General features: G+C 41.9%; 2 protein-coding genes, 2 long non-coding RNA genes and 1 pseudogene across 5 annotated transcripts; all 5 read left to right on the top strand.

Moving 5' to 3' along the window:
* Window positions 1–30,266: 30,266 nt before the first annotated feature.
* Window positions 30,267–32,966, top strand: LOC111098117. The gene is made up of 3 exons (XR_005366437.1): window positions 30,267–30,531; window positions 32,182–32,319; window positions 32,560–32,966. It is a non-coding gene; the product is annotated as an uncharacterized LOC111098117 (long non-coding RNA).
* A 9,693-nt stretch (window positions 32,967–42,659) lies between these two features.
* On the top strand, window positions 42,660–58,081 carry LOC111098118. Its single transcript, XR_005367096.1, has 3 exons — window positions 42,660–42,743; window positions 47,904–47,994; window positions 57,923–58,081. It is a non-coding gene; the product is annotated as an uncharacterized LOC111098118 (long non-coding RNA).
* Window positions 58,082–65,753: 7,672 nt separating this feature from the next.
* RAD23B (RAD23 homolog B, nucleotide excision repair protein) lies at window positions 65,754–111,669 on the top strand. 2 transcript variants are annotated; one of them, XM_038553033.1, is made up of 10 exons: window positions 65,754–65,932; window positions 83,884–83,965; window positions 84,298–84,377; window positions 87,270–87,532; window positions 93,059–93,114; window positions 97,897–98,024; window positions 100,535–100,667; window positions 102,610–102,737; window positions 103,661–103,831; window positions 108,442–111,669. In XM_038553033.1, the coding sequence occupies exons 1-10, from the start codon at window positions 65,867–65,869 to the stop codon at window positions 108,553–108,555; spliced, it is 1,221 nt and encodes a 406-aa protein (XP_038408961.1). In that variant the 5' UTR covers window positions 65,754–65,866; the 3' UTR covers window positions 108,556–111,669. The 2 variants fall into 2 exon arrangements, with proteins under 2 accessions (XP_038408961.1, XP_038408962.1); XM_038553034.1 differs by lacking the exon at window positions 65,754–65,932 and adding an exon at window positions 66,131–66,254.
* Window positions 111,670–122,795: 11,126 nt separating this feature from the next.
* LOC111097910 lies at window positions 122,796–123,589 on the top strand (annotated as a pseudogene).
* Window positions 123,590–123,690: 101 nt separating this feature from the next.
* LOC100683287 (60S ribosomal protein L9-like) lies at window positions 123,691–124,269 on the top strand. The gene is given in 1 exon segment (XM_038551641.1): window positions 123,691–124,269. A coding segment is annotated over 1 exon segment (579 nt).
* The last annotated feature ends 19,910 nt before the right edge of the window (window positions 124,270–144,179 follow it).

Below are 144,179 nucleotides of genomic sequence, written 5' to 3' on the forward strand. Positions count from 1 at the left end.
GTCTGCCTAAGATTCTATTGATCTCTCTCCCTTGGCCCCATTCCCCTGCCCGCTCTGATGTGCATGCACATCTCGCTCTCAAAAAAATAAATAAATAAAAATAAAGAGTACTGCATGTTAACCTTTTAAAATTTTGGAATATAAAAGAGTACAGAAAACTACAGGAATACAAAGAAATTCAAAATCACCTTAATTTCCACTTTTCAACATGCCGTATAGCCTTCTAGTCTTCCAGTAGAGGCATACATTTTCTTTTCACTTGCTTTTTAGACAATACCTGAAACATACCATGCACACTGTGTTGTGGCTTCTGTGACCAATATGTTGTGTATATACTTCTTCTCTACAAGTGGTCTTGGAGATCGCTACGGGCTGAATTCTGTCCTCCCCACATTCATATGCTGAAGCCTTAAGCCCCCAGTGTGACTGTATTTGGAGTAAGGAAGTAATTAAGGCTAAATGAGGTCAAGAAGGGGGGCCCTAGTCCAATGGGATTAGTGCCCTTATGAAAAGAGACACAGGATGGCTGGCTCGCTCTCTCTGCTTCATGAGGACACAGCAAAAAGGCAGCCAGCTACAATGCAGGAGAGAGCCTTCCCCAGAAATCAACCCTGCTAACTCTTGATCTGGGACTTCCAGCCTCTAGGATCGTTGGATGAGAAGATAAACTTCTATTGTCCAAACCACCTAGTCTGTAGTATTTCATTAGGGCATCCTGAGGCAATTACTACAGATTTTTTTTAGAACTATAATACTCCATCTGATGGATACACCTAAATTTACTCAACAAATTCCCCATTGCTAATTTTGTAACTTGCTTCCAAGTCTGCATTTTCTCAACTAACACCTACCATATGTAACCTTCCCTGGTTTGTTACCTTAGGACAGCTTTCTAAAGGTGGAGATGCTGGCAGGTGTAATGCACTGTCCCTGTTTGCCCTGGACCATCCTGGTTTTTGCATTGAAAACCTCAAATCTCAGGAAGCCCCTCAGTCCTGGTAAACCAAGACAGTTGGTCACAATATCCCTGGGTCAAAGGCAACACACATTTTACTGCCTTCCTACATATTATGCTGGACCACCCACCAGACTTGGGCTAATTTCCACACCCACCACACAAGAGGTTTCCCTTCCAAGGTATAGTACCTTATCTGTTAATTTACATCTACATGCTTCAGCATAGTGAGAAATACGAGGTGTAAATTAAAAGTAATCTATACCCTAGAAACAGTTAATTAATATGTGAAGTACCCTAATCAAGAATCCACATTCCAGAGGTGGCTGGTTAGCATTTGAAAGACCCTAATCAGGAGCCCCCACTCCAACTCCACCTACAAGCACCGTGACAAGTGCTTTCTTTAAATACCACTATCTGAAGCGGCATATTGAGCTTGTTAATTAGCATAAGGGATATTAGGAATAATGTTTCACTGGCAAAATGCGAGCTATTCAAGAAGCATTCAGCCTTGCATTAACAGAATATTTTGACGAATCTGGTATCAAAACCCAGCAACCTAACACCTTTAGAGTGGGGCTTTAGGTAAAGAACTTCATTTGATCCCATTACTCCTACATTTATCAGATTACAGAGAAGTGGAAGTGGAGGGGGACATTTTGGGGTTGCTACAATGACCAGGAGGTAGTAGTTGTGGGGCGAATAGCTAACAGAATTCAGTGCCTGGGTCCTGGGTTGCAAAATATCCTACGATACCCAGGGAAGTCCAGCACTCAAAATGCTAGGGATGCTGGAAAAGTTTAGCCAATGATCAGGACCTGTGGCATTTTTTTTGCCTCAGCAGAACCTTTCATGTTGGAGAAGCCCAAGGCCAGGGGGATGGTACTTCAGTGGACTTACCAAACAGATCCACTGATTTTGGTGTCTATTCTCTGTTATTTTGTTTGTTTGTTTGTTATTTTGTTGTTGTTACATGTGGCCAAATTTGGTCCAAGACTTGGCTTGCTTCATAACACATCACCCAGAAGCAAGGTTTTGTTTAAAGAGACCTACTGCCCTCACACACCTCTAATCATTGGAAACAAAGAGCATTCAACAAAAAGAAGCTAATCATTGTGAATAGGCAAATCAGGATCAGGTCAGGTCACAATAATTGATATCTTTTAAGTTTGCTTTACTAAGTTAAGATCCCTTTCAGTGTTTGCTATTAAATACAAAAGAAAAAAGAAAAAAAAAAGAAGAAATGCAAAGAAAATAAAGCTGGTAAGTCCCTCTGTTTGATTTAAAACAAAGCATAAGCCAAAATTGTCTGATGCTACTGTTTGCTGAAAACTATGCCAGATGAATGTGAATGTGCGTGTATGTGCATTCTCCTTGGTGAATCCAGTTATGCATGTGTCCATTTTATTTAAGTGATGAACAGGATTTTTTAAAAAATTTTTTACTTATTCATTTGAGAGAGAGTGCATGCATGTGTGCGAGTGTGAGCATGAGCAGGTGGGAAGGGGCAGAGGGAGAGAGGGAAGCAGACTCCTGGTGAGCAGGGTGCCCGGTGTAGGGTAGGGCTTGATCCCAGGACCCTGGAATCATGACTCCATCCAAAGGCAGATGCTTAACTGACTGAGCCACCCAGGCACCCCACTGTGATGGACCAGCTTTAAACTTGATCCTCCAATAGGCAGGATGGAACTCAGGAGCAGTGCCACTCTTAATAGGAGAGAGGTCTCTGCCGAAGAGAGCCAGCAGAGGCTTGTGTGGTAGAGGGCAGGTTCTCTATAGTAGCAGATCTCAAACTCTCCTGGACATCAGAGTCCCCTGGAGGGATTAAAACTCCACAGATCACTGGGGCCTGCCTCTCAAAATTCTGATTCAGGAGGGCTGGCATGAGCCCTGAGAACCTGCATTTCTAACAAACCCCCCAGGTGCTGCTGATGCTTCCGGTCCTGGGCCTACATTTTAGGAACCACTGCTGTGCTTGTCAACCTTGGCTGCATATTACAATCACCTAGGGAGCTTTTAAAACAAGATCCAGGCCACACCCCAGAATGATTATGTTAGAATCTCCGGGCGGGGGTGTGGGGGGAGGCAGGCCCCAGAATTTTTTTTGGTACTTCTTAGAGAATTCCAAAGTAAAGCCAAGGTTGAGGACCATGCTCCCAGAAGGAGGCCAGAGTCAAGCTACATCTGGTTTGGAATTCCCAAGCTGGATACTAATAGCAGTAACAATAACAAAGATGTAATTTAAGTCTGACTGTATGCCAGTTTCTGTCCTAGGCCTCCTACAGGCACCATCTAATTCATCTGTACAAAAACCTATGAAATTAGGATTTTTGATCTTTTTTTATTTTAAACAGATGAAACTCAGGCTCAGAGAGGTCAAGTGGCTGGCCAAGATCACTGAGGAAACAAGTGGGGAATTCAAACCCAAGAGGATGTGACTCCAAATTCTGTGTTTCTTAATAACCCTGTGATACTCTTTCTTGTCACCCCTTCAAAAGGGTAGGTAGGAACCAGAGCTACATGAAGGATTTAAAGGAGGAAAAAAAAAAAAAGCAAACAAGAAGAGGCTGGGGCATTTCTGGAGATGGTGCTGATGCCCAGGATGTCACCTTTAATCATCCTGGTGTAGGCTACATAGACAGATAGGGTCCATTTGAAGGGCCCTGGCATGCAGCATGTAAAGAGAGAGGGACCAGAGATAGGGATCTTTATGCTTTCTACCCCATGTTGGTGTTGGTATGGGGTTAAGTAGAAGCCTCTTTTTTTTTTTTTTTTTAAATGATCCCCAGGTAATTCTAATGGGCAGCTGTTTTAAGATAGCCATAGTTTACTTGACCTCAGCACAGATGATGTGATATTATTACATCTTTGGATTAAGACAATGGTTCTTGACCTGGGCTGCAGGCTGAAGTCACGTGGGGAAGTTTTAAAAATACTGATGCCTGGATGCCACCTCCAGAGAGTCTGAAATATTTGGTCTGCAGGAGCAGCATCAGCAGAAGTAGTTTTAAAAGTTCCTTCAAGATCCCTGGGTGGCTCAGCAGTTTGGCGCCTACCTTCGGCTCAAGGCTCAAGGCCTGGAGTCCTGGGATCAAGTCCTGCATTGGGCTCCCTCCATGGAGCCTGCTTCTCTCTCTCTCTCTCTCTCTCTCTCTCTCTCTCTGTCTCTCATGAGTAAATAAATAAAATATTTAATAAATAAGTAAATAGCAAATAAAATAAAAATTAAAAGTTCCTTCAGGTGACCCCAATAGATGGTCAGGAACAAGAGTTACTGAATTAAGTTCTAGCCCAGAAACTGATATTATCTTTAAGTATACAAAATTCAGGTGTGGTCAAATGGCATTCTAATCTAGATACTCATTCTTCAAAATATTCATTCTTCAAGTGGGAGGTACTACATACATGTTCTTCTATATCCAATCTCAATAAAAAACAAGTGCTTTGAAAATTAACATACTGGACATCAAAATGAGTTTTTATTAAATAGCATGATCAATGTTACAAACAAGTTCTCACTGGTGAAATTACAGTGATATTACACTAATAAGCATTTATTTAGTAAATGTTTGTACTTCCAACAGAATTTGCATATGTCCAAAATCATCAAATTGTATGCGTTAAATATGTACAGTTTTTTTGTGTATAAATTACAGTTCAATTAAGCTGTAAAAAAATATCTTATAAAGACCCTCCTATCCACTTTTAAAAAAATTAATTAGCTAATTTTTCAAATCTCTTTTTTAAGGGAGAGAGGAGCAGAAGGAGAGGGAGAGAGAGAACCTTAAGCAGGCTGCATGTCCAGTGTGGTGCCAGACACGGGCCTCAAGTCCACAACACTGAGATCATGACCTGAGCCAAAATCAAGAGTCAGATGCTCAACCAACTGAGCCACCCAGGAACTGCCCAAAATTAGTTAATTTATTAAAACTGCCATATCTGAAAAAATAAAAACCAGACCTGTTAAGGTTGTAGGAATATTTGACTGTAACCTACCTACATCAAAGCAGCCCCTAATGGCTGTTAGCTCAGAGCTGGCACAGTTCTAACAGGAAACACACGGTGTTTTTCTGTTGAACACAAGGCCACTCTGACTATGATGAGCGAGACAAAAATAGGGCCATTCTGGAATGGTGTCTGAACACAGACAAAGGCAAGAGCAGTGTCCAAACCACAAAAATGGCCAAATATCTCCTTCTCCCTGTTGCTAAAAGTAACTGGGGCTTCTTCACCCATTGCAGCTTTAATTCCACCTCTTAGACAAAATTTATTAAGCTACCCAATTATGGACTAGTCCCTTCTTTCCGATAGCACCCAAATCAAAACAAAAACGTGCTTCTTTAAACTCTTGCCCAAATCACCGAACACAATCCCAGATTCCAGAACAAGCCCCTTGTACAACTTCCTCACTGAGATGCTCCAAGTCCCTCCATTTTGTTTTGTCTCCCTTATTGTAATTAGCCAATTGCATTAGTTTTCTATTATATGTTACTGCATAACATATTGCCATACATTTAGATGCTTAAAGACAGTACAAATTCTTACTTGATAGTTTCTCTAGGACCGGAGTCTGGGCATAGGCTAACTGGGTCTTCTCAGTCTCTCACAAGGCTAAAATCAGGGTCAGCAGGGGCTATCTTCTCATCTGCAGCTTGGGGTCTTTCCAAGCTTACTCAAGTTGTCAGTAGAATTTGGTTCCTTGAAGTGGTCCCATTTTCTTACTGGCTTTTGGCTGTTAGCAGGTGACCAGGGGTCATTTTCAGCTCTGAGAGGCCACTTTCACGTGTAAGCCACATGGGGCCCTTCCCTAGGCAGTTCACAACATGGTTGTTTGGTTTTTTCCCAGCCCATTGGATGAACTCTCTAACATTTCACTTTCTTTCAAGGGCTCATCTGATTAGTTCAGGCCACCTAGGGTAATCTGCCTTTTGAATGATTGGTAACATAATGGTGGGAGTGACATTCCAATATAGTCATATGTGAGGGATGTCTGGGTGGCTCAGCAATTGAGCATCTACCTTTAGCTCAGGGCATAATCCTGGAGTCCAGGGATCCAGTCCCACATTGGGCTCCCTGCATGGAGCCTGCTTCTCCCTCTGTTTATGTCTCCTCTGCCTATGTCTCTGCCTCTCTCTGTGTGTCTCTTATGAATAAAGAAATAAAATCTTAAAAAAAAAAAAGATTTAATCACTAGGTCATGGGGGGTAGCTATACAGAGCTTGTCCACCAGGGGGCAGGAATCTTGGGGATCATCTGCCTGCTACACCAAGAAACCTAACTTTGATTACAAATGTGTTCCTGGTGATCTCTGGCTGAAAGGCATCAACACTACCCAGCTAACATTTTCTACTAAAATGAGCCTAAGACATGATCGGACTACATCAAACCAATTTCTAATGCCAGATGGGAAACCAATGGGCAGACTTTCCAGGAGACTTTACTGAGCCTCATCCAAACCAGCTGGGTGAATCACAGCCTTTTTTCATGGGCAAAGACATTGTAAGCCTCTCCCACCAAAAGGCAGGTGGAGCTTGATACCCAGAGGGGTAAAAAGAAGCCTATTTGTTCAATGATCTATTCACCAAATCACACCAACTTTACCCATTTATTAAAATGTATACTGAAGAACATTCTTGAGTATATTCAATAAATAGTGATACAGTAGCCCCCTTTATCTGTGGGGGATATGTTTCAAGACCCCTAGAGGATACCTGAAACTACAGGTGATACCAAACCCTATATATGCTGCTTTTTTCCTATACATTACCTTTCTATGATAAATTAAGCACCATAAGAGACAAACAATGACATAATAAAACAGAATGCTTATAATAATATGAGTTGTGTGAATGTGGTCTCTCAAAGTACCTTATTTGCTCTTCTCCTTGTAATGATGTGCGATGATAAATTGCCTACATGATGACCTAAAGTGAGGTGACTGGCATAGACATAGTGTCTAGTATCAAGCTACTTTTGACCTTCTGACAATATGTCAGAAGAAACATTGTCTGCTTCCAAATCACAGTTGACTGCCAGTAACTGACACCACAGAAAGTGAAACCATGGATACAGAAGGACCATCATATATTCTGTTAGGTATAGCAGTGACCAGTAATTCTTCCCTTTTATTAGAAGAGCAAAGAATACTTGCTTAGTGAGCAAATAGACGGTATGTCCGTTATCTACAATTTTTAGCACCTCTTGCCCTACGTGCCCAATTTAAATTATCCCTGGAAGAAAATATCAGAATGGTTTGGCACCTGGAATTTATGTCCAGTTGAAATATCTCTATGAACTACAACAGGTTGATTTACCCTCTAATGAAGCATCCTTACAAACTCAATTATATTATAATTTATGTGAATCCTTCAAATATCTTATTTTACTCAAACTATCAGGATTATTCATGTATCCATTTGTTGAATAAATATATCCTGAGCACCAACTATATATTAGGTGCTCAATATGGAGATACAGCAGAAGACCACAGAAATGTCCTCTTTCATGGAGTTTCTAATGTAGCAGAGACACAGATACTCAACAACTACAACAACAATAATAATCCGAAACTTAACACACAATTACAAATTCTGATGACTACTAGGAAAGAGAGTGTAATAGAAAAATAAAACCATGTGGTTGTGATAGTTATAGTAAATATGCAGTGAAACTCGAGCTTGGACATTTTTTCTTTACTCTTATCTTTGCAAAGATTGATTAGGAAGAGACACCCAAGAAAATGAAATAACTGCTTCAAAGAATGTTCACTGCAGCTTTATTCACAATTGCCAAGACATGGAAATAACCTAAGAGTCCATCAATAGATACATGAATAAAAATGTGATACACACCAATACACAGACACACACACTGGAATATTGTTCAGCCATAAAAAAGGACATCCTGCCATTTGTGACAACATGCATGAAACTTGAGGGAATTATGCTAAGTGAAATAAGTTAGAGACAGGTAAATATTGTATGACCTCACTTATATGTGGAATTTTAAAATGCTGAATTCATAGAAACATAATAGAGTGGTAGTGGTTTCCAGGTGTTGAAGGTGATCAAAATGGGGAGACACTGGTCAAAGGGTACAAGCTTCCAATTACAAGATGAATAAGTTCTGGGAATATAATGCACAGCCTGGTGACTATAGTTAACAACACTGTATTACATACTTGAAAGCAGCTGAAAGAAGAGATTTTAAATACTTTCACCACACTCACACACACACACACACACACAATGTAATTATGTGAAGTGATGGATGTATTAAGTAAACTTACTGTAGTAATCATTTTGCAATATACACATGTATCAAATCATTATACTGAATACCTTATATATAACAAAATGCAATATGTCAATTATATCTCAATAAAGCTGGGGGGAAAAGAAAAAGACATCCACCCTAATATGAAGGACTATTAGGAATGTGCCTACCTGTCCAAGGAATAAGGGATCAACTTCATCAAGTTTATTTCAGGAATTAAACAGGTGAGCTGTGTGACCATGACCTTCTACTCACATCATTTCAGCTGGAAAAACTAGAGCCCCCACCCCTCAACTCAAAGGTGTCCAGTCCCAATATTACTTGCTCCATTAATCTTTGTTGTCAAGTCAGCTAAAGGAGGAGTGCTTATTCCCCTAATGGATTAAAAATATAAAGACACCTACTCTGAATATATCTAATGTCTATTCAAATTGTGTATGAAAATCAAGAATATCTCATGTTTAAATATTTACCAAACACAGATAAATCTTAGGTCTTAAATAGAATGGTATAATTTAGTTCAGTTTCATTCATTCTAAAATAAGGATTCTCCACTGTAATTATCCAGGTAAAGTCAGTTACTCTCAAAACCCTTCCTAGATTCCCCCAGGCACAGTTATTAATAGTTACGTCCTTCCCTGCGCTCCCACAAGACTTCCATTACAGCTCATTTTTGCACTGTACCATAAATATCTTGAAGTCTTTGAAATTACTTTTCTGGCTCTCCTACTCAACTGAGGCCCTTGAGAAGAACACCATGGTCTTATTCATCTGTGCTCCTTGGTACCTAGCCGTGGGCCAAGTTCATGGTAATAAACCTCAATACAACTTTGAGTGAATAAACAAAAAAATATTGTACAAATCTCATTTTATTACAACAAATGCAATTGGGTGACACCTGACTCTTGATTTGGGCCCCAAATGAGAAGACAGCCATGTAAAGATCTAGTCAGTAACAGCATTCCAGAGAGAACTACTAGTGCCAAGGGGAGGGGAGGGGAGGAAAGAACATACAGAAAGAAGGCTACTGGGTAGAATGAAAGGGAGTGGAGAAAATGAGGTTAGAGCAGAGAGGTAAAGAAAGGTCAAATAAAGTGGCCCCTTGTAGGTCAGGATAAGAAGTTTGTGTTTTGTACTATGCATAATGGAATTATTTGCTACAGGATTACACCCTAGAGCTTGTATTTTTCAAAGATCACTCGGGCTATGTTTGGAGAATATAGAGGTGTGTGCTTGAGACTAGAGAAACCATACAGCCTATGCAGAAATGCAGGCAAGAGACAATGGTGGCCAGTTCTCAGGCAGCAGCCATTGAGGTAGACAGAAGTAGCTGGTCTTAAGATATCTCTTGGATGTAAAGGCAACAGAACTTGGTAAGTTAGATGTGAGCAGGAGTACTATGTAGCTGATAAGTCCCTGGAGAGCCCTCTCAGTGGCCAAAATATTGAAATATTTCTATACCAGCTGATAAACAGTCACAGCTGAGAGATCCCAAGTGCCTCCACCCCAACACCCCAATACACCCAGACTTCCTCTAGAACCAAAATGAAATATCAATGCTTGGCATGGTAGGGATCCCACTCAACCACTCTATAGCCTGACTTTGTTCTGATTGGTGGGTCCCATGCAGTACGGTTTATTAAAGAGCACAATGAGATTTAAATTTTTTTAACTTAAATTAAATTTAATTAACGTGTACTGTATTATTAGTTTCAAAGGTAGAATTTAGTGATTCATAAGTTGCATACAACATCCAGTGCTCATTACTTCAAGTGTCCTTCTTAATGTCCTCCAGCAACCTCTTTGTTTCCCATAGTTAAGTCCTTTTTTAAATTTTTTTTTCAGTTTTTAAAGATTTTATTTATTTATTCATGAGAGAGAGAGAGAGAGAGAGGCAGAGACACAGGCAGAGGGAGAAGCAGGCTCCCTTCAAGGAGCCTGATGCAGGACTTGATCCCAGGATCCTAGGATCATGACCTGAGCCAAAGGCAGATGCTCAACCACCAAACCATGCAGGTGCCCTGTTTTGTTTCTTAAATTCCTCATATGGTGAAATCATATGGTATTTATCTTTGTCTGACTGACTTATTCCACTTAGCATAATACCCTCTAGTTCCACCTATGCCATTGCAAATGGCAAAATTTTATTCTTTTTGTTGGCTGAATAATATTCCATTGTGCATTTATATACCACCTCTAATTTATCCATTCATCTCGCTATGGAAATCTGGGCTCTTTCCATAGTTTGACTATTGTGGACATTAGTGCTATCAACATTGGGGTGCATGTGCACTTCCGAAAGATTGTGTTTGTGATCTTTGGATAAATACCCAGTAGTTCATTTGCTGGGTCATAGGGTAGCTCTATTTTTAGCTTGTGAGGAACCTCCATATTGCTTTCCAGAGGGGCTGCAGCAGTTGCATTTCCACCAACAGTGTAAGAGGGTTCCCCTTTCTCTGCATCCTCGCCAACATATGTTGTTTCCTGAGTTGTTAATTTTAGCCATTCTGACCCATGTGAGGTGGTATCTCATTGTGGTTTTGATTTGTATTTCCCTGATGTCAAGTAAAGATCACAATGGGATGTAAAGGGCAGGGAAAAGAGAGGAATTGAGTGCTACTAAGCTTTTGGCACGAGCTGTTGGATAGCTGCACTGCCATTTACTGACATGGAGAAACAGGAGAGAAGTAAGTCTGATGGGAGGAAAATGATTCTGTTAAATTCAATACTTATTAAACATCCAGGTGGAAAGGACCAGTAGGCCAAGTAAAGGATCCCAGTCACTACCCACCAGCAAAGTTCAAAGCAGCAAAACTCTAGAATGATGGAACTCGGCAATAACCTTGAGGACCATTTATTGTGAATAAAATCATAATGTTCTGGATTTGATTAATATCAGGAAGGACATCCAAGTGCTTTATAAATCCAGGCTCTTATGATCCATTTGGCTGGCTGGTAGTAGGCTGAATAATAGCTACCCAAATATATGAGATCCTAATCCTGGTACCTGTACATAATACCTTTTTCTGAATAAGGGTCTCCATAGATGTGACTGGGTTAAAATTCTTGAGATGGGTAGATTATTTTAGATTATCCAGTTGATCATAAATGCAATTACATGTATTATGAACTGAATTGTGTACCCCTCAAATTCATACATTGAAGCCCTAATCTCTGGCAGGACTGTACTGAAAGATAGGGCTTTTAAGAAGTACTTAAGGTTAAATGAGGTCATGAGGACCCCAATCTTAAAGGACTGGTGGCTTTGTAAGAAGAGAAAGAGCTTTCTCTTTCTCTCTCTCTGTCTCTCCCTGCCCCCAACACAGACACACCATGTGAAGACACAGGGAGAAGGCAGTTGTCTGCCAGCCAGGAAGGGAACTCTAACCAGAAACCAAATTGGCCAATACCTTCCCAGCTTCCACAATGGTGAGAAATACATTTTCTGTAGTTAAAGCCACCCACTCCATGGTATTTTGTTATGGCAGCCTGAGCAGACTAACACATATTGTATTCATATAAGAGGGATGCAGAGAGAAATTAGAAACAGAAGAAAAAGAAGGTCATATAAAGACAGAGGCAGAGATTGGAGTGATGTGGCCAAAAACAAGGAATGCCAGCAGCCACCAGACATTAGAAGAGGCAGGGGACATAGTCTCCCCGAGGCCTTCAAAAGGAGTATAGCCCTACTGAGGCTTTGATTCTGATGGAGTGGCACAGATCTCAGACTTCTGGCCTACAGAACAGTGAGAGGATATTTCTGCTGGTTTAAACCACCATGTTTGTGGTACTTTGCTGCCAAGTTCATAGGAAACTAACATGCACACTGAGGTTGTTGGGAGGAAAAGTGGTGTTATGTCCCTCTTACAAATGAATACCCAGAGACAGAGGGCGTCTGGGTGGCTCAGTGGTTGAGCGTCTGCCTTTTTGGCTCAGGTCATGATCCTGGGGTCCCGAGATTGAGTCCCACATCAGGCTCCCTGCTTTTCCCTCTGCCTATGTCTCTGCCTGTCTCTCTGTGTCTCTCATGAATAAATAAATAAACAAATAAAATCTTAAGAAAGAAAGAAAGAAAGAAAGAAAGAAAGAAAGAAAGAAAGAAAGAAAAAGAAAGAAAGAGAGAAAGAGAGAAGAGAGAAAGACGAAGAAACAAGAAACGAAGCAAAAGAAAGAAAGCCCAGAAAAAGACAACCGACAGAAGAAATCAAGAAGACAAGAAAGACCAGAAACAGACACATCACACAGAAGACCTCATAAAGACCGCCCTACAGACCACCAAGACCTCGCCCCCAAAGCCCAAAGAAGAAGAAAGAAAAGAAAGAAAGAAAGAAAATAAATCCAGAGACAGGAATATTTATAACATTTTGTCAAACACTGCCAACTTCTAGGGCAGACACTTGCCCCACCCCTGCTTTAGATTAGCCTGGTGACTTTTAGCAGGCATCTTTCAGAGCCTCCGTCCTATGTGAAAAGACAGAGGTGGCAAATACTCTCTCCTTGACCAAACCTTAGCCAGGCTCCTGAAAACCCTCTTCTTGACAGGGCCTCTATCCTGTCCTCAGTCTGCCTACCTGTGTTTTATCAAGAATCCTACTGTTAGTCTAGCAAGAATCCCCTACCCCGATCCTTAATAGCTGATCAAATTCCTCATTCCCCACCTTTGATGCCTAAGTCCTTGGTCTTCCTTTAGCAAAAATCCTGTTGGGTTAGTTTGGCAAGAATCCCCCTACCCTTGATGTCTCTCCTTAGTAATTTCTTATCCACTGACGCCTTCAATCTGCTCCTCGGCTATAAATCCCTTTGTCCTTGCTGTAGTTGGAGTTCAGTTTGATCTCTGTCCTCTGTTGCAATAGAGCTGATCCCTACTGTAATAGTCTTGAAAAGTCTTCCTTACCATTTTCATGAATGCCACAATAATTTTTTCTTTAACAGAGGTGGCACTGCTGGTATATCAACTACTGACTTCCAGATATGAGGAGCTTTAAACAGCTCTCCCTTCTAAATTTCAAGGTTGCTGCTGCTGCTGCTGCTGCTGAAAATGTTTCACAGGCTCAGGAAAAAAAGGAAATATTCCCATTCTCTTCGGAGATGCATGTTTGAGTTGAAACCCCTCATAACTTTTGCATTACAAAGAAAACCAAGAAGGCTAGTTCTTCTGTTTCGTCTTTAACCTACCTACTTTCCTTCCTTCCCTCCTCTCACTTATTCATTCATTCATTCAGGAAATATTTACTGAGTCATGCCTATGCACAAGGCTATGTGCTCTGTGCCACAGGGTTACAAACATGTAGACATTGTGGCCACTCTCCTCAAAGGAGAAAGGAAAATATGGTAGGACTCTAAGACCCTCCCATGTGTCTGGCAGCATGTTGGACATTTTCACCTGTATTGTCACATTTAATCCATCCATAGGACCAAACAGATGGTAATTATTTTTCTTTCTTTCTTTTTCTAACAGATGATAAAACTGATTCTTAAAGAAATTGAGCAACTTACTCAAAACCACACCGCTATCAAATGTTGGAGGCAGGTCTCAAAACCAGATGTCAGACGTGGGAATCTGTGACCTTTTTTCTCACTGTGATATACAACAATTAACATATGCACATAAATAACTATGATACAAACTAAGTGGGTAAATGCTCTTGGAGATTAAAGAATTAAAAACAGAAAGGAAAATAAATATTGTGTCTGCAATGTGCTAGGCACTTGCTTTGCATATCCACAGGCATAATCATCACTGTAATGTGGTAACAACATTTGACACAAGGTCTACCCTCTCAGTAAATCTTTAAGTGCACAATACAGTATTGTTGACTATAGGCACAAAGCTGTACATCAGATCTCTAGAACTTATCCATCTTTCATAACTGAACTTTTTACCCATTGAATATCAACTCCCCATTCCCTCCTCCCCTCAGCCTTTGGCAAGCACTCTCTGCTTTTACGCATAATCTTATTCAGTCCTTTCAACAACCCTGTGAAGAGAGACAGCCCACTTTCAGCAGAAGAGAGTACAAAAATCCTCAAGGAAAAGGTAATGCCAAGTCTGTGCTTTGAAGGATGACAGTAAAGCATGGGGGACCAGTGAGAAGACACGTTCCAAGGGAGGAAACGGGGTACTCTAGAAAAGAGAGGACATGATCACAAAGCAGCTGTTGGTGAAAGTGGCTGAGCAGAAAAAAGAAAATAGCAAAGAACAAAAGGGAGAGAACCTACCAGGGCATGCTCAAATATGCAGCCCTTGTTCAGTGAGCCATGGGAACTGTTGACAAAGAGGCCAGAAAGGATCTTTGGTAAATATGTAGTGTAGGGTTTGACTTGAAAAGGATGGCAGGAGAACTCAGGGTCAAGAGAACCTCGTGAGTGGTTATAAGGCTCTCCTGAGGCAGAGGCTGGGGCTGGAGGAATGGGAGAAACGCATAGTAAGATGAACATACACACCATTTTTCAAAAACAGCTCTAACAACAGGAAAACCATGGCTCAAAATAAATAGTTCTCTTTGGGAACAGAGGCAGCAACAGGCCTATGATGTTTTCACTTAAACCCACGTTTGTTAGATAGCAAGGGTGGCAGCTGGCCGGCAGGAAACTGCTTCTTATCTCCAAATCCAGGCCATGTCACTCCTCTGCCCAGAGTCTGAATAATAAATTTTCGATTCTTCTGAAGAAAACAATGTCATTGAATGAGGTGGAAATACCAAAAATAGGATGGCTTGATTTTATGGACAGGGTTTCACATGATATATCAGAACTCACCTGTTTCTTTTCCCAGTTGGCCCACCAGCCCAACTAACTGGCCTTGGAAAGTCATTTTCTTCCTCTTTTCAGTACAATTTTAAAAATTGAAGTGTTTTTGGAATTGGAGAAACAAACCTAGGAACGCAGCTTATAGCAAAGAAAGGAAAATCAATCTGTTCAAAGAACCAGAGTTCTTCTCAGAAGACTGAACAGGAATAGCTGGAAGCCTGGCCAGTGAAGATTATGGATTATGCAGTGATGGGGAGGAGAACTAATTCACTGGCACCTGTTACTCTTCAGATACTGGGCTTCTTGTTGTGGATTTAAAACTAACAAGACAGACAATCTCTGATCTCATGGTGCTCACAGATATATAGAACCCCCCCCCCCATGGTGTGATGGGAACAACAATATGGAAAGTAGAGGTTCAGGGAGTCAGTGAAGTTTCCCAGAGACCTCAGTAAATAGGCACCATCCAAGGAAAGTACATCAGGTCTACATCAATGTCTCCTAAACCTCCACATTATACTTCCTGGTTTCAAACTATATTCACAAAAATACAGTAATCCAAACAGTATGGTACTTGCATAAAAACAGACACCCAGACCACAGAACAGATTCAAGAGCTCAGAAATAAACTTTCACATATATCATCAACTAACATTTGACAAGGGAGCCAATAATACTAAATGGGGGAAGGACAGTGTCTTCGATAAACGGTGCTGGGAAAACTGGATAATCACATGAAGATGAATGAAATAACCCCCATCTTATACCACTCACAAAATTAACTTGAAATGGATCCAAGACTTTCACAGAAGAACTGAAACTGTAAAACTCCTAGAAAAAAAATAATAACAGAGGAAAGCTCCCTGACATTGGTCTTGGCAATGATTTGTTGGATCTGACTCCAAAAGCAAAGGCAACAAAAGGCGAAAATAAACATGTGAGACTACATCAAACTAAAAAACTTTTGCATAGCAAAAGAAACAACTAAATGAAAGGCGTTCAAAAGGGTGTGAACTGTCTTGGGAGGATGTGCGTACTTATTTCTGCAGATATCAAATACAAGTGCAGTAAGCATTGGGAGGCATGTGGCAAAGGGGCTCAAAATAGTAGGAAGAGGTCATTTAAAGTAGATGTCATCACGCTTCTTTCCAAGCTTGACATTCTGTGACCCTACGCTGGAGCTTCCTATAAGGTTTGCTCCAATGCTCCCATCCCTATAGAGCTCTGTGCTTAGGGATTATATGTTAAGAAGTGGTAAGCAGCACCTGAACAAACAGAATTCATGTAATGAAACCAGGTAGCAACTTTATATCTGTCTCCCACCTTCCCTTCAAATTTTATCCAGTGGGGTGAAAAGTCAGGCAATCTCATAATTTTTGGATCACTTTCTGATCAAGTCTGATAGCCACTTTTGGTGGCAGATAAGAGTATAAACCTGGTGATTAAAATGGCCAGGTGTGGGCACCTGGGTGGCTCAGTCTGTCAAGCGTCTGCCTTCAGCTCAGGTCATGATCTCAGAGTCCTCTGCTCAGCAGGGAGTCTGCTTCTCCCTCCATCCCTCCGACTTGTTTGTGATCTCTCTCTCTCAAATAAATAAAAGTCTTTAAAATAAAATGGCCAGGCTCTTCTGATAATAATAAAAGCTGCCAACATAACAACTTTGAATGTATGATTTTGCCCACCTTCCCAGCAAGAAGCCCACTGGGAGGGTAGAGCTGGAGGAAGGACAGCAGGTGCAGGAGCTTCTTCCACCTGCTAATTCTCTCCTCCCCCAGCTTGTCACTTGCAGTTTCTGATCCCCTCATGGTCGGGCTAAGGCAGGATCAAGTGGGCATAGGAGGCAGGAAAGAAAGGTAAGAGTAGCAGAGCAGAAAATGCTTAACCTGACTATCATACACAGGTGGGGCCCTCGGGATGGGAAGATGTTACCATTGTGTTCTGGGACAGTTTGCTGGTAAGTAGTCACAGCCCATGCCCTCGACCCAGGCAAAAGGCCACTGGTCTAGCATTGCTCACTCTTTCCTCTGCCCCTAAGAATCCAGAAATGCAACTTTGGCCTAGCCTCTATTGAGGCACTTATTTCACCTTGATAACTCTATTGGGCTGGATACTACAAGATGGACCTGCTCAAGGTTGCCACATAAATATACTGTCTTTGCCCTGACAGACTCTGGGAGTGAAGGTCAGTCCCCAGGAAGGAACAATTCTCTTTTGCTTTGCTGCCACAGCAGCTAAATGGTGCAGGTGTCATACTCTGATATCCTGGGTGGAGCAGGGATGTGGGGTCAGATGATAGGTCTGTGTGCTCCCCTAACTGCTCTCTGGTCCCACTGGAACTCCTTTTCCTTGACAAGGTGATCAGGGAAGCTCCCTTCAAACCTCCCCCTTGGATGGGGAATGAGGACTCACAGCACAGCCACAATTCTCTCTAAAGAAATCCGCAAACATTTTCTCTAAATCTCCACTCTCTCAACCCTACTATATATTCTTGATATGGCTGTGGGTTTGGTGAGCTATGGTTTTCAACCTACCTTCTCTGTAACCCCTGTATATGGCTTAAAATCACCTTTAGATTGTATGTTCTTGCAGGGGTTGAAACTTCCACCTGTTTAATTTTCAGTGACCAAATGAGGAAAGAAATATAATACTTATTAATAGCTAGTTAAGAGCTTGATAAGGTAAGTAAGGTGGCTACGTGCCCCAATGCAAAGCCCTTGTAAGAGAATGAAGATGAAGCCTGAACCCTCTTCCTTCCCACTTATTGAATCTCTGCCTCTCTCATTCCCCAAACCCAAGGGTGAGACACTATCACTAATGTGCAAGGAAAACTAATGTAAAGCAGCATCCCACAACTACCAAAGGAAGTAGAGCAAATCAAGCCACTTAAAAGACCACATCTGATCCCCACCTACTGCTGAGTGTTCTAAGCATCTTTTTATTTAAGAGAAAGAGAGTATGAGTGGGGAGGGACAGAGAGAGAAAGTATCTTAAACAGGCTCCACGTCTAGAGCAGGGCCTGACACAAGGCTCAATCTCACAACCCTGACCTGAGCCAAGATCAAGAGTCAGATGCTTAACTGACTGAGCCACACAGGCGCTCTGAGTAGCCCAGGCACCTTAGTGTGGGATGAGAATAGTAGACAAGGTCAGATTACCACCTGGGAGAAATGAGAGCCAAATGGAGATAACCAAGTCTTTTAAACAATCCTTTGAGCAGGAAGTAAAAGAGCAAGGGGGTTGGAGAGCCCACTATGCCTAGATTCAAGAAATGAAAGAGAAAGGGGTTGGCTTGGTTTCTGCCCCTGAGTAATCAAGCTTCCCAACCGGTCAAGTTGTGTGCCATGAATGAGTTACAAGAGTGCCACAAGACCTTAAACTCCCAAGTCTTTAGGGCTGTTGAAGATCTTGAATTGGTCACTTAGGCCCATAAGCAGCCTTTCTGGGGGCCCTGCAAAGGATGGCCCCAGATGAGTGACATCTGTCTGTACACCCCACAGTCCCTACAGATAGGAATGCAGTGAGAATCACCGAGCACTACAGTTCAGCTTCAACAGGCTAAGCAGAGCTAGGGAGGAGCCCTCCCATCTGGACCACCATACCACAGCTAACAGTGGAGCCCAGCTTGCCTACTATAAACACATGGCCCATGGAGCTTTTGGAGGAGCTTGTCTTCCTGGTGACCAAGGAGCACAGTGCATAACCATAGGTGCCACCTGTCTATTTTGAGAGAAGGAGGAGCAAGAAGGTTGAACTTCTCGTGGTGGCCCTTCCCATAGGTGTGAGATTTTTGCCCATTTGTAATTGATGTGTTCTTTTAATAGTGACCGTTTTAATGATATGTGAGAGTTCTGAGAACTAGAGCCACATTTTATCATTCTGAAGTACTAGATATGAAAAAGTTCAATTAGATTTGGAGAATATTTGCATTATCTCTTAAGAATTTCAACACTGATTTTGTTGATAAAAGGATGGGATGTTATAGTCCTCAAATATAGTTTCAACTACTATGAATTTTGAAACAGTCATAAAACAGTTTTTTTTCATAAAACAGTTTAAATACTTTTTTATGATCTTTTCATCAAACACTGATCATCCTCATTAATAGTGAATATCCAAAATTTGAAGAGATAATTATTAAAGACTTTTGATCAGGAATTAAGGACCATCATTTCAAGCATCAGACTTAATATAAAAAAAATTTCCAGAAGCAAAATCTTTTTCTCATTTAAGAAGTTGACAATAGTCAATTTGAGTATTTTATGCAAACTTACTGTCTAAATATTACTCGACATTTAATTTTCCTTGCAATTACATGATGTAAAAAAAATTATTTTGTTCTCCTGTCCTACATAGATCTCCCCAGAACCCCTTCAGTCTACCCACAATGTGTTATAAAAATATTACCATTTTCTGTATATGCCATGATGCAACAGTAATCCTCTAATCCCCTGAACTTGAGCACATGATCTAATAGGTTACGTAAAGCCTCTTTCCAATACTATGTTGAGTTAGGTGAGGAAGCGTCAAGGGAAATATTTTTATGAGAAAATTGCTTCAGTATACATATTTTTAAGTTTGCATGCTCTATCTATATTCATTTTGTAGCATGTCAAGAATGTTTCCTAAAACATTTGATCCAACTATGGATCTCGGGCTCTCGAGATTCTTGTATGAATCCCATGTTGGGAGGATTGCTCATGACCACCTCATTCCTCAGGATCCTTCCTCCTCTGGGAAGACATAGAACAGTGTCGGTCCTGTAGTCTCTCAGCTATTTGATGTTAGCGAGCCACATTTTCTTATTTGGTCATTTGGCCATTAAAAAAAAAAAAGTAATCTAATTTTAGCATATTCCTTGGCTAATTCCACTATTTTCCTTTAAAAAAAAATTCTCCCTACCCTTTTAACTAAGTTTTCATATTTTATCTTTTTTCTCCTCGTCTTGCCCCGTTCTAGGAGGGGAAGACTGGAGAGATGAAGGTACTCAGACATTTCTTGTGGCACTGTTTGTGGTCAGGCCCAATTCTCAGGAAGCCTTGTGAGTTCCTCCTACATCATTATTGCTCATCTATGCACTAGGCACATTCACATGCTATTGCCAGTCACTACGGTGATCCTACAGTATAGGATGTAGTGGATCCAACTGATGGACAAGGACACGTAACTCCAAATGACTTAGCAATTGCCTCAGGACACAACTCTAGTGAGCAGGTGAGTGTGTCAGGAGTTGCAGTAAGATCTGTTTGATTTTGAACCCTTGCTCTTCCTACTCCCACAGTGTTTCTCCACCTTTAATATGCTTAAAAGCCACAAGGCATCTTAAAATGCACATTTAACAGGTCTGGGGTGGGGCTTGAGAGTCTGCATTTCTGACAGGTTTCTAGGGGAGGCAGGTGCGGCTCCCCAGAGAACACTTGAGTTGACCGTGCACATGGTCTCAGCCAGGCTCCTCTGAGTACACTGGCACCAAGGGGATGGCCCACATAGAGCCATCGAGGTTATCATTCACAGCTGATTTAGCCCTCTTTCGCTGACTGGCTTTTGATCAGGGTTCCAATGGATGGCTAGCAAGAGCTAATTACAATCCCGACTAATTCACTGTCAGTTGTTATTCATTAACAAATTATGTTCCTGACAAACTGCTCTAGTGTGGTACCCTAAGTACTGTAATTAAAATCTTAGAAAGTTGCATGTGGGCTTAATTGATTTCCTTAATGTATTACACAGACTAAACATTCCATTATTTTGTGTCTTGATGTTTATGAAGGGGCAGAGGGCCTGCTCCACCCAGGCAGCAGATAGACGGGCTCTGGGTTAACAGGGAGCCTGCCTGTTTTGTGGGCCTGCTCACTCCCCCAGGACAGTGGTGATGGCTCTCCACCAGAAATATTCACAGAGAAAGGGACGGAGGGTCATTTGACTTGTGTCTCTAATTAATTTGTATCCTTGGATTTCTAAACTTTGAGAATGTTAGGATGACTCTGGTGTGCTGACGGAGAAACAGGGAGCTGTTTCCCCAGGCTGTTATGGCCACATGTCCTATAGGCTCTGGCTTTTAGCACTGAGCACCACAGGGCCGAATGAGAGAGGGAGCTGGGAACAATGTCTACATTTTATCTAAAGGCGTGTGTGTAGGGACGCCTGGGTGGCTCAGTGGTTGAGCGTCTGCCTTTGGCTCAGGGCATGATCCAGGGATCCTGGATCGAATCCCACATCAGGCTCCCTGCGTGGAGCCTGCTTCTCCCTCTGCCTGTGTCTCTGCTTCTCTATATGTCTCTCATGAATAAATAAATAAAATCTTAAAAAATAAAAAATAAAGGCGTGTGTGATGCAGACAAGTCCAAGTGTATTTGGCAAATCTGGAATACTATGGACAGCCAACGTGAATACTGCAAACTAGTAAATTTGACTGCATATATTCATTTATTCATGTGTTTGACAGCCTCTTAATGAGTACCTAACATGGGCCAGGCTCAGTGCAAGATTTCAATTTAAAAAAAACATACAAAATATGCACAACTTTAATAGCAGCAAACACTTATATATTAAACGCCAGGCACTGTACTCGGAACTTTGAACATATTAACTCATTTAATTCCTGCTCAGGTCCTATGAAGGAGGTGCTCCTATTATCTCTGTTTTATAAATGAGAGAACTGAGGTAACAGAGAAGGTAAAGAACTTTCCTAAGGTCATGCACCCAGGATTCCAATCCAAACAGTCTGGCTCTGACTCCTTGCTTGAACCCCGATGCTATATTGCCTCTCTTTATTATAATAGCAATAGCTAATGAGGACTTAGGGTGTCCTCATGAGTAATTTTACACTCACAAAAACCCTCACAAGATAGATACTGCCATCATCTCAATTTTGTGATTGAGAAGAACAAGAAGAACAAGAGAGAAGAGAAGAGAGAACAAGATCCAGAGAGGTTGCCGGATTGCCCAAAGGTCCCCTCGCTCATAAGTGGCAGAGCTGGGACTTGAGCAATAGGCCTAGGACCTATATGCTTAATCTCAATGCATCTTAGAACTAGCAGAGATCTGAAAAATCATACAGAGATTTGAGGCCTGCACAGCCAACCAATTTAAATAATTAAACTCCAAGTGACCCTGCACTAGATCTCCAGCAGAGGAAGGTAAGGTCCAGGTTGAAAGTGCAAAGCAGGGCAGCCCAGGTGGCTGAGCAGTTTAGCGCTGCCTTCAGCCCAGGGCCTGGTCCTGGGGACCAGGGATCAAGTCCCATGTCCAGCTCCCTGTGTGGAACCTGCTTCTCCCTCTGCCTGTGTCTCTGTCTCTCTCTCTCTCTGTGTCTCATGAATAAATAAATAAAATTTAAAAAAAAAGTGCAAAGCAGAGATGGGAAGGTCCAATGCCTAAGGCTGCCCGTGACCTCTGTATTATCACTCCTCTTGCACACCTGTAGTTCTCGAACACCATTCCCTGCCCTCTGCCCTACTCACCCTCACTGGGCATCTAAAACAATGGGGGTGGACCACACAAGCCTAAGGATAAACCCAACAAGCTGGCAATATGTTACATTATTCCTTACACACATGTTCAAGAAACTAAAATGTGCTTGAATTTCAGAACTTTACTTTCATTTTTTATGAGGGTACCCATCCAAAAAATGCAAATTAGAAAAGAGATATTTGTCACATTTTCCTGATTCTAAAAAAGTAAAAAGGTGTCAGTAGTGAGGTCATTTAAAAGAATAGGACTATTTTGTTTGCTGGAACTGGAGACTGAGCTTTTTCAATAGGGTATTTCTCACGCTGCACCGATTAGCTGAAGGAGGACTCCCATTATCTGCCAGCTGCCCTAAGCATGACGTGCTTCACTTGTGCTTTCAGGCTCTCTCCTTGGTTCTGGAACCACAACCTGACATGACTCATCCCCACTACCCTCTGAGTCACTTCCGGGATCACTCTTAATGGGCTCCCTCACCACAAATGGCACTATTTCTGCCTTCTCTCAGACAAGCACTTTTGCATACACCCTAACCCAGGCCTCCAGATCATTTTATTCCCAGACTTGCGCCACAGACAACACAAAGTACTTTCTGTTCAGTGTCTGGTGGTGATCCGACTATGTGCCATTCATTCTTGGTGAGCTCCTTTCAGTAGTTTCTACTCATTATCAAGTATGTTTTTCTCTCAGGTAAACCAACCATGTACCCTTCCATTGGAATGTCCCCCTGGTAGAACAAATTGGCTTTCCATTCGTTGCTTTTAACATACAATATTCTACTATTCTTTTTTAAGGCACACATACACACACACATATATCATATATATTTCTATTTTAATACAAGAAGCCCAAAGTATACATTTCTATCATATTACTAAATAAAAACTCGGTTTGAGTTTAACTTCAAAGAACCATGTAGACATTATTCATCTCTGCAAACTCCACTTTCAATTTTTATGCAGGATCCTGGAGCATTGATGACTTAGCTAATAAAAATGCTGTCGGAAGTTAAAAATTGCTTCTGGGGTAGTGCTACCTTTCAGTAAGAGAGTTCTTGAAAACACTTGACAGAACTTGGTTGCATATGACAGATTCCTCCTTCTACACAAGTCACCGTACGCAAGCCAAAGAGGCAATGCAATCGTCAGAAAAGCTTCAACCATTCTTTTCAATTTATTTGATATAAAAGAAAACCTCTGGCTTAGGCTACATGTCCAGAATACAAACTATTTGTGAGCAGGTATGATGCTGATGCCTGGTAAAGGCAGAATTTCTTTCTCCTTTTTTCCTGGAACTGCCAGTGGGCGGCTACTGGCCACTTTTAGTGGGAAGGTTGTGAAAGCTCTCAGTCTTTGAAACAGATTCTTTTTGTCTCTGGAAAAGTTCCAGGGTTGGCCCTGTAGTTATTATATAAATATAAAGCAAGTATCCACCCATTGTCCTTGCCAAAGCAGTGAAATCACCATACATCTGAATGCTGATGCTGCAGAGTAAGATGCCTGCCCAGTGATGTAAGTGGGGTAACTTCCGCCAGAACCATGCCCTTGAAGAGGGTGAAAAATGTTTTGCCTAATGTGAATCTGGAGTAGGAGAACTGGTATTTAAGTACTATTTAAAGAGCAAATAACACCAACTTTGTGAAATATATTTTCAAACTATTTGAGTATTTTCAACTTTTTGATAAAAACCAAACTTTTTTTCAATTTATAGTTTTTAGAGAGGGGGGCGTTGGGGAAGCACAGAGGGAAAGAGAGAGAGAATCTTAAGCAGGTTCTACACCAAGCTTGGAGCCTGTGTGGAACTTGATCTCACCACCCTGAGATCATGAGTAGGACCCATAACTCACTGAGCCACCCACCTGCCCTCAAACAAGCATTTTAAAAGATTATTTTGTATTTTACAAAGTGTAACAGTAAACACATACCACAAATATTTAACATGAAGTTTCAGAAACAATACTTACCTTTATCAAATTTAATACTGATATTTCTATATACTCTATTTCATTGTTTTTAATGTTGGCTATGTCCCATTGAATTCATATTATGATCTTTTAATGGGTTATAATTTACAGTTTGAAAAACATCCAGCTATAGTGATTCCTTGTCTGGGTCCAGTGATCAATCTGTAGAATCCAAGAGATTTGGGGTCTTAGACTTTGAGGTTCAGGGACCTACAGAGATAACAATAATTTACTTTAAAACACATTAATACAGGGTGCCTGGGTGGCTCAGTTGGTTAAGTGTCTGCCTTCAGCTCAGATCATGATCCCGGGGTCCTGGAACAGAGTCCCACATTGGGCTCCCTGTTTGGTGGGGAATCAGTTTCTCTCTCTGCCTGTCCCCACTGCTCATGCTTTCTCTTGCTCGCTCTCTCTCTCAAATAAATAAATAAAATCTTTAATAAAATTAAAAAAAAAAAAACACGTCAACACAGCCAGTGAGATATTACATATGCCAGTTAGTTTCAGTGTTAGCTCTAGTGGTAACTGTGGTGGTCAGCTAGCATCCTGATGTGAGTCAACCCCCCAGTGATTTTGCTGTCTGTATCTCAATCAATAGTCAAAACTTGTGAATTTGCACGTGGAATGTCAAAAATGGGTTTTTATTGTGCAAAATGGTGTCTTGTTGACCAGCATTACAAATGTCAGAAATGGGTTCTTACTAATGAAAAGTCAAATGTATTTCTTTTTTTAAAAAAATATTTTATTTATTTATTCATGAGAGACATAGAGAGAGGCAGAGACACAGGCAGAGGGAGAAACAGGCTCCATGCAGGGAGCCCGACATGGGACTCAATCCTGGGACTCTGGGATCACACCCTGAGTCAGAGGCAGATGCTCAACCACTGAGCCACCCAGGCATCCCAAATGTATTTCAATTAAAGAAAAGTTTTTAAAAGTCTCAAAGTAGAACACTTGTAATAAAGATATTTCTAAGAATGTGAAAGAAAAAAGGATTCTTAATATGTAGACTGGCTAACATACCTCTACCCTTGCACAATCAGAGTCTCAGAATCCAGACAGCCCAGTAACCTATAACCCCAGGGACATCTGATTGCTAAAAGGCTAAACATGCACCCCAGTGCGTGCCCATGGATGTGGAATATGCTTGTTGTCTGATATTGACTGAAAGAATAACAGAACCCTGCCTCTGCAGTGTTGGCTTTTGTCTCCAGTAAACAGAAGTTCATGCAAGGTGTTCATCAGACCATCCAAAAGGCCAGACAGAAGCTGTGACTTCATCAAGTGTCCAGAATAGATGGCCGTGACCTGTTTTATGCCTGCTTGCTAGTGAATGTGTGTTTAGCAAGTGTCTGCTTGTCTGGCAGAATTTGCTCTGAGACTTGCTCTCATCATAACATGGTAGCAAGGTTATTTGGGAGTGGCAAACCGTTACCCACCTCAAACTTCTTTGGTTGACTAGTGTTATCTTCTTTTTACAAAGACCTAAGAGCGATGATTATCAAATTGATTAAATCCATCCAGTTTCCAAGCCCCCTTCCATACTTGCAAATCGATGTGGAGCATGAGGAATCCTGAAGAAACAGGTTGCTTTGGGTGAGAATGGCTGACAAACACGATTAGCATAACCGATCTGGAAAGCATGGGAATGTTCTCGACTCCCATACGTCAGTTGGTGAGGAAGACTCAGCAGAGGAAGGGTATTCACAGGATGGAGACTTATGATCATTTTACTTTAGATCTCAAAAGGAATTATGGCCTTATTTGGTAATCAGGCTGGAGAGGCCTGGAAATCCATAAGCCACTTGAAATCGCAGTATATAACAAAAGGGATTTTTTGACATTCTACTCCACTTGAACGCTAGTGTTTTAATTATGAAGTTCATTTTCTCAGGATAATATTGTGAGAGTAGAAGTGGCAGGACTCCCTGTGAGCCCCAGACCATGCTGAGTTTCAGAACTTCCTGAAAATAAAACAAAGGACAGGCCATAACTGAGTAACCACTGAGGAAAGAGCTTTCTGAATTATGGAACTATTTGGAAGGAAGCTAGTGGAGAAAGTCTGAAAAATGTTCAAGACAAATAAAGAAGAAATGAAGGATTTGGGATCTGCCTTGTATACCGTTCCTTGGCCCAGCTCATGAACCAGGTCCGAGCTCTCTGGGCTGCAGGTAGAATTAAAAAGAGTCATGAAAATATTGCTCCCGGTGCTCTTGACCTGGGGAATTAAGAGTAACCCAGATGGGAAGAGGGATATTCTATTCATTGCTGTATGGATCCAACACAGAGAAGATTCAAGGGAGTGCAGAGCCACTTGGAAGCTAGAAGAGTTTGGGTCTGCATTTTTGGCATCACTTGGAGAACACAGACAAAAGTGTTGTCACCCAAGGCCCTGGCATCAGCGACAGTACCAAGGCATGACCAGTGAGGGACTTTTCAGTTGATGGACATCAACTGTGTAAACCAGAGACTAAGAATTTGAGATCAGTGTTCATAGGCTCATGCAGTTTGGCACCAGAGCCAAAAATATTTGGTTATTTACCACACTGAGCTCCATGATACTTATTTATGCAAGACTTGAGGAAACTTGAAATAAATTTGGGGATCTCATTAGGATTTTAGTGATTATAGATTCTCCTTCAAAGACACAGCCTGAGGGATCCCTGGGTGGCTCAGCGGTTTGGTGTCTGCCTTCAGCCCAGAGAGTGATCCTGGAGTCCTGGGATCGAGTCCCACGTCGGGCTTCCTGCATGGAGCCTGCTCCTCTTCTGCCTGTGTCTCTGCCTCTCTCTTTCTCTCTCTCTCTCTGTGTCTCTCATGAATAAATAAATCTTTAAAAAAAAAAAAAAAAAGAGCCTGAGACAAGGGCTTGTGTGCAAGCAGTTTATTTGGGAAATGATCCAGAAAAGTGAGGTCAAGAAGAAATGGCAATATAGGAGTATTGGTCACTGCTGTAACTAGGGCTTGACCCACTAAGACCTTCTGAGGAGCCTTAGATAACATGCCTCATTTATCCACCAGCTCTCATCCCCCATTAGAAAAGGGATGCCCCATTGGGCTTTAACTCCCCTGCCCTTTTAGGCTGTGTATGCCTGAGTGGGTTTCCATAGCCATCGCACAGCACAGCATTAGAGAAGTCCCAGGGCAGGAAGACATGATGCAGATGAAGTGAGGCACTGTCAGAATATGTTTGCACAAAGCTCATTGCTATGGCAGTGGCCAGAGTAAAATGTGGGCTGAGAAGATGTGAGGATGTAAGTGGTACACACCAAGTGTCTGATATAGTACATCTCTTGCACTGCTCACATCCACTCTGCCCTACATGAAGTCCCATTTAGCAGGCAGCTTTCAGTGTGGTGGACTTCCACAGACTCTACAAAAGACTTAATACAAAGGGTTTCCTGGAAAAAGTTATAGTCCTTACTGCTGTACCTGGTATTGCAGGAAGGGATCTGATAGAGGTCCATCTGTTACCAGGTGCCTGGCTGACACCTTCCCCATACTCTCATAAGAAAGGGAAATTACCTTCTTTCAAGTTTAGAGTTTCAAGTAATAGACAACCTACCCAAAATGATTTAAATGGAAAAAGGGAACCTAATGGCTCATATAACTAAGCAGTCCAGGAGTAGATATGGATTCAGATAGGGCTTGAGGCAAAATGTTTGTGGAACTGTTGCCATGGAACAGAAGAAGGAAGTGATGTAGGGCAGGGGGTAAAAAACAAGTGTACTTGATCAATATTTAAAACAATTGCCAGGGGACACTTGGGTGGCTCAGTGGTTAAACAGCTGTCTTTGGCTCAGGATCGAGTCCCGTATCAGGCTCTCTGCGAGGAGCCTGCTTCTCCCTCTGCCTGTGTCTCTGCCTCTCCCTCTTTGTGTGTCTCTAATGAATAAATAAACAAAATATTTAAAAATAAATAAAATGTTTGCCAATATAACAAATGAAAAAAGATTTTTTATTTGCATTTCCCTAACCACTACTGGTCTAGTGGTTGAAGTGGGATTTGAACACAGGTCAGTTAACCCAGAAATTCATATTCTTTTACTAATACTCTATATTATATCCTTCACATTGGCTTCATTTGGAATCCTGAACTAGAAAAAGGCAAGAAAGATTAAAAAAAAAAAAAAAAAAAAAAAAAAACACTGTCTACCAGATCTTTGAAGATGACCAAACGTTTACAAACTTTACCTGAGGGACACCTGGGTGGCTCAGTGGTTGAGCGTCTGCCTTCAGCTCAGGTCATGATCCTGGGTCCTGGGATTTAGTCTCACATTGGGCTCCCCGCAGGGGAGGGAACTTCTTCCTTTGCCTATGTCTCTGCCTCTCTCTCTCTAATGAATGAATGAGTGAAAAATAAATAAATAAATAAATAAATAAATAAATAAATAAACTTTTTCTGCAAACTTAATGGAAATAGAAATTCTTTTTCTTATTGCTAAGGGGTTGTCTTGTTTCAGTGGCCTATATAGGGAACGAACCTTCTTATTGCTAAGATTATAAAGGCAATGAAATGATGTACTTTCTCAAGAACTTTTAAGGGCTTAACTATTTAAGGCCTTAATTTTTAAGGGCCTTTTATTGAGAGAAAATCATGAAAAGATTCAGACCAGCTCGCAGAAGAGGAAAGGGACTGAACTGGAACCAAAGGGAATCTATTTAGTCACAATTATAGCTCTCACCAGAAAAGATCCAACACAGGGTTAGGTGTAGTAAGTGGGTATGTTGTTTATCTTCTTCCTTCCCAGTTCATGTGGTCCCATTGCAACCATGAATAATGATGCCACCCTCCTCCCAATGCAATAGTAGTCATGTTGACCAATGACTAATCAATGTGCTCACTTCTCTGGTCATGATTAATGGCTGAAAGACGGACGTGTGATATAAGCAGAGCCATGATGGCTGAAACAGAAATAGAAAACATATATTTAAGTATATTTACCGATTTACACCCAGATCACAGAAAAGGAAGAAAGAGAAAAAGAGAAAACAAAACTGCAGTATTCGTTACCCTGTGATTTTTGCAATGAATAATAAACTATGACATGCAATAGTGCATACTCTTTCCCTAGTCCAGCAATGCAAGTCTAAGGGGAGTCCTCCCCAGGACTTGGCTGCTAAAGTAATCAGAATACTTCTTTTCCATTAGGGTTGATAACCTGGCATCTAAAGCCAGCAGCATCCCTGAATTTCCAAGTCATATGAGCCAATACATTTTATATTTTGCCTGAGCTGAATTACTCAGATTTCCATAAAAACAAGAAGCTTTTAACCAATATGTTAGCTCAGTCTCAAAACTATCGGAGCTCCTTCTTCTGAGTTGGTTTATAGGAGATGTGTTATGTGCAAAAGGAAGATGGCCAGTTGACTCTACTCTAGAGATGAGTCCCCTCTCACCAGAGATCCCATGGTGAGTGTAAAGGACAAAGGAATGCAGGGTGAGTGTGATTCTGACTTCAGATTCTGGGAAATACATTCAATGCTCCCACGTTCCTTGAATACCATTCCAGAACACGTAGGGGAGAGACATCGAAGTGATTTACAGTGTGTAACAGATAAAGCTATAATCCTTTTTCCTTTGTTGCATGAGAAATGAAAAGTTGATTCCTACTTACAATCATTCACACAAACCAGAATCTGGACTTAGTGTCAGCCGTGTGTGATCAGCCAAAACACAGGGCTTTTTAAACAGTCCTTTCTGAGCCTCATCCAGTAGAGCCAATTTATCAATCAGGATGTGAGTTGGAGGCAAGGCTGTGATGAATAAAGACCAACTGCAGCCAACTTTCTGAGAGCCTTTGTAACTTGGGGCTTCAAGGGAACAGAAAAAGAAGCTGAACTGAGTCTCTGACTCTCAGGTGTTTAGGTTCCGTAGAGAAGGGGAGTGACATCAAGCCACAGGAAGAATGGCCGCCATTTGTGGAGCTGCTTCTTCAGGCCAGGCACGCTGCACGTTTTATCTCACTTGATCCCCACAAGGATTGCTGTGAAGGAGGTATTTGTAATCCACAGATATTCACATGAAGACACCGAGACTCACAGAAATCAAGGTTTGCCCAAGACTGCATAATAGCACATGGAGGATCCACAAGTCAAGCTCAGTTCTAGCTTGTCAAAGGTGAGTGTGCTGCTCAAAAGCCTGTGTTTTTCCCCACCCAGGGTTTTCCCATTATATGGCTAGCTATGGTTGTGTTCAATAACAGTTTTGTATTTATTTTAGAGAAGGGAGGAAAGGGAGGGGAAGGGAGGGGGCAGAAAGAGAGTGAGGGAGAGAATCTGGGGCTTCATCTCACAGCCCCAAGATCATGACCTGAGCTGAAATCAAGACTCAAATGCCCAACCAATCGAGCCACCCAGGCACCCCAACAGCTCTGTATTTAAGTTATTCCTTCAAAAACTAGACTTCTAGGCAAGACCTCCAAAGGAATCAAACCATACCCACAATTACTGCAGTATTGCTTGGTCTTCTCTTCTAGAAGAATGCTCTTCTAGAGGAACTGTTTATTTACTATCTTGAAATGCTGCCTTATAAAATCCCAGTTCAAAGGCTATGTCCCAGTAAACATACAGCTTTTTAATTTTTTTTTGCCACGGCTTACCAATGCATCATAATCACTCATAAGAAGTAGCATCCTGACCCACAGTAAATCACATGACATACTCATTTCATATTATAACAATCACCCTAGTTATTTGTATCCTTAACTGAAATGTTTAGATAGTTGTGATGGAATCAGTTTTATTTATTTATTTATTTATTTTTAATTTATTTTTTATTGGTGTTCAATTTACAAACATACAGAATAACACCCAGTGCCCGTCACCCATTCACTCCCACCCCCCGCCCTCCTCCCCTTCTACCACCCCTAGTTCGTTTCCCAGAGTTAGCAGTCTTTACGTTCTGTCTCCCTTTCTGATATTTCCCACACATTTCTTCTCCCTTCCCTTATATTCCCTTTCACTATTATTTATATGGAATCAGTTTTATTAATTTTACAGTGTCCACAGATTTCCCCTCTCCCCTAGTCTGCCATAGAGATCCTGTAATTAATTACCTGCCCAGTTTTCCTCCTTAGGAGACATGAGGAAATAAAAGAATCCTTCTAATTATTTTGTGCTAATTTGTACCTCTATAAACCTGACTCCTTTCCAAGATAAAACCACCTGGGACATGGTTTCTAGAGAGCTGCACAGTAACACCTGTGAAAAGCTAGCAGTACACAGGGTACAGAAGCACATGTGCCTGGTGGCATGGCAAGGTGGGATGATTCCTGGAGCCAGAACATCTCTGATGTGCTCTTCACAGTGCTATCGGGGGATTACACGAAACAATAGACACGACAATTCTTTCTGAACTAGAAACACTGTGCAAATGTGAGCTGTTACAACCAGGTGGCGTGTGCAATGGAGATTACCTTTTGCCAGGGGTAAGCATTGCAGTTTATATAACACTTTTCATTCTAGAAGTCCTAAACCCTTGTGAATATTATCCTAAGAAATATCACTTGAAATAAAATGCATATATACAGAGTCTAGCAAATGAAGGCACTAACGATGATGATGATGATGATGAAGGTCTTCAACGAGAACATCAACATTTTGACATGTCAACTCTCAAGGATGTTGCCACTGTAGTCACAACACCTTCTGAGGGGAAAATCAATTCTCAACATGAATGTTTCCCATCAGGGCAGACTGGGTGAGGGGGGAGTAGGAGGGGAACAGAAGCGGAAAACACATTTTAAAATATGAATTTTATTTCTCATAGCGGTACATCAGAAAACTCAACTATGACTCCACAACTCTTTCAAGAGTTTCCTTTTTGTTTTCCGATGGTAAAGAGAGAGAGAGAGAAAATAAGCTGTCATTATCAGAATGATCAAACGCAGAGAGAAAAGAGGCAGAGGTAAGTAAAACACCAATTACAGTGCTGCCAATCTGTGTGAGTTGGGCCCCTTCCAAACAACAGTGCAAATGGATCTGAGGACATGGGGAAGGGGATGGTGGGGGTAGGGAAGAGAGAGCTGCCAAAATGCGAGCTGGGGAGGAGGATAGAAATCGCCCCCTGGCGCTCTGGCAGCAGTTTAATCAGGCTGAGCCCTGTACATTCCCATGCACCAATTCCATTCTGTGTGTTCACTTGCAGATTTGGCTTCTGGCTCACTCTCTTTGTTTGGGTAGCTAGGCATGAAAAAGAATCATCCGCAACCAGAGCTCAACTTAATTCCCAATTCCTCTCTGGAAACTATCTGTTGGCATCCTGAAGTGTTCTGTGTAAAAGGCCATGCTTTGGCTGGTCAAAAGAGGAATTTCAGACCCTCCATCAGGGTCTTTGTGGATAAAGCTAATTCTTGGAAATTGACAGAGGAGTCTGTACCTCTGGAATAATGTGTGTTGTCCCAGCATCTCCCTGTTCTTGCCAATGACAAACAGAAACCCTTGACAATTTTTCCTCTCCCCTGGCAAATGGGATGATGGCACAGCTGTTTTCTCTCTATAAAAAGACAGTCACTCCTCTCCGTCCCTCTAGCCTATAACAAAGGTCAACTTAGTGATTGAACGTTAGTGATTGAACTACCATACAGCATATGAAGAAACACAAAAGAAATTCAAAAGGAGAGACTCTAAGATTTCTAATCATTTTATCCACATCCCAGCTCCTAAATCTGAGTGTGGTGCTCACCAAGTTTTGAATGAACGTTGGAAAAGAAAATGGAGTTAAATATTGCATTATCTGCTATTTTCAGAAATTTTCATTCAGGGTAATTTTAATCTCTGCTCTTTTTTCCCTTTGGGCCAGGGAAGCCATCTTACCATATTACAACTGCTTTGACTTGTGTCAAGTCCCTGTTGGGTTCAAGACACATTCAGGAGTGTTCTGAGAGATGTAATAAAACATGGAAGAAAGAGTAAGTGAATGGATTTCTGGTAAACATGAAAGATTACACACACAAATTTGCCATTCCTTTCCCTTAAAAGAAAAAAATAAAACATGAACCACAAGAATAGAAAAAAGGAAATGACAGCAGATTATAAATAGTCACAATATTTTGGAACTGGAAATCCAAGGAGCAGAAATAAAGTTGAGTAATGGGAGGAGGAGGAGTCAACCAGGAGCAAACCAGTTCATGTCTCTGAATCCCCAGAGCCATGGGAATTGAGGACGCCAGGTGCCTCCAAAGGCAGAAGTGCAGAGTAGGTTCGAAAACAGAACAACTGACTGATTGCAAGGTAACTAGGAAACTGGGGCCTGAGCTCAGGTAATCAATGAAGTTAGTTTAGTTCAGTAGATTTGGAATGTATTTAATTAGAAGTAGAGGATAAATTTAAAGTCATAATTAAATGCTCTGGCCCAGAAGTGACAGATATTGCTCCTGCTCATAATTCAAAGGCCAGAACTTATCACATGGCCCCACCCAATGACAAGGCAGGCAGGACATGTCATCCAACAGTGTGCCTGGAAAGAGAAGAAGAGTGTTAAATTAACATCAGGAGCCACATGAATGAATCCTCAAGGCTCAGGACAGAATGTGGATACATGTTACTCCAGAGATGTAAGAACTATGAGTTAGTATGGAAAGAAGACAAAAAACCAATCAGATACAGAAGACCAAGAAAGCAGGAGTCGTGGATGACCATGAGGAAGGAGAGAGCACAGAGAAGGAAGCAAGTGAATGATGCATAAGTTTCTGAGAGCAGGGTGCACTGTGCATGGGCAGGCAGAGCGATTTAACCCAAGAGGCACTTCAAGACAGCACCCATTCCCTGGATGAATTTCTCAGTCACAATTCCTGTCCCTCGGACTAACCCTAACCCCATATCTAACCTCAATTCCTCAATTATAACAATGCATATATAAGGCTGCCTTGGCCTGTTTCTACTGAACATTCTAAATGTCTGTTCCCAAAACGCTTCCTCTGATTTCACTCTTATTAAGCAAACATATCATGTCTCCTTATGATCGGGCTTCCTTAATGGTCTTCCTTCAGTAAGGATTTGTGTTACTTATATGAGAGCATTTCGGACCACACATCAACTCCATTCATTGCTCAGTAGGTAAATTTAAAAACCAGCATTCTGGGGCCCCTGGGTGGCTCAGGCAGTTAAACATATGACTCTTGATTTCAGTCTAGGTCATGATCTAGGGGCATGAAATCGAGCCCTGTGTTGTGCTCCACACTGGGCATGGAGTCTACTTAAGATTCTCTCTTTCCCTCTGCTCCTCCCCACTCATGCTCTCTCTCTTTCTAAAGTAAATAAATAAACATTAAAAACAAACAAACAAACCAAACCCTAGTAGTCTACTTTTTTACATCAGTAGGATGAACCTGGTATTATGAATCTCTTATCAGATGGTCCCACCCTTGATATGCACATAAATATATATTTACAAATGTAAATATACAAACGTAAGGCCTACATGCCTTATGTGCAATACCTAATTTTTTTCTACAGTGAGCCATAAGAAGAAAAATTCCGATAGAAATAAACTCCATGTTGAAGAGAGACAGAAGAAGGGGTAAAAACAATTCAATGGCGGGGGGTGGAGGGCGGGCGGGGAGTTGGATAAGAGATTAGGAAGTAACAGAAAGGGAGATATACCATGAACAGAGGCCACAATTTCAGAAACCTAAAGAGCTTGGTGGCCTTATTTTTGCTGACTTTAAAACAAGACTACGGTTGTTTACTAGACTAGGAAGTGTGCAATTTGGCAAGAATCTAAGTTACAGTTATTGATGGTGGAATGAAAATACCAAAACTGAAGAAGTGCCAGAAGCCAATGTTATACTAGATTTTTCTATTTTAAAAAATAAGCATGCTGGGGGTTGTTAAAGAAATTATAATAGGATGAGATTATATATTATGTGGCAATAATATAATAAATTATAACAGAATATAATATGATGGAATACAATTCAGTCACCAAAACCAGATTGCTGAAGAGTATTCAATATCACAGGAAAAGGATGGCCTCAATATAATGTTCTGAGGAAAACAGCAGGGTTTTAAAATATGTTGGCATTCTCATATGTTTATTCCAGCATTATGCACGATAGCCAATTATGGAAGCAATGTGAGTGTCTGTTGACACGTGGATGGATAAATATGTGGTTTATCTATGCAATGGAATACTACTCAGCCATCAAAAAGAATGAAATCTTGCCATTTGCAACAATATGGATGGATCTAGAGGGTATAATGCTAAGTGCAATAAGCCAGTCAGAGAAAGACAAATACCATATGATTCACTCATAAGTGGAATTTAAGAAACAAAACAAAGGGGGAAGAATGGAACAAACCAAAAAACAGACTAACTACAGAGAAAAAACAGATGGTTCCCTGAGAGGAGGTGATGGGGGAGGGAATGGTGGGGGGGTGGGGGAAATAGGTAAAGGGGATTAAGAGTACACTTATTATGATGAGCATTGAGTCATGTTGAGAATTGCTGAATGACTATACTGTACACCTAAAATGACTACAACACTATATGTTAACTACACCGGAATTAAAATAAAACAAAATAAAATAAATAATAAAATGTGTGTGCATTATTATGTCAAGTTGGAAACCTAGAAAAGACTGGAAGATCTCAAAAATGAGTGTGAGAGTGGTGGTGTGATTATAGTTTATTTTTCTTCTATTCTTTATACTTTCCTGTGATTTTCTAAATTTTGTACAACCAACTTAGAATTCTTTAGATAATGTAAATTACTTTTATAGAGAAACGTGCTTCCATTAGCAGCTCTGTTTTTCAATTATTTTTGTTAGTTATATTGGAATTAAAAACTCATTACATACATTAAATGTAACATTTTTAAATGCTCAGGGTATATACGCTCCCAACTGCTTTTAAAATGAAATTGTAATTAGATGGAATAAGAGAATTGAGACTGGAAAAGCTCTCTGAGGGTGATGGCAAAGGCATGAAATGGCCTATTTCAAATATTGCAAAATACTTACCATACAAATCGTAATCTTGTGGACATATTTTGTAGAATGCAATACAAATAAATTAAAATTTAACTTTGGATCCTCTCATAGAGTTTAATATAAATGGCAAAAGTTTCCAAGTTTCAATTAAGCTAAAAGTTTATTTTTACATTATATGAAAATGAGATGATATGCAAATTGATATTGAGAATAAGATTATGAAGGAAATATCCACCTGCCTAAGAGAATATACTATTGTCAAAGAATGGAACCATCCTTTATAGACTTACAACATATGTGTCAATTAACAATTAACACTCTAAGTATAGTTCTAGCTCCATTTAGTGATGTAGAAAAAATGGAGAGCATTTCCTCCCATCACACAGATTCTGGTTTCTCTGCAAAGACTGAGACAAGATCATCTGAGAGCAAGGGGCCAGTGTGAAGTTCAGGGGTCAAGGAAAGTAGAGGAGTATAAGGTAACTTTGCAGAGAATAGGACAGTGCATCCACCAGAAAAATGTTATAGTGCCATGGCTTCAAGCTTGACTGTGGACTGAGAGTATTTCTCTTACACAAATTGAATGGTCTCACTGAGCAGGCTGGACTCATAGGATATAAAGAGAAACAATTTTATTCTTCACCCCCACATGCCCATTCGAATCCTCTCTTTCAGGCCTACTCTTCCCCCATCCTTCAGATGAAATATAACTGTGATCATCTCAGATAACAAAATGTCCTCTGGTCACTTCATCCCCAAAGACCATGCAGTAGGGAATGGGGTGTTCATTTCTATTTCCCCAACAATGCTACTTCTCCTGGACCCCCACTCCATTCCCCCATCACCTGACTACCAATGGACCCTCCAGGATGGGAGCAGAGACAACAGGAAGGTAAGGGGAGGGAAGGCCTCATCTGACTGACAGATGTAAGCTGGTATAGTTTCCCTCTGGTTCTGGCTGATGTTTCTCTCATGGGAGCATCCACAGCCTCCTTAGCCGCTCTCCTGGTGGATCCTTCCTTCTGGAATTCCATTGTTTCAGGCAGTCCTCTCCTCTAACCAGCCATCTATAAATCCCTTCTGCTTCTCTACCCAGTGGAACCCCTGACCTCTTTTTGCCACGGGCAGGAAGCCCTCTGGGTCAAGATTCCTTTCTAAACAAGGCAGACTCACATTCCTCCTGTCGGTTTCACATTTGGTCCTTGAAAAAAAATGCAGCTTTGACCTGGCATCGGCCAGAATGTGGTTATTTCCTAAATGTAGCCCTCTGCTGTGTTGACAGAGTTCATTTCAGCCAACCTCTCATTAAGGACTTTTTTCCCTAGGCATGAGTCTAATGTTTGCCTGTGCCCTTCAAGGTTCAAAAGCTACCCATCAAAGGCGACTATGAAGCTCCCACATGGCTAGAGGGGTAAGTAGGAGGGAGTATCAGATAGGAAAACCTCACAGCTCAAGGTAAGTAAAAGATAAAGTTCATAAAACCTGTTTTCATCCACCTTCTTTAGGAGTCATGCATAGGACGGTGCCAATCATTTGCTCTGGAATGTGACAGTATTTGGCATCCTCAGTCTTAAGGTTTCAGTGAAAGCTGGAAGAGTGGCTCCTACTTTATCTTTGTGCAATTTTTTTTTCAGTACTACTCAGCCTCCCAGCTAAAGAGCAAGAAGGAGGTTGGCTTCAAGTTGTGTCAAATAGGAATGATGAAAATAGCAGTGGCAAGGGGATTTGGGCCCCGGCAAGAGGGGCCGAACTGATTCACCACAGAATCAAAGTTGGATAAGGAAGATAGTAAAGAAGGTCAATGGACTAAAGGGCTCAGAAGATTGGAGAGTATAGAAGGAATGGCTGACCAAACATTCAGGAAAGATGCTTTTAGCAGTTGATTGGCTAAAGGGAATGGAAATGAGAAAGGGCTAAAGAGTCTTTGGAGTCTACAGCCTGGTGGACTACCAGTGGTTATGGAATTGTTAGTAGGTGTAGAGTATCGAGGAGAGCTGGTTTTCAGGGCATAGTGCTGAACTCCCCTTTGAACAAGCTGAACCTGAGAGGACAGGGAGACATCTGAGTGGAAATGTCCCTAGAGGGCTGGAGCTCGGAACAACAAGATGTACCTTTCAGATCCAGGACCCGAGGTATTATCAGCTGCAACAGGACTCAATGTCCCCAAAGGAGAATGCAGAGGTTGAGGACCACTTGGGAAATGCACTCTATTAGAAGGAAGGGATATAAAGAGAACCTGTTAACAGAGAGGAAACAGAGCTCTCTGTCATCCAAGAGAAAGGGCTGCATTTGAGAGTCAAACTAATCTGTTCTGAAGAGTACTTCATCGAAAAATGCCTCTTCTTCCTCTTCCTACTTTTTTTTTTTAAAAGATTTTATTTATTTACTCATGAGAGATACAGAGAGAGAGAGAGGCAGAGACACAGGCAGAGGGAAAAGCAGGCTCCATGCAGGGAGCCTGACGTGGGACTCGATCCCGGGTCCCCAGGATCAGGCCCTGGGCCGAAAGTGGCACTAAACCACTGAGTCACCCAAGCTGCCCTTCTTCTTCCTTCCTTTTTTTTTTTTTTTTTAAGATTTTATTTATTTGTTCATGAGAGACACAGAGAGAGACTCAGAGACATAGGCAGAGGGAGTGGAAGCAGGCTCCATGCCGGGAGCCCGACGTGGGGCTCGACCCTGAGACTCTGGGATCATGCCCTGACCCAAAGGCAGACGCTCAACCACTGAGCCACACAGGCGTCCCACTCTTCCTTCCTAATTACCTTTATTGCCTGGTTATGCCGCTGAATCTCCTCCTACCTCTTAAGCTTGGTTTCCACATCCATAAAAGGAAGGTAATGATTATATCTGCCTTTTAGGGCTGTGAGTGATATCCCTGGCACAGAGGTACAAACCCCACAAGTGTGAGCTATCCTTTCTATTGTCATTACTTTTTGTATTTGTCTCTAATCAACAGTCACTCTGTTACATGGTAAGTATATCAAATTTATTTCCAGTGGCTTTGTCTTTTGTTTGGGGTTTTTTTGCCTGTCACTTAGCTCTTCCCTTTGATGCAAACAGCCCTGGGAAAGAGAGCCTAACTCAAACACTGAGATTGCCAATACTCTGGCATGGTTAAATAAATATGTTGTCATCGTGATACCAGTTTAAGTCTAAAGTTCAGAGGTCACTAATTCCTCTTGGACTATGCCTACAGTTTAGAGACATTGCTGCCAGCTGGATAATGTTGCTAATTATGACATTTATTTTCTGTATTAGTTTTCTACTGATGTGTAACAAATTGGCTTAAAACAATACCCCTGTATTAGCTCACAGGTCTGTAAGTCTGAAATCTGGGCACAGCATAACTAGGTTTTCTGCTCCGGGGCTCACAAGGCTGAAATAAAAGTGTTGGTAGAATTCAGCTCTTCGTAGTTTCAGGACTGAGGTCACTATTTTCTCCCTAGTTGGTTGACTGGGGACCTGTCTCCATTTTAGAGGCTGCTCCTTTCCATTGGTAGTTCACTACATAGCTGTATGCTTTCTTCCAGGCCAGCAGGAATGTTTCCCTCTCTTAAAAGACTTACCTGATTCGAGCAAGCCCCCACCCAAATAATTTCCCTTTTGCCATATAACACATCCTAATCAATAGATTGATATCTCATCACATTCGTATGTTCCACCCACCTTCAAAGAGGAAAAGATCATACAAAGGCAAGGATCACTGGACGTGAACTTAGAATTTTACATGCCATATTTACCCATAGAACAACATTTGTTTCAGGCACTGAACAATGCACTGTGGGTACAAAGACAGATTAGATGCTGCCTTCAAGTTGCTCATGCTCTAGCCCCATACTGTCCAAAATGGAAACCCCAGCCACATGTGGCTATCCAGCACTCAGAATGTGGCTAATCCAAATTGTGATGTGCTATAGGTGTAAAATGCACACTGGATTTCAAAGAATGGGTACCCTTCCAAAGCTGTAAAATACCTCATTAATACTTACATATCAATTACATATTAAGGTGATAAGATTCAGGATATACTGGTCTCAATAAAGTACATTATTAAAATTAATTTCACCTGTTCCTTTTCACTGTTTTTAGTGTCTACTTAAAAAAAGCCTAAGCAACAAAGGTAGCTTGCTCTATTGGCAGCTCTGATCCAGAGCAAGAAAAAGCCAAGCACTTCCATGTGCATAGGTGTCATAAGAGAAGTCAGTGGTGTTTTGGGCCCAAAGAGGCAGAGGTCAGTTTCACTGGGGTAGAGAATGTCAATAGGAAAGACTTCCAAGTCACAGCAGGTGAGAGCAAGCATGCTTTTCTAGAGTCCTTCTCCAATACTCAGGGATTCTTTATATAAAGCTGCAAAGCAACAGCTAGTGACTTTTTTATTTCATTTCCATGTTTTTGACGTTTTTATTTTAGAAGACACAATTCAGAGTTAGATTCTGAAACAAATACAAATGCCCAAATATAAACAAAAGCTTTGTTAACAAACTATTAACTGTGCTTCATCCACCTGGACCTATTGCCTTTCTCTCAGATCCCCACAGACAGAGCAACTCTCTCTCTCTGAGCTACTTCGGAGGGTCCGAAACTTCAAGGCTGTCATCATTGAGAGCAGCCTGTCTTCAAAAGTCCTCGAAGGCAGTGTTTCGCTGGCCTTTGATCTCACCAATAGAGGGCAGCTATTACCAGCTTAATTAGAGAGTAGTTAATACCTTCTTGGCCCTCCCAATTAGTTCAAAGAGCTCTCTTTGGCTTCCTTGACTTTTGACAAATCACAAAAAGAAATGTTGAAATGTGATCTATAAATTTTTTCTGTAATGGTCTTTTTTTTTTTTTTTTCCCCCAGTGGGAGATTCTCTGTCAGTCTAGTCTGGTCTAAAATGTTAGAGTAAAAATAATAATAATAATAAAATAAAATGTTAGAGTAGATCCCACTTCCCATAAAGGCCTACGCGAATAATGTTTACTCTGCAGACAAATACCTTTATGTGCAAATAGTTAATACGTGTTATGCATATGTTATGTATTAAATGTGCCAAGTATTTATATCACCTCATTTCATCTTCACACCTCAGAAAGGTAATAATATAATAGAAACGATGATTGAGTGCTAGCTATGTGCTAGGTACTTTTCCCATCTTTGTGATGAAGTTAATTTCAGGATTAAATGAGATAAAATGTGGTAAATGCTAAGAACAGTGCCTGGCACTGGGAGATGTGCTCAGTAAATGCTGACTAATATTCAATTCTCACAAAGATCCTGTGTCTTAAGTATTATCATTTCTATTTTATAGATAAATAAACTGAAGCTTGGAGGGCTTAAATTTCTTGCCGTAGATCAGTTGTTCTCAAACTGTAGTGGGCACCAGAATTAACCAGAGGGCTTATCAAAACAGATTCTGGACTCTCCCCCCTGAGTTTCTGCTTCAGGGGATCTGGGGTGCGAGCCAGGAATGTGCATTTTTAACAAGTTCCCCAGTGATGCCCACGATGCTGCTCAGGGATGCTCTGCTCTAGATCCCAGAGCTAATATAAACTTCACCCCAGCTGTTCAAGCTCTTCACCACAACTCAACACTCCCTCTTTGTCATCTTATGTTAATGGAGCTTAAAGTGTCTACAAATCAAGCTAATGTCAGAACTTAGACAACTTCAAACAAATTATAAAAGAGTTTAAAAAAAAACCAGTATAAAATGGTTGATTCACACTACATATTGGGAAATCCTGACCCAAACAGGGCATTAGTTCCCTTTCTAAGAAGCATGCCATTCATAAATCCTCATTAGTAAGGGTCTTTTGTTCACTTCCAGCCACCACATATGCTGGCAAAGATGAGTAATATCTCTTCTAAATATACCCATAGATGGACCTTCCCAGGCAAATCATGGCTTCTTAACAATGGAGGAGTATACATCACCTTTGTGTTAAGGGTTTTCTCCAGGGACAAAAAGACGGCTATGGGATTGAGAAGAATTCACAAGGGTTTTACTTAGAACACTAATGTATTTGTTCTTTAAATAAAAAGTGAAACAATTCTAGCAAATACTGAGGTGAAAGCTGGTTGATAAAGTACACAGATGCTTATTACATTATCCTCCACATTTTTCTGAATCTTTGGACTATTTTCTAAATACGTAATTTAAAAGGCCCTATGCTTTCTAGTTGGTAGGGAAAGCACATGGAGAAAAACCAGACACAGCCCCACCTCCCACAGGAGTCACCACCCAGGGAAGGAGGTGACCCTGAATCAAACAATCATAATGGGTACAGAGCTACAGATTGTGATCTGTCTTATAAGGCTAAGGTTGAGTGTGTGAGGAAGACTTTTAACTCTTGTATGTGACCTAGCCTTGGAGTCCAGGAATGTTAGCCTGAGGAAGTGGAAATTCAGCTGAAGGACATGTAAGTAAGTGTTAACTAGGAGCAGGTGGGTTGTAGCATAGAAAAAAACTGTAAAAAATCCAAGTGTGGGGAAGGAACAAGGAGTTTTCAAAGGAATGAAGGCATGTCTGTGGATCTAAAGAACAGCGAGTAGGTAAAAGGATGACATAAGATGAAGCTCCAGACATGGGCAAGGGCCAGAGCATACTGAGGATTTTGGACTTGATCAGTGCCTTAGTATGATGTAATGAGCCTTCGTGATCATTTGCAAGTTGGCTGAAACTATAAATATTAAAGCCTTGACTATTAAGCATCTCTTGTATATCAAGTGGTGTACTGGCAAACTGGCTCTCCCAATTAAAAAAAAAAAAAAAAAGTCCTGGTTGCAGTGTGTGCTAATTTCTGTGGTGCAAATACTCCCACCATGCGATTTTGAGGCCTCCACATGATGTTACAGAACTCGGAGTTGGGAAGAGATGTGTAGACGGGCTCTTAGATGTGTAGACAGGCTCAGAATGGCTTCTGTTCACCAATGTATTATACCTCAATTCTCGACAAACTCTAAATAGCAATGATACTGTGTATATTGGTTTTAGTTTGTTTAGAAACAAGCTGTTGGTGGTGACAGACAATATAATCCATTTTTTCACAGGGAATATAAAATGTTTTCTTATTTGATGACGGAAGCCACCAAATTTTAGATTCTGGCATTTGATGTAATCAAATCAGAACAAACTATGATTTCAATCTAACCTTGAGTTTATAAGCCTCATTCACTCTTTGTTTCCTTATGTGTAAAATGAAGAATCCCTCGAAGGGATGGAATCTTTATTATTTTATGAAATGAGGTCTTTTATAATCAAGATCTAATTTATGCTCATTAAGGGTTATAGCTTTCTAGTTTGTCAGGGTGTGGGGGAGGGAAAAAAAACAGCCATCTGCTTGCTAGTGGTTGCTGACTCATAAGATGAAATATCCTCTTTTCCCTGAATGTCAGAGAATCACTAACTGAGATTGGTTAAGTGATCTGACTCTGCATTCTCAACACCTAGTCCTTAGCCTACTAAGAGGAGGCATCTAAAAATCTAATATCTGTATAACTAATGTAAGCATTCTTTAAATCACATATATTCCATCAGAACATGGGATTAATCTACACTTAAACTTTTAGACACTGATTTTCTAGCTGCTCTAGGTGATGGCCTACTGTGTGTTAGGTCCCAGAGCATCCCTGATTTTCTAAAGAAGTTTAAAAGAAAAAAATTCAGTATTATCTCATGAATTCCAATTTGGTCCACCATAGGTATTTTCATACCTTTTATAAACCAGATTATACAGGAAGTAGAATTTTCTGATTGTGAAGGTTTTTTTTAAAGACTGCACTGTAAGAGTGGTCTCCTTGACAGAAGATATAAAGCAGAATCCTCCAGCGTCATTGACAAGGGGCTACAATAATTTCCCCTGTAAAATATTCCTATATGATTCATTTATTGCATGAAATAAAAGTGAATGGTAGCACATGCTTGCGTGGAATATCATTTGAAATCTCTCCAAGGACTTGTTATTACTTTAAAAACACCCCATTACAATAATTTATTGTAGAATCTTATTCATGTTCGCTTCAAGGGCTGTGCTTGGAGCCCCAAAGAGCCACCCAGGGGCACAGGCCATGGACTGGCCATATTGCTCTGGAGATCTTCTAAATTTTTATTATGGACATGAATTTTCACACATACTCCAAATTAGGGAAAACAGAAGAATGAATTACCATATACCTATCACCTAGCTTCAAAAACTACCAATTCACGGCTGATCCTGTTTTATCATTACCCCCGCCCCCCTCCCATTCATCCAAACCCACACACAATTCCTGAGAGCTTTCAAAGGAAGTTATGGAATCTTATCCTGTGGCAGTAAAACTACTCACATTCCCTCCAGGAGACTAGACTTTCTTGTAACCTCACAATATGAGCACGGCCAATCAAAGGAGTGAACACATTTTCCAAGGCGTTCTATTTACATGCTCAGGGTTTTTCATCAATCATATGAAAGAGGGTGACATATTCAGTTCAAACTAAAGTGATTCATCAAGCCAGAGGGATGGGTCATTGAGGACATATGACACCTTCCAGTCTAACCTGCTCTTTGACTGTGAACACCTGTATAGTAATCTTGCCATAAATCTCTCCCTGCTCCTTCTATAATGAAAGATTGTTTACTAAATTCTGAACCCTACTAGTATAGAAAGAAATGGTTTCAATATTTATTACAAGAATCCTCAATTTTTGGAGAGTTTTAATTCAAATCAAATTCAAAAGCAAGCCCATACCTTTACTTTAGAAGTGAAGTAAACCATTGGAAAAAGTACTGGAGAGAGAGACACTGATTCTTTCAACCAGGAATTCTGTATCTATCTATTTTTCTTAAACAATCAAGCAAGTCTCCAAAGATGTATGTATTAGGGTGTTGTTCACAATAAATTGAATGTTAGGAGAATATTGGACACAGTTAATTATCCTACTAGAAACTTGTGAAAATAAATCATGGAATGTCCACATGATGGAATATTATGAGGTCTTAAAGAATAATGGAGAAATATTTGTGATTTATTAACAAAAAATGTTATCGTTAATAAATTATAAAAACAAAAGACAGGAGAATCTACAGATTAAAAGATACTTGAGACATATTAACCAACTGCAATATATTGTATCATCTTTATAAGTCCAAGTGTGCACACATGTGGGTGCACACACACACATGAAAGTTGAGGACATTTAAACAATGAACATATATGGGATGATACTATGGAGCTTTCATAATTATTTTTTTTAAAGATTTTATTTATTCATGAGAGACAGAGAGAGGCAGAGACATAGGCAGAGGGAGAAGCAGGCTCCCTGTGGGGAGCCTATGTGGGACTCCACCCAGGACCCCAGGATCATGACCTGAGCTAAAGGCAGATCTCAACCACTGAGCCACCCAGTCGCACTATAATGATTTTTTAAATGTGGTAATGGTATATTAGTATTTATTAAGTTCTGTATTTAGAAACGTCCTATCGATGGTGCCGTAAAGTTATAGATGAAACAAGATTCACAAAGTTTGAGGATTCATTATACTCTATTCTGCACATGTTTAAAAATTATATACCATAAAAAATATTTTAAGTTATAAAATAGTACATAGACTGATCCTATTCATTATTTTAGATATCTTTTCTCTTATTCTATATGAAACATGACTTAGCTTTTTAACATAGACGTAATACACTGTTTGCAATAAATAATTTAGCAACTTCAACTAGTTTATGCTAGACACTAATCACCCACAGTTTGCTGTTTTCCCATTATTTCTAATATATCACTGAATTTAACAGTTCATAAACTGTTAAAAATAACAATGCAAGGTGTTATTGTTTCAAACTAAAATTGTTGGTCTTCTATTAACCTAAGGCCCACACATCAATATGAACTGACTTTTCTCCTGTGGGCTAGGAGCAATTCATGCCTGAAGCAAACAAAGAGATAAACGCGACTCTTTTGAAATCCTGGGCTTTCAGGTTTCAGTACAAAGCTAGACCTTTATAAACAAAACAAGAAAGTAATCTCCTAACAGGTGAGTGTAGAAAAAAACAAAAAACTTTATATAAATGATTTGGATAGATTATAAAATTCTAGAGACAATTTTGCCTAAATCAGCAAGAAAATGAGATTTTTTTTTTTTCCAGGTACAAGTTTTGCGTTTGCTCTGTTAAGGTGGCTAGATTTATTTCAAATAGGGAAAAAGTAAGCCACCAAGAAACTACACTTTCAAACTCCTAAAAGAGGCAGTTAAGCCTTATATGGGGCTTCTAGAAAGTGACTGTGAGCCTGTGAAATGGAATTAGGATATAAAGTATTTATCATATCAGAGCCTCTGTTGACGGATGTGCTGTGCTACATGACTTGCTCCCGCTTAAAAACCCAACTGCAACTCCTGTGTGAAGGAAAAGAACGCAGTTTGGGAATCTGATTTTTATGATTCTGCTTGTGTCTCCCACGGCTTCAAATTTTTTAGCTGACTAGGAAATTCTGCTTGGCTTCTAGTGTTGGTTTCCCCTCTCTGGCCCTCTCAACTACAGGCTCTGAACCCTATTTTAGGTAACTAATTTCCATCTCGCTCAAGCTCCTGAGCCCCAAGTAACATCTTCTGTCCAGAGAGGGGTCTGCAGTGAGCCTTTCTGCCCTGCCCTGAAGCCAGATGGGTGCAGGCAGCAGGATTCTTCCCTGACCCCCTTCTCCAGCAGCAGATCAGGTCACGTGTTTTGGTTTCCAGATTGGTCCCCTGGTCAGCACCCAGAGAGAAGTCCCAAGTCTCAACCTTCCTGCCTCCAGTTGTGATGCTTGTCCTTATTCCCCAGTAACCACAGACTGAGGTCTCGCTCCCTCATAAGGGACCACCTGGAACCACACTGCCCCCTGGTGGCTGATTTCCTTTCTGCCTGGCAATCCCCACAGCCAGCCGGCCCCTGGCTCCACCCTGTGGTATCCCAGTATCTCCCTAGGGGTGGCCGAACATAATTCAGACTCTGGGATATCCCTTAGTGGTGTCCTGACTAATAAATTTTCAGGCTTTTCACAAGTTAGACTGTTAAACACTGCCATTATTAAAATTTATATTATATAAAACAATTTACATTAAAAATAAAGGTCATAAACACGCAAACTCATCAGTTTTTAATAATCTTACTACATTTAACTATTATCTATGCTTGTGAGTTATTTACATTTATTGTTATCTGGATGGTGGAGATTACTCCACTCGTCAAATCATGGTTAAATTGCAACCACAGGTTGGCTATGAATGTAAGAGTTCAGCAAAAAATTAGTGAAAACATTCTGAGAATCAACAGGCTACATGGAATTTAGAAGAGAGTAGTGTATGTTTTATTACTATTTATAAATTATGTGCTACACACCCTTTATAACAGTAAAATTTATAAAGGGGTATGATTTTTTTTCCCAGAGAGCTAATTGTTAACCATTTTGAAGCACACTAGAGTATCCCTTCCCTCCCACGTAGGGCCAGTTCTATAGACTGATTAAATTCTCCTAGTTCTGTCACCTTGCATTACTAACTATGAGCCAGTTAGAAGGTGGGACTCTCACATTCAATCCCCTCTTCTTTTATCTTGTCCAGGTCAAAGGACATCCACCGGCATAACACAGCTGGCCTCTTCTGATTCCTTACACATTCCTCCCCCCAGGAGATGAACTGATTTACCTGACTGGTGAGTTTAGAAGGAGAAAGAAGTCATGCATGGACTAACTCTTCCTTCTGTTCTTTTTCTTAGGGAAAAAGAACCCATAGAAAGAAGCATTTTTCTATACATGGGAAAGGCTGCCATGTTCTGACGTTGCCTGAGGCTGATGAGTAAATTGGCTGAATGCTAGAGTTTGGTGTTGAGAACTCCACTTGCTCAAAAATAGAAGCCAAGCTCTTTATGTAAAGTAGCATTTATCAGTAATGAGGGCCATATATTGGCCTCCACTGGTGACTTCTTAGTCTTAGATCTCAATTGGTTCAAAAATTGAATAGGAAATAGGAGTGCTATTTTGGGGGCCCCTTAGAAACTCCAGAAATGTCCTCCTCTGCCATTATCCTTTGCTTCTGAGGCCCCGAATGTATTGCTACACTTAAGCCTTTTCTAAGATTAGAAAACTTGAGTTGCAAACTTATTTGATTCCAGTTCCTTTTATTATCAATATATATATATGTAATGATAATAACAATGCTGACACAACCGGGCACCCTTTGTATGCCAGATATACATACAAAGATAGACTCTGTAGAACAAGTCCTTTAATGACCTAGAGTGTTTAAATAACTTTCCCGAGGTCAAAAGTGGCCAGTTTAGTTGTCTGATTGCAAGGCCCTTGCTCCTTCCATTACATGTTCTCTTGCTTTTCTTTCTTCCTCCCACCCCCATCCCTCTAGTCTTCCCACCTCTCCTCTCTCTCCTTCTCTCCACTGATCCTTCTACTGCCTTCCCTCATTTCCACATTTTCTAGCCCTTTGACACAGAAAACTAAGACAGCATTTGACACCTCAGATTGCAGTGTGTGTATGTATATGTATATACATACACTCACATATACATATATGTGTATGTATATATGTATATACATATAAATATACATACACTCACATATATGTGTGTGTGTGTGTGTGTATATACATATATACATATATACACACACACACAATCCTACAAAATCTTACCCCAACAGCTGGGCCCTCAAGAAACTTGGCAGTAAGCAGAAGGAAAATTGTGGCTGTCTTTTTAGTATCCTCCTCAGGTTTCTGATGAGGAATGTCCAGCATCCATTCAAGGTCCTGGGGGAGGAGGTCACAAAGAAAATAGTGTGTGAGAGAGACCACAAGACTTCATCAAGCTGGGGTCTGTCCAGGCTTGACCTGGGGGCTGGGCTCTATGTAGAAAATGCAGCCTTTCCTTAAATGGAATGTTTGTTGTTACCTCCAAATTAAGGTTTCTTTCCCTGGGGTCAATAGTTGTGTAATAGGTTCAGGGATTGAGCAAACAGTTTACACATTACTTGGGGAATGATTGAGGGAAGGGAAGGAATACATATACACACGCACATATTCTCAACAGGGGTAATATTACCCTCAGAGGGGGTGAAAATTGGTTCTTGGGAGAGAAAGTGAAAAAAACCTCACTCTTTTCACATATAAATCACAGAAAAGTACCTACCTACAAACAATACCTAAACAAATACACAATGTATCTGTGGTATTAAAATGTCATATGAGGGATATTAAGAAAAACATGTCTAAGAATGAGGAGTAATTCTTACGGGAGCAATCATTTTTTAATGGTTGAAAAGCACTGATGTATATAAAGAGCCTAACAGAGTATGGACGTATGACAGGTATTCAATACATGTGAATTGCAATTGGTATTATCATAGTTAGTTGTTATTATACTTGTCCTACAAACTTGCTAGAGAACCATGCCATCCCATCATGGTTAGAATGGAGAAGGGTGTACTGTGGCAAATTCCCAGATGAAGTCAGGTTAGGGTGGATCCTGCACAAGGTAGAGGCCCTGGGTTCTAGCAAATAAGCAGATTCTTGCACACCACTGGAATGACCTCTGGGTGCCCAGAAACACTTGATAAAATGTTAAAATCCAAAGAACAAGGCATGACATAAATGATTATAGGAAGCATACAGGTTCCCACAATGCCCATTTTATTCTTCTGGTGAAGGAAATGTTCCCAAATTCAATTTCTTCCTGGCCAAGTACTCCACCATCAAGTTTTGTGTACATGCCTTGTTTCTCATTATAGAGGATCTGGCTTCCAGGAGGCACTCAATAAATGAATTAATATGGGTTTGGGGCAAATGTTGAGCAACTTCTCATGCATGCTCCATGTGCTCTACAGGGTGGAGGAAAACTAATCCAATGATTATTCTTAAAACCTATGTTTATGCTACTTTTACCTTACACAGTGGTTTCATACATAGTGTCTTATTAAGTCATCACAATAACTCTGTAAGGTCAATATTCAATCCCTACTTGAAGGAGAAAGAAGCTGAGGCTTGTAGAGTTCACTTATTTGTCCTCTTTAGCTACCAAGTAACAAGCAGCAGAGCAAAATTCCTTTCTACTATACCATTTAATAATGCTTTCCTACAAAGGAAAAAGACACATGAAATGGTAAAGAGATGGAGAAAAAGTCAAGTACTGGGACTTGGGGATCCCCTTTTAAGGGATATGGTCATGTCTGAATTGACACAGTCAAGTCATGCAGGAAGAAGGGGTGTTATCTTCATGGAGTATAAATCTAGCACATGGCAAAGCCTGCTGAGGCTGGTCAAAAGTATCACCTGCCAAGTTACAGAGAAATGAAAGGCCATCAAGATGGAGTATGGGAGCATTTCAAGATGATGTGAAATTTGGGACATAAAAGACTTAACGGCACAAATGTTTAGAACAAAAATATGATATGAAAAGTGAACCACTAGGTACACACTTGGTACAAATTTTTATTTCAGGGCCATAGCTTCAAATGTAGGAATGACGGATATTTGACTAGGAATGAAGAGAATTTTTCAAAGACTGAAAAGAATGTGTTTAGTCAGAGACCAACTCCTCTGGCCAAAGGGGCTGTAAATGGAAAACAGATGGGAAGGGAGAGAAAAACACCTAGATTAAACTGAAATGGGTTTCCATGAATGACATTAAGGAGGGTCTGGGAAGAATTTCAACAGTGAGGGAGGTGCCGAGTGATTCAATAAGAAAACAATCGGAAGAACATCAGAAAGAAAACGTAGGCAGCAGATGTCCAGATATCATGCATAGAACATAAGCAACACAGCAACTTTGATATTTAGCACAGGGTGACAAACAAGACCTCACAGATACCACTGAGAGTTGGCAAGATGGAACAGATCCATGGGAACACAGTGATGGAAGGGTGTGCTGTGCACAAAAACCTGTTGGAAGGAGATGGAACAGCACTGTAGGCTGTGATAACAATAGATTCAGAGGACGCTCTGAACACTTGGATCAAGATGAAAGAAGAGAGGAACAGAAGCGATGTTTTCATGGAAGCAGAGCTGAGCCACATGGAGGAAAGCCACAAAATCGGCAGAGCGAGACACAATGCAGATAACATTTGGATACTTCATTCAGATAAAAGCAGTTTTTCACTTGCCTAACAATTTCATGTCCTACAGGGCAGAGGAACTAATAGAAATAATTATGCTCTGATTTCAACCAATGGGAAGAAGCCATTCTTCGGGGTGGAAGGGACGGGGACGTGGAAGAACATGGCCACATCATCTTCAAAGCAGGGCAAGGATGGGCAGCCCGGGTGGCTCAGCGGTTTAGCACCACCTTCAGCCCAGGGTGTGATTCTGGAGACTTGGGATCGAGTCTCATGTTGGGCTCTCCCTGCATGGAGTCTGCTTCTCCCTCTGCCTCTCTCTCTCTCTCCCTGTGTCTCTCATGAATAAATAATAAATAAATAAAATCTTAAAAAAAAACATACACAAAGCAGGGCAAGATTGAGTTGGATAAGATGTGTACAGAGGACTTTTGGAAGCTAAACTTCAACATATTTTTTTTTAACATAGGCACAAATCCACAAGTTTCCAAAAGATGACAAAATCAGGAAGTGTCAGAAATATGACCTTGGGCAGCTCCAGTGAGGAATAAAAGGTGGGGAGATAATGTGGAGATTCTTAAAAAAATTAAAGTGATGACATAAAGCTCTTTAAGCTAGGATAGAGAATGAACATTCAGAAGGCTGGAGGTAAATGACAATTCTACCCATGAGGGACATGGAACCACAAATATAGTAGCAGAAATGTTAAAACCCTGGCAGAATCAAAGCATGCAAAAGTGATAAGGACCAGAGAAAGTGTTATGGGACTGAGGGAATTATGATAATGGATGGTAGCAAGGATGTACTATTTCTTAAACGATGTCATATTCCTTTAGGCTCTGATAAGGACTGCGAGTGTGGGGCTGAAAACACAAAAGTGTGTAAGAGTATAGTGAAACCCAAGTTTGGGGAAAATGTTACTGATCCCTTTTGGACTCAATTGGGGACCAGACTTGGTGGTGGTCCACGGTGTGAGGATCAACTGGTTTATATCTGCCTATCTCCAAACTTTCTTCTTACTAAGTACTATTCATGGTATTTCAACAAGTTGATCTTCAAATTCTTGCAGAAGCTGCATACCATTCTTTTGGGTCAGAAAAATTTCTTCCAATTGCATTTTCTCTTTTACCATTAGAATTTTAAAGCTGGATACATTAAAGCTGGTTTTAACTGAAGGCTTAACTGCCTACAGAAAGATAGTTTGTAAAGTTCTCAGCAGGATCCTGTATGCATCTCTAGGCAAAGAAATCTTAATTAAGGTATTCCACCTTTACCAATGAAAACTGAAATATGTTGGAGTTTCTTAAGAATTGTCTAGAGCAGTTTCTCTTGAAAGAACTTGGAAAAATGGTGCCAACTTTTATAACAACTATTTTATCCCAAAATCAATACATCACTTTATGAAGTTCAGAATAGGCCAAACTGACCTGTGTGGATATAAATCACTAGTGATTTGCCAGGATAGATGGGGCAGGGATAAAATGGAAAGGGACCCGAATGAACTTCCTAGGAAGATGGCATACTCTACTTTTCAACTGGAATGTTCGTTACATGGATATACGCTTTTGTCGAAACTCACCAAACTGCCACTGGTCATTGTATGCAATCACCCCTCTTACAGAATACATAAAAAGAATATTATAACTCTGGGCAGTGATATGAAGAAAAAAGGAATGATTTTCTATGATGACTTGACAGTAATTAAATGAAGTTACAGAGTCAAGGAATTAAGAGAAAAGCAGAGGCTCAGAGTTTGAAATTAGCCATGTTCTCAGAGTAGATTTAGAGAAAAGTATGTCCCATCAACACCCTCAAGTTGTTAATTTCTCATCAGCAATGTCTTCCATATTGCAGAGAAAGGGCATCATTACCTTTTATCCAAGTACCAGTGGTTTATAAACTTGCATGCACATTAATACCACCTTGGATGCTTGTTAAAAATGCAGTTTCAGGCAGCCCCGGTGACTTAGCAGTTTAGCGCTGCCTTCGGCCCAGGGTATGATCCTGGAGACCCGGGATTGAGTCCCACATCGGGTTCCCTGCATGGAGCCTGCTTCTCCCTCTGCCTGTCTCTCTCTCTCTCATGAATAAATAAATAAAACCTGTATGAAAAAATGCAGTTTCTGGGTCCATACCTAGAGATTCTGGTAAGGTAAATCTAGGTTAGTGTCTAGGAATCTGCCTTTAATCAACACCCTTGGTGAGTTTGATGCAGGAAGTCCATGGACCTACACTTTAAGAAACACTTCGTTTGATAACCAAATCATAAAAGTAGCTACTACTTCCTCTAATTGCAGGTTCTCCAGCCAATCTTCTGATAATAAAGCATTTTTCCATACCTACACAGAAAAATTGTTGCTTATACCAACACATGTATCCCAGCTGGCGTGACAGCACTCTTTCTCATTCTAAATAATAAATAGGCAGTGGTTTTGTATCTCAGTTTGATGAGCTTGGTAAATATTGGTTTGCCCCTTATAAATGAATGTGCTTACCATGTGATACTGAAAAACTGTGCTTCTGGAATTGTGAGGAAGAGAAATGTGATTTGCACCAAATTTACTGAGATAAAGAGGATTTCCAAAATTTCCTCTTCAAAGAAATTCTATGCCTGACATGACATCATTATGGCTGCTATGTTCTCTCTCTCTCTGTCTGTCTCTTTCAAATTAATAAACTTTATTTTGGGGGCACATGCACGCCTCAGTTGGTTAAGCATCTGACTCCTGATTTCAGTTCAGGTCATGATTTCATGGGTCATGAGACAGAGCCCATATTGGGCCTTGTGTCCAGTGGGGAGTCTACATGGTTTCTCTCTCTACCTATCCCTCTGCCCCTCTCTCAATTCATGCATGTGCACACATGCACTCTCTCTTTCTCTCATAAATCATTTAAAAATAAACTTCATTTTTTACAGCAGTTTTAAATTCACAACAAAATTAAGTAGCAAGTACAGAGAATTCCCATATACCCCCTATCCTCCACTCTAACACTTTTCCCTCTATGAGCATGGTTGTACATTTGTTATGTTCAATGATACAACACGGACACATTATTATCACTCAAAGTTCATACTATAAATTAGGGTCCACTCCATGCTGTACATTTTATGTGTCCTGCAAATGTCATGTTCTTTTAGCAATTAAATTTAATAATAAACATGTGTAAATTAGTATTTTCATTTTAAACAATTCTATGAATTTTTCAATGATTTGTTGTAGTTTTCTGATCCTAAGTAAATGCTCATTATTGACATTTTGGAAAGTGGGAACATATACAAAAACTGCTAGTTATTCTACTATTCTGGGCTAAACACTGTAAATATTTTAATTTTTTTCAAGTCATTATTCTGTCTTCACATACATGTATTTATTGAGGTAGTAATGATTGTTCATTTCTTTAAAACTGGGATTCTACAATATAAATATCTCCTAGCATTGTGTCATTATATCATTTTTAACAGTAGTAGCTCTCCTCTGATTTTCTTAGTATTTATCACCACCTTACATATTTGTTTGCCTATTTATTTTCTGTCCTCTCCTAAATGACTATTCCAGAGGAATAGCTGTTCCATAAGAGAGTTCTGTTCACTATGAAAACCCAGTATCTGTAATAGTGCCTGAACACATTATTCACACATATTTGCAGAATGAATGAATAAATGAATGAGTCACTTCATTGTCAGTAAATATGCTCCAAAATCATGATTTTCAATGACTAAGCAATTTTACCAAATGTATACAACATAATTTGTTGAACCATTCTTCTAGCATTCAATAGTAGGGCTACTTCCACCTTCAAATTTTTATTATTATAATTCGCAATGATATGTAAATATTACTTGTAAAGAAGAGTTCATATTTCTGAATATTTCCTGAGGAATAATACCTAGAAATAGAGTTATTATGGCAAAAATCATAAAAAGTCTTAAAGACCTTTTCACATACTGCCAGCTTCCAAGAGTGTGTAGGGGACCAGAATATGCCACCCCAAAATATGCCACTTTGGCATAAGGATTATTTTGAGCTGGAGGCAAATGGGAGTTGACAGATGCAGAAAGAAGTCTACCCAGAGCCTCCCTTATCTGACTAAAAGCAGGAACTTCTGAGAAATGAGGACCGCCATAACTCCTCTCTCCCAGAGAAGTTTTATAGCTATGAAAAAAAAAAAAAAAAAAAAAAAACACACACCAGAAAGCCAACACTGAAATGGACCTGCACAAACAAACCTTACTCCATTAGTTTCCCCCAAATATTGACCTTCCCACCTTAAGAAGCCTACAACTTTTTTCCTTTATCTTGTCACTTCTCTACGAATTTATTGTGTTTTGCTAAGACGCTATATAAGCCCAAATTCTAACCACCTCTTTGAGTTACTCATCACTGAGTTCTCCTATGTATATAAGCAATGCAGGTGTTAATAAAATTAACATCTTCCATTTTTCTCCTGTTAATCTGTCTTTAGTGAGTCTAATCTGCAGGGCCCCAGCCGATGAACTTAAGATGGATAGAGGAAAAAAGCTGTTTTCCTTCCCTATAAGTGTGAAAGAGGAAGTTGACAGGACTTTTAACAGCTTAGATCCAAATGGTACAGCATCACTCTCACTGATCTACTAGTTAAAGTCCAGCTTCAGTGTGGGAGGTGACTATACAAGGATGTGAGGTGCCAACAAGCCTTGCTCCCTGGGAACATTTTTGTGTAACAATTACATCACCCTTTTTGGTTTTCCAGAGTTCTTATGGCTTTTCTTTTAATTGGATTATTTCTAAAAGATTTGGAGGAGAGACAAAATAGCAAATTCTTTGTTTTAATTCACCATCTTCAAAGTAGAAGTTGAGTATGTGCTTTGAAACTGGCTATGTACATTATTTTGAGGTATTTATATCATTCTCTTAATGTATATGTATTGTGTAATATGACATTTACAAAAATTCTCATTCTCCAATCCTGTCAATATCACTTAATTGAAAAATTTTTTTCTTTGACAATGAAATCCCTTAGAATAAGTATGTATTCAATTCCATAATTCAATAAACATTTTTAAATGCCTATTATGAGCTGGTCCCACAAATAAGGTGCAGAGTAATATTCTCAATTCAATAGTCAGCAGCCACGAGGCATTTATTTTTTTTAAAGTGCACTGAGCTCATGTTAAATGCATGGTACTATAAGAGATATAAAGGATTATAAGTCAGTGCTCTTCAAGGGGTTTTGGAATAATGGAAAATTATCAAATGTAATAAAAATGAACATCTAGTATCCATATGCAAAAGAAGGAAATTGGCCCCTCCATAACACCATATACAAATTTGATTCAAAATGGATCAAAGACCTAAACTTAAGATCTAAAACTATAAAACTTTTGGAAGAAAACATAGGGAAACCTTCAGGACATTGGATATGGCAATGCTTTCTTGGACACGACACCAAAGGCACAGGCTACAAAAGGAAAAATAGATTGGACTTCATGAAGATTAAACAGCTTTGTGCATCAAAGTATACTACCATGTTCTGAATGTCCGTGTCCCCTTAAAACTCACAGGTGGAAATCTGAACCCCTAAGGTGATGGCATGAGGAGGTGGGGCCTCTGAGTGGTGATTAGGGCATCAGGGAAGAGCCCTCTTGAATGAGATTACAGTCCTTATAAGGGACTCCAGAGAGAGCTCTCATCCTTTCCACCATGTGAAGACACAGTGAAAAGACTGCCATCTATGAACCAGGAAGTAAGCTCTAACCATGCACTGAATCTTCCAGTACCTTGATCTTGGACTCCTCAGCCTCCAGAACTATGGGAAATAAATTTATTTTCTTTATAAACTATCCCATTTACAGTATTTTGTTATTGTGGCCCAAATAAGACTAAGACAGATACTATTAATATAACTAAAAGGCAACTCACAGAATAGGAGAAAATATTTCAAGATTATATATCTGATAAAGGATTAACAATCAGAATATATAGAGAGAACAGGGGCAACCTGGGTGGCTCAGTGGTTTAGTGTCTGCCTTCAGCCCAGGGCCTGATCCTGGAGACCCCGGATCAAGTCCCATGTCAGGCTCCCTGCATGAAGCCTGCTTCTCCCTCTGCCTGTGTCTCTGCCTCTCTCTCTCTCTCTCTGTCTCTCATGAATAAGTAAATAAAATCTTTTTTTTAAAAAAAAAAAGAATATATAGAGAACACCTAGAATTCAACAACAAAAAATACTCCAATTTAAAAATGGGCAAAGGAATTGAATAGACCTTTCTCCAAAGAGGATACACAAATGGCCATGAAGCACATGAAAAGATGCTCAGCAGGAGTTGAATTCTTGAGAGACAGAAGTGATTTGCTCACCACAATGGCCAAAAAGGAATTATAGAGCCTGTTAAGTGTTGTCTTGGGGCCGGGGAAATTGGTCATCTCAAACAGTGTTCATAGGAATGTATGTTGACATGAAAATGTGTATAGAATTTTGGTAGGATCTATTAAATTTAAAATATACAATTTATACAACTCAGCAACTTCTTTACATCTTTCACAGAAAAATTCCTAGACATGTACATAGAAGAGGGAAAATGAAGCACAAGAAGATTAAGTAACTTGATCAGAGACATCTCATAATTGACATCAGGGTTAAAAGTCAATCTATTAAGCAAGTAATAAAACACCTGGGCACATAATAAGCATTACTAATTGTACTTTTTCCATGAATTTTCTGTATAACCCTTTTATGCTTCTGCTTAATTAGATCATAATGGTTTTCTTTCCAATTTGTGAGTAATTTATATGTTAAGGATATTAAATTTGTCACATGTTGGAAATATTTTCCAGTTGGTTGCATGCTTGTTATTCTGTTTACATTGTTCTTACATGATGAGGTTATGAAATCTTCATGTAGTCAATTCTATTAATTTTATATAATTACATATATGTCCATATACAATTATATATATAACTAGGTTATATGTAAGGTAGAAACTATAAAACCAATTTCATGTCACAATAAATACACAAGAAAAGATGTATCAGTGGGACAATTACTATCTAAACTTCAAACACTTTGGGTCCTGGGGCTCTTCCTAATTAATATATAATGCAACAAGTCTGTAAAACATAAGCAGGCATATATTGCAAAACCAGAAATAATAAACATGGGTCCAAGAAAAAGGAACCCACACTTTCCACTTAAAGTTTAAAAAACATGTTTTTTAAATGCTCTAAATAAATTTTCCTCAGAAAAGCTCAGAGTTGTATTAATTTATTCAGTTTCCTTTATGACAAGATAACATTCTAATACAATTTGCAGAATTTTGGCCAATACATAGATTAGATAACCAGCTGTAGAAGAGAGATAGAGTTGAAAAGATGCTGAGTCCCTGTGTCCAGCTCCCACCTGACCCAGAGTTAATCAAGCCTCACTGCCTTCCTGGAGCCTGCTCCAATGCCAGGACATCACAGTTACTTGTTTCTCCTAGTAACCTCCTGAGGGCAGACACAGCCTGACCTAGGTAGGGCTCGGCATATAATTGCTTTCCAATGAATACTACAGGATAAATGATAATAAACTAATTAACAAATAAACATGACTTCAACAAAAAGCCAGCTATGGTTTCTAGCCCCAAAGACAAGTTAGGTATACTTGACATAAATCATGAATTAAAATCAACTATAGCTGGAAATGAAAAAGCCTATTGAATGAGAAACAGAAAGTTGAGCTGGGAAAAACGAGAAAACAAAAGAACCAAAACTGTTTAAACATATTGAACTTTAGCGAAAGATCTATTTCACAATTTATTGCTAACAGTTTTTCTAGTCTTGCAAAACTAATGAGAAAATCAGTTCAAATGAGAAAAAGGAATGTTGGGGTTGTGTAAATGATACTGTTTAAACATAAAACATGTGAATGCCAGGCCTTTGCCCCACTGGCTGGCTTGACTACACCATTAAATCAACTTTTCAAGTCATAGTTAGCTAGTAAGGCTGAGTTAAGTAGTTTTGGAAATATTCATGTAGTGTATAGAACTGAAATCTGAGAAGTGAAGAACCAGCTGTATTGCTAAATGGCTTCCCAAAAGGTTGTAAACTCACTAGCAAACTATGAAAATATCTTTCCCATACACTTTTGGATATTTCTGGAGGTTACAGTCTTAATTGTCAATTTTAACACAAAGTATCACCTTGTTTTAGTTTGCTTTTATTCATGGGTGGCTCACTTTTCCTTTCATTATGAACTTAGTTCTGTTTCTGTTTCCAGGCACTTTTCCTGGTGCTCAAAGTATGTGAGGGGGCGAAGTAGACAAAGAGCCCTGTCTTCTAGCAGGGGAGACAGATACTACACATGAAACACAACAGATAAAGAAAGAAAGTAGCATGTTAGAAAACAGTAAGTTTAATAGGGGACAGAAGGAAAGCAGGGTAAGGGGCATGGAGACTGCCAGATGGGGAAGTGTGGGGTATTTTATGAAATTAAGGAGGATGATAAAGGAGTCGGTATAGGTTTCACTGAGAAGGTGAAATTCAAACAAAGATTTGATGGAGGAAGTGAAGGAGAGGATTTAACTATCTACAGAAGAGTGCTTCAGGAAGACAAAAGATCGTTGGTGGGGTGGGGGTGGGGGTGGGGGGTGTGCAGGGGGAGTGGTGGTGGAGAGTGGACCTGGCCAGTTCAACAGACAGTAAGGAGGCCAGTGCAACTGAAACACAGTGAACTGGAGGAAGTGTGTAGCTAACAAAGTCAGGAAAGTAATAAACAGGAGGAAGGGCATTGTAAAGATGGGATTTTACTGATTGAGGCAGGGAGCTTTTGCAGTGTAAATGAACGGATCTGGCTATTTTATTTAGAATAGACTTTAAAGATGCAAGAGTAGAAATATGATGGGCACATGAATGGAGTGACCATGGTGGCAGAGATGGAGACTAGGCATGGTCTCTTGGCATGAACTCTCAGGAAGGCTGATCTAACAATCATCACCTCTGATTATCCAAACTGTCCGAGACAGACAGAGAGACCAGTATTGAATTCTCAGTGTGGTACTGTTCTTTGAAGGATCAACTGTCACTTGGTGGGAAGCTGACTTGCAACTGGGCCATTTGCATACTGGAGGACCAATTTATTCTCATGAGAATGGACATTTATTTTTGGGGTAGGTTACATTTCCTGCCAGCAGAGCTTTAGCCTAGATCACCATACAGGAGTTTACAGAGCACCTGATCCACAGACGTGGAACCCCACCCATCATAGCATCCAGTCAAAGGACCCACTTCACACTGGAGGTTTGGGAGTGATCACATGATCTTCTCATATACCACCCTCTCCAGAAGAACCAAACTGAGAGAGCAATGAATGGCTGGTTGATCATACAGCTAAAGTACCATCTCAGAGGCAATACTATGCAGGAGGATTTCATTCTCCAGGATGCAATCTACACAAGAAATCAGAGAACCCTATAGGGCATTCTGTTCCCAGTAGGACCAGTTGGGCCCAGGAACCAAGGCAGGAAAGCAGGAGTGGTCCCATCTGCCACCCCCAGTGACCCACTGGGTATATTTCTGCCCCCCTGGAGGAGCACCGTACAGCCTTGTAGCAAGAGCACTACCAACCACAAAGAATAAATTCCTAACTTCACTCTCTTTGCTCACACCCATCTCCTGCAGCGATTCCCCAGGAAGCCAGTCGTGGTAGTTCATAGGTCAGCCTCCTTACACCCAACTGCTGGGCAACAAAGAGGGAAGAATGATGGGGAAAAGAATGAAGAATATCTGGCACATTCTCTGTACCAACTATTTTTTCTGAGCACTGCTGATGCTCTTCATGTGCTTTTTTTAAAAAAAGCACTTATCACCTCATAGATTAAAAATATCTTTGCTTTTTAGTTCATTATCAATTTATCTACTATCCCACGAGAATATAAACTCCACAGGGACTTTGTTTTGATCCCTATTGTATCCCCAGCATCCAGAACTGTTCCTGGCATGGAGAGTCTCAGTAATGATTTGTTGAATGAATGGCTTGAATTCTGGCATTTTTGCCCTAGTATTTTCTAAGTCAGCAGTTGCGGCATCTTGGCTTGCTCATTTTCTTCCCTGAAATCATTTGACTGATTTCCAAAAATGCAAGAAAAATTACCTGGCTTGTTCCCAAGTATTTGGAATCAACAACTCCCACCATCTTTTTATCTTGGCCTAATAGCTCTTGGAGAAGCCCAAGGCCTATCCTACAAGGCCTTGCTCACAAGCATTCTCATCTCAGTGGCCTTTGTATTGGGAGGGGTGTGGGGGGGGTGGAGTCCCATCATCTGTTATATAAACTGTGGGACTCTGGGTAAAGGCAACTACATCTAACAAGGAGGCATATAGCCTGTCCAACCTGAGCTATTGGTTATATCTGACTATATCTATCTATATATAGTTTTTTCAGAAATTAAAAGAAAACAAAAAACTTTTTATTTAAATACTGTACTTTAAAAAGTGTGTCAGGTGAATCTTTCAACTGGCATTTAAAATCTACTGTTGCTTGGGACGCCTGGGTGGCTCAGGGGTTGAGCGTCTGCCTTTGGCTCAGGGCCTGATCCAGGATCAAGTCTCACATCGGGCTTCCTGTGGGGAGCCTGCTTCTCCCTCTGCCTCTCTCTGTGTCTCTCATGAATAAATAAATAAATCTTAAAAAAAAAAAAAATCTACCGTTGCCACAACTATCTGGGAGGATATATTCCAGTATATATCTAGAAGATGTCTAAAGACATTCAAAACAATTATTATTTCTAGGAAGGGGACAAGGGGATTTATTTTCAATGAATCCCTTTCTATGCTGATTATTTTGCTATGAGCAAAACGTATTTTTAAAAATATACACTAAAATATGAAAAGGCATCTCTCACCTCCCTTTTTTTGTGCTAGATAATAGCAGTTGTAGCAGGAAAGGTTTATTATAACAAATAAGTATAATAAAGGTATAACAAATACATCTAATATTGTAATAAAAATGAATTCTAATAAGTTCTAATATATTTATAATCAAACTATAATAAATTATAAAACGGTTTCAGATTAAGTTTCTTACAACTGCTTAAATTTCAACTAAATTAATTGTGATTAAAGTAACTTCACCATTTTTTCAGCCCAAATATATTGAGCATTCACCTCTAAAGATGCCATTCTTAACAAGATTGACACAACACCTGGCTTCATGGAGCTTACAGCTGAGTTGGGATTCGGTCAACATAAACTACTGAGCACCTGCATTCCAGGCACTGACTGAGGTGCTTGGGAAAGAGCTGTGAATAATGCAAGTGAGTTCCTCTGTCCAAAAAGCAGACATGGGAAGTGAGTAGTAATATGAAATAGGCCATAAACAAGTTGAAAAATAATAATTTCAAGTAGATCCATGAAAAAATTTAAGCCAAGATAATCTTGTACCTATCTTACAGTTTTGTGGGGACTCAAATGAGATCATCCACATAAAGTGGATAGTGCCTCACCTAAACAATTAATATTAATTATCAGTGCACTTGTTGAAGAAGTCCTAAGGGAATAAAATGTGACCTGGGATCAGAATGATGAAAAGGTGTTAGCTATTCAAAGATGCAGAAAGACAGAGTTTTAAGCTGATGTAACCTCAATTGCAAAGTCCCAGAGGTTAGAACCAGCTTAGCCTGTTTGAGGCATGAAAGGAAGTGAGGAGGACGGCCTGGGTGGCTCAGTGGCTAAGCACCTGCTTTTGGTCCAGGGCGTGATCTGGAGTCCCAGGATGGAGTCCCAGGATCAAGTCCTAGGATCGAGTCCCACGTCGGGCTCCCTGCACGGAGCCTGCTTCTCTCCCTATGTCTCTGCCTCTCTCTCTCTGTCTCTTATCAATAAATAAATAAAATCTTAAAAAAAAAAAGGAAATGAGGTTCAGAGGGATGACAGTGAATGAAAGGGAGAGAGAAGAAAAAAGATGAAGCCAGAGAATTTGGCAGGACTCAGATCATTTGACCTCTTCAAAGCCAGGTAAAGAGTTTGAACTGTATTCTTTTTTTTTTTTGAACTGTATTCTTAAGTGTAATTAGGTATTAAGAATAGATGTGACATGATTTATCATGTCACATGATAGGTCACATCATAGGTCGTAAAAGACTACTCTGACTGCTGGGGAGGCTGCTGGGAGAAAAGAAGCAGAGACACCAGTTGGGAGGCAGGTGCAGGATACCGATGGATCAGTTAGCCTAGGGTTAGATAATTAGAAATGGTGAAAATGGCTGAATTTGGAATATCATCTGGAGAATAAAGTTGACAGGACTTGATAATGGGTTACATGTGGTAGGTGAGGAACTACGAAAAGGAAAAATTTAGCAGGGATGCTGACTGGATGCTTGGGCTGAACACCTGGGTAGATGTTGGTGCCATGAACTAAAAGGTGGGGGAGGGAGGGGTGGTGATGGTAGAGGGACAGGTTTCATGAGGAAGAGAGGTCCGGAGAAAAATGGTTCTGTTGGGCTGTGACAGGCTTCAGATGCTTGATATGCTCTAAGTGAAGGTACAGTGTAGGCAACCGGCTAACTCTGTCTACAGCTAAGGGGACAGGTCCAGGCTGGAGGTATTTCAAAACCAAAGACAAGATGAGATCATGCGGTGACTAACAGTAGACGTAAAGGAATACAGAAGACAGAGGATTAGACAATTACAATACAGGGACATGCGGGCGCAGTGAAAGGGGAAATGCCAGGTTAGTGGAGAGGGAAGTTGGTCAGGAACGACCCATGGAAGAATTCTATCTGAGCTCCTAAATCCGGGAGAAACGAAGCAGTGACACTGTATCAGGGTGATGGCACAGAGCCGCAGTTTGCGATTGGTCACGTGGGTAGTGATCTAACTGTCACGTTCCTTTATACTGGACCCACCTTATGTCAAATGTGCCACATGGAACCTTAGTAAGAGGCAGAACAGCCCAGCACCTGGAGTCACTGTGCTTTGGGTTAAAATTCTGGATTTGGGGCCCCTGGGTGGCTCAGCGGTTGTGCATCTGCCTTCAGCTCAGGCCGTGATCCCGGAGAGGAGGGGGTGGCCCTGGGACCGAGTCCCACACCCGGCTCCCCGCAGAGAGCCTGCTGCTCCCTCTGCCTCTCTGTATCTCATAAATAACTAAAATCTTAAAAAAAAAAAAAAAAAAGAAAGAAAAGAGAGATGGCAAATAAATAGGCATATTATGCGGTAACTAGAAGATGGTAAATGCTACGGAGCTAACGGAGCTGAGGAAGCTGCGGGTTTATTGAGCCGAGGGTCGGGGCCGACTTCACGGAGCAAGTGCCCTTTAGAGCCAAGATCTGAAGGAGGCGAGACAGTGAGCCCCCAGGCCTGCGGGCCCGGAGGACCCGGGAGCGGGCACAGCGAGTGCAGAGGCAGGCCCCTCGCGCGGGGGCAAGGGCCTGGGCGCCCCCTGCAGCCCCGGGCGCCCGGGTCAGGCGGGAGGAGACGCGCGGAGAGGCGGGGGCTGTGCATCCAGTCGCTGCAACCGTGACCTTCTACTTCTCGGGGGACAGGAGCCGGCGGGCGGTTCCGTCCACGGGGCAGCGCGAGAACGTGACCTCCTGCATCCGTGCTCCTCCCTAGGCCCGCGGTGCCCGGGCGGTCGGCCGCCGGGGGTCTGCAGGCCCGGGGCCCGGGCATCACAGTCGCCACCGCGGAGGCCCATCCGCGCGGCCAGCGCCCCGGCACCGCGCCGCCCCGAGCCTTCCGCCTAAGCCCCGCCCCAACCTACCGCCCTCCAGCGCCCCACCTCCACACTCGGGCTTCCACTTAGCGCGGTCTCCACGTAGCGCTTCCCCGGCTACGGATTGCGCAACTCCGGCAGCCGGGAGGAGCCTGGACGTAGGCGGAGCGCCGCGGCGGGAGGGAGCCCCGAGCCCTCGCGACGCCCCCGGACTGCGCCTGCGCACGGCCGGCCCCAGGCCGCCGACATTCCAGAGCCGCAGCCCGCCCCGCCCCACTTCCGGGGCGGGGCTCTCCGCCGCGCCTGCGCACCGCCTCGCCGCACCCTGCGCCTGCGCGCTGGGTCGGCCCGGCCCCCATCCCCCCCACCCCCCGCCCCCAGATTTTTTTTTCGGGTGGGGGAGGGGGCGCGTCTCGGCGAGTCACGTTGATGGCGGCCGCCGGCCTGTGGTGAGGTAGCGGATTCTCCCTCTGCTCGGCTCGCACAGCCCGCTCGTGCGTCCCGCGGACCCGCTGGCCGGCGCCCGGCGCGTGAGGAAGCACGGCGGCCCGAGCTCGCGGGGAAGGCGGCGGTCGCGGAGGGAGCGGCGCGGCCCGGGCGCGGGGCCGGGGGAGAGGCCGCTCGGCGGGGCGGAGGTGACAAGCCCCCTCCCCCCTCCCCACCCCCGCCCCCGCCCCCACCCCCACCGCCTTCCTCCCGGGAGCGCGAGGAGCGACCCCGGGGCCCCCGCCCGGCCACAGACCCCGCCCAGCGGCCCGCGCCCGAGCAGGCCCGGCGGCCCAGCTGCGCGCCGGCACCATGCTGGTCACGCTCAAGACCCTGCAGCAGCAGACCTTCAAGATCGACATCGACCCCGACGAGACGGTGCGAGCGGCCAGGGGCCCGGGCGGGGGCGGGGCGGGGCGGGGCGGGGGCGCGCGAGGGGCTCGGAGTCGGCCGCCGGCTTTGTGGGGCGCACGGCCGCGGGGCCCCGGAGGGCCTGGGCCTGGGCCTGGGCCTGGGGGGGCGGGGGCGGGGGCGGGGGCCGCCTCGGGGATGGGGGTGCAGTCGGCCTCTCCGGGCCCGAGTGCGGGGACCGAGCCGCGCCGCGCCGCCCACGGTGCTCGGCGCCGTCCCCCAGCCCTGCGTGGCCGCGGTTAGGGCGCGAAGGTCTGGGAGGCGGCAGCCGGACGGGATGAGCCGTGAGGTCAAGATCCAGGTTCCGTCAGCCGCGCGGGGACGGGAGTGGAGAGCAGGGGCGGGGGGAACCGGTCCTTTGCCCCCCCCCCCCCCGCCGCCGCGCCGCGCCCCACAACCGGTGACCCTTTTATTTGCGTAGAGAGAGCCTCTTGGACCGCGCGTGGGAGCCGCAGTTCTCCCGCCACCGAGCCCACACCCATACGCAGATCGCACACTTTTCCAGGCCTCCTTGGTGGTGAAGACGTGTGTGTGTGTGTGTGCGCGCGCGCGTGCTGGAGCCCTTCAGAGCCAGGCTCACACTCAACTCCCGAGTAATAATAACTACCCGTGTTAGAAGTCTCGTCAATGTAGGGTACTGGAAACCCTGCGCTCTTTTTTTTTTTTTTTTTTTTTCTTCAGCCCCCGAATGGTAACATTTCAGGGGAGGGAAAAAAAAAAAAAAAAAAAAAGAAAGGAAAATAAAAACTTGGATTGTCGTCCGCAGGGAAACCCTCGAAGACCTCCGAAGTCCACGTGGTGGACTTTTAAAGCCTTCTTGTGTAGTTGTGACTGCAAAAACGCCACTGTGTTGAAGTCAGTACGACGTCATGCCAAGAATCTCAATGGGCCGCCGGTGTAAATCTGCTTTTGTTTTGGGGTTGTGGTTCTGTACACCGTTAAGATTGTCATGTTAAGTTTAAACCAGCTCTTTCCTGCCCGTCTGTATTTTAGAAGAGATAGTTGATTGTGTTTTGGGTGGAGATCAAGGGTCCTGGTGTTCACTAGACCAGTTGCATTTGTGCCTCTGTAACTTGTTACCTACCTGCCTTTCAGAGATGGGAGGGTTAAATGGTATTTAATTGGTGGCCAGTAAATGAAATCAGTCCTTAAGGAACACTGTACTCTTTGGGTGAGGGTATAGTGTTAGGTTTTACCTGTCTCGTTTAATTTGAAGTTTTGTGCATCTTCAGTTATTTAAGAAAATGTAGTTCCCGATCTTTTTTGGAACTCTGGCATGGAATAATTCTTCCGCAAGAATGTGTAAAAGTATGCTTTATGATAAGTTCTTAAAGGTGCAGGAGTTAGTAGTGATAAATGAGAAACTTTTCAGTGTCCTCAGAATTGACAACACCCGTAGATTGATGTTAACTAACATCATGTTGAATTTTTCTTTATTGCTGAGGGTGTACTAATAAGCTAAAGGATGAAAGTTTAAAGCACAGCTGTCATGATTAGTGTTTTCAGACAACTTTTCACGAAAAGTCTGACTTTGGTTCTTTGCAGTAATGTCGATGCAACAGGAACCTCACCAGTTTATGACATTCAGAATTAACTCCAGAATTATTGAAACCTAAAGGAGGCTTTTGTAAATACCTGTGGGTTTATTGAAGTTACGCAGTGACTTTCTACAGCTCCACTGAATCTTCTGTGATACTTGTATAGCTCTTGAGGCAAGTTGTGCATTGACTATCTTAGAGCCAATATTGTGTTTGTGATATACTCTTAATTCTATTTGCTGTTTACCAGTTTATTTCCAAGGAATGTCTTGAGCTAAATGATTTATAAATATACTTCTAAAAGTGTGTTTTCAGAAAGATCATTGTTACAGAGTGGCTTTTTCAGCTTTTTGTTGCTATTTGTCTAAATATATTGTAGTAGCTAAGTATAAAAACTAAAGTTGTTAGTCTGGAGCAAGAAATAAAAACATTTCATCAGTGAGGTATGGAGCATTTACATTAAAATGACTTGTAGGATTTCCTTTTTTTTTTTTTTAAGATTTTATTTTTAAGTAATGTGTACACCCAGCATGGGGATCTCGAACTGACAACCCCGAGATCAAGAATCCTGCACTCCACCCACTGAGCTAGCCTGGCACCCCTCGTAGGATTTCATTTTAACAGATTTAAATTTCAGAAATGTTTACAGTGTTTTTTTTAATATCCATTTTTTATATTTTAGGTAAAATTCCTGTAAGAAAAGAAACAATGAAAGTTATATTAATATGGGAAGAATCTAGGTGTCTTGTTTCTAATTTGTTGTGAAACTAAGTAACCGAAGACATTAGGTCTTTCTAAAATAAAGGGGAGAAAATAGGATTTTAGTGAGACCTGTAGGGAGATCCACATTAAATGAATAGTTTTTGCTCTCTGAGACCTCGATTTTGGCTACTCAAACATTTCTCCTTGTTTGATTTTTACCTAGAAGGAACTAAAGAAAATTAAGCAACTTGAAGTGGCCAGTATAGAAACTCTCATGAGCTTGAGATGAGCAGGAGCAAAAATGAATGAGCAAGAAAAGACTGAGATAAGAGGAATCTTGGGAGTGATTCATTTAACATGTATATGTTTAGTGGTCTTTGAGTGGCAGCGCAGGAGTACACGTACGTGTGGGATGCGGTAGGTCTTCTGGGAGCCTTATTGACCTAGTCGCTCAAAAGCTGTAAAGTAGGAGATGTACAAAGTGGGGAAAGCAGTGGAATTTGTTTTTAAATTGTTTGTGTTTGCTTTAGTTTTTGAATGTTGAAAGTCCTCTTCCCTTTTTTCAACTTCCAAAATTTTCGTAACTCCTATTAGCCATTTTGTATCATTTACTTGACCATTACCATGCACTGTCTTTAGGGTTAACCAGTGCAAAAGTCTTTTTACTACTACAATAGTACTGTATTTTTTCATATAAACTATTAAAACAATATAGAAACAAAATGAGAAGATTGGATGGGAAGACCATTGCTTAAAGAGAATATTCTTAATTGTGTGAAGTTTTTTGTGTTTTTTTTTTAATTTTTATTTATTTATGATAGTCACAGAGAGAGAGAGAGAGAGAGAGAGGCAGAGACATAGGCAGAGGGAGAAGCAGGCTCCATGCACCGGGAGCCCGACGTGGGATTCGATCCCGGATCTCCAGGATTGCGCCCTGGGCCAAAGGCAGGCGCCAAACCACTGCGCCAGCCAGGGATCCCTGTGTGAAGTTTTATGTTAAAGAAATGTACTTAAAAAAAAAAAAAAAAAACCAGGAGGAATTTAATTTATGTAAAGAGTTCTGAGATGTCTAATGGACTGCTAATTGTATAAAATTCCTAAAAATTCTGAAAGTTGGTGATGTGATGGAACGACATTTAGATAAAAATGAGATACACAGGTTTTTTTTTAAAGCTCATATCCAGGGCGCCTGTGTGGCTCAGTTGATTGAGCGCCTGCCTTTGGTTCAGGTCATGATCCCAGAGTCCTAGGATCAAGCCCCATGTCAGGCTCTTTGCTCCACGGGAGCCTGCTTCTCCCTCTCCCTCTGCCTACTGCCTCCTGCTTGTGCTCACGCTCGCGCGCGCTCTCTCTCTCTCTTTGTCAAGTAAGTTAAAAAAAAATAATAAAAATTTAAAAACTAAAATCTTTAAATAAAGCTTATATCCAAAGTCCATTAGTTTTCTGTTTTGTGGTTACGTCAACCCATTAATTAAGTAAGGGCAGGTAGATTAAAGAACAAAAATTGAGATGATTGTAAACATTGCAGGTCTTACTGTATCACTAAAAATGATGACACAGAAGAGTATGTGATACTCAGATTTAATTCTTTAATATGCTAACCCTTGTCACTGTTTTGTGCTTTAAATAAGTGGGAAAACAGTATATTTGAGATGAGACTTAAATGAACAAGCTGAAATGTGATTATAATAGTACATAAAGTGACATCAGAGCTGTGTGTATATGTTGGAAGTTTTGGATAAAAGAATTAGAAAGATACAGTAGTTTCAGTTACTATAGGTAGTACACTTAGTGTACGGTACAGTAATGTGTAAACAATTGCTTTGGTTTGTGATTTATTTGTATGATATTTGTGATTATGCTGTAAAATATTATTAGTACTTGCTCTGCATATATTTGTTGGCCATCATTTATTAGCACTTATTCCTAATGTGGTTTATTGTGCTTTAATATAGTTGTGCAGGAGATAGTACTTTGTTATAGAAGATTCCTAGATTATTAAAACATTAAGAGTAAATGTATTAAAATATTGTATCACAGGGGCTCCTGGGTGACTCAGTCCATTGAGGTGTCTGACTCTTGGTTTTGGCTCAGGTTATGATCTCAGGGTCTGAAATGGAGCCCCATGTCGGGCTCTATGCTCGATGGGGAGTCTCCTTGAGATGTTTTTCCCTCTTTAAAATAAATTAATAACATCTCTTAAAAAAAATACTCCATTACAAAGATGAAATTAAGGTTTCTTGGCATATTGATAAAACATTACACGGAAAGTACCTGGGAAATCTGGCATGGTTTCTGCCAGAGTTTTGCTTTTCCTATACCTAGCACATAGTGGGCATTTAATAAACCTCATTTGAATGATTTGAATACATTCTTTTAGTGATCCCTCAATATTTGAATGTTGGTTCCTTTATTTAGTATTTGTTGAGTACTTACTAAAAATCTTGTCCTGTTACAGTGCATATATTACAATGGAATAAATCAATTAAAAAACAAATTTTAATAATCAGATAATGCTAAGAGCTATGTAGAGAATTGAAATAGGGTGAGGTAACGTGATAGTGCATGACTAGGTGGCTACTTTTAAATTGACTAGTCATTGAGGCCTTTTTGAATACAGTGACATTTAAACTGAGATCTGAATAATAATAAGTACTCAGATGAGGAAGAGTGATCTCTGTAGGAAAAGATCTTTGAGACTGTTTTGGGAATCAAAAAAGGGTTGTATTGCTGATCTAGTAGGTGAGGGAGAAGTGAGGGGATAGATCAGAGTTAGGCAAGGGGCCAGAGTCTATAGGACTTTGTAATAAGCAGGAGGTTTTTGAGGTAAAATAGGAAGCCTTTGGGGAATTTTAAGCAGAGCAGAAAAATTTCTTTTATGATCTTAAAGGTTAGTTTAACTGCTGTATAGAAAATGGATAGTAGGATAAGCAAGAGGAAAAGCAAAAGCAGGGACTTAGGCTTGTATAGTAGTCTTATTAAACAGACAAGGCTTTAGGGAAATAGCACAGATATGAAGAGAAGTGGATGGATTTGAGATATATTTGGGAGGGTAGAGTTGAGGGTTTTTGAAGGGGTGAAGTGGGGAAAATTGAGAAATTGAAGATTAAACCTATATTTTGTATAAATTGCGTGAATACTTGTGATCTTTCCTGAGACATGGAGGGTGGGAAGGGGAGCAGGTTTGGGGTTGCAGTGGGAACTCAAGACTTAAGTTTAAGATGCCTATTACTTTCAAGTAAAGATGACAAAGATATTTGTTACGAATCTCAATTCCAGAGAGAAGTTTGGGTTGGAGATAGAGCCCTGACAACAGGCAGCATATGTGGTTGACTTCAGTCCTTTGGACCAGATGAGATCTAGCAATCTTTTTTCAGTGTCCATTACTTGTGAAAATTGAACCCTAAATTATGCACTATATGTAATTAATTGTGTGCTATTAGAATTGAAGAACCATGGTGAGAATGTTGTTAGGTAATAGGATGAGGCCTAGAATTGAAGCCTGGATGTGGAGATTGAATAGTGAAGAGGTCAGTCAAGGAACCTTTGAGGTGAGAAGAATCCAGGAAAAGAAAATGTTTCAAAGAAAAAGAAAGGATCAAGTGTATCTAATGCTTGAGAATTCAAAAGACATGCCCTTTGGTTTTGGCATCTTGGAGGTTATTAGTGACCCTGACAAGTAATCTCCATGGAATGGTGAAGCCATAAATTATGTTTGATTGGGTTGAAGAATGAATGGGAGATGGGGAAGTGTAGATAGTAACTATGGACATATATTAGTTATCTTGATGGTCATTTTTCCTGATGTAGCTGCCTTTATCTCTGTCAAAACCATGTAAAATGATCACAATTCTGAGGTTCACAGCATGTGAACGACATTGCTTTAAAAAGAACGCTACACCAGAATTATGGAAAATACGTTAATAGCGTTCATTTTAGAAAGAAGAAATGAATGCCAGTGTGATTACTAACTTGCCACCAGCACAAAGTCAATGGCTTTGGTAGTTTCAGTATCTGTGAAAGACAGTCTTGGTCATACTCTGGTCTTGTATTCCTTAATCTCTCACCCAGTGATCTTTCCTTCTACTCTACCTCAATTATTCAGTCCCATAACTGGTTACTAGATCTTATTACTAAAAACTGTAGCTATTCCCCCATTCCCAGTAATCTATTTTTAGTATTCTACTTTACCTTTCCTCTGATTCCAGTTCTAACGAGACGTATAATTCATTTGATCCATATTTCGTTTTGCTGGCCCTCCCTTCATGTTACTGCCTCCACTCTTGACCAGCTAAAATAGGGTCAGTGATTATAATTACTCTCTTGCAAGGATGAGCATAGCATGTCTCTTGAGCCAGGCTGCCGGAGTTTCAGTCCTGGCTGTAGTACTTGCTCTGTGACCTTGAACAAGTTACCCAATTATGTGCCTGTTTCCTCATCTTAAAATGAGAGTACTGCCACTGAAAGTACTAACTTCAAATAGTTGTTTGGATGGTTTTATGAGGTTGAGGGCATACACAGAAAACCATGACCGTGCTTGACAACATGGTCCCACTGTCATTTCATTGTTTCTGCTTGGAAAACCCCAAAAGTGATTACATTCAGTTTTGTTTGTGCTTGCAGTTGTGAAGCTAGAAGCCACATTGATTTGTCTCACTTAAAATTCATGAACATTAACTTTAATTGGGCCCTTTGTACTGCCTGATAAGTGTACTTTACCCATTAACTCTTATACTGTCGTAGGCAGATTTTATATAATTTCCTTGTTTTCAGCTGATAACCCTAGATTTTAGATTTTTTGGAGATTTTAGATTTAACTGACTATACAAACAATTTGGGACAGAATTTTTGCAGAGTCCTACCAGAGCTACCTCCTTTTGTTGTGGGTGGTGCTAAGGCTGATACCTCTACTTTTCCTCTATATCCTATACTTGGTCGTCCATGAAGGACCTCACTCCATCTATTTTCCTCTTCTTTCGTCTGCCTAATTGATTTTTCCATTCTAGAATATTCATTTTCCTCCATCTTAACAAAACCCTCTCTTGTCTCCATATCCCTCTATGGCTACTGCATTTCCCTCATTTCCCATTTTGCTCTTAGCAAAACTTAAGGGTAGCTCTTGAGTCTCTTTGTTTTTACATCTTGCTCTCTTTAAAATACATTACACTACTGCTAACCTAGGCATGAGTTTTTTCCCATTTTATAGTTGTCCTGTGTCCTTGAGCACTTAAATCTATTTTCTCTTTAGTAAAATAGGAGTAGTAATAAGCCTGCCTTGTAGAGTTGATGTGAGAATCAAATGAGATCATGGATTTCAAAATTTTTAGTGAATTGTGAAATTAAAAATAAATATGCATTTTTTAAATAAATCCTGCTTTCATCAATTTTCATTATTTTGATTAATGTTTTTCACTATCTTTTCTAAAAAACGTTTGTGTGGATGTGGTATCCTCTCATTGTGTCAACTTGATGAAATCAGCAGTTTCAGAGTTTTTAAGAGTGGTGTTCTGCTTTTTTTTAGTTTGGAAATTATGAGATGATAGGTAATGTATAAAATTTCTGTTACTTTTGGAAAGAAATGTGCTAAATTTGAGCTTGCCATAACCACAGAGAATCCTGCTGAAGGACATCACACCATCTGTTCCTGTAAGTTTGGATAAATTCCTTATGTAGTGTCTCCAAGAGCTAATTTTATAACTCAATGAACTTTATAAACCCTTTAAACATTACGTAAACGTTTTCAAGCAGAGGAGATAGATTGGCTACAATTGGCTAATATATATGAACAGATCCTAAGTACTTCAACAGGTGTATAAAAATTGTGTCACTCCCTCTCTCCTTTCCTCCTCCTCACACTTTTGGTTGAATTAGGTAGGTGGCTTCTTTGTAGTGTGTTAGATCCATTCCCTGCCTATATAGAAACTTTAAAAATTACAGGTATCTTAAGATACCTACTTTTTCTACTTAGTTTTCAAAGTCTGTGTCTGTTTTAATCTTGTTGAAAAAGATCATAGTGTCTGGGAAAAAATAGATTCTGGATTTCAAATTATCTATTTCTAAAGATTATTTATTTATTTATTTGAGAGCCTGAGAGCACGCGTGGTGGGGAGGGGCAATGGGAAGGGGGAGAAGCAGGTTCCTGGGATGAGCAGGGCTCCATCCCAGGACCCTGGGATCATGACCCAAGGCTAAGGCAGATGCTTAATTGAGCCACCCAGGGGCCCCTCAGATTATATTTTAAAATCATAGCCTTTTGGATCATAATAATAATATGAGAACTTATGGCTTTATTTACTGTCTATTCACACAATACTATACTCTCAGTGATTTAAAAAATTTCTTTTGCTACATTCTTTTATTTCTTGGATCTAGTGGGAAGATTTTTCCTGTTGCACTAGAGCCAGCTAATTCTACATAATCCATTCTTTTTTTAGAATTAGTAGGAACCTACTTTGAGGGAGGAATCCAGGAAATACTCCTTGATACCTATCCTACTTTCTCAAATGGAATGGTACCACCCAAGGGATCAAAAAAAAGCATTACCCAACAGTGTAAATCTATGAAATCCTTCTGCTTTGGGACTCTCCTTTTTCTAATGGTTAATTGCAAATTTGGGTTGCTCTTATTTTTCAAAATTTAGCTAGGTACTAGACTATGGCCTCAGACCTCTCTCTTTTTCTTTTTTTTAAGTAATCTCTGTGCCCAGTGTGGGGCTCAAACTCAAGACCCTGAGATCAAGAGTTTCATGCTCTACCAATTGAGCCAGCCAGGCGCCCCAGACTTTTCTTTTTTTAATGAAGACTCTTTTCAAAATTGCAGTGTATTGTATAATACTAGTAAGAAATGCTGGGGTGCGGGGGGGTGCTGTGAATTTTTTTTCTTTTAATAAATTTTCCCTTACATTACTGAAGTAATCCAGCCTTGTTATCTATAAAGTATATAAAAAAGCAGACGGCTTTATTACGCTAGTTTAAATAACTATTATGGTCTCTATATGCTGCTAGACATTTTTTTAATTTATATGTAACACATAAATGTAACTGCATTATGTTTTTTAAAAAATTAACTAACTTTTGTCCTTTAAAGATAATTATAAATATGTCATTCATACGTGCATGCAGTCAGTGAATACCTTACATGTATAGTGATTGTTCTTGTATTGCATTGTATATAAATGAATGCATGTACAATAATGTATTTACCATTGAATGTTTAGGGTTGTTTTCAGTGTTTTAAAAGGTAATGTAGTACACTTGTTCATGTATCTTTTTTTTTTTAAGATTTTTATTTATTCATGAGAGACAGAGAGACAGAGACAGGCAGAGGGAGAAGCAGGCTCCATGCAGGGAGCCCTGATGCGGGACTTGATCCCCGGACTCCAGGATCACACCCTGGGCCGAAGGCAGGCGCCAAACCACTGAGCCACCCAGGGATCGAGCCCCTGTTCATGTATCTTTAAAGTATTTGTGTGGTACATCTTTAGCATTGATTTCTAGATGTAGAATTATTGGATCAAAGGCTGGCAGATTGCCTCAAAATTGCCTGCATCGATGCTCACAAATACCAACTTCCACATCAGTAACTAGCCAAGATTCAAATAAGAGATATATAGCACAGATTAAATGAGTTACATATTATGAAGCTCTTTATATACTGTGGTAAGTACATACCACCCATGAACTGTTACTCGGCCTCTGTATTTCAGGGCTACCCATTAAAGCTTGCATGATTCTTTTTATGACTTATAACAATAATAAGGAACAACAAAGTTACAGCATAAATAAGGAAAACATAGAGTAACATTGAGGAAGCTGGGTTATCATGAATATTCAGCTGTAAACCTAGTCAACAAGCAGTAGTCCTAGAAATCTTGTGCAAAAGTGCTGTGTAAGAAGCCTGAGGTGGGGGGATCCCTGGGTGGCTCAGCGGTTTAGCACCTGCCTTTGGCCCAGGGCACAATCCTGGGGGGATCGAGTCCCACGTCGGACTCCCAGCATGGAGCCTGCTTCTTCCTCTGCCTGTGTCTCTGCCTCTCTCTCTCTCTCTCTCTCTCGGTCTAATCATAAATAAATAAATAAATAAATCTTTAAAAAAGAAAGAAAAGAAGACTGAGGTGGAAAACATCGTGTTACTATCATAGGGATATAATTTGTAAGACATTATTTTAATATTTGAAATGTACAACTTAAATTTATTGAATGCAGAAGACTACTTTTAATGGCTATTGGCCTGAACTGTGATAGTGCCAGGGGATGCAATGTAATATACACATCAGGAAATAATTAGATAAGTGGGGCCCCTGGCTGGCTCAGGGGTTTAGACATCTGCCTTCGGCTCAGGGCATGATCCCGGAGTGCTGGGATCAAGTCCCACATTGGGCTCCCTGCATGGAGCCTGCTTCTCCTTCTGCCTGTGTCTCTGCCTCTGTCTTTGTGTGTCTCATGAATGAATGAATGAATGACCTTTTTTTTTTTTTTTTTTTTTAAAAGGAAATAATTAGATGGTAAGTTGGAACCACTGGATGAATGAATGATTTGATGTGAGGAATGTGGAAAAGATAAGTACCTCATGGGAATGGGATGTTTTTCATCCCATGAAAACTGGGATCAGCTTTTGTGTTGGCACTTTTAGTCTATTATTATTGCAATTATCTCCCTTTTGGGGGAGAAAAGAAGCCAAGTCAACCATGTTTAATCTTAGATACAGAGTATGTTCTTTTTAAAATGCACACAATTTCATAAGAGAAGTATGCGACTAGGGAAAAGGTTTGATTTCTTGATAGTTGTTGATAGGGTTGGGTTGATGATAATCTCTCACTCTTTAGGGGGAAATAAACAGCAAGAGGAAAGTTTAGGAGAATGAAAGGATAGCCTTGGTTATGTATTGGGACTATAGTGATCAATTCTAGATCCATCCTGTTCACTACTCAGTGAAATAGCACTGGCAGGGGGTTCAGCACAGTTAAAGGAGTCATAACTGCATCCACTGCTGGTCATAACCTTCACAAGAGAAGCCATGTGCAGATAGGTACAACCTCTTCTTTTTTTGCAACATCCAGAAAGAAGGCCTTTCCCTCTAAGCTGTTTTTTTTTTTTTAAGATTTTATTTATTTATTTATTCATGAGAGACATAGAGGGAGAAGCAGGCTCCTCACAGGGACCCCGATGTGGGACTCGATCCCAGGACCCAGGATCACGCCCAAAGCCAAAGGCAGAAGAAGCTCAACTGCTGGGCCATCCAGGCATCCCTTTAAGCTGTTTTAAAGTATGTTCAATCTGATGAGGTTAAGATTTAGACTAGTCTAGAAACCTTCTTTCAGCAAATATATTATGTTGACATGCCTGTGGGATATCCAGTAAAGATGTCAAGTAGACATTTAGGTATGCTTGACTAAAGGAGAGAGCTGGGCTAGAGATAGAAATGACACCTGGATGGTTATTAAAATTAGAGGAGATGGATTATCTGGGAAGTTTATATAGAACAAAAGGCATCCTTGGGCATGACCCTGAGTAGCACTTAAAGGGCTGGCCAAGGAAGAGGATTTCAAAAAGCCATGAACAGAGAGACAGGAGGAAATCCAAAAGAGAATGGCCTTATGGAAATCAAAGGAAGACTGTGTAAACAGGAGAGACTGGCCAGTACTGTTTAATGTGACAAGTCAAGTAAGGTAGAGAAGGACTAAGAAGTGTCTGGTAATGATTTTTTTGCTGAATTCAGTGATACTGGTAAGAGCAGTCTTATGGAATCATGGGGATAAGGAGAAAATAAGCAGCAGAATGAGGATAAAGTCCATGCTTCTGTCAGCAGTGTGTAGTTGAGTAATAGGTATGGTGTTACGAGTAAATACTACAGTGTGTGTAGTTAATTTTGGGGGGGAAAAATGCCTGAGACTAAGCAGAGGAGAGTAGGGCTAACAAATAATGGGGGGCTTATGAAGTTTTTGTTTTGTTTTTAAGATAACAGAAAATTAGGTCTGTATAAGTGTGAATGAAAATAAACTGGCTTTGAGGAAGAGGTTGAAAATATAGCCGGGGGAGGGTAGGAAACAATGAATCTAGCAAAGTACTGAAGAACACTGGAAGAAGAACTAGGGGACAGGTGGAAAGAATTAGGTTTGAAAGAGAGGGATACCTTTTTCATTTAATAGGGGAGAAAGAAATTAGGTGAATCTGGTTGCAAAACAAAAGTATGGCCTTTTGGTGGTAGAAATTGGATGGTGAGTTTCTCTGATAATCTATGTTTTGAATGAAGTAGAAGATGGTCATCTGAGGGGACAGGGGTAGGGTAGTGTTGGGAAACATACTTAAAGAAGAGTGCAGGTTTGAAATTCCCTTTTGGAGAATGGAGGAGAACCACAAGAACAGAAGATTTAGGGTAGCTTTCATTTTCTTCAGCATTTAGAAGACTGGCTATAAATAGATAGGCAGGGGTTGGATAGTTAAGGATAAAATTTGTTAGCTAAGTGAGGTAGGAGTGAAGTGGTTGAACTAAATTTTATATTGAGTACTGATAGAAATAAATTCAGTTATGTCCAAATATGGAATTTTGCCTGGCAGGAGCAGCAAAAAGACAAGAATGCCTGATAATAGGAAGAAAAGTAATAGAAGCCATGGCATTGTTGTCTGTGCTGAATAGAGCTGGCAATAAAGATCAAAATGAAAATAGAAGCTCTAGTGACCAAAGTCTTATTAATGAGATGCAAGACCAGGTGTAGTGAACAGTATTGAGAGCTGGTAGGAATAAGCAGTTGGTGCTTATAATTTCTAAGATGGGGCAGTTTTAGAATGACAGGATTCAGCCTGTGTATTGTGGTTAGATGACTTAAATAGATTGAACGTAAAGATCATTGTGTTGAGGTTAGGAACAATGAGGTTTGGATAGGTCAGTGCACCCAGTTCTAAAATCTAGTTTAGTTTTTTTGTTTGATACATAACCCAGAGTGGTATTGCTGGATTGAATGGCCTGCCCTGAAAAATGTTGACCTTTGGTGTATTGCCCTTAAATACTACATTTATTTGATACTCTCATTCTAAGAGTGTATTTCTTCACATTTGGTGCTAACACCAAGAATTATTTAAGGCTGTCTTTTCCAGTGTTACGGTGCATAATCATGTCTGACTAAAAACTGTGTTTTTGATTGCTAATAAGGTTGAACTTTTTATTGACTGTACCTGTGGATTGCTGCCCTGTTATTTGTCCCATTTTTCTGTTGGCACAGAACTATTTTCTACCATTTCTCTTAACTTATTTGCATTTTTCCCTTTTTTTTTTTTTTTTTTTTTGTCTTCTTTCTATTTGAATTCCGTGCTTGGTTTACTAATTTTCATTCTTTGTTTAATTTTCTTTTTTTTTAATATATTTTATTTTATTAAAGATTTTATTTATTCATAGAGACACAAAGAGAGAGGCAGAGACACAGGCAGAAGAGAAGCAGGCACCATGCAGAGAGCCTGATGTGGGACTCGATCCAGGGTCTCCAGGATCACGCCTTGGGCTGCAGGCGGCGCTAAACCGCTGCACCACCGGGGCTGCCCTTTGTTTAATTTTCATTCTTTGTTTAATAATCACTTTTTTTAAAGAGAGAGTACTACACAATGGGGGTGGCAGGACAGAGAAAGAAGGAGAGAGAAAATTCCAGGCAGGCTCCATGCCCAGCATGCCCAACATGGGACTTGATCTCACGGCCTCAAGATCATTCATGACCTGAGCTGAAATCAAGAGTCAGATGCTTAACTGACTGAGCCACCAGGGTGCTCCAATAATAAACACTTTTAGTATTAGTCTGTGATTACCTTTTTTGGCCAAATCATACAGGTATTGACGTCTGTAGAGATCTCATTGTTATGTTCTTAATATTCTTTAATCACCAGTTTGGTTTCTTAGGAGCAAACTGGTTGGAGGTGTTTGTTGTTCTGCTTTTTATAACTTCTAAGGTTTTTTTGTCCCCTCCTCCCTCTTTGATAGAACTAGAGAGTGGGTCCATTATTTGTTTAGGCTTATATGAAAATATAGGTCTTTGTGGCCTACATTTTTAAACTATATATTCTATCGGTGCTAGAAAAAAAATTTTTATCGGATAGAAACTGTATATACATATCAGCTAAGTCTGTCTTATTTGCCCATATATCCTGACCTGTCCAGAATGAGATTTCTGTTTCTTTTATTTCTTTCATTTATTGCTTCATATATTTCTTTATCTTTCTGTTTTTTTTTTCACATATTTCTATGCTCTATTAATTTATTCAAGTATTAATTGAACAACTGCTGTGTTGTATACCATTATGTACTTTTTTGAGAACTAAATTCACTCATGGTAACACATATGGTCTATAATTCATTTGTGAATTTTTTTTTTAAAAAAACCAAGCCACCAGAGCTACAAATATTGCATCTTCTCTCCCTCTCTGAAGAAAGAAGTATGTGGAAGGAAATTTATTATTCACCGCAGAGTTCTCTAACTGAGCTTTGCCATCTCTCAGTTGACTTTTGGGCAAGTCATTTACTGTGGAAGATTGCAGGTCTCAAAATTTTTGTTTTCAAGACCCTATACACTTAGAATTTATTGAGAACTCCAAAATAGCTTTTGTTTATGTGCTTGTGTTTACTGTATTAGAAAGTAAACTGAGAAATGTTTTAAATGATCTTTTACAGATAATAAACCCAATAAATGTTATAATTATTTATATAAAAAATTATTTTCCCAAACAAAAAGCAGTAAGAAGGCATTGTTTTATAGTTTTGCAAAACTTTTTTAAGTAGGCTCCATGCCCAGTGTGGGGCTCAAACTCCCCACCCTGAGGGCAGTCCTGGTGGCGCAGCAGTTTAGCGCTGCCTGCAGCCCAGGGTATGATCCTGGAGACCCAGGATCTAGTCCCACATCGGGCTCCTTGCATGGAGCCTGCTTCTCCCTCTGCCTGTGTCTCTGCCTCTGTGTGTGTGTGTGTGTGTCTCTCATGAATAAATAAATAAAATCTTTTAAAAAATTATAAAAAGAAAAAAAACTCCCCACCCTGAGATCAAGAGTCCCATGCTCTACTGACTGAACCAGCTAGGCACCCCAGCAAAACTCTTTAATGTTTGGCTTAATAGAAGAACGATTCTCATCTACTTCTGTATTCAGTCTTTTGGTATCACATGCTTTGTAGTCTTTGGAAAACTCAGGTATATATTTGTGAGAAAATTAGGATGGAAAAAAGGCAAATAATGTCTTTTGACCTTGCAGACCACCCACTAGAGATTTATGAGCCTTTATGGCCTCCCAACCCTACCTTAGAGAATCACTGCTCCAGGCTTTAGCATCCATAGCAGTGCAGGGAATAGTCTTTATTGTTCTGTTTTGTTTTGTTTTAAGATTTTATTCTTGAGAGACACAGAAAGGGAGGCAGAGACAGGCAGAGGAAGAAGCAGGCTGCCTGGAGGCAGCCCAATGCAGGACTCAATCCCAGGGATCACGCCCTGAGCCACCCAGGCATCCCAACTAAATAGTCTTTAAGTTATTTTATCTTAGAAATTTGGATAGTATCTTTTATTTCCTGATTTTATCATGAACTGCTAGTTGAATGTATAAGTAAAATCAGAACCGTCAACATAAATATAATTTAAAGCAAGGGTCAGCTGTAGCATTATGGAAGTTATGAAGTCCTTGTACTTTTTTTTTATTTTATTTTAATTTTTATTTATTTATGATAGTCACAGAGAGAGAGAGAGAGAGGCAAAGACACAGGCAGAGGGAGAAGCAGGCTCCATGCACCGGGAGCCCTGACGTGGGATTCGATCCCGGGTCTCCAGGATCGCGCCCTGGGCCAAAGGCAGGCACCAAAGCGCTGCGCCACCCAGGGATCCCTCCTTGTACTTCTTTATTCTGAAACACACATAGCAGACAGTTTATCATCTGATAAAGAGCAGTATATGAAATTGAAAAAGGCCATGGAATTTATAGCCTGAGTTTACTGATGTTGAGATCAGATTCTGAGTGCTTTCTTTTTAAAAGTTGTTACTTGTATTAATTTAACTTTTGAAATTCAGAACAATAGAAAATAGTGGACTTAGATACTTGTGATGTATTTCTACTTTGGGGAACATCAGAATAGTGGTGATGCTGTTGACTCATTACAGGAGGATCAGCGCAACGAGGGGTAATTTATATGGTGTGTGCAAAATATTCTGCTTTAAAGCTTGAAATCAGAAAGTTGTTTTGGGTTTCAGCTACTACTTAGTAGCACTGTGACCTGGAGAGGAGATCTAAACCTCTCTTCCTCATCTATAAAATTGAGTGGATAACCCCATTTGTCCCAGAGTTTTGAAGATTATGTGAAATTGTGTATGTTAATGTACTTAAAGCTGTATAAGCATTACTGTCTTTTTTTTCTTTTGGAAGATACATTGTTGCTTTTTAATTGTACAAAGGAACCTTCTCTTTATATCTTACCAGTTTTCATCTAAAGCTCAGTACTATCAACTTAGACAATTTTCAGAAGAATTCTGGGAGATTGAAGGAAATGGAATTTTCCTCTTTGATTCCTGTGTCTTTAAAGTAATGAAACTAGTACTCTCTTTTTGTATCCCTATCAGGCAGTCTTTCACCTAAAGCTCAGAACTATCAACTTAGACAATTTTTAGAAGTATTCTGGGAAATAGAAGGAATAGAATTTTCCCTCTTGATTCTTGTGCCTTTCAAGTAATGAAACTAGTTCCATTATTTCTTCTTGCCTCTTTTACTCCTCAGCCACTCTGATCAGTTAGTTTCAGAAATTGATTGGACTCATTTTCAAAATACCTTATAATGAGCCTATTGTTACATAATTTTAGGAATCTGAGACCATCAAGATCATCTGTTCCTATTCCTCTTACTTTGTAGATGAGACTGATACTGAGAGAGAAACCAAGCTACTTGTTTAAGATCATTTAAGTGATACAGTGGTCCTCCGCCAAGGCTGAACTTTGGAACCACCTATAAAGCTCTTTAAAAAAAAAAAAAAAAAGATGTTCAGGCACCATCTCCAGAAATTAGGTTTTAATTGATCTTTATGAAGCCCCTGTGGGTGTAATGTGATGTAATGAAGCCCCCCGTGTGATTGTAATGAAACGTATCCGACTTTTAAAATGAATTATTTGCCATTTAACATTCATATTTAACTTTTATTATTATTGTAGATATGACTCTTTTGTGTCTTCAACGTTTTTAGAGAGCCTTTCTTTACTTTTTTGCTCTGTGGGAAATAAACCCATAAACTTTATAATGAGAATCAAAACTTTGATGTTGAAACCTTTATCTTGAATGGATTTATCAAGTCAATGATAAAGTTTTTTCTTCTAATCTTTTTTTATAAGTTTATTTTTTATTGGTGTTGGACTTGTCAACATATAGAATAACACCCAGTGTTCATCCCATCAAGTGCCCCCCTCAGTGCCCGTCACCCAGTCACCCCCAACCCCCGCCCACCTCCCCTTCCTCTTCTAATCTTTATATGTGTAGCGGCTGGTGGTAAAACAAAGCTTATACCTGTTATACCTAATGCATTAAGAATGAGTCTTTTTTAGTATAATATTGTGAATACATGATAAGCTTTAGAATTATTAATAATACGTATAAAATTTTACTTTGCATTATTTAATCAAATTCTAGGTAGTCATTTGTTTTAGACTTTTTAGGGAAAAAAAATCTTTATTTTTCCATAGGTGAAGGCACTGAAAGAGAAGATTGAATCTGAAAAGGGGAAAGATGCCTTTCCTGTAGCAGGTCAAAAATTAATTTATGCAGGTATGAATTAAGTATTGAAAGTAATGTGCTATCTTCTTGCTTACAGTGACATTCTTTAGTTTTAGAAATTGTCATCTTACAAATTGTGTAAACAACTTGACTGTCATAAACATATATGGTGTTTGTGTTAGCTATCTTTTAGTCAAAATGTTACTACTTTTTTACCCGATTATATTTCCATTCATATTTATCTTGGCTGATTAGTTACTGTTTTTCTTTAGGGAAAGTATTAATTGATAGAATTGACATTGGGGATTGTTTTAACTTTAATATATGTAAGACAAAGGTTATGGGGCTTCAAATAATGTCTTCTCTTTTTCTTAATGTACTAGGCAAAATCCTTAATGATGATACTGCTCTAAAAGAATATAAAATTGACGAAAAAAACTTTGTGGTGGTTATGGTGACAAAAGTAAGTTTCAGCCTTATACTGTGTATATGCGTGTGAGGTTTTTGTTTTTTTTAATATCATGATCCCGAGTCCAGCCTTTATGAATACAGTTTATGCATATCCATTTGGCAGGCACTTACCTGTTAAAGATTTTAATAGTCTATTTTGAGTCAGCCATAAAGTTAATTATTTTATACGTTTATAGCTTAAACATAATTTAAAATAAAACAGTTGATTAAATGTGTAAAATTTGTTTTGCCAAAGTCGTAAAATCGGTAATTATGTAATTATTTAAAAATGTGGTTCTTAGAAATTGAATAAATATTTCTTATTTATTAATGGTGCCTTAAAGGGACTTGCAGTATTATGTACTATATCTGACCAACTCCTCAGGCAGACAAAGCATATAAACTCCTAAATTCAGTGATACTTTCTAGTTGATAGGGTAGATTTTTAGATGCTAAGAAAGGAAAAGGCAGCTGAAGAAATGATAGAATGATTGCTGTGAGGAAGGTTTTGGTTTTGGGAGAGGTTAGGGGAAGAGAGAGGCAGGAGAGAGAGAATCTTAAGCAGTCTCCATGCCCAGGACAGAGCTGGACTCAGGGCTCAGTCTCAGGACCTTGAGATCATGACAGATTGAGTTGGATGCTTAACCACCTGAGCCACCCAGGTGCCCCTGAGGAAATTCTTTTTTGGGGGGGAATTTTTTATCACTTACTGGACTGAAATATTTTGGGGACAGTTTCTAAAAGTCACAGTTTTTCTTCAAAGCAAAGGATGAATTTGAGTTCTTTCAGAGATTCTGTTGTATTTTTAAAGATACATAAGCATTCAGTAGAGTTAAAATAGGTACCTGTGACATTAATTTTTAGGATTGAGTTGTCATAATCTGAGAACAGTGATTCTTATAACATTGAAAATAAGTTTAAATGACTAATTGGAAACCAGTTTATCAAAGACAGAATAAATGTGAGGATTCTTTTTTTTTTTTAATTTAAGGTAATATATGCAATAGATAATAGTGAATTTAATCAAGTGTGTATTTTTGTCCTTAAAAAAGCAACTGAACAATTTACATGTGTTGGATTTAGAAGTTTTTAACCCATTAAGGACCATAGTGGTTTTGTTTTAATGGCACTTACTCATTAAATGTTAAACTTTGCATATAGAAGAAAAGAATCATGTGAGGAAACTTTGTCTCAATCTAGTATTTTAAATTGTGATAAAATACACGTAACACAAAATTTACCAGTTTGACCATTTTTAATTGTACAGTTCAGTGGTATTAAGTACATTCACATTGTGCAACCATCCTCACCATCCATCTCTGGAACTCTGTACCCACTAAATAGTAACTCCCATTTCCCTGCTCCCAGCCCCAGTAACCACCATCCTACTTTCTATTAGTTTAACTACTTCATACCGTGTATAAGTGGAATCATACAGTGTTTCCCTTGTGTGACTGGCTTATTTCCCTTAATATACTGTCTTCCAGGTTCATCCATGTTGGCTACATGCCAGAATTTGTGTCCTTTTAGAGCTGAATAGTATTCCATTGTCTCATCTAGTTTTATCATGCATAGTACATAATGGAAAATGTGGTAGCCACATATTTGGATATGTATGTTGGTCTTATTTCCTTTAGTATTATAATAACCTTGATTATTTAAAACACAATGATTAAGCAGGATAGGTCTCAGATCCATGCATTTGAGGTATAGCTACTTAGAGCTGAGCCTTTTCATACAGAATTTATATAGAATTCTAATGATATTTATCATTACTTTATTTTCAAATTAATAATGGCCAGTTATTAGAAGAGGGAAGAGTTAGGCATTATGGAAGCAATGAGAAATGACCTCGTTGTAAAGAAGAGACAGGAAAAAGCTATTTAGATCAAAAGTAAGCAGAAAAACTTCAAAAAGCAGATAGGATTGGTACCATTTAGAATGAGGCTTAAATAGCACTGTAGAGCAGAGACTTTGAGGGCATGGAATGTGACCGTGTTATATTGATCACAAGTAATCTTCAGGAAAATAGTAAATGAGCATAGTAATGCATTTAAATTTCACTTCATCTAGATGGGAGTTTTAGAACATTAATAATTTGCAGAGTATTGTATTGGCAGTTTAATTTTTTTTTTTTATTTATTTATGATAGTCACAGAGAGAGAGAGAGAGAGGCAGAGACACAGGCAGAGGGAGAAGCAGGCTCCATGCACCGGGAGCCTGATGTGGGATTCGATCCTGGGTCTCCAGGATCGCGCCCTGGGCCAAAGGCAGGCGCTAAACCGCTGCGCCACCCAGGGATCCCTGTATTGGCAGTTTAAAAAAAGCTACAGGGCTAAACATAAGACTGGGAATAAGGAAAGGAGGAAGTGAACACTACTAGTATTTTTTTTTTTTAAAGTCCCCTGCCCTACCTTGCACAGCCAGTCTTTCTCCAGTGCAGTCTGTACTAGCATAGGTCGAACAAGAAAGTTACTTTGGTGATGCTTTTGAATGACAATAAATACTAGAAAGTTATAACCAAGGCACTTAAAGTGTAATGGGGAGGGCAGTAATTATATAGTTTTTATTTCCAGTACACAGTCTGTATATTTCTTAATAGTGACTGCTTATAGTTCTTTTTCATATTAACTTAATAACAAAGATTGAAACTATTAGCCAAAGCTAATTAAGAACGATAGTTAATACATATGCTGTCTTTGGCTTTGAAAGAGTGACATAAATAGTGATCATATAGTTAATGTTGGTCATTTATTGTTTCTTAACAAAATTATTTTCAAGTTACAAGTTTATATTATTTATTAGTGTTATGTTTGTGGCCTCCTATAATGATACAATCTACTTAGAGATCAGGTAATACTGTATTTTATCATAATTCATTGTTTTACTTTTTGAATGTGTTTAGCCCAAAGCAGTGACAACACCAGCACCAGCTACAACCCAGCAGTCGAATCCTGCCACCACTACTACAGTTAGCTCCTCTACAGCTCCGACTGTGGTTCAGGCCCCAGCCCCTCCCGTTCTGGCTCCCACTCCTTCTCCTGCATCCGTCACTCCAGCACCAGCGACATCTTCTGAACCTGCACCTACTAGTGTGACACAACAAGAGAAACCTGCGGAAAAGCCAGCAGAGACACCTGTGGCTACAAGTCCAACAGCAACTGACAGGTAAGACCTGCCATCTAGAAGATGCATCAACACAAGTTCAGGACACGAACTTCAGGCATGTATTTATCTTCGTGATTATTTTGATCAAACTAACTTTGTTTCTGCTACATTAAACTTTTTCTAAACATTGAACTGTGACTAAAACAGTGTGCTTGTGCCTGCTTAAATTTCCATAATCCAGATTTTTATACTCTGCATATTTTTTCCTCCAGGGAGAAGGGAAAGCAAGTCAGAGTCTCTGTTCATTTTGTGTAGAAAAAATAAGTTATAAAAATAACTTGATGTTTTATTATACTTGGACATATTATAAATAACTTGACCTTCATAATCATTATTTATATTCGATCTATATTCTTTTCTGATCATTGTCATTTATACTGTAAACATCCTTCTGTGCCACTAAATCTTTCCAATTGCTGCATGCCATTGTGTTTGGATCTGATATTTATTTGCACTTAACCTTGCTCGGTGGTTGAATGTCTACCTTTGGCTCAGGTCGTGATCCCGGTATTCCGGGATTGAGTCCTGCATCAGGCTCCCTGGAAGGAGCCTGCTTATGTCTCTGCCTCTGTGTGTGTGTTTCTCATAAATAAATAAAATGTTGAAAGAAAGGAAGAAAGAAAGAGAGAAAAAAAAAGAGGAAGAAAGAAGAAAGAAAAGAAAGAGAAAGAAACCTTACAAAAGTGACATCTTTGGGTATTTTCCTTATCTGTAAAATGTTTGTGACAATAAGACTATCTCCTAGAGTTGTTATAAGGAGTAAATGAAATAATGAGTGTAAAAGATGTGAAATAGCACATGTTCACAGCAGTGAGTAACAGCTATCTTGCATAGTTAATGTGGATTGTTTGAATTCTCTGTTTTATCTATATTTTTATGAGCTTCTGTAGAAATTTTTTACCTGTGTAGGTCTTTAAAACAAAAGAAAATGTGCTGGGATATTTGGGGGAGTAAGAAATAGTTTCTTGTGGGATGTTGGCAGGATTGTTGAGTAGTTTATGACAAAGGTTTTTTCTCCCCAAGTATAAATAAATAACCACAAGTACTTTGGTTCTCTTGATTGGACTCATATAGGGAATTTCTTCTTTATCTGAGAACATGGGTTCTTTAAGTCCAGTGTACACTGGCACTGGAGCTGTTTATAGTTTGACACTTAGGTACAACATGGGACCTCAGTGGCAGTAGTTAAAGAGTCCTTGGAATCAGAACCAGACAGGATAGAGATCTATACAGAAATTGGAACACTGTGATAAACACAAGGATTATAAAATGTTTAGTTACTCTTTTTTTTTTTTTTTTTTTTTTTTTTTTTTTTTTTAGTGTTTTGCCTTTTGTCATGTTTCTCTGTCTGACCCAGTCCATGATGTTTGAAGGGGTTTGATTCATTGCTCATTTAGGGCCTCTTTCCAGGAAGTTGATTCCTTTAAGAGGGGGTTCAGGTAATAAAATACTTCCCCTAAGCCTGCTTGCTGAGCTTTGCTTCAGGCATTCTGAGACACTGTTGCCTAACTTGATGCTCCTCCCATGTATATTTAGAAATGCATTCAACACTCTTTTCTAGTGAGAGACAACCCAGACTCCAGTTAAGTTGTTCTATCAGAAGGTTGTTGGTCAGTTCTGTGTATGGGAGGGAACTTAAACAAATTTTTTTAATGCATTGGTTTCCCAAATCACTTAAACATTGCATGTGTAATTAAATATGTCTTCATTCAGTGCAGTATATCTTCTTTTCTTGTGTGTTTTCAGCTCTTGAAAAGCTCATAGTGAGAATTTCAGAATTAATCAGTACATTTTTAATGTGCTAGTATCATCTATCCAAATTTATTATTATCTCCTTTTAAAATTTCTTCCCGGGGGTACAGTTTTATTTACCCATTCTCAAAAGTCAGTATTATGTTTTCAGTCCTACAGAGGTTGCATAAATCAGTAGATGATGGTACTGACCATCCAGAGAGAAGATCCTGAGTTACTTGGTTGGGCTTTATACATCAGCTGTTTACTCTTACTTCCCCCAAATGATCCCCTTAGAGAAAGATAACATGGGAAAAGAAGGATGAGAGAAACTCAGAAAATTGGCAGTTTAAATGTGCCTTTGTCCTTTCCTCTGTGTTGTAAAACATTGAGTGTCCTGTAAAGCACAAAACTTAGTGAGATTATCAGGAGACACATTGGTATTAGTTTGAAGGACATCAGAAAGTTTATTCATCACCACTGGTCTGACATTTCATTAATAGGCATTTGTGTCTTTAGGCCAGTTTTGTTCTTTGAAAACTACCTATTACAATACAAATTCTACTTATTTCTACCTTAGAGAAACTGCGCATGTGCACAAAGACTGACTACATTATTTGTAGTTAAAGACAAATTGAAACCAATCTAAATACCTCATTAGTGAGAGAATGACTTGACCTGTGATTTATACGTATTAGAGAGCAGTGCTGCTCCAAGTGGAGGTAGACTGCATCAGCATCACTGGGAGCTCATTTGAAAGTAAACCTCTAACCAAAATCTGAATTACTGAGGAGTGGATCTCTGAAACCAGCTCTCCTGCTAAATCCTCGGGCTTCCTAAAGTTTGAGAAGCCCTGATATCCAGTACTATCAGCCAGCTGAAGTATGTAGTATGTATGCATAGTGAGTGAATGTGGTTTCAGGGCTTTGTTATCAAGTGAGAAAAACATGATGAAACAATATGGGCAGCAACCATAAACCAAACAAAAGCCACAAAACATTGTCATACATTTTCTGGGTATGGATAGTAATGTGTAGAAAAATAGTAGCAGAGGGACAGCACCCTGATAAGTGGTTTCCTCTGCAGGTGGGGAAGGAGAAGTGGTGAGGTAGAATCAAGATTAAAGGATTATGGTTCAGCTGCACCTCGCTCTTATCTGAGATACGTAAAGAAGGAAATTTTAAAGCAGTGTGCAGAACAGCACAACTTGTTTTGTAAGAGAACTGGAATGAAGGAGACTAATCCTGCCAGGTAGTAAAATGTATTATACTGGGTAATGATTGCAATAATTTAGAATGGCTCTTACTAGAAGATTGCTCAGTTAAATAGATGGTAGTCTAGAAACAGACCAGAATACAAACCAGGGGACTTAGTGTAAGATAAAGATGTAATTTCAAATCACTGTGGGGAAAATGCTGTTGGGATTAATGCTTAGCCAAATAGAAGGGGAAAAGATGGATCACATACCTTATATCATAAAAATAAATTCTAGATAGATATTTAACATAAAAGTGAAGCCATAAACTAGAGAACATGGGAAAAATAAAAATAATTTAAAAAGTCATAAAAGGAACAATTAATAAATTTGATTACAGAATTTTTTTTTTTTTTAAGATTTAATTTATTTATTCATGAGAGACAGAGAGAGAGGCAGAGACCTAGGTAGGAGAAGCCGGCTCCCTGCAGGGACTTAATCCCGGACCCCAGGATCCATAGGATCACGCCCTGAGCTGAAGGCTCAACTGCTGAGCCACTTAGGCATCCCTACAGAAAGAATTTGAAAGTTGTAAACCTAACTAAAATTTCCCTATGAAGAACTTGATTTGGCCAATTAAGTGGAATACTGTGTGGTTGTGGGGAAAATTTGAGGTCGTTACAGTTATGTAAGATAATTAAGAATAAAACACACCCAAAAGCAAGACACAAGTCATTGTTATATAGAAACTGGTAGTAGTGATTGTTCCCTAAGCAGGGGTCATGGGCAGGAGAATTAGTTTTTTTTACATATAATTCTTTTCAAAATTTTGCTTTCTATATAAGTTACCTTACATAGTTAATGAAGATAATTTAAAAATTACTCCAAAAAATCAGTTTAATCATAGTGATCATATTGGATGTTATGCTATGCACTCTGCTAAACACTTTATAGCAATAACCCTATGTACAACACTTTGGGATAGATACATGGCTGTTCTTGTTGACTTCATTGTACTGATGAAGAAACTGAGGCTTAGAAAATAATTTATGAATTCAAATTTAGACACTTGCTTTGGTCTTGCTATGCTACAGGAGGGGTGGGGGGACAGAGGAAGAGGAGAGGGAGAATCTTAAGCAGGCTCCATGCTCAACTTGGAGCCTCACTCAGAGCTTGATCTCCCGACCCTAAGATCTTGACCTGAGCCAAAATCAAGAGTTGCACGCTCAACTGACTGAGCCACCCAGGTTCCCCTACTGTGTTTTGTTTTTAAAATTGGGACACAGGTATAAGTGTATGTTGTATGTATGTTTTAATCTAAACTGCTAACTGCTACTTTTACTACTTTGTAAACTTCAACTTTTCTTTGGCCTACTCTTCATGGTCTTTCATAATCCTGTTTTTGTCTACTTTGTTTCCAGACTTCTGCAGTTGCCCAGCAGAAACTTAGTCCTTTTAAACTGATTTAAGTTACAACTTAGATTTTATCACACCTCTCCATTTTTTGCCTTGACTTGAATGCCTTCTTTTAGTTTCTGTGTTCAAAACTTACCTATAAGACCTAACTGAAATTCTGTTATATAAAGATTTCCTTGGCCTTTCCAGCCTGACGTGGTTTCTACTTTGGCTATTTATTGCGTATAGGTTTCCTCTACTATTTGAAAGTAGAGCATTCCTGTGAAACATATTGTAAGCCGAAATGACATAAAGCTAAGAAGCAACTGCTGTAAATTTATGTGGAAAAAATTTTGGTCATTCCCAGAACCATAAAATAACCTCTCAGGCTTTTCTGATAACTTAGGACACACCTTGCTAAATTTAGATGAAGCATAGATGCTCACAGGCACAGTTCAGAGCTATGGTGGCTTGCTCCTGAGGTGCTTGCTGAGTATAGTCCCTGGGGAAGGAACTTGGTGGGGCCACCTCACTTCTCAGGGTGTGTTCCTCTATAAAGACTTGCTGCAAAACAAATGAAACACCATTTTCACTTTTCTCATAAAAGAAATACTTTGGAAAAGTGGGGGATACTTGTTTGGTATAATTGTGACTTGACTTACAGATTATTTAACTTCTCATTGTAAATTCTTTTTTTTTTTTTTTAAGATATTATTTATTTATTCATGAGAGACACACAGAGAGAGGGGCAGAGACCTAGGCAGAGGGAGAAGCACGCTCCATGCAGGGAGCCCAGTGTGGGACTTGATCCCGGGATTCCGAGATCACGCCCTGAACCGAAGGCAGACGCTCAACCACTGAGCCACCCAGGCATCCCTCGTTGTGAATTCTTTGGGGGAAATAGTTGTGTGTTAACTTTTTTATGTTCCTTAAGTGGTAAGCATTCTGTTCAGTTGTTATTTTGTATCTTTGGACATTTAAAATGATGCATTTGCAAAATAGAATGAATTTTAAGATTGAACATTTTTCCCAAGCCATAAATGTTATGGGTAAAGCTTTGGGATTTAATGTAGAAGATGGTTTAAACACTGTATGTAGCCAGACTTTCACATTTAATTAAAATCAAACTCTTTACAAATTGGACAGTTCCTAAACTTCAAGTTTTATATACTTTCTGATGTACGATTCTCTAAAAACTTTTTCAGTACATCAGGAGATTCTTCTCGGTCAAACCTTTTTGAAGATGCGACAAGTGCACTTGGTAAGTATCTACGTTGTAAATAACGCAAGAAATAGGGAAGAGGTTCCAAATTTCATTTTTCTAGATCATGAAAATGTGTTCATTCTCATGGTTGCATATAATCAAGCTGCTAAATGATTTGGATAATTGCTCAGTTAATGCTACTAAAGACTTTGTAAGTTAATATATTTATATATTGAATCCTTTAAATTGTAGTGTTACTAGGGTTAAGCATATTCTTTTAGTCAAAGCAGACAATTTTCCATTTTCCAAATGTGAATTTTAACTGAGGTCTTAACAAAGTTTGAACTGTGGATAGGCTTATTACAAAATGTTTTTGAAATGGGTACAAAACGTTACTAAGTCTGTCTCTCATTTGATCTTTATTCATCTCCAGCCTTTATTCCAGTTTGAAGCCCTGTCGGGTCCCATCTGTATCTTGATGCTTGTATTGTACTTGCAGTGAATGTACTTTTCTGTCCCCCAACTTTTACTGTCTCAGATAATGCTTTTTCATCTCCCTTCACACTTAACCTGCCAAAATCAGTCTTGTTTTTTTCCCTATTTTCCCATTGTAACACCTCTAGTACATTTCCTACTGTGCTTGCTAATTGTTGCTCTATTGGCAACCCCTTTCCTCTGCTTTGTAGTGTTCTACTTTACTAGAAATGGTAGGGAGGCAGAAGATAGGGAGCAGCAGCTTCAGTGATAAGGGCTTCTAGATTCTTTCCTGAGTTCCTGTAGCAGCAGGGTTCCAACAGCATTAGCACTTCATAAGATCTGGGGGTAGGCCTCTGACCTAATGGGACTTGAACTCCATGATCCTCTCATCGCAGTGAAAGTGGTACCTTGGTTGCCCATAGCATGTAGGGGCAAAATGATTGTAAGTAATTAACCTAAGGTCACCCAGATATACCATACCCACATTTACATCTTTACATTTACTGTTTTCTGAGACTGACTAGTCTGCTACCAAATGAGTATCAGTTAGTGTCCAGTCAGCAAAATAGACATCACTTTCAAATAGGGAAAGGCTTAATCCTAGGAAGTTGGTAAAGAGATACTGGAAGTACTAGAAGAGATGACACAGAGATCAGTCAGGTTCTGTCTACCCACAGAACTGCAACCAACTGGCACTTGTCCCTGATGCTGCTGAACTGTCTGGCAGACACCGCTGCTTCCTCAGTTGGAAAGCACGAGCTTTAGCTGCTGCTACTGTGCCTACACCTCTGAAGGCAGTGTCTTACCTTTACCTCTTCTGTCACCCTGTACTACATAGGTTGTGGGATCCCTTTACTCTTTAATTCACCCAGTCTTTATGTTGATACCTGCTACTTTAAAACTTCCCTTCTTTGGCTTACAACACTACTCTTTTCTTGATCCATGCCTTTTGACTATTCCTTTTCAGGCTTTCTAGTTCTTTTTATTTTACCTGACCTTTAAGCATATGGATCTTCTCTAGATCATAGTTCAAAGTTGAAATTATGGGAATAAAAAATACCACTCACTCTTATACTGTAAGGATTCCTAAAATTATAACTCCAGTCTACACCTCTCTCTGAACCTGCAGGCTTGTGCTTTAAATTGCCAACTGGGAAACCTACAACCTCCGTAAATTCCTTAGGTTCTAAACTGAGTCCTGTTTTATTCCCTCATCTAATTATTCTCCTTTGTTCATCATTACTTGTATCATCATCTCCACCAAACATTTAGCATTGTCCTTGACCTCCCTGCCTCTCATGGCTGGTTGAGCCCAGGGTCTCAGGGTCTCATGACCCTCCTTCCTAATGTTACTGGAATATTTGTTTCCATTGCCACTTCATTGCCTTAGTTCACATCCTTACCTCATTGATAACTCCTGCATTATTCTCTTGTAACTGGTCAGTGGCCCTGTCATAGTGGACTCTGTATAAAGGCAGACCTACTGAGGTCATTGTTAATTCCTTTCACAGCTCCTTGTGACCTGGAAGAGAAGCCCAAAACTCACTCTAATGATACACATAGGTTCTTCATTACCTCTCCACTTTAGCTTCATTAGCACTCTCTTGTGTTGTCCATAGCCTCTAGTTTTCCTATGAGTAGTTTGCCCTTGTATTATTAAGATCTAAAAAGTATCAAACTGCTTATAGACATTTCTTTTTGAGTTTTATAACTTGATTAATTTTAGGAGGCATGATTTTAGGATGATGACTAGTTTTATAACTTGATTAATTAGGAGGCATGATTTTAGCATGATGACTAGGTGTGGGGGCTCTGGACACTGACAGCCTCTGTTAGTCTCTACTATGACTTATCAGCTATTATATATACCATGCTCAAAATAAGCCTCATGGAGTTACTGTGAGAATGACATGAAAAACACTGTGTCAAAATAGTGTAGTTCAGATACTTCACAGTTCTTAATTTTGTTTATGTTGTTAATTTCTGTATCTGGGAACTAGATTACTAAAAAGGTATTGGCACTTAAGTGACTTCGTGCTAGAATTAGATGAATGGGTAGTTAAGAAAATTAAAATAAGTTCTTTATGAAAGGGGAAAGGAAAAGTCAATAGCCTAAAGATACAAATACCACATTTGGTCAGTGATATTTAGTTTTTTAAAATTATACTTTTTAGCTATTAAATGCCTTTATTGAAAATTCTGCAGAGAAAAAAAACATTCAGCGATAATGAGTGTCGTCTGTGCCAGGGAGATGGTGTTGGAAAATGTCAGGGTCCCTTGCACAGTTGAACTTTTTGTTCAGATGGAGGAAGGAAAAGGGGTGAAACCAAGTAAATTGCAAATCATGATTAATGATTTTAAGGAAATAATAGCTTTCATAAAGAAAAACAGAACATACTTAGGATGGTAAAGTAGTACATTTTAAATTGAGAACTGGAGCCTGCAAAGGAACTGACCCTCAGAGAATCGTGTGTGTGTGTGTGTGTGTGTGTGTGTGTGTGTGTGTATGTGTGTGTATAAAGGTTCTGGGACATTTCTAGAAGGTATGACTTCTGAAGTGACCTGAAAAACATCAGTGTGGTTGGAGTGTGCTGTATGGAGATTGTTGAGTGTTGAGAACTCTAAATGAGATGAGGTTTTCTTTTTAAAAGCTCACTGTTCCAGCCAGCTAAAGAATGGCTTATAGGCTTGGAGGCAGGAAAGGAAGCAGGGTGTAATCCAGACCAGAGATTGTTGTGGCCTGGTCTTGAGTGAAGGCAGTAGAGAAAGAGGGAACTGGGTAGTTTTGCACTATAATTCAGAATAGGACCTAGCACATATGCTGGTGCATGAGGTGTGGAAGGGAAGGGAAAGGGAACTTTCGGTCACCAGGGTTTCTCGTTCTTGTGCATAGGTGGATAGAGGTGCCATTTATGGAAATGGAGAAGGCACATAATGGTGGGGCACGTCTGAGGGGGAAATCTTTAGAGATTCAAAGTCATGTATCAGTATTGGTTGAGGAGTGGGTGGAATGTGAGACATGGACACAGCCTGTGCAGGTAGCTATAGCTGGAAAGGGAAGGGAGCAGACAAATGGACCAATTCCTAGAAGAAGAATTGGGACGTGGCCAAAGGATTATGCTTCTGTTTTTTAAGATGACATTCTAGGATATAGTTAATTGCTGATGAGGATAATGAAGTGGAGAGTGAAGGGTGGGAGGTGGATAAAAGGGAGGATAACCAAAGGGTCCGGTTCTTTGAGGAGACAAGAAAGGGAATAGTACCCAGAACAGAAGTGGAAGAAAAGATGGCTTAAGTGAGATAAGTTTAGTTTAGAGAATTGGCTTTCTTTCAGACTGTTGTCTGTCGTCTGACATTTCCACAAAGAGCGAGTTTGGGTTGGAGGCAGCCTGTGGGAAGTGACTCCCTGGGATAACAGTGCTTGGGGCTTTACACCAACTCTGTATGGTATGTGAAAGTCTGACTTTCCTCCTTCTAACCTCTGCTTTGATGATAAAAGGTGTCAAGGGAAAACTAAAGTTGTTAACAGTTAAATAGATTGCTTGAAATGTCCCTCCTACTTGTTTTCAAAAAGTAGTTCATCTGTCTCCTCTAGGTTGTCTTCTCTGATCTGCTAATTCTGTCCTGTATTTGTCATACATTTGTATCTGATATTTTTATTGTACTTATACGTTAGTTTTCTGTTGCTACTATGGTAAGTTACCACAGACTTCTTTGTCTGAAACAACACAGATTTAAGGCACAGTAGGTTAGAGGTCTAACATAGTACTCACCGTACTAAAATCAAGGAGCTAAATCACTGGGCTACCACCAGGACTGCAGTCCTTTTTGTACACTCTGGAGGGAATTTGTTCTATGTCCTTTCAACTCTTCTGGAGGCTATGCACATTCCTTATAGCCCCTTCCTCTATCATCAAAGGCAGCAGCATAGCATCTGTGACCTTGCATCTTTCACATCTGCTTCTTGGACCCTCCCATTTATTTTCCTTCTTTTTTTTTTTTTTTTTTTAATTTTTTTTTCTTTCTTTTTTTTCCTTCTTTTTTTAAGGACCCTTGTGATTACATTGGGCCCACCCAGATAATCCAGGATAATTTCCCTCTCTTAAAGTCAGCTGATTAACAACCTTAATTCCACTTTGCCTTGTAACCTAACATATTTATAGGTTGTTGGGGGTGGGGGGGTATTATTCTACCTACCATATTATATATGTTGTAGTTTGTACTGTTAATAGTCTTTGTGTCCCTTTGCCCTGTAGTGCCAGAAGCATTGTATATACATACACACTCAAGAAATACGGGAGAAATATATATTAAATGTTGCCTTTCTTTCCCTCCCCACACACTTTTTTTTTTTTTTTTTAGTGACAGGTCAGTCTTATGAGAATATGGTAACTGAGATCATGTCAATGGGATATGAACGAGAACAAGTGATTGCAGCCCTGAGAGCCAGTTTCAACAACCCTGACAGAGCAGTGGAGTATCTTTTAATGGTGAGAAATATTTCACTTTATTCTAGTTTAAGACCAAAATATCAAAGATTTTAAAGGAATAATAACAGTTCATGGGAGAATGAGAGTATGTGCTAGTAATTTACATAATGCTTTCATTTTTCTTAGTATGTTAACATTTTGTGTTGGTAAAATGTAACCTAAAAGATTTTGATGTAAAAAAAATTAAATAAATAAATAAATAAATAAATAAATAAATAAATAAATAGTTTTGATGTGATTTTTTTAGATAGGAAAGGACATGGCTAAATGGGTTGTAAAATTGGCTGTCCACTCAGAGTACTACCTTCTGCCCCATTCGTGTCATCCTCAAAGGATGACAGTTTGTGTGTTTGGAGGGTGGGGACAGAAAAATCTAATCTACCCTTTTAGTAGCTTTATGGATGGCCAGCATACTTCTGGATATACAGTTTCTTTTTTTAAAGACATTATTTTTATTTTATTTGACAGAGAGAGTGAGAGCACAAGCTGGGGGAGGGAGAAGGAGAAGCAGGCTTCCCTCTTGAATGGGGAGCCCGATGTGGGGCTCGATCCCAGGACCGCAGGATCATGACCTGAACCAAAGGCCAGACGCTTAACCTGCCTGAGCCACCCAGGCACCTCTCCTGGATGTGTACTATTGAGGATATTAATTAATTCAGTTGGCTGGTTTGTCTGAACAATTTGGATTCTGGATTTTTGCAAGGGTTTAAGAAAAGTTTTAGAAGAAAAAAAAAAAGGAAAAGTTTTAGATTATAGACTCTTTAATTCACTATCTTTCCATCCATTCCCTGTTACCTGACATAACATTGTGTATTTAATTCACTGTTACTTGCCTAGTTCCATTGGCATTTGAATTGTTAGCTTCTTTATGGTCAGTAGTAGTCAAGAGATTTTCACAAACATTGGTTTCTAATGCCTGGAGTGACATCTAATGCCAGCAGCCATTACCCTGGATGTGATTCGTTATGCTTAATTCTTTATTTGTTTATGATTCTGACTTCTGATTTATTGAGAAATGGAAGCATTTGCCATTATCATCCCTTACCCACATGTAATATTTCCTTTTCATTCTTCTTCCACAATCTATGCGGCTTTCATAAAGACTTATTTTAATATGTTGTATATGAAAAGTCTTGTAAATCATCCATCAAAATAGTGTTCCAAAAGTTTCAGTGCAGTTTTAAGTTAAAAATAACTTCAGAAGACAAATGATACCAACTTAGAAAAAGCATCACCTAAATATTGAAATATTTAAGATTCTTTTTTTTAAATATTTAAAATTCTTATATGTACTTTTTAAGTTTTGAATAATCAACTTTAATTTTTACATGTGATACTTTCTGGATGACACTTTCTCAGAACCATGTATCTGTAGAGGAGATCTCCTTCCTCACTTGGCCACTGTTGCCACTGTCTCTGTCTCCATTAGACCTTTTTTCCCTAGAGATCATTTCAGAACTGCACATGCATCAAAACCTGTTTCTTTGGGTAATTTTTTTTTAAGATTTTATTTATTTATTCATGAAAGACACAGAGGAAAGAGAGAGGCAGAGACACAGGCAGAGGGAGAAGCAGCCTCCATGCAGGGAGCCTGATGTAGGACTCAATCCCAGGACTCCAGGATCACGCCCTGGGCCGAAGGCAGGTGCTAAACTGCTAAGCCACCCAGGGAACCCCTCTTTGGGTAATTTTAAGGCTAGGGTTACAAATGCAAACCTTTCTATCACAGAGCTGCTGAAAGTTTCTATAAAGTTTAGAATTAACTAAAGTAATGTATAGCATAAAAAACAAACATGCCCAATTTTAGTAAGATTTGTATTGACATTGTAAAATTCTAATAGCCTTTTAAAAATGTACATTATTATATGCCAAGTTTATGATCTTTGATGTTAGATGTAATGTGTTTGTTATATGTAATCATTTTTATGACTTATGTTTTAAATTACAAATCTCTTTATACCTTAGATCTACACTGCCTAGTAAAATAGCTGTTAAATACTATTAGTACAGGTAGCTGTTTGAATTTAATAAAATTAAAAGTATATTAAAAAATTAGGGCAGCCCGGGTGGCTCAGTGGTTTATTGCGGCCTTCAGCCCAGGGTGTGATCCTGGAGACCCGGGATTGAGTCCCACATCTGGCTCCCTGCATGGAGCCTGCTTCCCCCTCGGCCTCTCTTTCTGTGTCTCTCATGAATGAATAGATAAAATCTTTAAAAAAAAATTTTTTTTAGCACAGAGAACATTTTTTTCATCATGGAAACTTCTGGACAGTGCTGCCTTACATTATAGCAATATATATTCTTCTATACCATGCTCAGATCATTTCTAATCTCATTTGAATATATGCAGCTTTCAGATAAGTCTTAATCCTTTTAATTGAAACAGACATGTTTGATGCTTTTGGAAATTAGACAAGCACGTTAAATAGATCAATAAATCTTTTACTTTGTATTGTATTGAATTAACTTTGAATGACAAGCTATTTTAAAGCTGGGAAATTGTATTGTAGGGGATCCCTGGAGATAGAGAGAGTCAGGCTGTGGTGGACACCCCTCCCGCAGTCAGCACTGGGGCTCCTCCATCTTCGGTGGCAGCTGCTGCAGCAACTACAACAGCGTCAACAACCACAGCGAGTCCTGGAGGTTAGTCTGGGCTACTGGGAGTTGGAGGGGGCACGGTCCTGAGTTTCTAACATATGGTTAATCTGAGGTAAGGCTTGTCCCTGGAGCATCTGGAGGACTTTTCACACAAGGTCTCTATCCATTAATGTTAGAGAAGAGCCCAAAATGAATTCTCCCAAGTAGCTGTTACATATCTTCTTGCTGAGGCCTTAGCATTGTAATTTTGGCAAAAGGCATATGTTTAGCCTATTTCAAGGAAGAAATGCTTTCCAGTTCACATTTTGTGTTACATTCTGAAGCCAGAATGTTTGCTCACCTTGTCTCTTCTCTTTCCCTATGAATGTCATAAAATATGTATAAGTTCAAAGCCAATAGGATCCTAGTGATTATTATACCACCAAAGAAATAAAACACTGAGAAGCTTGAAGACTTGTATCTAGAGGTAAAAGCCAAGCTTGAATTTACCTCCCTGTACTGGCCAGCACCTACCCTTCCATTGCTAAAGGTGACTACAGAGGTAGGCCTGGTAGGCCCAGGAATTAACTGCATTCTCCTTCAGTCTCCTTCCGTATGCCGTATTGATAAAGTAATTTAAACTGTTAATTTTGAAGAAGCCCTTCTTTGATGCTTTTCTTAGCTCTACTTCAGACAGTCAGCTCTGGTTGACAAAAAGCCCTGAGCATTTTGTGTACAGTTTACCAGAGGACAGGCTTTTCATTTCTTCAGAAAGACGAGGCCTCAAATTTGATTCAGATATGGGCTCCTATCCCATTTAGCTGTACTTAGTGTGTTAACTTAGTTTCTGAGTCTGAATTTCTTCATCTATAAAACTGGTGTCACAGAAAGGATACTTCTCATACTCCTATGGCCATTTTAATTTGAATGATTTTCTTGAGTAATTTAAGAAATAACATCTAAAGAATTCTCATGGAAAAATAAATAAATAAAGAATTCTCATTAGAATTAGTAACCTCAAAAGCATAATTACATGCAATTTTTGACTTCCTAAGAATAATCAGACAACCACATTACCTCCAAAAAGTTGCAAGTTCTGTATCTTATTTGGCATCCTTAATATTTATTATTGTTATGGGATTTTGGACTAACAAGCTGTAAATACATTAGTACCAACTTGACTTGTATCTTATTTATCTCAAGCATTTATGTGTTATAAATGTTTGAAGTTTAATTATCAAAACCAAAGTTGTTTTTCTTTTTTTTTTTTTTTTCAAAGTTGTTTTTCTAATTGTTCAAGTTTGTGTTAACAAAACTTCTTATCTACATATCTGAACGTTTTAATTTTTTTTTTTTAATTTTTATTTATTTATGATAGTCACACACACACAGAGAGAGAGAGAGGCAGAGACATAGGCAGAGGAAGAAGCAGGCTCCATGCACCAGGAGCCCGATGTGGGATTCGATCCCGGGTCTCCAGGATCGTGCCCTGGGCCAAAGGCAGGCGCTAAACCACTGCGCCACCCAGGGATCCCTGAACGTTTTAATTTTTAAGTATTATTTTTCACTTACTTGGTTTAGAATTTCCTGGGAATTCAAGCTCAGGTTGTTTTGTTTGTTTTTTGTTTTCTTAAGCGTTTGGGTTGTTTATAAAATAAGCAGGTTTTTTCATTTTGTTAGTCCTGGGTATATATTTATCTTAGGAACAATTTTAGTACTTTTTATTTGATAGAGTACATGCAGGTCATAAATTCTCATTATTTGATAATATTGAGTGCCCAGGACAGTTGAGGAAAACGTCATTCTATACTCTCTGCCTATGCTAATAGTAATTTCTGTACCATAAGACTTGCTTGTTGGTACAATTGAAAAATTTTTGACATTATTTTATGTACATCTGAGAACAACTTTTTCACTTGACAGCATTTGCTGTCTAAAATTCTGATTGAACCAGCCTTTTGTATGTGTAATGGCTGCTTTTGCTTAAAAATATTTATGTATTTTTTAGGACATCCCCTTGAATTTTTACGGAATCAGCCTCAATTTCAACAGATGAGACAAATTATTCAACAGAATCCTTCCCTGCTCCCAGCATTGCTACAACAGATAGGTCGAGAAAATCCTCAATTACTGCAGGTAACTATTTAATTAGAGTTAATTTCAAAAGTGAATTTCTGAAGCATATCATATTTTTTAAAGTCTATGAGTACTCCCTTTCCCCCCCCACAAGCTCCGTAAACTTTTTCTGAGCTGCACTCAATAGAACATACTATAGGTTAGATGTACTTTAAAAAAAGAGTGTGTTGGGGGTGGAGGTTAGGTTAATTTAAATTGATCAGCTACTAACACTTTACATCCTTGGGGAAATACTTTATTAAAGAATCTGAGAAACTCTTTACCATAGAAACTGTTTGTAAAATCTTTTTTTCCCAAACTTATTATCAGTGCAGCACTGCCTCTTAAAGACATACCCATGGGCTTATTTAATGCTCAAGTTACAAAGTAAGTTTTATACAGCTTTGTACTGCCTACTAGTGTGGAAGATACAGAAGTTCTGTTTCTTTTTATAGGCCCCAAGTAATTTTTTTAACGTTAATTTGGGGAAATGGATGCATTTATGAGAGAGAATTTATTTTTTGTTTTTTAAATTTTGTTTATTTGAGAGCAAGAGAGCATGAAAAGAGAGAGGAGGGAGAGGGAGAAGCAGACCCTCTGCTGAGTAGGGAAGCCTGATGTGGGGCTCCATCCCAGGACCCTGGGATTATGACCTGAGCCAGAGGCAGCTGCTTAACCAACTGAACCACCCAGGCAACCCTGAAAGAGAATTTGAATTCTTTTAATTCTTCGCTGTTTACCTCACTCAGAAGTACCAAGTTTCGTTAATATTATAAGAGAGATCACATTGTTCCAAAGATTAAATAATGCAGAATCATTCTAAAAATAAGGCAGTTGCAAAGTTCTAGCTTTCTCTCATATTTGTACTTAGAATTCTTAGTTTCCTGAAGATACTTTGTCATTGCATTGGTTTTTTGTTTTTTCTGTTCTTCAAATTACCACAGCAAATTAGCCAGCACCAGGAGCATTTTATTCAGATGTTAAATGAACCAGTTCAAGAAGCTGGTGGTCAAGGAGGAGGGGGTGGAGGTGGCAGTGGAGGAATTGCAGAAGCCGGAAGTGGTCATATGAACTACATTCAAGTAACACCTCAGGAAAAAGAAGCTATAGAAAGGGTGAGTAGAAGTAAAGCTGAAAATTCAGTTCTTCAGTCACACTAGCCACATTTTAGATGCTCATTAGTCACATGGGGCTAGTGGCTGCTGCCTTGGGAGCACAGATACAGAATATTTCTGCCACTGGTGATATTATATTGGACAGAGCCAAATATAGCATTGTTCTAAGGATTAACAGTAGGCAAAGACCGTGTATTTTTCATCCCTGCTCTCACATCTTGGTCTTTGTGAAGCCAAGGGACTAGCAATGAATGCCAATCTAGCTTTATAAAATAGTTATAAATATTTTTAAAAATTAAAAATTTCATCTAGGTCTTAAAATTTATGAAGAAAATTATATTAAAGTGAATGCCTAACTCAAGATTATTCATTTTTTTAAATTTTACTTTACTGCTGTCACTAGAGTGTAAAATAGATATGTATGTGAATTATATATAAAAAATATGTATGTTAAACATCAGAACCTGATACCATGATTCTGTTTTCATCCTTACTAGGTTAACCAGTTTACATGAGGCACTGCAGTAACTTAGTTTGCATGATACAAAGACAAGTCGTTCATTTTTCTCTGGCCTTTATTGTTAATATTTGTAAATAGGGAATCAGTTACTGCCCTGTCTTATTTTAGCAAGTGTGTTGAGATGGAAGTCTTATAAAGAGCATTTTAATACTTAGAAAATCATTTGAAAGATATTTTGTCCATATATATGATAAAACATTTCAAGTGTTCAAGGTTTATAATTACATGTTTCTTCAAAGATACTTTATATATCATGCTAATATTTCCCCCCTCAAGTAACTGAAGTGAGTGAATGATACTTGCCTCAATTGTTCTATAGCGTTTTTAAATTTTTTATTATTACTTTCTTTTAATGGTTAGGGGTATCAGTTTTTGATTTCTGTTTTGAAGAAGATTTTTTTCTTTGTTGCTTGTGCCTTTGGTGTCATACTAAGAGAAGTTGCCTAATGGAAGGTCAGAACAGAAGACTGACTCCTGTTTTTTCTCTGAAGACTTACATAGCTCCTGTATTTAGGTCTATGTGATCTTGTGTGAATTTTTGTTTGTAGTGTGAGGTGTAGAAGTTTAGCTTCTTGTTTTTTGTATGTGGATATCCAGCACCGTTTACTGAAAATTCTGCTCTTTCTCCATTAAATTGTCCTGCATCCTTGTTGAAAATCAAATAGCCATAATTGTGAGGGTTCACTGGGCTTTCAGTTCTGTTCCAGTGATCTATATGCTTATCTTATGCCAATCAATACCTCACAGTCTTGATTACTGTGGCTTTTTTGTGGTAAGTTTTGAAATCTCCAGTTTTCTTTTCTCAAGATTGTTTTGGCTGTTCTGGATTCCTTGCATTTCTCTATCAATTTTAAGATCCTCTTGTCTGATTTCTAGAAGAAATGCGAAACCAAAAACTGATTGGGATTTTAATACTCTGTATTTTTTCTGCAGATCAGTTTGGAGAGTAGTGCCATGTTAGCAACATTCTCACCAAGCCATAAACAAGAGTTGCCTTTCCATTTATTAGATTTTCTGTAATTTCAGACATGTTCTATAGTCTTTGTACTTCTTTTGTTAAATTTATTCCTCAGCATTTTCATTCTTTTTGATGCTGCTATAAATGGAAATGTTTTTCTTAATTTTAGTTTTGGATTGTTCATTGCTTAGCTGTATAGAAATACAACTTCTATCTTACAACCTTCCTGAACTCCTTTATTAATTCTGATAATTTGTTTCTTAAGATTTCCTATTTGTAGAATATCATTTGCAATTAGTTTTAATTTCTTTTCCAATATGGATGCCCTTTCTTTCTTTCTTCTTTTCTTTTCTATTCCATTTTTCCCTCTTTTCCTTTTTTCTTTTCTTTCCTTCCTCTTTTTCTTTCTTTCGTGCCTAGTTGTCTTGCCTACAGCTTTCTGTATACATGGTATTGGTGAGTAGAAATGATGAGAGTCAACATCTTTTGTCTTGTCCCCAATCTTGAGAGACCTTTCATCCTTAAGTATGATGTTAGCTGTGAGTTTTACTAGATGCCCTTTATCAGGCTGAGGGAGTTCCTTTCTGTTCTAGTTTATTGAGTGTTTTTATCACAAAAGGGTATTAGATTTTGTCAGACGCTTTTTATGTGTGAGATGATAGTATGGTTTTGTTCTCTTTTTTGTTAACACTTTATTACATTGATTTTTGTATGTTGGACCAGTGTTGCATTCCTAGGATAAATCCCACTTGATTATGGTGGATAGTCCTTTTTATATATTGCTGGATTTGGTTTGCCAGTGTTTTGTTGAAGATTTCTGCAGCTGTATTCATAAGGAATATTGGCTTGTGGCTTTTTGTGTGTTTGATGATTTTGTCTGGTTGGGTATCAGTAATACTGGCCTCATTGAAGAATGAGGAAGCATTCCCCCTTTTCTGTTGGTTGGAAGAGTTTATAAAGAATAGTTTTAATTTATTCAACAGTCGGTAGAATTCACCAGTAAAATTATCTGGGCCTGGATTTTCTTTTTGGGAAATTTTGTAATTACTAATTCAATCTCTCCATTTGTTATGAAGGGCTATTCGGATTTTCTGTTTCTTGAGTCAGTTTTGGTGGTTTTGTCTTTCTAGGAATTTGTGTATTTCATCAGCATTATCTAATTTGTTAGCATACAACTGTTCACAGTATTTTCCTAAAATAGTTATTTCTATAAAAAGTAGTGTTTCCACCACGTTTCTGATGTTAGTAATTTGAATCCTCGGATTTCTTTTTTTTTTTTTCCCTGTTCAGCTAAAATGTTTGTCAATGTTGTTACTCTGAAGAAAAAAAACAACCTCTGGTTTTATTGATTCTATTTTTCTAGTCTCTATTTTACATATTTTCTCTCTAATATTTATTCTTTTTCTCCTGCTTGCTTTGGATTTCATTTTCTCTTTTTTCTACTTTCATGAAATAGAACCTTAGATTATCTATTTAAGATCTGTCTTACTATAGATAATTACAGCTGTAAACTTCCCTCGAGGCACTGGTACAGCAGCATCCTTTAAGTTTTAGTGCATGGGATGTTTTCATTCATCTCAAATGTTTTCTAATTTCCTTTGTGATTGCTTCTTTCATCCATTGGTTAAGGATTATGTTAATTTCCACAGATTTTGAATTTCCCAAATTTTATTCTGTTACTGATTTCAGAGTTCATTTTACTGTGGTCAGAAAATGTATTTTGCACAATTTTAATCCTCTTAAATGTATCGAGACTAGTTCTGTCACCTAACATGTCTTTATGGAGAATATTTGATACATACTTGAAAAGGATGAGTGATCTGTTGTCAAGTGTCCCATAAATGTCTATTAGGTCTAGTTGGTTTTAATGTTGTTCAAATCTATTTCCTTGTCAGTCTCCTGCCTGATTGTTGTGTCCAGCATTGAAGGTGGGGATATCAAAGTCTCCAGCTACTGTTAAATCACCATTTATTTCTCCCTTCAATTCCGTCAGTTTTTGTTTCATGTGTTTTGGGGTTCTGTTGTTACATTTCTTTATAACAAAGTCTTCCTGATGGTTTATCATCAGAATATGTCCTTGTTTTTAGTAACAGTTTTTAATCACAATGTGTATTGTCTGATATTAATATAGCCACTCCAAGCTTCCTTTTTGTAATTGTTTGTGTGGTATATATATCTTTTTTCATCCTTTTACTTTCAGCATATTTGTGTCTTTGAATCTAAAGTGTGTATCTTGTAGAAGCATGTAGTTGGATCGTGCCCTATCTACCTTTTACTTCAGCTAGCCCAGCTTTAATCTGGACCAGACCTAGGTAACAAAATCATTTTTGAGCTTTTCTTTTCCTTTCATGGATGAATATTAATCATGCTGAATTGAGACCTTTTTTTAAGGTCATTTCTTGATACAGTCTAATACAAGGTGATTTAGACAGTTGAACAGAGGGTTCATAAATACTTGGCTGACAGATATATAGTACCTAACGAATTAGATAGCTGAGTGCTTAAAGACTTTCAAAATAAGCAGTCATTTTTGAATCAAAGTGATTTTTTTAATAGACTAGGAAAACCACTAAGTAGCTGTTATCACCATTTAAAATTCTATAAAAATTAAGCAGATATAGAGTACCCTAATCTTAATCTCAAAATACATCATGTAATATTATTAATAATTGACCACCCATTTTTCTAGGTGAGGAGATGGAGACTGATAGTTGAGCCTACTGACATTCTTTACAAATGATTGGATGAAGTAGTTAAACAATCCTCTTTCATTGCTCTTATCTGTATCTTTCCCCCTTACATACTAAAAGCTGTTTGATTTATACATTTCTATAGGGTCATTTATTTTTAAACCACTGAAGTCAGCAACTAATTTTTATTGTAACAGAGTGTTAGCAGAGTATCTGTTTGTCTAATGGCTTTAACTAGCAGCAGAGTTTTGTTGGTCATTGATAAAGGAAAGGCAATAGGTCCCATCTAGTTGCTTGGGGTTGGACATGAATCCACACTGAAATAAGCATGTGTTCCATGTGTTGTTTTCAAAAGCTTTTTCATGTCTTCATGTTTTCAAATGCTGATCTGCCTATACTGGTTCTGCTGGAACCCATGTGTGTTTTCTCTCTTTTCTTCCAGTTAAAGGCACTAGGATTTCCTGAAGGACTTGTGATACAAGCGTATTTTGCTTGTGAGAAGAATGAGAACTTGGCTGCCAATTTTCTTCTACAGCAAAACTTTGATGAAGATTGAAAGGGACTTTTTTTTTTTAATCTCACACTTCACACCAGTGCATTACACTAACTTTGTTCACTGGATTGTCTGGGATGACTTGGGCTCATATCCACAATACTTGGTATAAGGTAGTAGATTGTTGGGGGTGGGGAGGGAGGGATCTAGGATATAGGGCAGGGATAAATACAGTGCATGTCTGCTTCAATTAGCAGATGCCGCAAATCCACACAGTGTGTAAAATATTATACAACCAAAAATCAGCTTTTGCAGGTCTTTATTTCTTCTATAAAACAGTAGGTAACTTTTCCTAGGTTTCACTCTTTTTAGTGTACTAGATCCAGAAATTTAGTGTAATGCCCTGCTTTATATTTCTTTGACTTAACATTGGTTTCAGAAAGAATCTTTGCTACCTAGAATTTACAGTCTCTATTTCATGGCAACACTGGATAATGGCTTTGTGAAATTGAAAAAATTTTGGAGCAACTGTAAACAGAAATGCCAAATTATTGATGGTTATTGTTGCTGCTTCAAATACGTATTGAATTAATGTGTAAGAAAGCCCATTCTTTCATGTTAAATACTTGGGGGGGAGGGGGTCCTTTTCTTAAAATGAAAATAATTACTGCTATTTTAAAATTTCTTGATCATCGAATGTGAGACCCTTCTAACATGATTTAAGAAGCTGTACAAGTATAGGCAGAGTTATTTTCCTGTTTACATTTTTTTTTTTTTGGTTTGTTTTGGGAAAAAATTGGTAGGTGTCTAATTACTGTTTACTTCATTGTTATATTGCAGTAAAAGTTTTAAAACCACCATTGCATGTTTGCTTTTGATGTATCCCTTTGTGAAATTAGCACTTTGGGGCCAATGGAGAAATGCAGCATTCACTATCCCTCTCTTCCCCTTCCCTCTGCAGAAATGTGTTTGTCAATAAGTCGTGAGTTCAAATTGCTGCCTTTTTTTTAAACCCACAAAAATGCTGATTCAGTTCAAAATTAATGCAAATGTTTCAAAACTGGGTTTCTGATATTTGTAAGTGTTTTTCCTTATTAGATAAGAATGTATGACCATTAAAGTCATTAGGATTATATTACTTTCAAAAAGAGAAGGTGGACAAAAGTATAATCCAGCATCTTTTATTGCATTGGAAAGACTGGTGGAATCTTCTGGAAAGGTTGGGAGATGCAGCTGGAAAAGTACTTTGGAAAATATACAATCAAGAATATCTCATGGCATATTAAAAGAAAAATCTTAATAGCAGTGTTGGCTTTTATTTGAATTTTTTTCAACTGTTTTTATTAGAATCTTCATTGGCATTATTATTTGATCATAAAGAGGGGGAATATGTCTACTTGTTGAGTTTTTCAAATCTTTTTTCCTGAATATAAATAAGACTGTTTAAAGGAATAGTTTTTTCTCCTACCATCTGATACCGAGTAAAGAAAATGAATTTGCACAGATTTCTCCCTGCGTAATCTCTTGGCAATAATCCTTAGCAAAGTTTGGGGATGACTTTTAAGCTTTTACGTCATGCATTCGTACCTGTCTCTCATGAAAATAAATGAGACCATGATTTCTCCCCACAGTGTTATCATGAGTTTAATCTTCATGTGTGTATTCCTTAAACACGGCAGACCTTTGGACTTTGTATTACCTGTATGTTTTATAATGGATCATGCAAAATGTCTCAGGAGAATAAAATAAGGATTTGTAAATATGTTCATCTTTCAAGGCAAAGCAAATGAGTTGGGAAGAGGGCATTTCTGGTCGAATAATGGAATATTTTCATTTTTTTTATGTCATTCTCTGCTGCCTAATTGTTCAGCATAGCGAAAACTGGAAAAAAGCAAAAAGCGAAGAAAAAAGAAATAACCACACACACACACACACACACACACAAACCCCAGCAGCAGCCTCTTCTCTGGAAAGTGACAGCAGAAATTGGTGGCATGGAGTTTTTGTCCTTGGACAATAAAACCACAAATAGTGGGATTAATCATTATTATAAGAAGACAGTTGAGGCCAAGTTTTGGCCATTCTTTACTTTGTTTTATCTGCCGAAACAATTAGCCAAGATGCTGTGAAAGACAGGCTTTTTGTGACCTTTTGCTGTTGTCTTTTAATTTACAAACAGTTTTGGTAAATCTCTTAATGTAAGTGGCTCTTTGACTTTGGAATTTTGCGTTTGAGGTATTCTGTTTCTTGAAATATTTTTATTGTTCAGTTGCTCTGGAAAATGTGAGGAAGCTTAAGTTTATATTAAATTCTTACTGCCATCCTTTAGTCAAATATGTCTTCACATTGTTTAAAAATATTATTTTCCAGCATATAATTTTTTCCTGTACTACATGGCTAGGAGTCTAGAGAATTAATTATAAAATATTTTCAATACATCCACCATTGCACTTCTCATTTTTTAAAATGATCCCTTTGCCATATAGAATCTTAGATTGAGAGCTGACAGTGCCTGTGTCACCCATAGTTATGTTTTCTTCAGTGATGGGCATGTTAGGGGGCCAGGTGCTGGGTCAGTTTTATTGGGTCTCCTGTGTCCTCAATCAAAACATCAACACAGAGATGGAATACTTGCTGGACCGTAGATCAGTGTTCATGAGGGCTTTTTGAAATTTTAAATTCCCTTTTTTCTCATGCTCTTGTCGTACAGCAACCAGCCTAATAAAACTACAAAATATTCGACCAAAATTAAGCAATTTCATGGTGTAAATCCTTCCTGACCAAGTCGGTTCTGGTGAGCTCCCTAGGCATGAGGCTTGGGTACAACCTGTCATGTTAGTTGACCTCCCACATCCATTTCGAAGATCAAAGCCAGGGACTGGCTAACTTCAGTCCCATGAGCTGGGAATGGTCTTTACGTTGTTTTCAAAAAAAGGATTTTATGATGTTGAAGATGATTATTCAAATTTTAGTGTTTATAGTTTTATTGAAACCATGCTCGTTTGTTTACATATTGCCTGTAGCTACTTTTGTGCCACAGAGGTTCACTGTTACATAGTTGGAGATGAGACGGGCCTACAAAGCCCAAATAATTACTGTCTGGCCCTTTACAGAAAAAACCACCGCTGTTTAGACTGTGATTCACCCGTCATATATTAAAGTGTATGATGCTTCCTGTTCTTGTGTCATCTTGGCCTCTTGACTTTGGGTCTTAGCTTCAATTTGGTTTGCTTGAGACCATCACAAGCTCTTTCCAGAGTAATGGTATTAAGCATATGTGCTAGCCTAATGTATGTGGTGTCTTAGGTACCGCTTTGACATTATTATTTGCTGTTGCTGCGCCATTCCTTGCTCTTAACAGTTGGATAATGAAATTCAGCAGTAGGCACACTTCAGAACACCTGGCATAGTGATGAATTGGCCAGAACAAAGTCAGATGAATGCACCTGGGAACCTTTGGGCTCTAGAATCAGAGTTGAGACCATTGGAAGAAGCATCTTAACCACAGCTGGAAGAAGAGAGTGGGGGGAACCCCAGAGGGGGAGTATAACTGTTGGACCTGTTTGGGTAGCGGACTAGTTTCCAGAACAGTGTGGGTAGTTCGGGAATGGGAGGATGGGAGGGGCAGTGACAAGACAGGGAGAGAAGGCCTGGACTTGCTAGGAAAAGGATTAAGCACCGCAGCAGTGGTGGTGACAAGTTGGCTATAAAAGGCCGCCTCTCCTGGGGGTGGGTGGGTCGGGAGAGCAGTGGTCCCTCAGGGTCTCCGTGGAGAGGAGGCTGGGACCCCTGAAGAAACCTCAGTGGTGACAGATCGGCTTCGTGTGCGTGGTGCTGCCAATTCCGCAATGATTGATGAGGAGGTCCCTGCCATTGAGTTGGAAATTCTGACAGAACATTCTGAGTAGTACTGGATTCTTCACCCACTTGTCTTACAGGAGCACAGATTAGAAAAATAGCCATCACGGACTTCTGGTTCCTGTGTCACTTCATTTTCCAATTTTCTTGACCTAGCACCTCATCCTTTCCCAGCTGGTTTGGTGGGAGTTACTCCTGTTGAGAGCGCATAATCCTCCTCAGGCAGTGAGGAAGCTCCTCTGAACCCCGGCCGTCCAGCAAGCAGCCTCGTCCCACCCCCACCCCCGCGTTCGGGACAGCTGTCACTGACTGAAGGTTGGGGGGCTCCTGCTGGCTCTCCAGATGCGCCGACCGCATGGAAGCCAGTGGCTCGCGGGCCTGGTGACTGCCTGTGGAACTGGCTTCCGTCTCGGACAAAGTCCAGAGTCGTCTCAAAACCGATGATTCGGCAGTAAGAGAAGCCAGTCTGGGTTCTAATTTGCAACAGCAAGTTAGAAGAATACTTGGAACATTACTCAAAAGTGGCTACAAACCGGATGAGAATGGTTGGGGCTGGTGGCGGTGGCCTTGGAACAGCTGAGGTGAAGATATTTTTGGACAACGTTAGGAACCTTGGAGTGATTTTTGCAACTTTTAGGTTTTTTGGTGGTGGCGGCAGGGGGGCAGGGTTCAAATTTCTTTTTTGGTCAATTAGGCCTCCCTGTGTTGGTTTGATAATAGCTTCACTAATTTTTACTTTGTGTCCAGTTCTGAGGAAATTAAAGTACAATATTTTCACTAATTATTTTCATATCTTTAGTGTTAAAATGTTTAGACTATGTTTGCATTTTTGCAAAAACCAATAATAACTTTTCACCCCTAAACAACTTCTCACAGAAAAGTCCTGGGGACAATACAAAGTGCTCCCATGGACACCTCCGCTCCCGGACCCATTTCAGTGTCCGTAAGTGTCTTCATAGCAAAGGGGACCTGATCCACGTTTATATCTTCCTCGGCCCATACTTGGTCATCATGACCATAACATTTTACACCACGGGACCGTTGTCTTCTAGAATGGCCCTCGGTTTAATGTATGTGTGGTGGTTTCCTCATGACTAAACTCCAGTTAATGTGATTTTGGAAGAACTACAGAAGTGCTACTGTGCTTTTTTTCACTGCATCTCATGAGGGGGCACAGGGTGTCGGCTCGTCCCACTTCTGGTTCATTCTGTTCAAGGAAGGTGGTGTCTGCCCAGCTTCTCCACTGAACAGTTACTCGATGCCCCTTTGTATTTAGTAAGTGTTTTGCGATAAGGAATTCTGAGACAGAATATCCTATTTCTCTTGAAAATTTGCCCCGTGAATTTTAATATCCATTGATGCTTCTTGCCTGATGGACTACTAAGATGGTTGCCAAGTGATTTTCAGATTGCATAATTTCTACATGTATTAGTTAGCAAGCCTGTCTTCTGGCATTCTCTTTCCCCACTCATAACCTGCATCGCTGTGGGCTCAAATTGCAGTTTTATTCAGTGGTATATAATCCATTACTATTGCGGTTTTGATGTGCTCATTGACCCAGGTTTTGCCATTGTTTTGTGCATTCTGAAGGCCATTTTCTGTGTTTGGCGTTTTCTTCCCACTCTTTTGAGTACTTCCTCACTTTGTGGTGCAGTACCGTGTCCCAGGCTCTTGTACTTCTATGCGCCAGACCTGGACTTAGCCATTTCTTCAAGGAGCTCTGGTTCCCTTCCATGGACATTGTATTTAGAAACCAAAACTTGAGGGACCCCTGGGTGACTCAGTGGTTGAGCATCTGCCTTTGGCCCAGGTCATGATCCTGGGGTACTGGGATCGAGTCTCATATTGGGCTCCCCACAGGGAGCCTGCTTCTCCCTCTGCCTATGTCTGCCTCTCTCTCTCTCTCTCTCTCATGAATAAATAAATCTTTTAAAAAAAGAAAGAAAGCAAAACTTGGTGCTAGGTGTGCTCCTTGCTATTGCTCACTGTTCCCAAGTCATCTGGGCAGCCACATAGAAAGTACCCGTGTGCACACAGTGACCTCTGTATTTCTGTATCTGTATATAAAGTCGATGAGTTCACACTGGTACTTTTCACTCGGGTGCAACACTAGGTGCAGTCCAGCTTCTCACTTTCCACGTTCTCCTTTCTAGGACAGTGAGAAACTTGGCTCATTATGCTCAGCGTTGACTCGTCCCCTCCCGTGTGTGTAACTCCTCTCCTAGGCTCTCAAACTACCTTTCTTGTGTGAGTGCCAAGCGCTTAGCCTGTGCAGTCACGTCTCTGCACAGCTGGAACATTAATATTTTAAGTGTTATTTTTCACCAGCCTTAAACAGAGGCGATAGTGTGTTTAGACAAGTTCTTCTGAATTCAGTGCTCCACGAATAGCACCTCTACACGCTGGAGAAAAAAGCCCTATTTGTTCCCATTGTTGGGCCACCAGACCAGTGTCCGGGTGCCCCGCCATCTCTTAGCCCAGCGGTCTAAATGCTGGGTGAGTTTTCCCAGGTTCTTGTACTTGGGACCAATGTGGTTTAGGTGCTAGTAGCGCTGAGGGAGCCTGCAGGAGGGGCCGGCTGGTGGAGAGGGGGGCGGCCCACACGCGGGCTCTTCGTGGCCTCCGGCCCCCGCCCCCGAGGACTGCTCTGTCGTGGCTCTGACTTGGCCCGTGGCTGCTTCCCCGACTCGTCCATGCAGCCAGTCTATGTTGAGGACTCTACAAGGCCCCTCTTCCTGGAAACCTGTGCATCTCCTCTCTGTATCCCCAGAATCTGGTGAAGGGCGAGACCAGAGGACGCGCCCGGCCCAGGTCAGATGCACATGAGCCGTGAATGTGTGGTTGGGACGTCCGGCATCGCTCCAGGGGCTGTAGGCTCTCCTCTCCTTTCTGCCACCCCTTTGGTTCTAGAAGCTGACCACGAAGTTGAGGGACAATGAACAATACCTTGAAGGCTGCCCTGGTTTTGTGTCCTCCCTCCTGGGACCTCTGCACCAGATCCTGGAAGACCCGACGTCATCCAGGGAGCGGACTGGTTGTAGAGCGGCAGCAGCTGGCGACTCATTCCAGGTGGGTCTGCATCTGAGACTTCGGGGAGGGCAGATCACGCCAGCTGCGCCCCCGGGGGCCCAGGCCAGGCCAGGTCAGAGGGCCTTGGGGGTCGGGACCTGACCGATGAGGCCTGGATTCCGCCTTCCCGCCCCACGCAGCGGCAGCGGTGGGACACCCGCCATGCCCCTCGGCCTCCGGTCCCGCTTCCTCGGCCTTCCAGCCGAGCCCGCCTCGAGGGAGAGGCAGGGTGGGAGGGCGTCCTTCCCCAGGCCAGGCCCGCGTTCTGACGTTCTGACGTGGGTGCCCACGGCCCATCCTGCGTCTGGAAGGAGCTCCGTACCTTCTGCAGCGGTGAGAAGGGTGAAGGGTGCCCCCCCCCGCCCCAGGACTCCGCGTGGCTGAGCCATCCGGGTGCGTCTGTCCTCGCAGACCGTTCTGTCCTCGCAGTATTGACACCAGGCCGCTGGGCCTCCCCTCGCTGGGCATCTCGGGCGCGGAAAGCTCTAATTTCCATGGACTGTCTGCGGGCGACGCTGAATTTTCCCCTGTGGGTTTCTAGGCCAAGCGATTGGCAGGTACATCTCCAGATCCAATTTGGCGGCGAAGCCAGCCTCCGGCCTGACCGAATGGCGCCTGCTCCTCGCAGCCGTCCCTGGGGACCCTTCTCCACCTTCTCTTTCCATTTCTTCTGACATTTCTTTCCAAGCCGGCAGAGGCACAGGAACTGGGATTTGGAAGGGTTCTGTGGGCGCCCCCGGGGAGCTGCGCCGGGCCTCATCCGTGCCTGATGCTTCTGGGGATGGGGCCCTTGCCGCCCGCCCGGACTTCCTAGATTTCAGACACTCCAGTGGTTGTCAAACTCCTGTGCTTCCCAGCAGAGGCCAGACTCACTCTGAGGCAACGTGTCAACCCTCCAGGTCCTTAGGAGTGACTGTGTCTCTTCCTGATCGCCTCTCACCCTCCGGCCAAGTCTTGCAGATGCTGAACAAAACCCTTCGCTTGGAATGAATTACGTCAAGTCTGTTCCCCATCCTGATGAACCAAGTACTTCAGGGAGGGTCCGAGCACTATGAACGGCGGCGGGAGGAGCGCTCCCTCTCTCCTCCCTTGTTCTGTGCATGATGCCTCCATTAATGCAGCCTAAAGTTGAGATTGCTGGTTTAACAGCCACATCACACCTTGAGCAGCTGTGCTAATATACCAGAGTTTTCAAGGTTGCCATTCACTTGGAGCCCACATCTGATCCTACCACCACACTCGCACGCGTTTCCTGGCTACTGCACAAATGCTATTTTTACAAAGTCCCTGCATCTCGCCCTGTGCCACGTGCTTTACTTGTACTAGCCTTGTTGCCATTTTACAGATGGGCTAACTGGTCAAGCAGGCCATAAGTGGCAGAGCCGGGAGGCAGGCCGATGTCCCTGGCTCCCAGATCACCCCAAGGTGACACTGCCTCACTTGCGTCCCTTCCTCTTTGCATCACAGAGTTAAGTCTGTTCTTCCTCTGATGTTTTTTTGGGTTCGTTTTCATTTTTGTTTCTCCCAGCTGTTCAGACAGCTGTTCGCTCCTCTGAGGATTTGCCTGGCTGCTGCTAGACCAGCAGTTCTTGAAAGGCAGCGTGTGGGCTACTTAGGGGGGCGTCTAGGAGGTCAGAAGGACTTTTGTAGTAACCCTAGACTCTGCTGTGTCCACTCCCACTCTCAGAGGCACAGAGTGGCGTTTCCTAGAGGCTGTGTGACCCCTGATAGTACAACAGATGGAAGGAGCACATGTGGCAATCCAGCTGTCCTCCCTCTATGGAGCCAGCCGGGCAACAGAGATTTGCAAAAACCGAACACACCACCACGCTTCTCACTGATTTTTTTTTAAATAATTATTTCTCATGAAGACTTTTTAAACATTTGGACATGTGGGTTTAATCTTAATATATTTTAGATTTTTTGACTTTTTTCTTTTTTAGATTTTTCGACTTCAACTTCTAATCGAGTCCATACTGATAGACATAACCCACAGGAACAAAAAAGTCCTGAGCTTCTCAACAGTTATTAAGAGGGAAATGAGCTCCAAGGACCAGAAAGTTTGAGAACTGCTCCGGTGATGGTTTTTCCATTTTTTGACCCTTTAGGTGACCCAGAAAACACTTGGGCAGGTCACGGGGGCACTGAAGTGTTGCCTCTTGACTGCTGAGTACGTGGTCAGAACAGCAGACACCTGAAACTCTTTGAGGCCCCTCTGCACACTGCCCTCCGTTCCTCCTTTTCAGGATAACGAACACTAGACTCTTCTGCTTGGCTTTCAACACCATGTGCAGACCTGCCTGTCCCAGTGCTTCAACTTGTCTCCTTCCCTCTCTCCCGACATACAGCAGGACCTCGTGACCCAGGCCTTTCCACACCTCTCCACCTTTACATACACTAGTCTCTCCGCTTAGAAGTTCTCTCATATTCCTCCCTCCTCGTGTGAACTCCTATTCGACCTTTAAAACCCACTTCAATGTTACATGCTTTGTGAAGGCTCTCCTGAAAGCCCAGGAGCCAGCAGAGGCCTGTCCCTTGTTCTTACAAGGGACATCATGTAGCGCACAGCATGTGCATGTCTGAGCATAATTATTTATTTGCACATTTGGGTTTTTTTGGACATTGCCTCGAAGCCAAAAGCACACCTTGCCATACTAATCAGTGGCAGTAGGAGCTCGGCCCCCATGGCTAACAAGGGAAGTGTTAGGAATTGTGCTTGGAAGGCTTGGCTGTGGGGCCGGGTGGGGAGGAGAGGGCTGGTCTGCCACCGTAAAGGAAAAGGAAAAGCCCAAGTGAGGGGCAAATGCCAGGACCGGATAGAATAGTCTGGAAAGGTGAATTGCCCCCCGCTCCAACACTTGCCCTGACATGCCCCCTGCAGTGAGGAAGAGCCATGCAGGGTTTCAGGTGGGGGAACCGGGTGGGGAGCGCCACGCAAGCGAGGGTTACGGGAGGGGGAAGCAGGCTGTAGGGGAGCCATCCAGAGGGCGGAAGGACGACGCCAACCCAGAAAACCCAGCCCTTCTGGACTTGCATTGCCCACGCTGGGCAGGGGAGCAGAGGGGGGAACCAAACCTACGTGCAGGCCCGTGGGCAGCGGCCTTTATCTGCCTTGACTCACTGAAGCCTCATCGAGAGGAGGCCGCGGCTCAGAGAGCCTGAGCCCTCTGCCAAGTTCTCATTAGAACACAGCCGAGGGAGAACGGAGGCCCACACCTGGCTCAGGGCCCCCTTCGTGCCAGTTTTCTGTCGATCCCCGTGCTGGGTGGGGAGACTGCACTTTTCTTCTGAGGCGGCCTTGGGCCTCTGCCCTCCTGTGACAAGGCTGGAGGGGGAGGCCCGGGGGAGCTCACAGGATTTGAAGCCCTGGGCTTTTCTTCTCCTTCGGATTTGTATCGCTGTGCATGGAGTGGGTGGGGGTGGAGAGGCCCCTCTCTAGAAGAATCGGCCTGTTCTCCTCCAGAACCCATGCAAACAGAGACAGCTGGGCCTTCCGGCCCCCCAAGGGCTAGGGATCACCCAAGCTCCTGCTCCTCGCTGTCTGCCCCGACCCAGTCCCGGAGCCGCCTTCCGACGGCAGCAGCGGCCCTCACGAGACTGTGGATTCTTCAACCAGAGGCCCCCACAGCGTCCAGGCGGAGGAGGGTGCCTGGAAGAAATGAGCCAACACTTCCAAAGGGCCGTTCTTCCTTTCCTGGGGCCTGGAATGCTTTTACAACCTTCCGTGTGCCTTGCTTTATGACTTCATGAAACTAATAATCTCAAACTACATCATGCAACTCTGAGCCACGTTGGACTTGCACTAACCCCAGGAATTGACTCAGGTCTCATAAATTCCCCACTGTGGGCTTGGAACAAACACACATGCGCCGACGGCTGGCTGTCAGCCTGTTCTCAGGGCCCACGGAAAAGACCGGGCCTCCGGACCTTTGCACGTACTGCTCCAGGGTCTTTCTGGACACTTCTTCCCCTTCCTGTCCCACTCAGCCTTCTAGACTCAGCGCAGTTATCCCCTCCTCCCCAAGCCTCACAAGACGCACTGCACTGTGCCAGGAAATTTCTCAGGATGCCCACACCGGCTGGAGAGCTTCCCATGATCCTCCACACTGGACCAAGAGTTTCCCACAATCCCCGACACGGTAGTAGGAGCTTCCCGTGGTCCCTCCTACTGGATAGACAGCCCTCTATGACCTGCTCCCCCCATGCTGAATGGAGACCCTCCCACAGACTCGCCGGTCACACTTGCCACTGACATAAGCTTTGCCTTTTCTGATTTTTTTTTTTCTATCACTAAACTATGCTCCTTCAGGGAAGGTCAGTAGGTGCTCAATACATTTTGGTTGAATAAATGAACCAATGTTATTAAGGAATTTCAAGGCTCAGGTTTAGAATCCTATCCATGAAGGCTTCCTTTGTGCTTCCCTCCCCCCACGAAAACCAACCAACCACCATCCAGGGAATGGCTTTTATTTTCAAAGTTCCTACAGCAGAGGGATGTGGCTTCTGACTGCAGCTCTGCCACTCATCTAACTGTGAAACTTTGACCAAGTCATTTTACTTCTGTAAGCCTTGGTCTCCGCATCTAAAAAATGGGGATTTTTATACTTGCTCCTCAACGATCTGATGAGCAAGACATTACCATGTATAACTTAGTGTCTGGCATAAAGTTGGTGCTTGCTGAAAGCACACCCATGTATATAGCTGACCACACTGTCACTGTCTGTTTACCATGTCTCCCATTGGAGAGGAGCTCATGGCTCTGTCCTGCTCCAGGGCTGGCTAGACCTTGTTGATGGTTTTGGTGACCTTTCTGTGTTCCCACAGATCTGCTGGGTATTTAATATTCACTGAGCCTCTCAGACAAAGCCCAGCATTGGGCACCACCATGGGCCAGCAGAGAGAATGATTACTAAGGTGGGGGGACCAAGACCTCCAGAAGGATCACCGTCTGGAAAGGAGCCTCAGGCAAGTTCTCTGGGATGAAAGAAGCTGCCCGTGAACAGCCAACTACAAGAGTCCAAAGGAAACTCAGGACTTAGAATGTGGAAGGGGCTCTCCCTCAGGACTGTTCAGAGGTTATGGAGGTAGGAGTGATTTCTCCAAGGCCCAGGTCTGGGATGAACAGAGAGGGAAGTGTGGGAGCTGGAAAACAGCAGTCCTCAGGCAGGAAGAGGCCCCGACCCCTGCAAGAACCAACCCTTGATTGGCTGCCACTTCACAGCTACAGATGTCAGGAACCCAGCCTCATAGATTCCTACCCCTCCCAGCCTGCAACAGTGATGGAGCCACCTTCTTGGGGCTCGCCACACATTGCTGGGTGTTTACCACTGCGGGTCCTTCTGGGAGGGCTGTCCTGGGCTGGATCCTCCAATGACAGGCCTCCAGCGGGTTGACTACTGTTTCCATATTCATGTATCAATTCACTTCTTCATTCATTTATTCAGATAATAGTTGTTGAGCCCTAAGAGACCAAATACTAAACTGAGGATGGGGACGAAGGGCCTGAGTCCTGCCCTGAGGAGTTCCGGGGCAGAGCTTTACCAGGCCAGGACAAGTACGATAGCCGATGCACAGCCAGCACAAAGATGGGGCTTCCAGGGTAGCTGGCAAGAAATCAAGGAAGGCTTCACGGAGCAGGGGTTATGTGAGCTGAGTTACAAAGATCTGGTGGTCCACACAGCAGGACACGTGGGAGGGAAAGGCACTCCAGGCTGAGAGAAGAGCTTTAGCAAAGGCACAGGTAAAGAAAGGACCGGGCAAATTTGGGAATGATGAGCTGGTTAGTACAGCTGGTGTTGGTCTAGGAGACAGAACAAGGCCAAAGTTAGGCTTTTAAGTGCCATCATGGAGGCTCATGCTTGACCTCAAGGTCTGTGGATGCCAAATGGGTCCCATGGACAGGCCCCCAAGCCTATTTCATTAAATCCATACATATTTACTGAGCACCTACTAGGTGTCAGGCACAGGAGGAAGCTGAGCAGATCTCCACTTTGGACTTGAAAAGCTACACGTTAATAAAGCCACACTTTATTGTTTTTCATTTGGGGCTCCTGCATATGATTCTATTATAGGAAAAAAGAGATTTATCAACTAAAAGGAAATACAAACACCAAAAATCTGCAGCCGATTGCTTCATTGCAGACTTGGGTTTTGTTTTTTCTTGGTGGGTGGTGGTAGGCGGGTGTATAGTGTCATTTCTTTATTTTGTTTTTAGCAGGAGAGACAGATATGGTCAGATCTATTTTCAAAAAGATAAAGATAATTATGTGGTCTCTCAGCCCTCACTCGCAGCCACAGTACAGGAAGCATGAAGCCCACTGACTAGAGGGCGTTTCTCTGGGCCCCCAGTTCAAGCCTGCTTCTCTCTACCCTAATGGGTGCTCCCAAGGAAAAGGCAATAGTGGCAGAGAATGTGGCTTCTCCCTTTGGTTGCAGGAGCCAAAAAGAAATGTCAGTTCCTTCTGGGAAGAAATGTGACCTCCTTGGATGCCAGAAGCATGAAGCCAATGTAATCAAAGTACCCTCCCCACCTCTTCTCCTTCCTGGGGAAAGAGACAACCCTGAGAACAGCCTGGCACAATGGGAAGAGCCCAGTCTTTTAAATAACTCAGACATGAGTTCAAATCCTGGTCTGGCCACTTATTAGTCATGTGATCTTGGACACATCACTTAGGTTGTCTGAACTTGAGTGTCCTCATCTGTAATGATAATAATTACCATTCACACTTACCTCACTCGCCAGCTATTAAGACATATTACAAAGTCATAGCCAAAGAAGTAGGCATGGGACAAAGCATAAAATGGAAGAAAACATAACATCATGCAACAGCTCTAACAACACATGAGAGCTTGATGTACGAAAGAAGTGACATCAAGAACAGATAGACAGGGCAGCCCCGGTGGCGCAGCGGTTTAGCACCGCCTACAGCCCAGGGTGTGATCCTGGGGACCCAGGATCGGGTCCCACATCGGGCTCCTTGCATGGGGCCTGCTTCTCCTTCTGCCTGTGTCTCAGCCTCTCTCTCTGTGTCTCTCATGAATAAATAAATAAAATCTTTAAAAAAAAAAAAAAAAGAACACATAGACAGTGATCCGGAATCCTGGGATCGAGTCCCACATCAGGCTTCCTGCGTGGAGCCTGCTTCTCCCTCTGCCTGTGTCTCTGCCTCTCTCTCTGTGTCTCTCATAAATAAATAAAATCCTTAAAAAAAAAAACAAATGGACAAAGGTGGAATCTTTAATAAATGATGTTGGGGAAACTGGCTTCTATCCAGACAAAAATATAGGCACCTTATTATGTGTGTCCTCAGTTATCTTTGGTTGACTAAAGACCTAAATGTGAAATGTAAAACTATAGAAACTAATAAAAGGGCTTTATGGACCTGGTTGAGCAGGAGGCACCATCTTGGGAGGGGACACCCACCACCCACAAGGACTGAAAGATTTGGCGTAAGCTTAGGAGCCTGGACATCTACCTAAGGCTGTTGGTAAATCTTTTTTTTTTTAAATAATAAATTTAGTTTTTATTGGTGTTCAATTTGCCAACATACAGAATAACACCCAGTGCTCATCCCGTCAAGTGCCCCCCTCAGTGCCCGTCACTCAGTCACCCCCACCCCCGCCCTCCTCCCCTTCCACCACCCCTAGTTCGTTCCCCAGAGTTAGGAGTCTCTCATGTTCTGTCTCCCTTTCTGATGCTGTTGGTAAATCTGTACAGACTTCTGGCTGGACAAACCAGCTCCACCTTCAACCGAGTTGTACTGACGGGATTGTACATGAGTCGCACTACCTGGTGGCCTCTGTTCCTTTCCTAGATGATTGGGAAGATAGAGCTTTGTTACCAGGAAAATAAAACAACTATGCTTGTAGGAACTGTAATGGATGATGTGTGTGTCCAAGAGGTCCCCAAACTAAAGGTGTCCGCACTACACATGAGCCACATCCCTAAGACCAGGAGCAAGATTTTTGCCTTCAACCAGTTGGCTCTGGACTCCTGCAAGGGCTGTGGCACCATCCTGTTCTCTGATCCTTGAAAGGGCCCCGAGGTGTATAGGCATTTCAACAGGCCCTGTGAACCCCACAGAGCCCTACCAATCCCTGTGAATGCTCCAAGGGCCAGAAGTCCGAGTGCACCAGAGGCCAATTGGCCCACCGTGGCTACAAAAACTAACCTCAGATCCTGTCTTGTTATTAAAAAGATTTGGGATGCTGGAAAAAAATAAACTAATAAAAGGAATATAAACAGCTCGCCTTGCCAAATCTACTGCAAGAATGAAGACCAGTCTCAGCAATCAGACTGTCGACATTCCAGAAAATGTCAACATCATTCTGAAGGGATGCACTGTTATTGGGAAGGGCCCCAGAGGAACCCTGCACAGGGGCTTCAGTCACATCAATGTAGAACTCAGTCTCCTTGGAAAGAAAAAGAAGAGGCTCTGAGCTGACAAATGGTGGGAAAAAGAAAAGAACTGGCTACCGTTGGCACTACCAGTAGTTGTGTGCAGAACACGGATCAGGGGGGTTACACTGGGCTTCCATTACAAGATGAGGCCTGTGTATACTCACTTCCCCATCAACGCTGTTATTCTGGAGAATGGCTCTCCTGTTGAAATCCAAAACTCCTTGAGTGAAAAATACATCCACAGGGCTCAGGTGAGATCAGGCGTTCCTTGTTCGGTATCTCAAGCCCAGAAAGATGAATTAATTCTTGAAGGAAATGACACTGAACTTGTATCAAACCCAGCTGCTTCGATTCAGCAAGCCACAACAGTTAAAGACAAGGATGTCGGGAAAGTTTTGGATGTTATCTGTGTTTCCGAAGAAGGAATAGTTCCGCAGACTGATGAATAAGATCTAAGTCATCTAGCTACAGAAACAGCCGGATGATTTTCCAGACTTATTTGTGGTATCTTAAAGAGGCAATAAAAGCTGTATTGACTGGAGGGGAGGGGAAGGAATGTGAACATTCTTTTAATCTCAGGGAAGGTAAGGATTTCTTAAAGGAGATACCAAATGGGGAAAAGGAGATTGAGGTGGGCCCTGAGAGGTGGGGAGGGCACGTGTTGCCTTGCAGGTGGAGGCCTCAGTATCGTCTCAAGGGGAGGGGAAGGCTGGACCGACCACGCTCCTGGTTCAGAAGGTTCAGAGGAAAAAAAAAAAAAAAAAAAAAAAGAAGGTTCAGAGGAGTCTGGGGAATTGAAGCGTTCAGAGGCATCGCCCGAGATGGCCCGATCCTATTAGCCAGGATCCCAGGCCTTTACCTTGGCCTAACAGACTTGGCCTGGTTGGGACATCAACTGTCCTTGAAGTTTAGCCACTTTCAGGCTTGTCCTGAATTCATTCCCCCTTCCCTGTTTGAAAGATGAAAGTTTCCTTGGATACAATTAACGAGGCCCCGCGGCTCCCATTCCTGGCTTTCCACTGTCTGCTTCTAGGCCTCCGCTGTTCGTTGTCTTTCTGGGGGGGCATCCACAGTGCTAACCATGGCATCTAATACTGTGATCTTTGGAGCCACTATTACCCCCTACCCGACCCCCAAGCCTCAAATGCCCGATGCATTCACTGCCTGCTAGCGCACTCCACCCGCACTGCTATAGTTTTTTTGTTTTTTAAGATATAGTTATTTATTCGAGAGAGAAAGAGGGGCAGGGTGCAGTGGGGAGGGGCAGAGGGAGCGGGAGAGAGCCTTGAGCAGGTTCCTCACTGAGCACAGAGCCAACTCTGAGATCATGACCTGAGCTGAAACCAAGTCGGACCTTTAACTGACTGCACCGCCCAGGCACCCCAACGCTGCTACAAGTTTTAACAGTTGGGAGCCACCTTGGGCTAGGGCCTGCCTGTGCTCCCCACCCCACCAGTGATGGGGTCCTCCGTGCCAGCTGAGAGGGGCTAGCACAGCTCCCAAGCCCCCATCTCACCCCTGCTTTCTCGGATCCCTCCCAGCACCAGGTGCTACAGGTTAGGTTCTCGGCAAGGAAACAATGAAACGGGGTTTGGACGAGGGGTGGGGGCAAGACGTGGATGGGGATCCATGCCTGTGAGGAACCGGGCAAGGGAAGTCACCTGGGCCTGACAAAGCTCCGGCCTTCCCAGGGAGCCAGCCTCGCCCGGCAGAGCTGTGCCCCATCTGGCTGGAGCAGCTGAATCTTTACACCCCACCACCCCCCGCCTTCCCTCTTCCCCGGGGAGGACATGACCTCAGCAAGGGACCCATGCATCAGCAAGGGACATGACCTTCCTTCTAGTAAGGGGGTGCTGGGAGCCGTCCCCCCATCTACCCCAACCCGGGAATGCAGTTTACACTTGAGAGCAGACCGTACTGATAATAATAACAGAAAACATCCATGGAGTATTTACGGTGCCGGATGAGGCTCAGGGTCACAGGCTGGGGCCGTTATCACCCCCATGCTTGTGAGCACAGATGAAGAAACTGAGGCACGGAGTGTGTAAATGACTCGGTCAAGGTGGCATAGCATGCAACAGCATTGAGATTCCTTCTGGAGATGTAAAAAAAAAAAAGTTTAATAAAATTCTTTTGGAATTTAAAAATTGCAGGACTAGGTAATGCAGAGACCTCCTGCGTACCCTTCGCCCCGTGTCCCCCGATGTTAACATCTCACACGACGTTTGTCACAACTGAGAAATTAACTGGTATACATCTTGCCATTCACTAAGCCACAGACTTTATGTGGCTTTCCAGCGATATCCTTTTACTGTTCTGAGATCAAACCAAGATAGCACCTTGCATTCAGCGTCCCACAGGCTTGCACGCTTCCGTGTAAACTTTTGACCTGCCCGCCCCACTGCCTGCCATTCCCACGCGGGCTCCGCGGCTGTAGGGCCCGCAGGTGCCGCTCACCGCCCCAGGTGTGTGTGGGCAGCCCCAGACTGCGGCCCGCGACCCGGCTCTGTTTTCTCTGGGTCTCCTGTCTGCTGGCGTGTGGAGGAAACTCCCACCGGGCCCAGCTCAGTTACGTCCTTGTCTTGCTTTGAGCCATCAGACGTTTCCTGGTGCGCTCCCCGTGCCTGGGGGCAGGTGCCTGTCGCGGGCACCCCGAGCTTCTGCAGGCCGCGGTTCTGCTCTCCAGCAGCCTCCAGCTCGCTCACTCCTTCTGTCTCACGTGCCTGACCCAGGCTCACGCCCTGCGGGGTTGGTGTGAAGACAAGAGTTAAGTGGGGGACCCCTGCTCTTGCTCCCACACCACTCGGCCAACTCACAGAGCGCCTAGCTCCCCGCCGGGTGTCTGCTCTGGGTCCTGAGCCCCACGGGGCAGCTGCCCGCTGGAGTCTGCGGTGCTCCGAGCACATGACCTTCCCACTGTGGAATGAAAGGAATCCACAAAGATCCGGACTGTTGCCCTCCAGTCCCACCTCTGCCACTTAGCACTTACTTGTGAGACTTCTGCATTATTCCATGCTTGTCCAGCTTTCTCATGGAACCAACCAGAACAGCAGCTCATTTAGTGTGGTTAAAGAGGGCGCACCGAAGCCCGGTGAGCTGAGTCTCTGCTGTTCATCGGCTGTAAGTAGTAGTAACACCGTCGTGTGACTTAACCACCCAGTACCCAGGGCTTCAGGAACATGGGGAGACTGACACCTACTTTTTAGGGCTCTTGTGAAGATGAAGGGAATCAGTAAAGACAAAGCATCTAGAGCCGTGCCTGGCATGGACAAGCCCTCAACTAACATTAATTATCGTGTAATTTATATGGATGTTTAGAATCAAATGAGATCATTATTGTAATGATCAAATGAGATGCATGTAAATGGCCAAGCATGCAAAGACGTGGTTACTGCGATTATTTTTTAAAAACCACTTTATCAGGGGACACAAGTAATCCACAGGAAACTACTGTCTGTCTGGGTCGACTACCAAGGTCAAGTACAGCTAGAAAAAGGATGAGTTCACGGAGTCTGCAGTCCTTTACGGAGCTCCTATTAGGTGTCACCTGGAATTTTAGGCATGTGTACTTCTATTTTCTCATTTAATCATCACCACACTGGGATGGCTATTTTCTTTTTTTTTTTTTTTTTTAATAGGGGGCGGTGGGGGAAGGGGCAGAGGGAGAGAGAATCGTAAGCAGGCTCCACGCCCAGTGGGGCTCGATCCCACGGCCCTGAGACCATGACCTGCGCTGAAATCAAGAGTCGCAGGCTTAATGACTGAGCCACCCAGGCGCCCCTGGGATAGCTATTTTTATCCACATTTAATGGCTGTCTAAACTAAGCCTCAAATATGTTTCATTCCTCAAGAAGCAGGAATCAGCCTATTTATTTGAAAACCTCCCCTCCCAAACCTAGTGCCGGGGAATGACCACAACGGGCCCTGCTCTAAATGCCCCTGCATTCCGGTGGCAGTCAGTGACTATGGGGACTGGCGTGTGCCTATCCGCCCTCGGGTCCTCGCCCACCTTCCCTGCTCCCGGAGGGGGGGCCCTGGAGAAGCCACTTTCCCGGCCTACCCAACCCGGGGACCCCAGGCCTGTGGCAGACGCCCCAGACTGTGCTTGCTGCTCGGCGGCTGGCCCGCAGCTCCCGGCGCAGGGCTCCAGCACAGAAGAAAAAGGAGTCTTGATGGGGCGTCACTCACACGCTGAATCCAGCTGGGCCTGAAGCGGAGGCTCTTTCTGGCCCATCAGAGTCTCCTTTGGGCGTCCCTGCAACAGGCCTTACTGACTCTCCTCCCCGGGCCCTGAAGATGACTGAGATACCCCACCCGGGCCGCACCCTTGCACCCAGCTGCAGCCGCCTATGAGGATTACTGTTACCGCTGCCCTTGCTGCTGTTGTCAGCTGCGTCGGGGTGCAGCCTGGCTGGCAGCTGGGCCCCGGCAGACTTCCAGCTGCGGGCATGGGGGAGACCGTGGTGGGCCCCCCAGGGCTGCGTGTGCTTGGAAGCCGCCTCTCAGTGTGCACTCGCCGCGGCTTCCCTGCGCGCCAGTAATGCCGTAATTGCAGCCTTCCCAGCTGTCGGCCGTGGAGACGGCCCAGAAAATGAGGTTGGCTCAGTAAATATTGAACCAAATTATGCAAATGAGCTCTGCAAGAGACTCAGCTGCAGAGTCGGGGGTCTGATTGGCGGGCCCAGCTTGCAGGGGACCCCTCCGCCTCCTCCCCCTGCACCCAGGATTGCTCTAGCAGCCACAGCAGCCACCTGGGGACTGGGATGGGGCCTGGGTCACCCCCAACCCCTCCTGAGGGGCATGGGGGTGGGTGTTGAACAGTCTTCGCAGGGGAGCTTAGGGGGGAGTGGTGTAATGGGGTGAGGAGTGGGGAGTCGGGCAGGGAATGGCATTTATTTCCTGCCACAGCCTCACTTCTAAAAATGCTACTTGGCAAATAAAAGCCTTAGAGGGCGCATGGGAACAAGGTGCTGATGCCTCACTGCTCAGCGAGCCCAGCTGCAGATGGGAAGTGGGGCGATGGGATCCCTGCCTCTCCAGACACAGTGAAGCATTACAGTGGCTCTTCCCTACTGGCCGGCCAAGGTCTTAAAACCCCCACGGTCGGCTGAGTTCAGTGTGGAGGAAACCAGGATTCTACAAACATGGGTTAGGGAGCAGTGTGGGGCAAGTAAAACACTAAAGCTCTTCTATGGCCGTGAAAGGGCACCCCTGTGGCCTAGCAGGGAGGAAAATGCATCTGGCACGTCTGCTGAGAACTGACGTGGCGGGGAAGGGAGGTTACGTCCATGACGCTGTGTGGCTGAAGGAGCGGGCAGGTCACAGCAGGGGCCTCGGGGAGAGAAGGGACGGGACAGATCCCACTCTTTCCCCTGGAGGAGATGGGACACAGGGTGCCTGTGTTGTACGGGCGCCCAAGCAGCAGTCCCCTTGGGACCAGATGCCTAAGCAAAGCATGAAGTGGGAGAAGCAATCTTTTAGTGCCTTCGTAGAGCAGGGTGGGGTTTGCAGGGACGACAGCAGGGACAATGCCACTTTGGGACCCCCAGCAGGTGATGATCCGCTGGGGGTGGTCCTGGGGGCTCCCAGGGGACCCCTGCCACAGGGACAAAGCATGGCCAAAGGCAACGTGGGCATCGCACATCACTGCAGGAGCTGGAATGGAAGAATGCCGAAGACGTGTTTGTGAGTTCCATGAGTCAGCCCAGGGACGTCCGTCCAGAATAAGCATGAGACTCACCAGTGGGTGGAAAGGGCTCGGCTCCTCCATAAGCAAGGAGGGGCATTATCTCAGTTCCCCATTTCTGTGGCAACAAATCACCAAAAAATGAACAGCTTGAAATAACTCAGATATGTTGTCCTACAGATCTGGAGGTCAGAGGGTCTCATGGGGCCAAGATCAAGGTGTCAGCAGTGCTGGGTTCCTTTCTAGAGAGCACAGAGGAGAATCTGTTTTTCCTTGCTTTTTCCCATCTTCTAGAAGCCACCCACATCCCTTGGCTTGTGGCCACGTTATTCAGGCTTCTGATTCCATTGTCGTGTGTCATTCAGCTTCAACACACTCCTGTCTCCCTCCTAGCAAGACCCTGGTGATCACGTCGGGCCTACCTGGATTGCCCCCTTATGTTCAGGGCAGCCGATCAGCAGTCTCAATTCCATCTTCAACCTTAATTCCCATCTGCCATGTAACCTGACGTAGTCACGGGTTCTGGGGTTTAGGACGTGGCCCTTTGTGGCCGGACCATTATTCTGTCATAGGCACAGACCGAAGAAACTGAGTTATTAGCATTCAGGATAACCCCAAGATGCCCCGCAGGTCGGCAAGGCCTGGGGGAAACTAGGTTATGCTTAGGAACATTTTGACCTGCATGAGAATAACCTAATGAACGTGGCACTTTAAGCAAAGCAAGTGCTGGCGATGTGGTCTATACGTGAGATGAGAAATGATGGGCACTGTGTTGTCATTTTTAAAGTATCACCTTTAAAAAAAAAAAGATTTCACTTATTTATTCATGAGACACACAAAGAGGGAGGCAGAGACACAGGTAGAGGGAGAAGCAGCCTCCCTGCGGGGAGCCCAATGCGGGACTTGATCCCAGCACCCTGGGGTCATGACCTGAGCCCAGTGCAGAAGTTTAACCACCAAGAGCCACCCAGGTGCCCCTAAGTGTCACCTTTTGTTGTGTATAAACGTTAGAGAATTTCCCTCCTGTGGCTTGAGGAAGAAACTTAAGCATTTGTGTTGCTGTGTTGCAGACACATGAAGCCGAAGGCAGCTTTTTGTTTGTTTTCCTTGTTTTTGGTTGTTTCAGTGTGACCTTTCACCTCAAAAACGCAAACCTTTCTGATTTTACAACTCAATGTTCTTAAGTGTTCCTACTTTCGAATTTGTAATGGATCTTCTTTATCTGGAATTATCCTAGCATGGGGGAAGGGTAGACTGGTAAATCTAGGGGAATCAGAGGGATCCATTAGGAAACCTTGCAACTGGGGAGAGAAACATGAGTTCTTCCAACAAGAAGTCTGTTCTTGCTGCCAATCAGCTGTGGGGTGGCTGGAGGCACCCAGCAAGTTCTAGTTCTTTTCCATCTTGCCTAAAATAGTCTTAGACGTAGAGGTCTGGTTTGATCCCCAACATGGACCTGCTGGGCCAGGAGCTAGTTTTATTCTCCATGTGTGCCCCGTGGTATGGACCTGGTTCCTCTTTACTTCTCCAAGCCTCTCCCTCTCCGCACCCCCCTCCAGCCACCTGTGAGGTCCAAGCACATGGCAAGAGCCATAATTGTGAGAAAATGCCAGCACCCCCACACTAGCTGCCCTTGGCAGCCTCTCCTTTGTTTGTTCAACATGTCCCTCTTTGAGCCCCCAAAAGTCAACCATTCTGGGCAAAACACTGCCCTGTGCTCAACGATTGGTGGGGTCCAGGCCTCTGTCCGCCGAGCACAAGGGAGGAGAACTGGAGCTAATGAGTCAGTTTTTAAAATCATCATAGAAAACCTCCACTGCTCACATCCAACTACGCCCTGCAACGAGTAGGCTACGTACACGGTCTCATGTTCTCTCCGGGATCTTAGGAGATGAATCTTGTTGCCTCCACTTCCAGGCTGGCTAAAGTTTAAAGAAATTGGGAACATGTCCTGAATTATAGAGCTGGCAAGGGTCAAAGCCAGCCCTCTGCTAATCCCCAAACCCACGACCTTAACCTCTGTATAGCACCCGAGGCAGAAGCAAAGGGCACGGGCAGTCCATGCAGGTGGCCTGGCTCAGTCGACCCAGCACGAGAACGGGCCTGAGCAAACTCTGGGGTCAGTCCTGGTGGGGCCACCTGCATGCTGTGGAGTCCTGGGTGGGTCGCTTGGTCTCTCCGGGCCTCAGATTCCTCATGTCTGTCTCATAAGCTTGTTGCGAGGATCAAGTGGATGGAGCCCAGGAAAGCCCAGGTGATCTTTCTCAACTGAGGATCCGGGGATTATCAAGGGCTATTGGGAAAGGCTGCTTGGCAGAGACAGCAAAACAGACGCAGGAACAGACGGCCTCTGTCCTGAGGCCCTCAGGGCAGACACCAGGCAGATAGAGACAAGGTGCGAGGGGCCCAGCTGCACAAGCACCAGCTTTCTCTAGAAGCTCCAGATGCTGCGAGAACGTAGGTGGGACAGTCCTGGGCTTAGGTCACATCCCACTGCTCAGGGAAGCAGCCTGCTGTGCGGTAGGAAAAAAAAATAAAAATAAAAAGCCTCTGGGGAGAAAAATCCAGGCTTGCTAAAGTGATAAATCAGTGGGAGAGAGAGAGCAGTCACTCTAGACAAGGATTTATGATTGGCTTCCTTTCATCGAGCCACCCGGTGAGCCCCTTCAGTGAGTAGGAAACCCGGCCGAGTGGGCCAGGGGTCTGAGACTGGGGGCCCCCATCCACGCTGGGCTTAGTGTCTGAAGCTTGGAGTCTCAGATTCCTCGTTCGTGGCAGAGTGATAACTGTTCTACTACCTACTTTCCTTTAGTAGGATGAGTAAATGGGATAAAGAAAATCAAATCATTTATAATTTAGGAAGTACCCCCTAGGGATGCCTGGGTGGCTCAGGGGTTGAGCAGCTGCCTTCAGCTTAGGGCATGATCCCGGGATCGAGTCCCTCATCAGGCCCCCCCGCAGGGAGCCTGCTTCTCCCTCTGCCTGTGTCTCTGTCTCTCTTCTTTCTCTGTCTCTCATGAATAAATAAAAATTAAATCTTTAAAAAAAAAAAGGAAGAAAGAAAGTACCCACGAGTGGTACATCTATGGGATGGGGAGCTGGGTGGCTGGTTGACGGGAGTGGGAAGGAATCTTTTCCCTGTGTAACTGTTATAAGTTTGGGGAGTTTGAACCATGGCAAGGCATTATTTATTGAAAAGGTAAGTTAGAAAAAAAAAAAAAAGTCTGCAAGAAAGTCAAAACCAATACACGCAAATGTCAGTCATCGCCGGCAGCAGCCGAGCATCCCCATCATCATTATTTAAGAGGCTTGCTTCCGGGATCCCTGGGTGGCGCAGCGGTTTGGCGCCTGCCTTTGGCCCAGGGCGCGATCCTGGAGACCCGGGATCGAATCCCACGTCGGGCTCCCGGTGCATGGAGCCTGCTTCTCCCTCTGCCTGTGTCTCTGTGCCTCTCTCTCTCTCTGTGACTATCATAAATAAATAAAAATTTAAAAAAAAAAAAAAAAGAGGCTTGCTTCCCCTCGCCTTCCTAGTTTATGCTTAGCAGGTACCGAGGCAAGTAGGGTCTCGTGTCCCCCGGCGCCTCACTGCCTTCCCAGGGGACTCCCATCGCATCTGCACCTGCAAGGATCAGACTCCTTGGGAAACGTGGGTGGAGGAGAAGTTTCACCCTCCTGTGAGGGCCGCAGAATATGCAGTGACCTCGGAGGGTTTTCCAGGTGTGCTGCTGACAGAGAAAAGCCAGATGCCAGCAAACAGGGGACCTCGTTTGATAAAACATAGACCAACAGCAGCCACCTACACACAACAGAGGACAGGCTTGTGCGGGTCCGGGTCCAGAGAAAAGGAAGGACGCCCACCAGACTGTGAGCAAGGCCTGCCCGCGGGCTGCGGGTGGGGTGGGGGCATGGGAGGGGAAGGGGTAGATGATGTCGAAACTTAATAATGCCTTCCCACTTAGGAGGGTGTGCATATGTGCGTGTCCATAAACGCATAAAGAGGCGCAAAAAAGTGCGTATGCATAAAGGCGCAAAAATTAGCTTAGGCGCTACCGTTTTAGGTGACACTTTCTGTTCAGATGTTTATATGAATGCAGCTGACCTTTGAACAACACAGGGGTTAGAGGCACCAAGCCCCGCACAGTCAAAATCCACGTAGGATTTTGGACTCCATCGGAGAAGAACAAACATTATATGGTCTCATTCATTCGGGGAATATAAAAAATAGTGACAGGGAATAAGGGGGAAAGGAGAAAAAATAAGTGGGAAATATCAGAAAGGGAGACAGAACATGAGAGACTCCTAACTCTAGGAAAGGAACAAGGGGTGGTGGAAAGGGAGGTGGGCGGGGGGTGGGGGTGACTGGGTGACGGGCACTGAGGGGGGCACTTGATGGGATGAGCACTGGGTGTTATTCTGTATGTTGGCAAATTGAACACCAATAAAAATAAATAAATAACTCCCATGGGGGAAAGAAAAAAGGATTTTGGACTCCCCCAAAACTAACTACTAAGAGCCTAGTATTGACCAGAAGCCTTACCGGTAATATAAACAGTTGATTAACACATGTTTTGTGTATTATATGTCTTATATACTGTATTATTACAATAAAGTAAGCTAGAGGGAGGAAAATCTCATTAAGAAACTCACAAGGAAGAGAAAACGCACTCACAGTACTATATTGTATTTATCCCAAAACCCCACATGTCAGTGGACCTGTGCGGTTCAAACCCGCGTTGTTCAAGGGTCAACTGTAGTTCTCATTATTAAAAATCACCATGGGGGGGGGGGACGGGATCCCTGGGTGGCGCAGTGGTTTAGCGCCTGCCTTTGGCCCAGGGCGTGATCCTGAAGTCCCGGGATCCAGTCCCGCGTCGGGCTCCCAGCATGGAGCCTGCTTCTGTCTCTGCCTTTCTCTCTCTCTCTCTCTCTCTGCCTGTCATAAATAAATAAATAAATCTTAAAAAATAATCACTATGGGGGATCCCTGGGTGGCTCAGCGGTTTGGCGCTGCCTTCGGTCCAGGGCGTGATCCTGGAGTCCTGGGATCGAGTCCCACATCAGGTTCCTTGCACGGAGCCTGCTTCTCCCTCTGCCTGTGTCTCTGCCTCTCTCTCTGTCTCTCATGAATAAATAAATAAAATCTTTAAAAAATACAATAATAAATAAAAAAATAAAGATCACTATGTATTACTGATGTAATCAGGGAAAGAATCAAATTTCAGTGTGAAAAATAACCAAGACAAACTAGGTAACTTTATATGTACCACTTAAACAGCTGGAATTCCCAATAAGGTCAGATTTCTTTTAAAGTTCAAATGGAATGATCCCAAGACTGTTTACAAAGAAGCCTTTTTCCACTTGTGTACTTGCCCCGACTCTGGTAAACCCAGAAAGCCCAGAGGGGTGGGTTTTGACCTCAGAGACAGTCAGTCCTGGGGTGTTGTTGCTGCCACTTGCGGGGAGCAAAGCCACCACCTGTGCCTGCATCTGTCTTGTTGGCGGCGGGGGAAGGCTGGCTGCTGATGGTGGCCTCTGTGCCACCCCAGTCACCACCACCTCCCACTGCCCCCCCTCTCTGGATCCCAGCACTGCCTCGAAGTTCTCAGCGTAAGTTGAGGTGTGGTGTCCTCTGATTGCCACTGCTGATAGTCATCCCCAGGCTGTTCCTCAGGATGCGGGACTGCTGTCCCTTCAATGTCACCCTTGGGGAGCCAGGACCCACTGCAGAAATGAGCGCCAGTGTCATGTAAGGGGCACTGGGTGTTACATAAGACAGATGAATCACTGACCTCTACCTCTGAAACCAATAATAGTTCCTTTTTTAAAAAATTTCACTTATTTATTCATGAGAGACACAGAGAGAGGCAGAGACATAGGCAGAGGGAGAAGCAGGCTCCCAGTGGGAAGCCCAATAGGGGACTCGAACCTGGGACTCCAGGATCACAACCCAAGCCCAAGGCAGACGCTCAACCGCTGAGCCACCCAGGTGCCCCTGAAACCAATAATATATTATATGTTAATTAACTGAATTTAAATAAAAGGGGGATCCCCGGGTGGCTCAGCCTGCCTTGGGTCCAGGGCCTGATCCTGGAGACCTAGGATCGAGTCCCCTGTTGGGCTCCCTGCCTGGGGCCTGCCTCTCCCTCTGCCTGTGTCTCTGCCCCCCTCTCTCTCTTTCTGTGTCTCTCATGAATAAATAGATAAGATCTTTAAAAAATAAAGAAAAAAAAGAAAACATTTTTAACAAAAGAAGAAATGAGTGCCACGGGACAGTGCTCTAGTGACGGGACTCTTCTAGTTCATACACACACATACACTTGCACACACATGTGCAAACACACACCCACACATAGGGCTACTTCCCCTGGCCACCCTGCGGTACCTCAGGGTCCGTGCTCCCAGACCGGCTGGTCCTATGTCCTGGGAGGAGCACCCTCTCTCAGCCCACAGGACCAGCCCCGAGCCTGGAATCCACCTGCAGGCCTGCACCCCTGGGGGTCTGGAGCCCCACTGGCTCTGGCAAAGTCCCGGTGATGAGGGGAGGGAGGGGGAGAGCGTCGTCAGGGAGGATGCCACCTTCCCTCCCCTGACCTAGAGAGCCACTCACTCTCCTCCTCCTCCTCCCTTCCTCCCCACTTAGGCAGGGATGGAGTCACCCTGCCCTCCTTGGCTCCTCTGTCCCTCCAGAGGCCACCAGGACACATGTGCTCCCCCCTCCTTCGTGGGCTCCGTAGCCAGCCCTGCCCTGAGGCCAACAGTTGTCTCGAGCTGGGTGGGTACAGGTTACGGTTAGGGTTGTGGCTACAGTTGCAGTTAAGGGCACGGTTAGGGCACACCTGGGTGGTGGCCCAGGTGAGAAGGAGTAAGCAGGTCCAAATAACATCCTCCAGTCCAGCTTTATAGCCCAAAACTGGCATTTTGATGCCCAGCTGACTCTTCTCAAATGGCTTGGCTCTCAGGGAAAGGAGCCAGGTGATGAGTTACCCAGAACCCACCCTGTGCCACCATAACATCACACGAGATTGATTGCCCCATGCCTTGCCATCAGATCAGGTTCCCCAGAGGAAGTTCCCCAAGCTCTTTGTTTATTTAGTCATGTTCCTATAGCTTGGACAACTAAATTCGTCTTTGGTCAGCTGGTTGCCCTCCACTTTTAGGGAAGGGCTTGCTTTGCTTATGCTGCCCGACTTCTCCTTTCAGCAGCCCTAAGGAGTCAGCATCATTAGTTCTCGGTTACAAGTGACGGAGCAGAGCCTGAGAAGCAACTTACCTTTGGTAACCGGCAGAGTCTTAGCCCAAGGCTCTCTGAGCCACCCCAGACATAGAGGCCCTAGCCCACTCAAGAAATGACTCAGAGGTCTGGGTTTCAGCTCAGATTCCTTTTCTAAGGAATGGGGTTCCTCTTCCAAGTGTTTAAGCTTTAATAATTACAGCATCTTTCCTTTGTTCCTTGTTTCCTCTAGAAATTGTACCAAATCAAAGCCACCATATCACCTCACACATGTTAGAATGACTGTCATCAAAAATGCAAGAGGGACACCTGGGTGGCTCAGCGGTTGAGCACTTGCCTTCAGCCCAGGGCGTGATGCTGGAGACCCGGGATCAAGTTCCGCGTCAAGCTCCCTGCATGGAGCCTGCTTCTCCCTCTGCCAGTGTCTCTGCCTCTCTCTCTCTCTCTCTGTGTGTCTCTCATGAATAAATAAATAAAATATTTTTAAAAATGTAAAAGATAATAAGTATTGACAAGGATGTGGGGGAAAAAGGGAACCCTCCTATGGTCAGTGGGGATATGAACTGGTGAAGCCACTGTGGAAAACAGTATGGAGGTTCCTCAAGAAATTAAAAACAGAACCACCATATGATCCGGCAATGTCGCTGCTGGGTGTAGAATCAAAAGGAAATGAAAACAGGGTATCAAAAACTTACCTGAACCCTCATGGTCATTGCAGCATTATTTACAAGAACCTAAGGGTCTATTAATGGATAAATGGATAAAGAGGATGTCTCACACACACACACACACACACACACACACACACACATACACACATGCATGCAACAGAATATTATTCAGCCATGAGAAAGAAGGATATTGTGTCATTTTTTACAACATGAATGGATCTTGAGGGCATTATGTTAAGTCAGAGAGAAGTCAGACATAGAAAGACAAGTATGACATGATGCTACTTTTTCAAAGGCAGGAGGAATAGCAACATCTTTGTATGCCGATGGGAATGATCATGTCGAGCAGAGAGCAGAAGAATTTCTAGAGTGATGTTCCTACAGTGCATGAAGGGACAGACTGCACGTCAACCAATCCTCACCCTTGATCCTCATCAGCGTGGTGTGGTTGTTCTGTTTTGATTTATTGTGTGCCATGGAGCCATGTATCTCTTTGGTGGATGTCTCCACCCTGATAGGAAGGATTCTGGGAACTTGGCGGACAGTTTGAAGAGGTGAAAGACGATGCCAATTTTCCGGAGGACTTGCTTGAGCACCTGGATACACAATCTTTAGCTCCTCAGGCACCTCCGTCTTGGGTTTTCCAAGCTCTCATTTAACAATCAGTGGGATCCCATCTAGCTCCCCATAAGCAACATCACTGGGACCCCAACTTTCATGTCCTACTTCTAATTACTATTCTCTCTCTGCTGTCATTGAGACTGAGGATGATATAACCAGGAAAAGGAGCAGGATGCCAAGAAGGTAGGAGGAGAAACTTGAGGGAAAGGTGTGGAGCCCCAGAGAAGTGAGCTTCGTGAAGAACGGAGGTGATTAACATGAGACTCACAGAGAGGTCGAGAGATAAGGACTGGAATGCACCCACGGGCTTTGGCAAAAGGAAGTTATTGACCTTTGTCAGAGTGGTTTCAGTGGAGAGGCCTGGAAGAAACCAGATTGCTGTGGGTTGAGGATGTGTGGAGGTGAAGAAGTGGAGACCGAGGGTGAGGGATATTTGCTCAATTTATGTGCTGCGAAGAGATCCGATGATCATCTGAGGGCAAGCCAGGGTGAAGGGAAAGTTATTTCAGGCTGCGAGATATTCAGAGGGTTTTGGAGGGAGGGGCCCCCATGAGAAGAAGGGCTGGAGGTCAGAGAAAGAAAAGGAATGAAGTCCATGGAACAGGGTTTCGAAGAAGATGGAAGGGATTCCAAGGCCAGGTAAAGGGGAATAAGGAAGATAAGTGAAAATAGAGAGATGAGTTGAGAAGAAGTTGGGTGTTCCGTTGGTATCCAAGTTGGCACAGAAGGAGACAGAGTTCTCTAGGATGAGGGACTTGGGGAAATGCAAGATGAGACAAGACCTTTTTGAGAGGCTGGATCAGCAACGAGAGAAGAGCTGGGTGAAAGGATTTTGGAGCAACGTCATGGGCCCACCGACTCCACCAGCATGGGTTTAGAACCTCGTGATGTTCCCTGCTCCCCCAGAGAGGAGGCAAGTAAATGTGAACCAAGTCCAAGGGGCAGTAACATGGCATCCCCAGGTCAGGATCAGTCAACCTTGTACGTAAGGATTCTGAGAAGTATTATAGGTGCATTCCTACCCCTGCAGCCATCACCTCTAAGAATCAGGCTTACCGTCCTTGCTCTCTCTGGCCTGTTGTGATGTGCTGGGATGACAGAAACTCAATCTCCTCTTTCTGTCAAAATGAAAAAAAAATGGAGAATCAGAGGGGAACTATTTAGAATAGTTGCAGACAGTTCAGTCAGAAAGGAATTCAGCTGATGTGGGGCTCTCTGTAGTAAACACAGGACAAAGAAGCTTCTTTGAGCACAAAAAAGCCAGGGCCGTGGTGTTTCTAGGAAAAGGGTTGATTTTTTTTTTTTCTCAAAGGAAAAATATGTACTCCTTCTATGAGACGAGACGGTTCCCTTTGGAAGAAGGCGGATGGTTTCAGTGGTGAGGGGCGCTGGCCTCAGGTAGCTCAGAAGGGATGGGTGAGATCTTCCTCTGCTGCGGAGGTCAAACTGCAGTGAGAGGCCCCAAACCTCCACACCCCCTCCTCATCCCAATCCACGGGACTGATTCAGAAAACAGGTAGGGCAGCATTTCCCATAACAACTGGTGAAACAGGGTTCCAGAGTTTGCAAGATGCAAAAACTGAGTCAGAGCTCTCCCACGTGAGGACATGAGGACGGTGGAATTACCCAAGTTGGGGAGGTGGGGACACTGGGTTGAGGGAGTGGCTTAAGGGGAGTATGTGGGAAGAATTGGACAATGAGAGATTGAGGAGTCAGAGAAAGATGGTGGGTGTTGTTGAGGTGGACGGGTTGAGGTGGGCGGCAGGGCAGCCTGGGCCAAAGGGTCACACAGGGGCTCCTGCTTAGTGGGGCCCTGTGCTTGGCTTATTCCTCTGTGTCACCTTCTTAAAATGCTTCATGTTTTGCTTTGGTTTTTTTGTTTGTTTGTTTTTCCATGTTTTTAAAGATTTATTTATTTATTTGAGAGAGAGAGACAGAGTGCAAAGCAGAGGGAGGGGCAGAGGGAGAAAGAGACTTCTCAAGCTGACTCCCCCCTGAGCACGAAGCCTGGCGCAGGGCTCCATCCCAGGACCCTGAGATCACCACCTGAGCTGAAATCAAGAGTTGGCCACTTCACTAACTGAGCCACCCAGACACCCCGAAATGCTTCGTATTTTTTGAACAAGGGACCTCGCATTTTCATTTTGCCCTGGGACCTGCAGGCGATGTGGCCGATCTTGTGGGAAGGTTTCTAAGAACCCAAACAAGTTGATTGGAATCATCGCTACTACTTTGGATGGATGTTTGTGTGTTGGTATTAATGTCACTTGTGTGCCTCCAGGCAGGAAACACCACAAAGAAGCCAACATCACCAAGAGTAGAGCCCCTCAGCCTGACTTGCTTGACATCCCTCCTCAGAATAACAGGGGATGACACTTTATCCACACTGTCTACCGCCATCGTGACACAGAATGGAATGGCCCAGCTACACCCTGGCAACCAAGATAGCGCCCCCATCTTTAATCCCCACGGGATGGCATTGTGTGGTTGCCATTACAGGACACCCATGTAGCTCCTGCTTCCTTGAAGTAATTCCTTCAGTTTCTCCTATTGTTCTCTGTCCTTCACTCAACAACCATCTATCGTTAGTTATTATGTGACAGGTGGAGTGTTCCATCACCAGCCCACCCACCAAGAGTTTAGCACACCCTAGCTACCCTTCAAAATAAAGGAGCCCACAGAGAAAGGTCTGGAATGAACAGGAAGAAAGGAGTGGCCCTCAAGAATGTTTCACACTCCCCTCCCCACCTACTTTTCAAGTCAAATTCAAAATTCCCTCTTCTCATGTTGCAAGCTCACAATTTGAAAAGTAGCAATTTATCTTGCAGTAGGAATCGAAAACCTTATGGTAAATCTCCACATTGGCCTCCAGAGAGAACTGTGCCCTCTCCTAAGCAGGGTGCAGGAGGGCGATACAAAAGCAATCGAGTTAATCACTTGACATAGTCAAGTAGGAATCCTTGTATGAACATCCATTTCCAGTACATTCTCAATGTAAGCAAGTAGAATGGAAATGAATTTCCCCCTTTACACTGCGCTTCCATGACTTCTCTCCTCAACCACTGGCAACAATTTTGTGTATGTTCTCTTAGCCTTCTCTCTTTACGTGTAAGGCTACACACACACACACACACACACACGCATCTTATATCTAATTTTCATTATGTATAACATAAAATTTTCTATCCTAACCCTGTTTAAGTGCACAATTCAGTGACATTAGGTACATTCATGTTGTTGTGCAACCAGCACCACCATCTATCTCCAGAGCTCTTCCCATCCTGCAAATTGAAACTTTATATCCATTAAACCATACCTCCCCATTCCCCTCTCCACCAGCCCCTGGTGAGCATTGCTCAACTCTCAACCATTTCCACTGCTTCAATATCTCATATGTCTCCATTCATTTGAGCTAATATAATGGAACACCTTAGACTGGGGAGCTTATAAGCAACAGAAATTTATTCCTCATAGTTCTCAGTTCTGGTGGTGGGTAGCCTAAGATCAAGATGGTGGCACATTAGGTATCTAGAGAGGGCCTGCTTCCTGGTTCATAGATGGCTGTGTTCTCCCTGTGCCCTCACACAGTGGAAGGGTCAAGGCAACTCTCTGGGGTCTTTTTTTTTTATAAGGGAACTAATCCCATCCATAAGGACTCCACCATCATGACCGAATCATCTCCCCAAGGACCCACTTCCAAACACCCTCACACCGGGGATTAGGTTTTGACATGTGAATTTAGGAGAGACACAAACATTGGTCTATAGCATCATGTAAGTGGAATCCTATAGTATTTGTCTTTTTGTGACTGGCTTATTTCACTTAGTGTAATGTCCTGGAGGTTTTCCTAGCATATGTCAGAATTTCTCTCCTTCTTAAGATTGCTTAATAGCTCATTATATTTCTATACTACACTTTGCTTATCCATTCACATAAAACTTTTAAATTAAAAAAAGCAGTGGGACCACATTGCACATAATGTTCCGTGTCTTATTATTATTTTTTTACTTAATGATGTCTTTCCCATGATAGTTTATGTAGATCTTTGCAATTTTTTTTTTAAGATTTCGTTTATTCATGAGAGACACACAGAGAGAGGCAGAGATACAGGTAGAAGGAGAAGCAGGCTCCCTACAGGGAGCCTGATGCGGGACTCAATCCCAGGACCCCGGGATTATGACATGAGCTGAAGGCAGACGCTCAACCACTGAGCCACCAAGGCGTCCCTTTGCAATTCTTTTTTAATGGTAGTCTATTACACTGTATAGATGTACCATGGTTTACTTAACCATCCTATTTTTGCTAGATATTTAGGTGGTATACAGTAAATGTTTTCAACAATCCTATTCTGAGTGTCCCGGAGCATACATATCGTGCCCACACACGTGCATTTTGTCAGATGCTTGGAAGAGAAATCCCAGATGCTGATGCAAGGTTATGCTTATTCTTACAACCGTCAAGTTGCAATTCAAAAAATCGTCATCATTTCTTCTGCCAGCAGTGTGTGAATTTGCATCCTTCCCCAAATTGTTGCCAATGTCTGGCATTGGCTTTCCATTGCTGTTCTAATATTCATTTTGCTGATTACTGGTAAAGTGGAGCATCTTTTAATTCTTTTGTTGACTGCCTGAATTCTGTGAACTGTCTGTTCCTATACTTTATACATTTTACTCACTTCATCCTAAAAACAACAACCGTGAGAGGGAGGCACAATTATTATCCCCATTTTTCAGAAAAATATCCAGAAATACAGAAGAATATCCAATAGCCAGAGAATGATAAAGTAATTCCCACTTGACACAATAAAACATAGTGATAAGAGTTTGGTCTCCAGAAACAGAATGTCCCTTCTTGGCTGTGTTACCTCTGACAAAGTATCCTCTCTGTGTTTCAGTCTTCTCTTGTGCAGAACAAATACTAGTAGTACCTATCTTATGGTACCTATCTTAGAAGGTTATTATGAAGATAAAATTAGACAAGCCCTGATAATGTTTGAGTAGCAGCTGACACATCATGGATGCTCGGTACATGCCAACTATTATTAATATTATTTAAAAAGCCATGCAGTTCTGGAGTAGCTTAGAAAATGTTTATGACACAATAACCAATGCAAATAATCCACTAAATACTTCATCTTCCATGATTGCAATTTTGTGAAAACCCTATCTGTTTTTTTATGGAAAAAGACTTGACAGAAATACACATATGTAAAAAGAATTTCTTTGTTAAGGCGAGGGGGTTATGTATAGCTTTTAAAATTCATTCTCTAATTAATAAGAAAGGGAGAGAAGAAAGGAAGGAAATAAATTCCAACTATGGACTTTATCCTTGAAGATGTGAAGGAGGTTCTCAAACACGCCCCCCAGACGAGGGCCTTGCCTCTAAAGAACACGACTTTGATGTGCCTAAGCCACGCTGAGCAGGCTTGCCACACTCTCTTCTCCTCGAAAGCTGTCTGGTGGCTTTGTCCCTCTGAATTACAAACACCAGTGCTTTGTCTGCTTGGTCATTCATCTACCCCCATTCGTTTAATATTTACAGACATCCTCCTATGTGCTAGACACCATTGTAGGCAATATATATATATATATATACACAATGGTGAACAAGGCAAGGATGGCCTTGGAGCCTCATTTATAATAAGGAACTTAGCACTCTGGAAAATAGTATAGAGGTTCCTCAAGAAGTTAAAAATGGAACTATCTTAGGATCCAGTAATTGCATTACTAGGTATTTACCCAGAGGATGCAAAAATATTGATTTGAAGGGACGCATGCACCCTGATATTTATAGCAGCATTATCAATAGTAGCCAAACTATGGCAAGAACCCAAGTGTCCATCGACAGATGAATGGATAATGGATATATAATTACATACATACATACACTGAGTGGAATATTATTCAACCATCAAAAAAGAATGAAATCTTGCCACTTGCAGCAACGTGGATGGAGCTAGGGTGTATTATGCTAAGCGAAATAAGTCAGTCAGAGAAAGACAAATACCATATGATTCACTCATATGTGTAATTTAAGAAACAAAACAGATGAGCATATGGGAAGGAGGAGGAAACAAACCATTAAGAGACTCATATCAATAGAGAACAAACTGAGAGTTGAGGGAGGGGGTGATATGCTGAGTGCTGG

Source organism: Canis lupus, chromosome 11 (genome assembly GCF_011100685.1).
Source record: "Canis lupus familiaris isolate Mischka breed German Shepherd chromosome 11, alternate assembly UU_Cfam_GSD_1.0, whole genome shotgun sequence".
In the NCBI taxonomy this organism is placed as follows: Eukaryota; Metazoa; Chordata; class Mammalia; order Carnivora; family Canidae; genus Canis; species Canis lupus.

Coding starts and splice junctions, on each gene's coding strand:
- RAD23B (XM_038553033.1), top strand. CDS start 65,867: ATGCTGGTCACGCTCAAGACCCTGCAGCAGCAGACCTTCAAGATCGAC. Junction 102,738..103,660: donor AAAATCCTCAATTACTGCAG/GTAACTATTTAA, acceptor AAATTACCACAG/CAAATTAGCCAGCACCAGGA. Junction 103,832..108,441: donor AAAAAGAAGCTATAGAAAGG/GTGAGTAGAAGT, acceptor CTTTTCTTCCAG/TTAAAGGCACTAGGATTTCC.